This window comes from Panicum virgatum, chromosome 6N (assembly GCF_016808335.1).
Source record: "Panicum virgatum strain AP13 chromosome 6N, P.virgatum_v5, whole genome shotgun sequence".
NCBI classification, from domain to species: Eukaryota; Viridiplantae; Streptophyta; class Magnoliopsida; order Poales; family Poaceae; genus Panicum; species Panicum virgatum.
This window is the reverse complement of record NC_053150.1, coordinates 46625314-46767456: the sequence shown is the minus strand read 5'-3', so window position 1 is coordinate 46767456 and position 142143 is coordinate 46625314. Positions and strand designations below refer to the sequence as shown.

At 47.3% G+C, this 142143-nt stretch overlaps 10 protein-coding genes, 1 long non-coding RNA gene and 3 pseudogenes across 18 annotated transcripts; 5 read left to right on the top strand and 9 right to left on the bottom strand.

Moving 5' to 3' along the window:
• Nucleotides 1-48307: 48307 nt before the first annotated feature.
• On the bottom strand, nt 48308-48745 carry LOC120678237 (translation initiation factor IF-2-like). The gene has a single exon (XM_039959380.1). It carries the CDS (start codon nt 48743-48745, stop codon nt 48308-48310), a length of 438 nt encoding a protein of 145 aa, XP_039815314.1.
• Nucleotides 48746-52491: 3746 nt separating this feature from the next.
• LOC120678927 (60S ribosomal protein L10a-like) lies at nt 52492-55487 on the bottom strand. The gene is made up of 6 exons (XM_039960384.1): nt 55363-55487; nt 55179-55212; nt 53968-54187; nt 53521-53686; nt 52886-53091; nt 52492-52761 (listed from the first exon to the last, which is right to left on the bottom strand). The coding sequence occupies exons 2-6, from the start codon at nt 55181-55183 to the stop codon at nt 52708-52710; spliced, it is 651 nt and encodes a 216-aa protein (XP_039816318.1). The 5' UTR covers nt 55184-55212; nt 55363-55487; the 3' UTR covers nt 52492-52707.
• Nucleotides 55488-59273: 3786 nt separating this feature from the next.
• LOC120677339 lies at nt 59274-60614 on the bottom strand (annotated as a pseudogene).
• A 3001-nt stretch (nt 60615-63615) lies between these two features.
• LOC120679431 lies at nt 63616-65752 on the bottom strand. Its single transcript, XR_005677179.1, has 3 exons — nt 64810-65752; nt 64156-64454; nt 63616-63971 (listed from the first exon to the last, which is right to left on the bottom strand). It is a non-coding gene; the product is annotated as an uncharacterized LOC120679431 (long non-coding RNA).
• Nucleotides 65753-67761: 2009 nt separating this feature from the next.
• Nucleotides 67762-69065, top strand: LOC120679036 (myb-related protein MYBAS1-like). Its single transcript, XM_039960524.1, has 3 exons — nt 67762-68074; nt 68200-68329; nt 68420-69065. Exons 1-3 carry the CDS (start codon nt 67954-67956, stop codon nt 68853-68855), a joined length of 687 nt encoding a protein of 228 aa, XP_039816458.1. The 5' UTR covers nt 67762-67953; the 3' UTR covers nt 68856-69065.
• A 1491-nt stretch (nt 69066-70556) lies between these two features.
• LOC120679037 lies at nt 70557-78005 on the top strand (annotated as a pseudogene).
• Nucleotides 78006-78635: 630 nt separating this feature from the next.
• LOC120678236 (wall-associated receptor kinase 5-like) lies at nt 78636-97013 on the bottom strand. The gene is made up of 2 exons (XM_039959379.1): nt 96071-97013; nt 78636-79726 (listed from the first exon to the last, which is right to left on the bottom strand). Exons 1-2 carry the CDS (start codon nt 97011-97013, stop codon nt 78636-78638), a joined length of 2034 nt encoding a protein of 677 aa, XP_039815313.1.
• A 1109-nt stretch (nt 97014-98122) lies between these two features.
• On the bottom strand, nt 98123-116005 carry LOC120680258. The gene is made up of 2 exons (XM_039961869.1): nt 115930-116005; nt 98123-98766 (listed from the first exon to the last, which is right to left on the bottom strand). The coding sequence occupies exon 2, from the start codon at nt 98764-98766 to the stop codon at nt 98344-98346; it is 423 nt and encodes a 140-aa protein (XP_039817803.1). The 5' UTR covers nt 115930-116005; the 3' UTR covers nt 98123-98343.
• Nucleotides 112302-113602, top strand: LOC120678235 (fasciclin-like arabinogalactan protein 7). The gene is made up of 3 exons (XM_039959377.1): nt 112302-113268; nt 113379-113446; nt 113500-113602. The coding sequence occupies exons 1-3, from the start codon at nt 112660-112662 to the stop codon at nt 113600-113602; spliced, it is 780 nt and encodes a 259-aa protein (XP_039815311.1). The 5' UTR covers nt 112302-112659.
• Nucleotides 115283-116032, bottom strand: LOC120680257. The gene has a single exon (XM_039961867.1). The coding sequence runs from the start codon at nt 115927-115929 to the stop codon at nt 115507-115509; it is 423 nt and encodes a 140-aa protein (XP_039817801.1). The 5' UTR covers nt 115930-116032; the 3' UTR covers nt 115283-115506.
• A 5920-nt stretch (nt 116033-121952) lies between these two features.
• LOC120678840 (patatin-like protein 2) lies at nt 121953-124414 on the top strand. Its single transcript, XM_039960237.1, has 4 exons — nt 121953-122322; nt 122437-123034; nt 123135-123299; nt 123433-124414. The coding sequence occupies exons 1-4, from the start codon at nt 122021-122023 to the stop codon at nt 124036-124038; spliced, it is 1671 nt and encodes a 556-aa protein (XP_039816171.1). The 5' UTR covers nt 121953-122020; the 3' UTR covers nt 124039-124414.
• Nucleotides 124415-127624: 3210 nt separating this feature from the next.
• LOC120678842 lies at nt 127625-128359 on the bottom strand. Its single transcript, XM_039960248.1, has one exon. The coding sequence runs from the start codon at nt 128269-128271 to the stop codon at nt 127849-127851; it is 423 nt and encodes a 140-aa protein (XP_039816182.1). The 5' UTR covers nt 128272-128359; the 3' UTR covers nt 127625-127848.
• Nucleotides 128360-132746: 4387 nt separating this feature from the next.
• LOC120678841 lies at nt 132747-135985 on the top strand. Of its 8 annotated transcripts, none has more exons than XM_039960247.1 (5): nt 132747-133719; nt 134010-134132; nt 134754-134956; nt 135057-135149; nt 135730-135985. In XM_039960247.1, the coding sequence occupies exon 1, from the start codon at nt 132778-132780 to the stop codon at nt 133702-133704; it is 927 nt and encodes a 308-aa protein (XP_039816181.1). In that variant the 5' UTR covers nt 132747-132777; the 3' UTR covers nt 133705-133719; nt 134010-134132; nt 134754-134956; nt 135057-135149; nt 135730-135985. The 8 variants fall into 8 exon arrangements, with proteins under 8 accessions (XP_039816181.1, XP_039816177.1, XP_039816180.1 ...); XM_039960243.1 differs by lacking the exon at nt 135730-135985 and adding an exon at nt 135311-135600; XM_039960246.1 differs by having other exon boundaries at nt 134754-135149.
• A 581-nt stretch (nt 135986-136566) lies between these two features.
• On the bottom strand, nt 136567-138354 carry LOC120678234 (annotated as a pseudogene).
• Between the last annotated feature and the right edge of the window lie 3789 nt (nt 138355-142143).

Sequence of the window (142143 nt, the reverse complement as noted above, 5' to 3'; positions counted from 1 at the left end):
ATTCTTTATAGAATACTAAAGGTAATCCCCTTATTATGAGCATAAGATTGAATGAACTTTAAGTCCATCATATATCCCCATCTTCGAGTGATGGCCCATAAATGCATGCTACGGTGGTGATGTATTTTTTTTTTGGAAATTTATGCACTTTGATACGAGGGAGGTTTCAATTATATGCAGTGAGCTTAGACTTTAACAATGCAGTCTCATGAATACTGCATGTCTTCCTCCTTCTTCCAGAGGGTGCCCTCAACATCCGGTTGGATCCATAACTGTTGGTGGGTTACTAATTACATGTCTGTAATTTACTGTGCTACCAAATTTACACATATATAGTGTCGGTACCCCAGGGCTGGGGTACCCCCTCTTGCTGTGTCTAGGCAAGAGCCTTGTAGTTATCCTTAACTACATCCAGCAGCCGGACCCCTGCGGTCCGGAGCCCTGCTCACCCGACAGCGGTCTCGGACCCGTCCCCTGGTTGGGAAAGGTCCGGGAGCACCACGTGTTCCGGGAAAAGCTGGCGCTCAGCCCGAACGGCCGGAAGCTCTGGACCTCCCGAAGAGGTCCGGATCCCCAAGGAATCCCGGACCCCCCATGGGGTCCGGGACCCTCTGTATAGTAACCGGACCCCTCTCCAAGGTAAGGAATCGACACCCCGCCTCGGGGTGGTCCGGGGCTGCCACATGTCAGCAGGCCCAGACACGTATATAAGGCCGCTTGGTCTCCATATTAAGGCTCACCTACCACTGCATTCATTGCGACAGGAGGACGTCCGCATTGATGTAGCAGAAGCCAAGGCGATTCTTTGACCAGGGGGCACTATTGATCGCGTATTACCAAGATAGTGGAGCTGCTGGCGCCACCCACGCCGCGCCTGCCAGTCTGCCATAACAGATGGATACGACGGCTCGGCTTCACCCATTATGACGCCTACATAATAGCCTCCACAGGCCACGCCGCAAGCTACGTTCCCCCAACGGGCACCTTGCTGACACAACAAGAGAAGACCTCCCTTCGTCAGAGGGTGTGCAGGGCATGGAAGCATATCGGAGGAAAGATTCGCAACCACTGTAGCTGTTTAATTACTCTGCGCAGTACGCTGCACAGCCGCATTGGGCCCACCTGTCGGGGCATCAACGCCCTATGTATCCGCACCCCTTGGTCTATAAAAGGGGGGGTGTCCGCTAGAAGATGGCCAGGCTGGGTGAAAGCCAAGGCCCGGCAGAGGATAGGTTCATACACAATCAAGAACAATACTTCTCCCAGTGGATGTAGGGTATTACGCTCCGGCGGCCCGAACCACTCTAAATCATGAGTTCTCGTGTGCTTGTCTCAGGGTCCGATCAGCCTAATCGCCAAGTACTTCCCCGAGTACTCCCTCACTGGGAATAGGCGGGTGCGCTCCGCCACCCGGCTGTGGGTACCCTAAAAATCCCGCGACATTTGGCGCCGTCCGTGGGGAGGTCAGGTGCGGGCTGGATCTTCAGGCTTCTGGGGGCTGTGTTCATCCTCTGCAAATGGCGAACGAGAAGATGAAGGAAGGCAGGGCGTCACCCACGCCACATGCCATGGCACTGGGGCGCCAACGCCCGCAGTACGGCGGTGCACGGCAGCGGCGTTTGTTGTGCGTCGCCACTGCGACACCTCAGAGCCGGCGCGGCAACGCACAGCGGAGGCGCCGCTGGGCGCTGCCGCCCCTACGTCGGCTCAAGGTTTTCTCTCAAGCAACGGCCACGCTTCCTCTGCGGCGGCATGGCGTCGGCTCAAGGATTCCTCTCAACATGGAGCCTGGAGCCGACGGCCATCCCGGAGGAAGTTGGCCGAATCGTCGTGTCGTCTCCGGGGCCACCCGGGGTGCTTGGTGCTGCTACAGACAGGACCCCGCCGCTAGGCGCGGGGGCCTTTGGCGCGAGCACCAAGGACAAGCCGGCGAACGACCGCCCTTCTCCACGCTCCGTGCTCGTCCATACGAGCACACATTCTCCCGCTGCGCCAGGGCAGAAAGCCAGCTCCTGCCGCAGCGAGTGGCAGGCGGCTGGCTCCCGGTGGCGGTCGGCGGCGGCAGGGGGCCTCTTCCATTCAAAGCCAAAGAATTTGTCTCATGCTACCTAAGCATATGACAGCTCTTAGGCAAGGAGTGGCCCCCGGGCTCCCGAGGTGATGCTAGATGATGCAGTTCAGGCACATCTAGAGCACCTTCGCCTCCGACGACTATGAAGAATTCAGGAGTGGCAGTGCCACTTCCAACCGGAGAGGAACACGCTGCATAGCATGCAGCCGTAGGTTGCTCCTAAGAAAAAGAAAATTCCTCCTTTGTAATAGCGTGGCGCCTACGTGTGAGTCCAGAGCGGTCAAGGTCCGACCTTGTAAACCCGACCTCTGGTCCTATCACACAAACAGGCAAGAAACGGTCAGGAGCGGTAGAGGTCCGACCTCGTAATCCCGACCTCTGATGTATACCATGACAACCACAATAATAAAGGAGATTTTCTTTCTCAGTTTTATCTAGGCTCCACCTTGATTACATTTATTCGCCTTGGATTAGCTATTCTTTCCTTTTAAACGGAATCCTCCTTTTTGTTACTAACAATCCGAGTTAAGTTGCTGGCTTGTGGCCAGGTGGAGACACCCCTTCTAGCTGGAAGACAGTTCGGACCCCTAAGGACCTGCTCTGGAGAAGTGGTACTCGTATCCTGGGGTAGAGAAGCTCCGCGTAGCTTAGCCTGGTAATGTACCCTAAGTTTACGTACTTCACTACCCCGTTACAAGTACTCTAGTATCCGAGGCTGCTGTCTTTAGAGGTCCCGAGCTCCCTTCTAGTATAAGGCTTGGTTTCTTGCACCTTACTATGAGGTCCGGTGACATATTTCATCGGATCGTCAGCAGCGCCTCAAGTCCACTCCGGTGGCCCGCTCCGGCGGAGACCGCTCGCCACGGTCGCCTCAAGTCCACTCCGGTGGCCCGCTCCGGCGGAGACCGCTCGCCATGGTCGCCTCAAGTCCACTCCGGTGGCCCGCTCAGGCGGAGACCGCTCGCCACGGTCGATTCAAGTCCACTCCGGTGGCCCACTCCGGCGGAGACCGCTCGCCACGGTCGCCAAGAGCTAGGTCCGGGAAGTGGTGTTTGCTCCCTGAGCGATCCGAGGTCTGTGTAACCGCTTAGCTTGGTTCCGCACCCTAAGCCTACACCTTCGTCGCCCTGTGGAGAGCGCTCTAGAGCCTGAACCTGGCAACCGGTGTACCGGCCTCAGGGGTCCAGAGCACCCGCTCTTTGCATGAGCACACCGACGCAATCAAGTTTGCGTGGAAACACATCTCGTTAGTGGCCCCACCCGCGGGTTCGTGCCTCTCCCGAGGTGGGCCCGGGGGCCACTGTCGGTACCCCAGAGCTGGAGTACCCCCTCTTGCTATGTCTAGGCAAGAGCCTTGTAGTTATCCTTAACTACGTCCAGCAGCCGGACCCCTGCGGTCCGGAGCCCTGCTCACCCGACAGCAGTCCCGGACCCGTCCCCTGGTTGGGAAAGGTCCGGGAGCACCACGTGTTCCGGGAAAAGCTGGCGCTCAGCCCGAACGGCCGGAAGCTCCGGACCTCCCGAAGAGGTCCGGATCCCCAGGGAATCCCGGACCCCCCATGGGGTCCGGGACCCTCTGTATAGTAACCGGACCCCTCTCCAAGGGAAGGAATCGACACCCCGCCTTGGGGTGGTCCGGGGCCGCCACGTGTCAGCAGGCCCAGACACGTATATAAGGCCGCTTGGTCTCCATATTAAGGCTCACCTACCACTGCATTCATTGCGACAGGAGGACGTCCGCATTGATGTAGCAGAAGCCGAGGCGATTCTTTGACCAGGGGGCACTATTGATCGCGTATTACCAAGATAGTGGAGCTGCTGGCGCCGCCCACGCCGCGCCTGCTAGTCTGCCATAACAGATGGATACGACGGCTCGGCTTCACCCATTATGACGCCTACATAATAGCCTCCACAGGCCACGCCGCAAGCTACGTTCCCCCAACGGGCACCTTGCTGACACAACAAGAGAAGACCTCCCTTCGTCAGAGGGTGTGCAGGGCATGGAAGCATATCGAAGGAAAGATTCGCAACCACTGTAGCTGTTTAATTACTCTGCGCAGTACGCTGCACAGTCGCGTTGGGCCCACCTGTCAGGGCATCAACGCCCTATGTATCCGCACCCCTTGGTCTATAAAAGGGGGGGGGGCGTCCGCTAGAAGAAGGCCAGGCTGGGTGAAAGCCAAGGCCCGGTAGAGGATAGGTTCATACACAATCAAGAACAATACTTCTCCCAGTGGACGTAGGGTATTACGCTCCGGCGGCCCGAACCACTCTAAATCGTGAGTTCTCGTGTGCTTGTCTCAGGGTCCGATCAGCCTAATCGCCAAGTACTTCCCCGAGTACTCCCTCACTGGGAATAGGCGGGTGCGCTCTGCCACCCGGCTGTGGGTACGCTAAAAATCCCGCGACATATAGGAAACAACATATATGTGTCAACAAACACATACTTTTAGCCAAACATTCTTCAGGGGCTAATGCTCACAAATTGGCGTTGAAGCCTGTAGTCGATTTCAGATCGACATGCACATAGACCTTCAAGTCATATGCATACAGAGGCAATCAATAGTGGCATTACGCATTCTGGCGCGTTGAGCAGAGTGTGCACAAATAGGGTAGCAAGATGCACAACATCAAGCCATCTGCCAAGCAGAAATTTTGAAGGCAAAGTTAGTTTATAGTCTAGCTCATTTCTATTATTGCCCAGTATGGACCCAATTACTCATACCATATGAAAACTGGGTCATGAATCATTAAACCACACATACTTATCCATTAGGCATAGCCAAAGAGAGATACATAGTAACTCAACAGGTAATCTTCAGGAGTACACCATAATGTATGGACATAGACGGGAGTACATATGTGCATGGCAAAAGAGCATCTAGACTTCAAGCCAACAGTCGACATGGCAATATCGGGCAAGCATCTCCAAATGCAAGCCTCGATGTGTCAGTAGCATGGCGCTAACATGTCTAAACTCCCTAATAACATTAGTGCAGTGCACCTATCAACGGGGTAGGGTTCCCCTTAGATCATACACTAATGGTTCTACACAAAGCTATATCTTAATCAATTTATTGTTTAGCATGAAGAGAAGCTTATGAGTAGAACAGGAAAGACCAAATGTTATCGCTTTCTGGGAAAAGTCAATCTAGTGCAAAGTTTTCAACCAAGCAAAGGATGTCAACTGCTGGCAAGAGCATAAATGACCAATATCCTTCTGGGGTGAACTCTAAAGAGGTAGTGCAGCTCTCATATAGTTTGACATCAAAGATGGGGAGTAATTGAGGATATTTCAACAGTCCTCCAGAGGATCATTAGGACCCTTTCTTAATTACGAACCCAATCATTAATTGGTTTCATCACTAGCAACATTTTGGTCAAGATCCATAAATGGCCATTCTGAGCCTAGATCAACTACTATGACCAAGAACGGGGTGAACCACCGAAATAGCTTTTAGATCTGCTGTGATGTGGGATTTATGTTCATCTTCCTGCTTTCAACTTCTGGTAGTAGGTAGGTAGTTCTCAATTAGGAGATAAGGGTGTGAAAAATGCAGGAATACTTGCCAGGATATCCACACCTTAACCCCCTACACACATGTCCTTCATGGACTTAACCTTTACCACGTGGCTTATTCTTATATTCGACAACACATTCAGTAAATTTCCCCTGTTACGCCTTGTCTTTTCAGCGACCATAGGAGCAGCAACCATAGGGGCACAATTTGTTCTGAGTCATGATGTGCACTTCAGGAGCAACAATGGTCAAATAGGACAAGCAGCGTGTGATACTTCATCAGGAAGGTGCGCTGCCGTTTGCACCAATAGGGTAACAAATATCTTAGAAAAATGTTTGTTAAGTTTGTTGCATGCAACTTGATGTTGCCGAGAGGGATGCATTGTCTTTTATATTATATTAGAAAGACATGAAGCCTCGGTAACTATTATGCCCCATGCTTGTTCGGCTGCAAAAAGGGTAATATGCTGACTTCAGGTCGTGCAAATAAGCCTATAGTTGTTTAGCAGTAGTGCCCTAGGTAAGGTGGTAGAGTATTTGCCATTCAGGGCGGTTGCAAAAGAATCCCAATATATGATGTCTCATGGGTCAAGAAAATTTCATGCATTAGTCTACTTCTGGCAAACCTAAAGCATGAAGGAGAGCGCATAAACTAAATAATAGTCATAGAGATATTGATTTAATTTCTCAAAGTTTTCCAAGCATTAAAGTCTCATCGCCAATGACACCATCGCTAAAGCTCGATGTACTAATGGTTATTTAGCTGAAATTGCATGCTATAAAAACCGTGTATTGCATGGTTCTACAGGACCAATGTGCAAAAACCACATGAACATGGACCTAAGTGAGCAGCCAGTCCAGATGTGCAGGTGATGAGGCCCAGATGTGCACCTTGTGTGGCCGGCAGCGGATGACGCATGCTGCAGGCTGCAGGAGCCACCGGCAGTGCTGGTGCACGAATGGTGCAGAGCGGGCATAGGCATGGCCACCGTAGCTCGGCGCGGCCTTCTCTATGGCCTCGTGCATGGCAACACTACCCAACGAAGAGTGGGACCATGAGTAGGGCGCTATGTCAGAGTGTGCAAGGTGCCGTCGCATTGGGCACGCACAGGACATGTGGCACCCGACTGCGGCACTGAACATGTAGCGGGTGCGACCGCCGGCCGGCTTCAGGCGACGCAGGGTTGCCAGGTGACGATGCTAATCCAGCAGCGCTATTGCGCGTCGAGCCGTCGACAATGGGACCTGAGCAGCAGCACACTAACGGAAGCGACGAGGCACGAACACAATCGGTGGGCACGCGGCAATCGACGGAGCCGCGGTGGCGTACGCGAGCGCAGGCAAGGGGCGGGCATGAGCGCGAGTGGCTAGCGCGCGATGGCCAGCCAGATCGTGGCAGGCACAGGCGTGGCGGCCAGCGGGGCCGCGCGGGCACAAGCTAGGCGTGAGACGGCCAGCGGGAGGCACGACGGCGCGCGCGACTTGGGGCCAGCAAGGCCAGGCCGGCGCGCGGAAGCACGCGTGAGTGCGAGGGGCGGCGCTTGCGGCCGGTGGAGCCGCAGCAGCGCGAGGCGCGCGGGCACGGTGGGCGCCGATAGGGCCACGGGGTTACTTGTGCTCAATCGTGTGTATATGCCGGTCTGTCGTCCGCGACGGGGGCGGCGGTGGACGCCGGCGCTGCGAGCGACGGTGACAGAAGTGCGCAACGAGATCGTGCAACAAGCCAACAAGGAAGTAGATTGCTAACTACGACCGAAAAAACAAATAGAAAGATCACGCGATTCAATCTACTTGTTTTATTCTACCTGCGGATTGATTTTTCTACCAGCAAAAGCCGATCTGATAAAAGACTTATCTGCAGGGTCCTCTGTCGGCGTGCTGAAGATGAGTCGACGTTGATGACCTCTCGCGTCGATTCCGCGGCAGAACACTCGTTCGTGATGCATGTTCAGAATGCATGCATGGCGGCCTTCTTCTTTAGTTGCCTCGTTTCCACATGCATACGCCCTTGCGGGGGCCGCCGGTAAGATCGCAACGAAGAATGAACATACATCAAAAGTCAATCTGACATCAATATTCGAGACGGATCAAAACAGACCAATCTAATCATCATCGGGAACGACTCACCCAGTAGAAAGAGCTGCTGATAACGTGTTGAAACATAGCCTATTCATGGATCGCCTGATCCGTTTTTTCTATTCCCGATCCCAGAAAGAGGCGTCGAGAGATTGTAGATTGGATCTCGTCTCCCATCCCAAACCACAATAGCAAGCACACAAGAGACAGGTACGTAGGTGTAGGTGGATTGTATTCTCATTAGTCCTCAATAGAGTACAATAGGGTATTATTTATAGACTTGGGCCCTCCAGGGGCACCTTTGGTATTAAGCCCATTAACCCTAATCAGGGTTTCTTAACAAAATCGTCGAAGAGGCAACGCTCTATGCTTTGCGGTAACAAAATAAATAAATAAATAAAGTGTACAGAGATACGAGCAGAACACAATCGTATACACTCCATGCCCACGAACCTGGTGCTGCTACGCGGCAAGAAATCTAGGGGCTCCCCGGAGACGTTGGACCGGCGAGCGACCTGCAGTTTTTTTTTTGAAAAGTTTGCAGGAGCACTGCTATGTCATTTAAGAGAGGATAGGTAAGTCTAAGTTCTTACAAACGAGATATTACATAAACAAGAAGACACTCAAGCACAAGAAAACAATAGGAAACACTAATCATTAGGAATAAACGATAACTCCGGGCCACCACAAGCCATGTTCGGTTCGCTATTTGCTACTGTCTAATCTAGTGCGCTTGCTTACTTTCTTGGAATTCTACTCTAGTGCGCTGAGCTGCTTCTCCTTCCAATTCCGCTCGCCCCGGTCCTTGATCGAAGGTCTGGTATCCACACCGACGCGACTACTAATTCAAAGGCATGCTCTACCTCGCACCTGACCAGCAAAATGACGTATAGTAACGTCTGTAGCGAAAATGGCCTCTCATGCCATATTTCAATATAATGTTTTGGCGATTGATGACACACGCAACACTTGAACTAATGTGTTTGCTTAGATGATATACTCAGGCTTTTAGGTTCAAGTGATGACAAAGAGAAGAGAGGCGAAGCTAGGCCCGAAGGGCCGCCCCTACGGGGGTTCCGCTACCCGGTTAGCGGACGGGGGTCGAGGGGGAGCCGCCCCTCGCGGGTCTCAGGGCAGCGCCCTGAAACCTAAAAGAAATCAAGTCACCGGTTGAACCGACGCCAAGCAAATTACACACGTCGGTGCATTGACTTGAGCACGTCTGGGAGTTTTAGTATCACCGGATGAACCGACGTAAGGCAAAATGTACTCATCGGTGCAATGACAGAGATGGCCTGCGGGCTAGGGTTTGGCACCGGATGAACCGACGATAGGAAGTTTGAATACGTCGGTGCAATGGCAGAAGCAGACCAAGGAAAATGCATACATCGGATGAACCGATGATGCACCGGTTAATGGCGTCGGTGCAGTTGTCCAGAGAGTTTGTTTTTCAAGGATCAGAGGACAGTTGCACTCACCGGTTAAACCGACGCTAACATTACATACACCGGTCGATTGCGTCGGTTGATTGCCCGTACACGTAACGGCTAGTTTTCAGTGGGCAGTTTAGTATCACCGGTTAAACCGACGATGGCGATTTGGGGAGCATCGGATTAACCGGTGTTAAGCACATTTCTGGCAGCTTTTCTCCAACGGCTATATTTGCTTGTGCTGCCTATATATACCCCCAAGGCCGCACCATTTGAGTGTGCTGGAGTTCAAAGAAGTATACTAGAGCTAAAGATCATCTCCAACCACCATAGAGCTTCATTGTACATCATATAGGCTTAAGCACACTTGTTAGAGTGCTTAGTGCTTGATTAGGGATTAGTTCTTGCGAGAGCTCCCTTGAGAGAAGTCTTGCTGCGGCAAGCAAACACTTGTACTCGTCGTGTGACCCTCCGACTTGGTGTGGAGTGGCAACGACACTTTGTGCGGGGAAGAAGGCCCCTACTTGGTGTTAAAGCTCCAAGATAGTGAAGACGGTGCCGTGGTGACGCTTCAAGATAGACGGTGGCGGTGACCTTGTCTTTGTGACTTGGTGTCACTTAGCCTTTGCTTGTCGGGAGCCTTGGAGGCGTGGCAAGACGGTGATCAAGCGAAGAGACTCGGTATCACACTTGTTCTTTGTGAGCAAGTGGCCGTGGACGTAGGGAGGGACTTTGGTGTCCTAACCGAACCACGTTAAATCGTGTGTCTTGGTGTCTTCACGGGAGTTTGCATATCCTCTCCCTTACCGCTTTACTTACCGCATTACGTTTCCGCATTTACTCTTTCTTGCTTACCTTTACTTTCCTAGTTAGTTTGATTAGGATTGGCTATAGGTTGCAAATCTTTTGGGGTAAGTAGAGGGTAGCATAGATAAACCTTAGTCATAACTAGCATGTGTAGGACGTGTTAGGTTTATCTTATGCAATTAGATTGAGCCATAGGATAGAAAAGCGATTAGCGACCCTATTCACCCCCTCCCCCTCTAGGGTCGGACACCCCGGTGATCCTTACAACGTCATAGCTGTGACCCGAACCACAGTGCTCATCAAAGATGGTAGTGCCTTCTGCATTGCGCTAAATGATAAAGCCTATTTATTCCTATGTCTTTCTTGTTAAAAAACCACCTGCGATTTCAGATAAGTCTTTCTGCTTAGAGCAAGAAGCGGAACTAAGGTGACACCTAGAAAAATGAAGGAAGTCATTTCTTATTTTTTTCATAAGAATACCGACCTAGCTTCAATTGCTTCAGTTGGAGCTGCTGTCGGTATTGGGATCCATTTCGTTTTCGCACTCCACAGATGGAGTGTTCCTTCACTCGCCCAGGAACCCATTCCCCGTCGCGTCTGGGAATATGGCGAAGAGCTCGGCTGTCATTGATCTCCCACTTGATTTCCTGAATGACTTCCACTGGTGATCCAACCTTCTGATCGAACACCCGTCGATTCCTCTCTTTCCATAAATTCCAAGCTGTATAGATCATGAATGCTGCCTTAAGTTTCCTTATCTTCTTTGGTAGCTTCGCTAGCTCCTTCTCCCACCAATCCAAGATCTGAATACCTGGCTGTGGCAATTGGATTAAGTTCTGTGTCAAGGTATCCATTCTGCTCCACACTTGCTGGGCAAAGTGACAGTGGAGAATGAGGTGAGAAGCCGTTTCTTGCTCGTGGTTGCATAGTGGGCAAATTGGATTGCAGGGCCATTGACGGGCCATTAACTTATCAGCTGTTAGAATCTTGCTTTGTACTAGCAACCATGCAAAGAATTTATGTTTTCCTTCAGTTTGTGCTTGCCAAATTGTCTCCCCTCTGAAAGGGCTAAATGATCCTATGAATTGCGCATCATATGCAGACTTTGCCGAGTACAACCCATTTGTTGTCCATCTCCACATGATGCTGTCAGGTTGATCAGTTAGTTGCACTGCCTGCACAAAGTCCCAAAGCTTCACAAAACTCGCCATTTCTTCAATTGTTTGCATCCTCCAAAGGCCCCGTGTCCAGTTTTGCTGATGGATTTCCTCTCTTACCGATCTGTTTTTCCTCCAGGCTAGGCTGTACAAATCAGGGAAAACATCCATTGGCGCTTGCCCATTCATCCAAGATGATTTCCAAAAGCTAGCTCTTGCGCCATCTCCAATGGTGACGATCGTACTCACTCTGAACAACTGTTGATCAACAGCATTAACTGGCGGTTCGGTGCCTACCCATGGTCTATCCGGTGAGGTCCATTGAAGCCAAAGCCATCTCAACTGCAAAGCACGACTGAACAAGTCCAAGTCCAAAATTCCTAACCCACCAAACTGTTTTGGTCTCAACGCTTTGCTCCATTGCACTAGACAATGTCCTCCATTTGCCTCAGCCATTCCTTTCCATAGGAAGTTTCTTCTCCGCTTGTCAATCTTTTTAGTTGCCCATCTCTGTAATCTGAAAACTGTGAGGAAGTGAGTTGGAACAGATGTGAGAACCGAGTTGATGAGCCTCAGTCTGTCTGCTTTATTCATTAATTTTCCTTTCCAAGTTGTTAACTTTGCTCTCAGTTTGTCAATTAATGGCTGGATGTCTACCCTTCGAAGCTGTCTGAAATGGAGTGGGAGTCCCAAATAAGTGCATGGGAATTGTTTAATCTGGCACTGAAAAGCCTCCATGACATGTTGTAAATCCAGGCCGTCACAACAAATTGGATAAACTGCACTCTTCTCTGTATTTGTGTTCAACCCTGATGCATTACCAAAGGCTCTCAAGATATTTTCTACAACCTGCACCTCCTCACTGATTGGATTGAGAAAAATTGCAGCGTCATCTGCAAATAAGCTAATCCTCAGCCTTGCATTCCTGTTGCCAATTGGTGAAAGTAACCCCTCTGCAGTAGCTTTGTCTAACATCAACTGAAGTGGTTCCATGGCTAGTATGAACAACATTGGAGACAATGGACCCCCCTGCCTCAAACTAGTTTTGTGCTTAATCCACTTCCCTCTGACCCCATTCAGCAGTACCGAAAGAATTGGCTGTGCCCTAAGTTGCAAGGATACGGATACGTGTATCGGTATCAGAAGGATACGGATACGCGGATACGGCAATTTTCTAAAAAAACCCGATACGTGGATACGTTTACTATTTAAAAAATAAAATAAAATAAAATAATAATAATAATACGGCGCCACAAAGTATTGGCAAAGGAAAAGAGAAGGCGTTGGCCCAGCCCAATAGCAGCCCACCAGAACCTCCCTCTCATGCTTATCCATTCAGTCTCATACGGATGCAGTCTCTCCGGTTTCTCTCTCCAGGTGCCACCGCTCCTCATCCTCTGCTCCTCTCTCAGCGCCGCCGGCCCTCTTGGTCCTGCTCCTCTCTCATATGGATGCAGATCTGGTCCTGCTCGATGGAGGACCAGAGGAGGCGGGGAAACAGCAGCCCGCCGGCGGCTGCTCCTCGTGCGGATGGGAAGAGGGGGAGGCGGAGGCTCGGCGGCAGCAGCTTCTCCCGGCGACGCGGTCGAACGCATCCGCTTTGGCGCAGGCGAGCAGGGTCCGTCTTACCCGCGAGCTCTCATCTGCTCTCTGATTTCTCCACGCTCCTCTCTGCCGGGCCGATACGGCAACAGATACGTATCGAAAACTTGAGTTTCAAGGCCCATTGCGACCCAGTACGCCGATATGAGATGGATACGTATCCCCGGTGTATCCCTGGCGTATCCGTATCCGATACGTATCGGATACAGGATACGGGGTCTCCTGGACGTATCGGGGTAATGTAGGCTGTGCCTAGCAAAGTTGTGACCCAGGACCTCCACCTTGGGCCGAAGCCCAATTGTTGCAAAACTTCTTGCAAATAGTCCCAGCGAACTGTGTCAAAAGCTTTAGCTATGTCTAGTTTTAGGAACAGTGATGGCCTTTTTGCTTTGTGTAGCTCTCTTATCAGGTTTTGTGTGTAGAGAAAGTTGTCATGGATACTTCTTTTTTTTATAAACGCGCTCTGTGCTCTTGAGACCAATTTGTCAAGGTCAGTTGACAATCTAATTGCCAGCAGCTTGGAGATGAGTTTTGTGATACTGTGTGACAAGCTTATCGGCCTAAAGTCACCCACTTGCAAAGCATCTTCCTTTTTGGCAGCAACACTATATGCGCACTGTTGAGCAAGTTGAAGTGTTGATTGTGGCTACTGTAAAAGAAGTTGACTGTTGCTAGCAAATCCTCTTTGATGTCTTCCCAGCTGGCCTTATAGAATGCCCCAATGAAACCATCTGGACCTGGCGCTTTGTCTGCTGCGATTTCCTGAATAACCTCCTTCAGCTCTTGTTCTGTGGGATCTGAGCATAACTTGTTATATACGAAGAAGGTTGCTAAATCAATTCTGATCACACCAGTATTGAAGAAAAGGAATACTGCAGCTGAGATGTCTAGTCTGAAGAACTCCAAGAGGAGAAGCACCAGGCTTGCAAATAGGCCTAAATCTTATCTCACCATGGAGCAACAAGCAACAGCCCTACTGATGAAAAAATGTGGAAAACTGAATGAAGATGGAGTACCAGATCAAACTACAATGGCACAATTTACAACCCAATTTGTGGCACCACTTGTGGATGATACAGTTTCAAACTACAGGGAAGTGTTTGGGTTGCCGGAGGAAGGAGGGGTCAACACTTTTGCGGCCCTCGCCATCAATGCTGAAGCCTAAGCGGGATTGCCCCGCTACCTCTCTCTGTGTGTGCATCTGTTTGTCAATGTTGGGATGTTATAACAGTTTTGGGATGTTATAACAGTTTGTTAGTGTGTGTCAGTTTGTTTAGTACTTTTTTCTCTGAGCTATTTGGAGTTGTTTCTTGTGTGTTTATTTCTGTGGTTAGCTGGTGTGGCTGTTTTGTCTACTTGATAGAACAGCAAGAGTGTATCTGGTTTCTTTATGAGTGAGCAGCGGTGCTTAGTTCTGAATTGGAATGTCCGTGGTCTCAATGGGAAGGCGAGAAGGAAGGTGGTCAAGGACTTAACACAGGAAACCAAGTGCACGATAGCAGCATTGCAAGAAACCAAGTTAGAGGTGATCACAGCAAGTGATATCATTGAAATATTGGGTGCAAAGTTCAGCACAAATTTTGCCTATCTGCCGACTCAGGGTACTTGGGGGGGGGGGGGGGGGGGTGGCGCACTTGTTGCCGTTGATGAGGACTACTATAGTATTGCAGAGTCTGTTTTCAGGGAGCACACAGTAACCGTGAGGGTTGTTTCAAAACAGTGTGTTTCGGGTTAGTGGATAACTGTAGTTTATGGGCCGCAAGGTGATAGGGAGAAGTTGGAGTTCCTGCAAGAATTGAGAGATATCAAGCCAGTGGTGGGAGATAAATGGTTGTTAATTGGTGATTTCAATCTCATCCTGCAAGCATCTGATAAGAGCAATGATAACCTCAACAGAAGATTGATGGGAGAATTCAGAGGGACAATAAATTTTCTTGAACTCAAAGAGTTGAACCTACGGGGCAGGAAGTTTACTTGGTCAAACGAGGTCACGCAAACAAGGATAGACAGGGAGTTCTGCTCCACTGAATGGGACCTTATGCTGCCCCATTGCTTACTTAATGCTTTGTCTTCCAGGGTGTCGGACCACAGTCCTTTACTGCTGGTCGGGGAATCTGAAAGGAAAGAGTTCAAAGGGTTCAGGTTTGAATACTTCTGGCCAAAAATCACAGGGTACCATGAAGTTGTGCAGAGTGCTTGGGGACAGACAGTTAATGTGTTCAACCCTTTCTTAAGATTGCACATTAAGCTTGCTAGGACAGCAAAGGCCATGAAGGGATGGTCGAGGAAAATTATTGGGAACAATAAACTGCTCCTTTGTGCAGCAAGACAGTTGATCGGGATCCTAGATTTGGTGCAAGAGCATAGACAACTCAGTGTAGCTGAAATTGGCTTGAGAAGGGACTTGAAAGCACGATGCCTTGGGCTAACTGCTATTGAGAAGATGAGAGCCAAACAAAAATCAAGGCTGACACAAATCAGGGCAAATGAGGCAAATAGTAAACTTTTCTACCTGCAAGCTAATGGGAGGAGGAGGAAAAACTTTGTCCAGCAGCTAGTCAAGGCGGAAGGGATTATGCAAACACATGAAGATAAAGCTAATGCAGTGTACCAGCATTACAATACCATAATTGGGCAGCATCTGAATAGAGATGTAACAATTGATTGGAGTGACCTGCAGTTCTTGCAATTGGCCGGTGGGGGTAGTAGTTGGCCCCGGTCCTCAAGCTTTTTGGGCTTAAGACCTGCTTGAGACTGGCTCCGTAACGTGCGAGGTCGATCTCAAGCTTTCGGGACAGTACCGGCATAAAGCCGGGACCGTACCGGCATAAAGCGGGGCTCTGTGCAGAAGATATGACTTTAAGTGATTTTTATATCACGTCGCATGTCTTTCTAGGTGCTGCCGCCTAGCTGTCATGCGGCGTCGTGATCGTTGTCTGTCGCCTTGTTGTTGTCGCTTACCGCTGCTGCTTTGTCGGCTTCGAGCGCGAGTTGTGATTGTGTGAAGATGAATCGGCAACAGCCAAGACTCGAGGGCAATAGGGCAAGCTAGCAGGTCTTTTGGCTAGGGACGCGCGTTCAACGTCTATCACTTACATTTGGATCGGCTAAGAACAACTCTATCAGCAACCCTTAAATCAGACTCCCTAAGTGCTAAACTGGGCTGCCTCTATTTTTTAGAGACCTCTAAATTTACTTTAACTCCAACAATAGCTCTTAATTCTAACTTACGATAGATGGTTCCCTAGAGACCCACTAGGAAGGAGGAAGAAAAGAGAAGTTTGGAGGCCTCTCTGAAATAGAGAGTCTAGTAGAGAGTCTGCTAGTATATCTTTTTAGCTTCATCCTCTAAATTTGAGATAGGAGTATGTTTAAAAGATCTACTGGAGTTGCTTCTAGAAACAAGTCAGGACCTAGTTAATAATTATGGAAATATATTAGGTGCAAACCATGCAAACTTTAATCTGGACCACCAGATCAACATCCAAGAAGTATGGGGATTGGGTAATTTTACAATTAACCGCCTGCTCTTGGATTGAGTAATCACAATTTTGCAAATCCCCCCTCCCGCTCCCTCTTCGCCCTCCCCCTCCTTAGATGTTTTTTTTAAACGGAACCTGCAGGAGAACTACCTGTTATATTAATAATTAGAAGAAAAGCTAGAAAGGCTATAAAACTGTACAGAAGTTAGTACACAGCTATAGCATAAGAAACATGCTCGCAAGTAGACTCACACTCTACCAATGAGGTGTGTCAAATGCTTCGCACTAGCCATAGTCCACATGGATGCCTCATCTTTGATTTTTGCAGTCGCCATGAAAGAGGGCACTTCTGTACGATTGAAAATGCGAGCGTTGCACTCCATCCATACTTCCCAGCACACAAGGATGACTAAGGATTTCAAACCTCTGTGTGGAATTGCTTGTGTTTTGGCCAGAGTCGACCGCCACTCATGTACTGAGGCTGTTTGTTTCCAATTTACGGAGGTGCCCAAGCCGACCAGATGATTTCGTTGAGGTTTGTGTTGATCGCCCCTATGAACTGTGCATGGTAAGCTGAGGTTGTGGAGAACTGGCCGGACTCATTAAATTTCCATGAGATTTCATCCTGGATGTGCATCCTCAAGTTCACTTATTGAACAATCATCCAAAGCTGCACAAATTCCGCAAGAAGCTGTGCAGAGAAAGACGGGTGCAGGATGTCCAAATCCTTGGTCCATGTGTTGCTAAATAGTGCCTCCTGGAGTGTTCTACTTTTTTTCTTTAATATTTTGTAGACAGATGGTGCTAGGTCGTTTGGACGGAGACCCTGAATCCATGCACTATTTCAAAAAGATATTTTCTCTCCATTTCCAATTGTGATGGTTGTTGCTGCCACGAAAAGATGCTGATCTGTTTCATTGCAAGGAAGCTTGTTGCCGACCCAAGGTTTGCGTTCCGGACTCCAAGCTCGCCATAGCCACCTGAGTCGAAGGGCTCTTGTGAATTTCTCATAGGTGCAACTTCTCCTTAGATATTGATCCAGTGGTCCAAATTGAAGTTTGCATGGTTTGCACAGAGATGTTAGTTTGCACCTGATATGTTTCCAATAATTATTGAGCTAATGAGGTTAATTATGATGGGCTGTGGACAAATTTTGGGACCCCCAGAAAATGAGGGTGCGGCCGCACGGGCCTTTCGCCCTTTCGCCGGCCCTGCAAGCTTTCTTGAGACCCCCTTTTTGCATAAACTAGACGAGGGCGCTGGAGCTCCGCCACGACCACACCACCTACCGCTCACTGCGAAGAATCTCAACCAAGCAACCTGCTCGACGTGACATGGATTTCGCGACGGGCGCACAGGGCACCCTGCTTCCCAAGCTCGGCCAGCTGCTCCTGGATGAGTACAACTTGCAGAAGGGCACTAAGAAGAACATCGAGTCCTCTCAATGGAGCACGAGAGCATGCGGGCTGCCCTCTGTACTGTTGGCGAGGTGCCACCGAAGCGCACGATGTTAGGGATCTGTCCTACGACATGGAAGATATCATTGACACCTTCCTCATGCGCGTCCATGGCGTTGAGCCCCCCCAGCAAAAAGAGCGCCAAGAGGTTCATTAAGAAGATGATGGGTCTTGTCACCAAGGCCACCACTCGGCATGAGATTGCCCAAGAGATTAAGGACATCAAGGAGCGTGTCAAGGAGGTTGCCGAGCGACGTGACAGGTCAGAATCGTATCGACCTCAAACATAAATGCATTTGATTTTTTACCTCAAAATTTCCTCTTACTGTATTGGTTTTGGAATTGCATTGTTTCCTTGGGACAGGTACAAGGTCGATGCTATTACTCATGCCAAAACTATGGTTGACCCTCGCATAACATCTCTATACACCGAGGCGGCTAACCTTGTTGGCATCGATGAGTCAAGGGAAGAACTAGTCACGAGGTTGACAAAGGGAGCTGCCCCGTCTACACAGAAAAAGACGGTATCTGTTGTTGGATCTGGAGGACTAGGCAAGACGACACAGTGTATGATAAGCTTACGGGGCAATTCGATTGCACCGCTTTTCTTCCGGTTGGCCGCAATCCTGACTTGAAGAAGGTTCTCAAGGACATATTAATCGACCTTAACAAGCAAGGATACGTGCATTGCAATTTAGATATGCTGGATGAGAGGCAACTCCTTGACAAACTCCGAGAATTCCTAGGAAAGAAGAGGCGAGTGTCGTAACTCCAGCAATGGATGATTTTTATTTTTTATTAAGAAAGAGTCGTGCGCCTACTTCACTTATGTGCATGGTTGGAAATAGCCCGCTATAGCCTCGCTATAGCCCGCTAATAGCTTTTTAGGAGATCTACCGCTACGCTATACAACATGTGTCCGCTATATCCGCTAAAGGAGGTTTTATGAGATTTAGTCATGCTAAATGTCCGCTAAATAGGTTTTTGTGAAACTTAGCAGCGCTAAATGCCAATTGGGTACTATTGGTTAGTTAAGAGACGTGTTAGACTCAAATTTTAGGTGTTAGACCAATGGTACTTATAATTTGTATGAGATTATTTATTATTTTATCATTCCGCTAAATGATTTAGCTTCCGCTATAGCCCGCTAAGCTATAGCTATTCTATAGCTTTTAGAGAAGGTTACCACTAAACTTCATAGCCCGCTATTTCCAACCTTGCTTATGTGATATAGACTTTGTTCTATTGTTTCATAAAAAAAATAAAGAAATTAGTACATACATTGGCTATCATGTTGGTGTTCTGTTTATGACATGAGATCTATTAATTACTTCCCACTTGCTTACAGGATTGAGTTTTGAAAGGAATTACTGCCTTGCTTGAAATTCTTTAAGTTTGTGCTTTCTATTGAAACCAGTCCATCAACCCGCCCTACTGCATGGGCTGCCAATTTTGTATCCTTAAATATCTTTAAATAAATTTAGTCATATATCTAAATTGAATTTTTTATGTTCCAAACTAATATATGTAAATATTATTTATTTTGTTTGATATAGTATTTATCTTACTAATCTTGATGCTTCTATTGCCAATGCAAATTTCCATGTACAACAATAGGCTAACATTAACTAACAACAAAATAACTCACAAGATTATTACTTCCATCAAATTATGAAAAGGAAATTATATCCTTTTCATCATATTTATAGGCTAGATATATTTTGTTTTTATTTTAGAATTTAAGATTTATTTATCTTCGCATTAGAAGGATTGACAACATCCTTTGTGAGCATGTCGGTCTTACTTATTATTATTTTCTAATTGCACTCCCTGGTAACTTAGATGAAGATTAAATGATTATTCAAAATTATTTTCATAATGATAAATTTGGGTAATTTATATGTAAACTTAGGGGTTTATTTTGACAGTTTTCATAATGGAAGAGATGGGTAATTTATATGCAAACTTAGGGGTTGCTTTGACTATTTTCATAATAGCAGACGTGGGTAATTTTCTAGACAAAATAATATATTCAATGTCTATTATTACCCATCATGATTATAGGCTATTAAATTAATGGCTGGATATTTCTAACTTTTGTGAGGATTAGGGTTTCTCTTTTTCTCTAAAGTATCCACCGAGGATCCTAGGTGAGTTCACGTAGGGGCTTTAAAAGTTTTATGAACTTTTGAAAATTTCATAAATTACAGAATTATCAAATTCAGAGAGCTTATATATGCATATTGTTTACTGTTGTTTAAAAAAACAAAAAGTCATCATATTTTCCACATGTACAAGCTCATCAAGTTGCTGCTTACATCACATGATAACCCACTAAGGATGTAACGTTTGATAAGAAAGAAGTAGAAAGCAATTAGTTTTCGGACTTTAATTTGTCTCTGCACACTTTTTGATTTTATAGATGCTCTAGATAGTTTTGGCAGCTCATGTCTTCAGTTTTATGATGGAGCAGGTACTTCATTGTTATTGACTATGTATGGGAGGTAGAGACTTGGGTCAAATTGGCTTTTGTTGAGAACAATATAGGAAGTAGAATAATCATAACTACTCGTAAACATGAAGTTGCCAGAGAACCTGCTGAGGTTTACGAGCTACAACCACTGTCAGATGTTTAGAAAGTTATTCTGTGCAAGGATATTTGGTGCTGAAAGCAAGTCTTCTGATCATCACACTACTACAAAAACTGATTAATAGTAACTTTTTTGGGAGCTCTGAGGCGGGCACAAAAATTAGCCGCCTCTGTTAATGCCCAGCATTAACCGAGGCAGTTAATGAAACCGCCTCTCAAAATCGATTAAAAGAGGCGGTTATCGTAAATGTGACCGCCTCTGTTAATAAACCAAGCCCATCTAGGAGCCCACAAAGCCCATCTCAGCCCGATATAGCGCCTGGAGTATATAAGCATCAGAGTTAGGGTTTCCTCACTCCCTCTCGCGGCGCACATCCTCTCACAAGTCATCTCCCTCCCTCCCCCTCTCCCTCCCCTCACTCCTTCTCGCGGGCTCGGGCTGGTGGTGACCGCCACGCTCGGGGCCTGCGGGGCTCGCGGCGGCCGCGGGCGGCGGCCCCGTGTGGCGCGGCGGCGGGCTTGGGGGGCTCGCGGCGCGACAGTGGGCTTCGGGCGTCGGGCGTCGGGCGGCGGCCGGGATAGTGGTGGCCGGCGACCGGGGGCGACGATGGGCTTGTAGGGCCCTCGATGAGCTTGGCAGGCTGCCCCTATTTTTTTTGTTTTTTCTATTCCATTAACTGAGGCAGGTAGGAAACCGCCTCAGTTAATGTTACATTAACTATGAAGGAAGTGTGGCATACCATTAGCTATCATCACAATGGCTAACCTATTGGTGGGTAAAGCTAGGGAAGAATGGTCGGAGGTGCATCACTCTATGGTTATAGTAGTAAAGGAAACCGACAAGTAGAGAACACTATGAAGATACTATCTTTTAGCTACTACGATCTGCCTCCTCGTCTAAGAACATGCGGCTGCATCTAAGTGTGTTCCTAGAAGACTATTTCATTGAGAAAGGCCCTCTGATATGGATGTGGATAGCCGAAGGTTTTGTTCGGGAGAAACAAGAGATATCCTCATTTGAGATTGGGGAGGGATACTTCAACGAGCTGGTAAATAGAATCATGATCCAACTGGTAGAGGAGTGGAATTTGCATGATATGATGTTTTGTGGTTGTCAAGTTCATGATATGGTACTGGATATCATCCGTTCCATTTCGTTAGAGGAGAACTTTGTCACTATATTGCTAGACCGGAACAATGGAGGGGCTAGCGCCGCATCGTCATCAACAGTAAAACAAGGCAGATCATTTCACAGGTTGTACGTGTGGTTGTGACATGCACAATGGGGTCCTACTTTCTAGCTTTGAACTTGTACGTGTGCTAGCCATAGATACCTCCCAATGGATAGAAAACTGGTATCTGGAGCCTCTCCAGAAATTTGTTCATTTGAGGTACCTCCAGCTCCGGCTAAGTGGTGATCACCGAGAAGAAATAGCAGGTCTGAAGCTTTTGCAGACATTGGTATGACGAACCTTTGACAAGCGTGAGCTCTCTAACACAGTTGTTGTGCCATCGAATCAGAGGCATAACCTGGAGAGTTCCAGATGGGATTGCGAAGCTGACATCCCTACAAGAGTTCGAGATAGTGCACAGAGGTGAGAAAGAGCCATGAAGGCAATTTCTGAAGGAGCTGGGTGGCCTCAGGGAACTCAGGGTGCTCCGCCTTTACATGCCTCTCCTCTGTCGGCAGATGGGAGAGGAGTACTGATGGATCTGGTTGAGTCCCTGCGGAATCTCCAAAGGTTGGAGCACCTGTCGCTGCTGGATGACGGCTATTCAGCCCGTTCGGATGGCTGGGAGTAGCCGGCTGGGCTGATCAGCCGCGCTCCAGCCCAGCCGGTTATTGTTCATGAGTTCCTTCATATACAGGGACCTGGGAAGCACAGCAGGCTTCCTCCCCCACCGCCCCGCGCTGCCTCCGCCAATAGTTTCTATGATGGACAAGATTATCTTGATTCCCATCCTTGTGCATCAACCCCTCGCATCTTCCCAACCTCTCCACCAGAACGTGGATTGTTTGGACGAGCAGGACATGAGAACCCTCGACGGGTTGCCCAAGCTCCGTGGCCTCTGGCTGTGTGCACGCTCCACCCAAGAAGTGGTATTGAATACTACTGCTAGTACTGACGATGCTGCCCCCGGTCATGACTGCTTCTTCCCGAAGCTGACATGGTGCAGAGTGCAGTATACAAAGCTCCGGTTCCAGCCAAAGGGTGTCTCCGGCGCGGTCACGTTGAGGTGTGTGCTTGCTTCCATGCTCTTGGGCTCCGACGTCTGGAGCGGCAAATCAGGCGTTGCACCGTGCCTAGCATCCAGCAGCTTGAGTTTGTAGTCGCCGCGCAGGAATTGATTGGGGACGGCCCGACGGGGACTGCAGAAGCCTCGTCTTGTAGTACTTTGCCTCACTTCAGAATGTCGCGTATGTATTGGATACGAGGATGCCAGTACTGCTGCCACGCACGAGGAAGAGGAAGCGGCGGCGGAGGCGCTGCCGCGTGCAGCTGCCGTCCATCGCAACCGTCCCACACTTGAGATAGAGAGGTAATGTATTTCTATATCGAGACCTATGCAGTCTCCTCATCTCTCTCTCTCATGGATCCTAACTGGTAGTTTTCAAGTTTAAAACTATGGTTTCTAGGCCACATGACTGGGACTAGAAGGGACTCAGAGTGTCGTATCTCTGTTGGCGGCAATCTAGAGCCAACACACAAATGCGCTTGATCTCGCGGTGAGCGATGGCACAATTGCAGCGCCGATGCTCAGACCGGTCAGACCGGTCGGGGTAACCGGTCAGACCGGTTCATCGGTGCAGAACGGCGAAATCCGACGAACGCTCGCACGGGAGGGACCCCGTCGGGGCAAGCGCACGAAGGGTTGCCTTTGGCTCGGCAAGCCAGCTAGGGCGTCCTCAAATGCCATGGAGACGAGAGAAGAATAGCATGTCGAGGTTGGAAAAATAGGGTAAAGGTAAAGAGATAAAAGACGATAAAAAGTAGATGTATTTGATAGATTCGATTGGGTTGTCTCTTCAATCAGCCGTGACTCTTTATATTTATTGGGTGGGGAAGACTTACCCCGCAAGAAATTCTGTTTACAGATCTAAATCTATTAAGAACTCTAATTGTACTCGGACTCCTCCTAAACCGGTTGGTTATGCCAGACCGTCTACAGACGCCTAGACCGGTCAGACTGCCTGGACATACCGGTCAGACCGGTCTGTTCAGGTTGCTGCCAATTTTGGTCGTCAACATATGCCCCCCTGTTCTTTGGCAAAGTTTGCGTGCCAAAGAACACTTCTCTAGACCAAAATTGTCTAAGGGCGATGATTAACAATGCGTCGGCCATACATTATATTTAAACATGCTAAAATAGCCGAACTAAGAGAACTAGCATGTAACAATTTCTAGCTTACGATCAGCAAACTATTTCGGCTTTACATTCCTTAGCATGTTCAATAACAAAAATCTTGAGATAGCCAATGCGGCCGATTATACAAATCATAGCTCCTTGGTAAAGTATAAAACTGATAATCATAATATGGCAGCCAAGGATTATGACCAAAACATGGATTAAACACACCTGAATATGCAGACCATGGTACGTGCATCGACGGGACGAATGACGAAGACTAATAAGATGACCGTTGATGCTTTCTTAATCTTGGTAGTGAAGAACTCCTTCTACGTTTGCCTTCCAATTGATTGCTTTGTTTTTGCGCAGATATCTTCTTGTATTTATCCAAAAGCTCCTCAAAGGTCGGCTTGATCCTATTTTTTGCACCACCAGACTTCCTAGGTTCAGACCGGTCTGACGAACCGATCAGACCGGTCCTGTCAGAACCGATATGGTTGCTCTTATCTTGCCCCCGGCCGAACTTGAACATTGTTTGACTACATTATCAGGATCATCATTGGGGACAATTTTACTAATTGAGCTATCCGATTGCTCTTCAACAATCGGCTTCTCTTTATCTAGTGTCAAATCTGAATTTTTGTTTAATCGTCCATCTTTTTTGACACGATAAACTTGCTTGCACTACTACAAAAACGTTGATTTGTCCCGGTTGGGAAACCGCTGTTGTCCCGGTTTCCCAACCGGGAACGCCTGTCCGGGACAAAAGGGGGTGCCCTTTTTTGTCCCGAGTGTGGCAACCGGGACAAAAGAGGACCTTTTGTCCCGGTTGGTAACACCAACCGGGACAAAAGGTGCAGCCAGCGCCCACGTGGCTGGTGCAACCTTTTGTCCCGGTTGGTGTTACCAACCGGGACAAAAGGTCTCTTTTTTTTTCATGTTTTTCTTTTCTCAATTTTTTTTCTATTTCAATTATACTTTTGCATTTCAATTAAACTTATGTATTGGAATTCAGTGTGTATGATCTCCACTAATATATACATATATATATAGTTACTTATATAATATTTGTCCTAGATAGTTTTCATATATAAATTAATTCACTTATATATATATATATATATATATATATATATATATATATATATATGTATACACATATCTATACATGTGAATTTCTTTACATATGAAAATGTCTAGGACCAATATTATATAAATATATATATACACATATATATTATTGGAGTGCTTATATATATAATACATACATACTCCATCATATTTGCATAGGTATATTCGTTCTTAATTACATAGTAGAATTCGCCTTTTGGAAATTTAATACATACATACTCATAAATAGAAATTTAATACATAGACACACATATATATTTACATAGTTATATTCGTTCTTAATTACATATATACGCGTATATTGTCATATTTACTGTGATTGTCAATATTAGATATTCCATTATAGTAGAATTCGCCTTTTGGATCGAGGACTTGCTCAACAATAAATCCGGAGAATTGTTCTTGAATCGCCATAATCTTTTCCTCCGGTATGAGTTTATCGCGCATCTCCCCGACCTATGGAAAAAGGGGATAATTAATTTCGACTAATTAAAATACGAGTTCAAATATTAACAAGTTTTTTACTTACTTCCTCCTCCCAATTTGTCCAGCCCTTTGGAGGACCTACCAGACCATGGATGTTCTCGCATATATAGTATGCGCACAATACAGTGCCTGGTTTCTGTCTCATACACTTTAAGAGAGAAGAAATTATCAGGTATTTACATGAATATATAATAAAACTAATGAATCGTGCAACGAATCATCCAAGCGCGTACCGGAAAATCTGTCTTGATCTTCAATTCCTTGTCAAATTTGTCTGGATGATTTTTAGCGAATTCTTTCCAAACCATGTGCATGATTAGAACAGTTATAGTCAAGTAACAAAGTGATTCAAATTATCGGTCATGGACGGAGTAGTGGTAGAATTACTTTTTCATCATGTTAAGAAGATTTTTGTATTGTTCTGGAGGTCTCCTCAATGAGTCCATAACCACGAGTAGGCTCTTCTCGGGAATTATGACAATTAGGACAAAGTGTTCACTGCAAGATTATACGGAGGCAGTTCTTGGTAGTTAAGGTTTAAACAATTCGATTATAGAATAGAAAGAGTTAGACGGAAGGAATCACTCACGCAAAGTTGTAAGGAAACAATATCATTTGCTTGTTGTGATGAACGCTTATGTACTTGAACAAGTTTTGGAATATGTCATCGGGATTGTCCCGTAGAAGCCTCCAATTACAAGTAATTGGGTCGATGAAGCCGAGGTGAGAGTATCCCTTTCTTCTGCAAGTATGTATCTCCATTCTACATGATACCGAATAAATCAAGAGATCAGTATGTTGAGATCATGCAAAACAATACGTAAGGAGAGTAAAATACTTACAGAACCCACAAGCCGACCATAGAGATGTCGAGGGCCTCCTGATGGAATAGTTGGTAAATTTCTTCCCAGTTTATCCATATAATGGCCTCCCCTCGTAAGAAATCGTCATCTTTAATCTTTGCGCCCTGCATGAAGATGCAATCGGCCATCGCACGCATGTAGTGCTGGTGCAGCTTATACATTTGCGTTGGAAGCACAGACACTACTTCGGGGGGTACAAGAGTTTTGCCGATCTCAAACGTCCATTTGACGACCACATCGGCCTTTGGAATATCTTCTCCCCCTGCAATCTGAGCGGCCGTCAGGTTTGATTCTTTCAGAAATGTAACAAAGTCATGTTCTTGCGTCGTCTGTCCCACTACGAGAGGCTCTATTGATTGTTTCTTTTGGGCTCCGAGCTGTGGAACGTCGGACGACGACGACTTTGATTGTCTTTTCTTTTTCTCAGTAGTTTTGATAATTGTGCGTTCGTAGTCTGAAGGGGGGTCTCTCGGAATGAATTTTCTCTTATATTCCCTTAAAAAATTTCAAATCTATCGGATTTATGACTTTCTCGGGCTCCGGCTTCGGCTTGAAGTGCTCTTTAACTCTTTCTTGAGTTATCCGATCGCATTCTTCAAGGCTCATGTCCCAGGGTTTAATAGGAGCCTCCTTGGTTTTCTTCTTCTTTTCCTTCTTCTTTGGAGGCTCCCTAGCCGGTGCAGCTACCTTCTTTGCCGGCGGCCGTTTCTGCTTCTTTGCCGGCGGCGGAGGGGGTGACCATGGAGGCGACGGTGACGCTTGAGTGTTCATCGGCGCATGAGATGATGGTGATGGAGAATGTGCCGGTGAACCTTGCCGAGACAGTGCTGCCCTTGGGGAGTTTTGCGGAGATGCCGGTCTTGGAGAGGCATGCTGAGATGCCGGTCTTGGTGTTTGATCATCCGACTTTAGGACAATGTAGCGCTTATCCCATAGGATGTAGCCATGAATGGCTTCTGCTAGTGTCCTCTCCCCATCGCCTCCAGGAATATCAAGCTCGAGCGTCTCCCAACCCTGGCACACCTGCTCCACGCCAACTCTTGTGTATCTAGGCGGAATTTGCTGCCCGTGGTACACGTCGCCTGGTTCGGTTGGCATGGCGGTACCGTACGCAACAGTGAACATTAAGTTCTTAACGGCAGTCTGCAGGTCACAAGGTGTCCGGTGGGTGATCTCATCCACTGGAAATCGCTGCGGGGCCGACGTTTCAACTGCGGCCTGGATCCCCGTGGGCTCGGCAGCGGCGACGTCTGTGGAAGCGCAGCTGCTTTTCCGCTGAGACAGGTGATCGGCTGCGACACTAGGCTCTGGAGGCAACGTTTGCGCTTGCTGTTGCTGGCTCATTGCTACGGGCACTTGGCGTTGAACCTCTTCCTCCAGTCTTTGATCGTGTGACATGAGCCGTTCCTCTAGCCTTCGCAGGTGCTCCCGCTCATCATTCTTTCTTCTTTGCTGGCTTCTATATGAATCAATGTAATCCCTGAACCCATACTTCCACGGAACCACGCCTTTGCCTCTTGTGCGGCCCGGATGCTCTGGATTCCCAAGGGCGTAAGTCAGCTCGTCCCTCTCTCTATCCGGCTGGAATGTTCCCTCGGCCGCTGCTTGTATGGCCTCCTGTAGTCTCTGGGCTGCTCGCTGGATGTTTGGCCCATAGATGCAGTCACCAGTCAATGGGTCCAAGCTTCCCCCGTGACCATAAAACCAGGTCCTTGACCTTTCAGGCCAGTTCATGGTCGTAGGTCGGATGCCTCTGTCAAGCAGATCCTGCTCCATCTTCTCCCATTTGGGTACTGCAAGCTTGTAGCCTCCTTGGCCTAGAGTGTGATGGTACACTTTCTTCGAGGCGTTGTCTTTGGCCTTCTGCACCTTCTGAAGCCCAAGCTCTGAAGACTTGTATTCCACAAATGCATCCCAGTGACCCCTGAGCTTTTCGAGCTCGCCGGTAAATACGGGTGTGGTCCCGGTCTTGATATATTTCTTCGTCAAAATTTTCTTGAATGATCGCAGTTGTTCGGCCATCTTACTCAGGGTCCAGCGCTTGCATATCTCTTCGGATTCAGCTGGAACCGTGAAGTTTTTCTTAAGCTCCCGCCAGCACCATTCTTTTTCTCTTTCGGGTACCGCATCCCGTTCCTCGCTTGGATTGGAAGCTTTCCAGAGCCTAAAGCTGATCGGGATGTGGTCCCTGACAATACATCCGGATTGTCTTATGAATTTTTTGGCGGCAGCTTCTGGAGCGATCGGTTCGCCATATGGACCAACTTCCGTTATAATGAACCGCCCTTCCAGTTTTTTTGTTGGACCTCGCTTCGTCTTTTTCTGCTGCGACGATGATCCAGACAGCTATAAAAAAAACATTCATAGTATTCATATAGATTCAGATGAAAATATGATTGTCACTACAAATAAGTATAGTTTTGATATGTACATTAACACTTTGTTCAGCAGCAGCGTCATCCTGAATAGATGGTGCCTCAATTCCATCACCGGACATATTCAAATATATGTCGGTATTGCTGCCATCATCAGCTTGTTCAGCGACATCTCCTTGACCTTCGCCAATCATATTCAACAGGAACTGTTCGTCTTCCGCGTCTGTGTGTCGCGGGTCCATCGTAACTAAAATATGAATACAAATAAAACCCTTAAAAATTATCTAAATAATCCACTCCAGAAATTTGCGGCTGGGGATAGGCGGAGGGCCGAGGGCCGAAGGCGAAGGGCTCAAAGCCGAGGGCCAGAGGCGCACTGGGGCGAACGCGGAGCCGGGGGGGACGTGGGCTCAGGGCGAGCTATGAGCAGAGACGGAGAGAATGATTCTTTTGCATTTGGGGCTTCCTTGCTAGGCTTTATTGAATTGGGTCCATAAGTTGTATATGATACTCTCTCCATGTCAAAATAACCAAGAAGGTTGCAAATAACTCAGGAACTTTGTCTAGTTAACCAAGAAGATTGCAAATAACTATCAAAAAAAGAAGGTTGCAAATACAGATTCATGTACAATATTTGACGTGATCCATCAAAAGATGAGCATACTATTCATGCACATAGAAAAGCAGAGTAGTGTTTTACTTTTTCTGCTTTCAAAACTGTGCCTTTCATAAAAAAAATTCATGAGCGGGATATGTACAAATATGGACTAATAAGAATTAATAACTCATGATGGTTTACTTACAATTCACAGGTATATGATGCTACCTATTTCCGGTAGTTCTGTTTCTAACAATACCTAATGCCTTGCTAACATTTACTACATTCGACAATTGCCAGAATTCTGGTAAAAATTATCTACATAGTTATTGTTTCACAATGCTAGATCAATGATCCATCTATTAGTAGTACCTTAATTTCTTCTGGTAGCATGTTACTTCTCAACCTTTAAATAAATTACTTCAAAGCTCAAGACGCTGAAAACAATAATTAGCTCCTGATCATAGTCATTCATCAATCGATTCTAACACTATCAGATCCTCCATGTCCAATGCGGTGCGCAATACCAATAATACGATGAAAGACGAATTTTTTACAACAGCTTGCTAGTATACCAATGCGCGCGCGGAGTGGAGGCCGGGGGCGGCGAAGACGAGGGCGGCGGACGTCAACGGCGGCAGCGCTCGCAGGGACGACGGCGCTCGGTGACGTGGGCTCGCGCGGCGGGGCTCTGGGCGGCGACGTCGACGGCGGCGGTGCTCGGGGAGCTCGAGCGGTGGATTTGCGACATATACTTGTTTCGAAATAAAGATTTTTTTAGCTTCTAGATGGTTTCAATGTGAGCCTGATTAAATACATCACTAGAGTGTCAAAATAATCCATTCATAATACAAAAAATTCTATAATATACTCATTTCATTAATTCATTCACGAATAAAAAAATCAACTATCCACAATATGGTCATATATACAAGTACATCACATGAAGTATCTACACTCATTCTAAAAATTTCTACTATCCATATACTCATCTAAATCTAAAAGAAAATTACACCTACATATGCAATCTAGCTAGCTAAATGTCCAAGAAATGAGCTAGCTACACATTTTCTCTATTTCTAAAGTATGAAATGAGCTATACTAGCCAAGGAAGAAGAGAAAAACAAGCCCCAAACCTTTAGAGCAGATGGATGGACGGGGAATCAAAGATCTTCACAAATGTGGTGAAGAAATGAGCAAGAACTCCTCTATCCCGAGCCAAGAACAGCAAGAAAACAAGTGAGCTGAATGGCTCGGGCGGGGGGAGAGGGAAGGGGATAAGGGGCGCAAGGCCTTTTGTCCCGGTTGGTGGCACGAACCGGGACAAAAGGGGGGACTTTTGTCCCGGTTGGTGGTTCCAACCGGGACAAAAGGCTACGCGGGCCTTTTGTCCCGGTTGGAACCACCAACCGGGACAAAAGGCTCCCATTTTGTCCCGGTTGGTGTCTCCAACCGGGACAAAAGGCCCCCGTCCCCCCGCTGGCCCGGCTAGCTGTTGGACCCGGGACAAAAGCCACATATTGTCCCGGGCCCAAAGGCTGCCGGGACAAATGGCCAGGAACAAAGGCCTGTTTTGTAGTAGTGTTGATTACCTTGTGTTTCTTTTTCTGCACAGGCCGATTTTTAGGATCATAACGGCTATTAATTGTAGGTGATGGCTTACTAATTGCCGGCTCCTTATAGGTAATATAATTTGGGCACAAATATGTAGGAAGAGACGGCATACATGAATTATAATACCATGACGGATAAAAACAGGGCATGCTATAATAAGATCCGCATGGCATATGTATAGACGACCTATATGATGAAAACGGCATTGAATTAGAAAAATTATTCGGCTGCCGATTCCGATCATGGAATTGCTGTCTTGGAGTATATCTCGAGTGTTTTGGATGTTTTGACCGACTAGCATTATTATTTTGTTTTTTGGATTTAGCCGGAAGATCTCCAAGAAAGGGCTTCGGCTTTTCCTTTTGATGCTTGTGACGGATTTGGATTCAATGGTTTTCCAAACACCAATCTCGGGTTTTTTGGGCTTAACCATCTTAAGTTTTGATTTATTTTGCAAAATCCTAGATGAACCGGTTAGACCGGTCGTGGAACCGGTCAGACCGGTTGCGATGCAACCAGCATCTTTGCCTTTGTTTTGTTGCCCCTCGAGCGTTGAAGTACTAGATTTAGTCTTTGTGCTCTTGTTAGGGGATTTTGGTTCAACAATTTCGACTTGGGACGGCCGAATTGTATCTTGACAAGCAACATCAGGCAAATTTTTGCAAGAACAATTAGCCGGGTTTTCAATAACCGACTTTTGAATAACAGTAATTGGATTTACTTTATCCACTATATCAATTAGTTCAGGTTTACCAAGCAAATACTTGATATAGATACGATCACTATTGGATAAAATATTTGTAGACAGTACCTTTCTCAGAACATCGTGGTATGATGGCGATCCTTTGTTCTCCATCCAGCATGAAAAACTTAGGTCGATCTGTACTCGAAGAATCTCCTGACATAGTTCAGAAGTCATCGCTATAGGTATATCTTCAAATTGCACCATATTGCTAGGGCTTGATTTCGGTTATGCAAAACCGAAACACCTTTGTCCCCAGCGGAGTCGCCAAAATATGTTGGCGCCAATCTAGGGCCAACACACGAATGCACTTGATCGCGCGGTGAGCGACGGCACAATTGCAGCGTCAATGCTCAGACCGGTCAGACCGGTCGGGGTAACTGGTCAGACCGGTTCGCCGGTGCAGAACGGCGAAATCCGACGAACGCTCGCCCGGTAGGGACCCCGTCGGAGCAAGCGCACGTAGGGTTGCCCTAGACTCGGCAGGACAGCTAGGGCGTCCTCAAACACCATGGAGACGAGAGAAGAACAGCATGTTGAGGTTGGAAAAGTAGGGTAAAGGTAAAGAGATAAAAGACGATAAAAAGTAGATATATTTGATAGATTCGATTGGGTTGTCCTTTCAATCGGCCGTGACCCTTTATATTTATAGGGTGGGGAAGACTTACCCTGCAATAAATCATGTTTACAGATCTAAATCTATTAAGAGCTCTAATTGTACTCGGACTCCTTCTAGACCGGTCAGACCGGTCTAGACCGTCTACAGGCGCCTAGACCGGTCAGACCACCTGGACATACCGGTTTGTTCAGGTTGCTGCCAATTTTAGTCGTCAACAATCTCTCAGCTCCAGCACCAGCGATCACATTCTATTTCATTGTTCCTAGTTATTCTACACTCAGGACCTATGGTGGGCTATTCTGAGCTCCTCCTTGGTAGCCATGTTGATCAAATAGTCAGATTCCAAAACACAAGCACAAAGGTTTTGACACCCTTTTTGCTCATTGCCTAGCATCGTGGAATGAAGCAGATCGGAGAGACTGGGCCGTCGTCAATTCTTAGATCAAGATCTCTCAGGCGGCGAGAGACTATCGGCTTCCATCCGCCCCCTGACACCCAAGAACCCTAGTGCCGTCACCCCCCTTCCTCTCAACCTTCCCTGTCTCGCCACCGTAGGAACTACTGTACTCGCTGAAAGTCCGTGCGACAGTGCGGAGGACGGCGGTGGGGCCAAATTGACCGTCTCAGCGCCGAATCAACCAGAACTCAGCAGCTTTCTTCATCCAGTCCTAGATCGAGAATTCGAGATCCCTCAGGCAGCGGCCGCTCGGGGCCTGGCTGCTTATGGCCTTGAGCTCCAGTAACGTCTCTCAAGGGCCCGGGTAAGTCTTCCCCCCCCGTCATGAGCCTGTGCGCTGGCTGCTGGCTGCTGGCTGCTGGCTGCCATCGGCTCTGGCAGCGATGCGCGGGTTCGAATGGTGCTGACAGTGTGCTGGCAGTGGGTCAAGACTCAAGACCATTTTTGCAGACTTATTCCACCATGTGTCGGGACACGACTGCAGATGGCGGCGACCCTCGCGTCGGGATGCAAGGCCACGTGGTGATCACACGACAGGTCGGCGCCGCCCCGCTTCATCGCCGCTGCTCCCTCAGCGTCGGTCGCGGCGTGCCCACTGGCGCCTCCACAGTGGCGGCGTTGGTTTCGAAGCCGGTGAGGTCGGTCTGGCCTTGACCGGGGGGGGGGGGGGGGGGGGCAGCGTGGAGGCTCGGCCTCAGAGACAGATCACCGGCTGACACATTTGGTGGACCACTGGTGAACTCAGGAAGAAATTCTAGTCCAGCCTCACGCCGGCCAGTAGGCTTGGGTGTTCGGGCTACCTAAAAATTTTAGGTCGGGTTTTTCGAGTTTTGAAAACTCCAACCCAAAATTTGTTTAAAATAAACAAAATTCGAGATTTCAGGTACCCGATATTTCGGATTCGGGGTCGGGTTAACCCGAACAACCCGAGAGGCAGCTAAGAAGGCAGCGAGCAAGAAGCAACACAGATGCAAAATAGAAAGCAACAGATCCAACAGCATGTAGACAACGCAACAAGCAAGCACAAGATAGGATGCAAACAGCCAGCTTAGCAAGCAGCCTGCAGCTGCCCGAGGCCTCTTCAGCCCCGTGTGTGGTTCCACCCGCCGCTGCGCTGCTGTGGCTGCGCGTCCTATTGCCGCTCGCCACTGGGCTCTGGTTATCGCGGCCGCTTGTCGTGGTGCCACCCACCGGCTGCCGTGGCGGGGGCGTAGAGGCTTGGGAGGGCCGGAGGGGACACTGACTGAGAGCAAGTATTATAACTGGTTGTAAACCGGTTAAATGATGAGGTGGAAGAGAGAAGAGATGAGAAAAGTAGAAGCGGGCTGTAAGTTTACAACTGATTTGAGCACAAGAACCAAAAAAATCTGAAAAAGAGACAAGTGGGTCATGCATTAAATATGAAGAGCTAACTATTGTACCGGTGGGCTGAGAGAAAGCTGCAATAATTCTTACAGCCGGCTTGCTAGGAGGCGCCACCTGGGGTACGACACGAAGGCCTAGGAGCTAGGAGGCGCCGCCGCCTGGGCTCTAGGGTGCGAGGGATGGCAATTGGGATTTGGATTGGGAGAGGGAGACAGTAAAGAGGATAGGTTAGGGTGGAGGTGGGTAGCTAGGTAGGAGTTGGGCTGTGGTGGGCCAAATTTACTTTTGGAGTCTTCATAGCTTATTATTTTGGCTGGGCATTTCGGGTATTCGAGTATTTCGGGTATCGGGGTTTAATATCCGAATTACCCGTAACAATTTCGAGTACTGGAGCTTGCTACCCGAAGTAGTGATCGGGTTTTCGGGTTTGGATTTTTTGGGTACGGATTTCGGGTTTCGGATAATATGCCTAGCTTTACCGGCCAGCACGTTGTTTGCGGCACCGATTTCCTTCTTATTAGTGGTCTTGCCGATGTGGTCCCTCGTGCTGTCATCAGGTGCTATGAGAAATCATTTGAGAGAATTCTTATCTGGCATCATGGCGTTGACATTGGTGTCACCTCATGTGGTGCCACTCCCTTCCTGGAGATGTTGATATTTCCTCACACTCATGCATTATGTGGAGATTGACGTGAAAAGATTTGGCAAGTAATAGACAATCTGAACATCAAGTTTCTAAGCAGACAAGAGATGTGATGGATTGGAGTTGTGTGAAGATATTATACGGTTGAAGTATGAATGAACAAGAAGAAGATTGAGGGTTAGTCTGTCTAGCTTTTTTCTTTGTTCTATAGTTTTCTCCCTTGTTTTTTTGAAATCCCTCTTTTGAGGTCAGATCTTTTGAGGTTAGAGGCTAAGAATTCTTGTAACTTTTAACCGTATGTATCCACAAGATGCATATAGAACCTGGGTTAATCCTTCATCTAAAAAATTTAAAGGGGGCCAGCAAAAATCTACAAAGAAATTGCTTAATTTATCAATATGCATACATGCTCGATCACGTCGCTAGTAGATAGATACTCCCTCTGTTCCAAATCATTCAAATTTTTTTGAGAGTCAAACTATTTTATATTTGGTCAAAATTATAGAAAAGATTATAAAGATTTATTGCACCAAATAGATATATTATGGAATTATATTTAACAAAGAATCTAATGATATTTATTTGGTATCATAAATATTAGTACTTTATTATAAAAATTTGATCAAAGTTGAAATGTTTTAACTCTCCAAGAAAATTGCAATGACTTAGAGCATCTCCAGCAGATTTGCTATAATGGATACACATCCCTAAAAACTGCCAGGATACCTAAATCCACCAAAAAACAGCTCCAACAGATTTGGTATATGGATACCTATCCCTAATTTTTTACCAAATTACCTAAATTTCTCTCTCCTTGACCCAAATATACCAAACCAAACTCTGGATTGCTAAAACTAGAAGCGTGTGGCGGGAGAGGCCAACCGCTCCCGTCTGGAGCTTTCACGCCGCCTCTGCGGGGCTGCCGGCCGCCACTCCCATGAGCCCGCCGCGCGGCCGCTCCCGCGAGCCCACCGGCCGCCGCTCCCAGATCGAGGCGCCTCGTGGCGGAGGAGCGGCGCGGCGGAGGAGCGCGCGTGGCGTGGCGTGGTGTGGCGGAGGAGCGGCGGCGAGTGGAGGTGTCGGAGAGGAGGCGGCGCGCCCGGCGTTGTCCTCCGCCCGCCGCCTCCCTCGAGGCTGCGCCGCTGCCGTTAGATGCCGGCTCGGCGCCGCGGCCTTGCGCCACTGTGGACCTCCACCACTGCATCATCCTTGCCGGGAGGGGAGGAGGAGGCGGCGCGGGACACCGGAGAGGATGAGGAGGTGGTGGAGGAGGGGTCGGGGAGGGGGAGAAGGAGGCGGCCGGCATGTGAAGGGAGGAAGAATAGGGGGTTTTTATGTGTAAGGGACATTTTGCAAAAAGACCCTCAGTAAAATATGTAATTTTTTATTGTTTTTCTGTGTCTTGGACATTTTACGAAAATCTCCTACAGCACAAGAGTATTTTGAGAAAGCTTTATAGGTATCCAGTTATACCAAATTTGCTAGAGGGGAGCACAAAACCATAACCTAAATCTTCTCTCTCCTATAACTAAAGGCAAATTTAGGTATCCAATTTTACCAAATCCGCTGGAGATGCTCTTATAATTTGAAACTGAGGGAGTAATAAGTAGCAGCGAACATAAACTAAAGTAACGATATGTTAGTTCTAACAAATTAAGCCCAACACAACGATAGACTGGATGGCCGGCCGGTAGGCGCGGCTTACATTACATTATTATTTGAAACTAGAAATTAAGGGAAACAAAAGAAATGGGAATCAAGCTAGCTGGAAGCAACACACGACATATGCAGGCCACAAGTAGGGCAGCAGCTGCAATCGAGCTGCATGCCTGCCTACATCCTCTTTATAATTTTATTCCGTGAACAGATAGATCAACTCTAAAAGTGGACGATGACGACGACGACGAGGACGATGGTAGCGTACGCCTAGGAGGTGATGGAGGGATCTGGGTTGAGGTAGCAGCCATTGGCACACTGCGGGTAGCACTCGTTGCTGGCCGTTGTCTTGCAGGCTGTGCAGACCTGTGGGTTAGCCGGAGGGTTGCCGAAGCAGCTGCCGGGGCACGCCGCGTCCCCGACGGCGTTGCACGCATTGGTGCAGTTATTGTTGCAAGAGTTAATCTACCCGGCGTTGGCCGTTGTGACCTGGCCCACCGCTACCTGCACCGGGGACCATGACGACAGAACGACCAGCGCCGCGACGAGCACCACGACGGACGCCATACTTGCGGGCGCGGCCATTATTGCTTGGTTAGGTTTGATCTGGCTGGGGGAGATGGAGATCGATGTGGGCAGGAAGAGGAGGAGCGGCTTTAAAGCTAGTGTGTGACTTTTGGAGTTGTGGTGCTCTATATTTATAGGAGCGAAAACGAGATGACTCAAGAACTGAAGGTGAGCTGATTGGATAACCAGCCAGCCATGCATGCACAAAGCACAATGGGGGAGCGCCAACACATACACATGTAGTACTATGCAGTCTAGGGAAAAAAACTGTAACATTTGGCGTGCCGACTTCCAAAGTCAAAAGGCAGTGAATTGTCCTCAGTTCCTCCTGGTGTTTATTTTAGTTTTGTCCTAATCTAATACTAGATCAAACTTCGCTAGTTTTGATTAAATTTATGTGAAATACACCAACAACTCTAACGTCAAATCAGACTTATTAAACCCAGCGTGAAATATGCCCTATGGAATCAGGGAAACCGTTGGATTCCATGAGTGAGCAGATGGAGATTCATGGGCTGGTAATGGTAGTGGAGTTGCTGCCTTGGTAGTGATAGGAGTCTGTGTCAATAGTATGATCTTGTTTAAATTTGTAAGCTAATCGTTGGTAAAAAAAACATGATGGTGGAAATTGTGCGTCCCTCCGAAATGGAGGGAGCATCGTAACAAAACTTGAGGATCAAATCAGCAGGAGTTGCAACATTGTACGCTCAGATCTAGATCTGTTTGAGAGTCAGAGATCGTAATTTAGTTGGCATTAAACTTTTGATGAAAAATGACTAATGCAGCATCAAATATGTCTTCACATATTTATTGGTGTTGTCAATGTCAATATTCATTATATATACTTTAGCAAAATCAGAGAAATTCGACTTACAACAAACAAAACACCTTACATTTATTTCTAGAACCATACATGTAGTAGAATGCAAGTTGCCAACAAAATGCTCCTTCTGTCCCAAAATGTAACTATTTCTAGCTAGGTAGGTTTGTCCTAGTCAAACTACCTTTTAATTTGACCATTTTTTATAAAAATATATCAACACTTATGGCACCACGTTAGTGTGTGTGTGTGTGTGTGTGTGTGTGTGTGTGTGTGTCATCAAATAAATCATAGAATACATTTTCATGGTGTAATTATTTGGTGTCACAGATGCATATGAATATTTTCCTTAAATTTCATCAAAACAAAAAATATATATATTGGCTTCGGATAAAGTAATTAGGAATACTATACGTGGGATATGAGCGTATTCCCAACTTTTAATTTAATTTACTACTCGGGACTAGTTGTGATATATTATTTCCGTTGCGGATTAGAGGGGATAGAGCGGATCAGACTCTGGAGTTGTACGTAGCATTGTAACATTATGAGCACTCCTAGATTCCGTCGGTTCAAAAGTCAGATCTCCTAATTTTGATTGTGACTGCATCTTGACCTTCCGCTCAAGCTGCATACTATATCAGTTCTTACAGAGAGACCAAACTTTGATCATGAACAATGTTGAAATCAAATAACCTCGGTTCTCGATCTGTTCGAAAGTCAGAGCTCGTAATTTTGTTAAGGACTGCATCTGCTCGGAGATATATGGAGGAATATATAGCATCTTGACGGAAACTCGAGGAAGCATCTTCTTAGTAAGTCATTAAAATTTGACGAAGTCTTCCTGCTGTTGGTGTCAGCGCATGCATCCTCATCGTTAGAGACCCAACTCAGATACGCTCTGTGTCAGTTCTAGTTAGAGACCAAACTTTGATCAAGAATAATTAATGGAGAAATATGCAAAAACATTACCCTGTAAATGTCACATCGGATATAACCAGCACACATTTGAAGTATTAAACGTACTAATTACAAAATAAATTATAGATTCCGTCTGTAAACTACAAGACGAATCTAATGAGCCTAATTAATCCATCATTAGTACATGTGTTACTGTAGTAATTTAGTATCTAATTATAGTCTAATTAGGCTCATTAGATCCATCTCGTAATTTACAAGCAAACAATACAATTAATTTTTTATTTCGTTTAGATTTAATACTCCATGCATGTACCGCACACATTCGATGTGATAGTTTTGAAATTTACATCTAAACCAGGCCTAAATCAGGATCGGAGCTAGCTACTACTAAGTACTAACACTCCCATCGTAACATAACATCGGATGCCGTTCTGTTTGAGAGTCCGAGCTTATAATTTTGTGAAGGGCTGCACGCAGCTGCTCAGAGATGCAGCAATAGCATCTTGACGGAAACTCGAAGTAGCATCTTCTTAACTGATCGGAGGAAAGCTCAGCACATATTGCATTGGTTGAGACTGAGAGCCACTTGCATGCATGCCACAAAGTTTCCGGATCGGTGGATTGAGAAACGCAGCTTAAGAGTGACTTTAATACAGCACGGATAAAACAGTTATGTTCCTGGGTTTTTGGACAGGAACGATGTTCCCGGGATGAGCCGGGGACGTTCCTAGTGACATAGGAGCCACCTACGTTACGCTTCATCCTCCTGATTGCATTCTTTTGGAAAAGAAAGGGTTGAATTATTATTATTATCCTATATATAAAAAGTAACTTTACATCCTTCACTGCTGCTCAGTATGCTTCCGTCGTCTCAAAGATCAGCTACCGTAAAAGCCCCCACCCCCCCCCCCCGCGTCGCACTTCCAGGCGACTCGGGGGGCGACCGTCCGTGCGGCGGCGGCGGCCCGTGGCTGAGCCGATGCCGGCTCAGCTCGTCGCCTCCCCCTCCCCCTCCCCCTCTCTCTCCCCCGCCTCCCTCCCCACGGCCTCAAACCTTGCCGTCGTCGCCGGCCACCGGGGCCAGATCCGGGCTCTCCCTCGCCGGATCTGGGCCCCCACGGGCCGGATCTGGCCGTCCTAGGCCGCCTTCGAAGGTTGTCGCCGAGGGGCGCTGCCGCTTTGGGGTTCTCCGGGCGCCGCGGCTGCCTTGCCATCCTCCTCCGCGGCTGCCTTGCCGGGTTGGCGCCTCGCCGCTCCCCCGCTCCTCCTCCGCGGCCTCCTTGCCATGTCTCAGGTGTGCGGCCGCGCCTCCGGGTCACCGCCGCTCGCTCTGGCCCGCGTGGCCACGCCGCGGGGATGGGGCGGGGCCGCCGCCACTCGCCCCGGTCCGCGCGGTCGCGTGGCCTTGCTGCTAGGGCTTGGGCGCTGGGGTGGCCGTCCGCTTCGGCCTCGCCGCATCCCTGGCCGGCCCTGCGTCTGCTGCTCGCCCTGCTCTGGTTGCTGCTTCCGGGCGTGCGCCCCTCTTCATGGGGACCGGAGTCTGCGCTCCCTTGCGGGCGCCGGTGGGGGCGTTCTCTGGTGCTGTTGGGCAGCCGGGGTCTGTCGTCGCCACCTGCTCCCTCCGGCCGGGGTACCGGCCACCCTTTGGTGCTTCGCCTGGGCGTGGGGACGTGTCCTCGCTGCTCTCGGTGGCCATGTGGCTGTGGCTGCCGCTCCGCTCTGTGGCCGCGTCGCCGTTTGCTCTGTCGGCCGTCGGCTCGGGGTTGGAAAGGGGCGGTGGCGAAAGCATTGGATCCGCTTCCGCACCGATGACGACGCCGCCCTCGGGCGCAGTTTACCTTCTTGAAGGCGTCATCTTTCTGCCCCTTTCCTACCTCTCCAGCGAGCTTTCCGGGTGAAAACCTAAATCATGTTGGTCGGACAACGACGGCGCCTGTGACGTCGTTTCCTTTCTGGAGGCGTTGTCTTGGATGCTTTGTTGATGGCGGTCCTTTGCTCTCTTCGGAGAGCTTCTGCTCCTGCACCTGCCTTCGCTTCATCTCATATGCATCGTCCGGGTCGCGCTTGGTTGTCGGCTTCTCTTCGCTGGCGGATGCTTTGCCGTCTTTTCGGTCTAGCGGATGCTTTGCCGCTGTCGTCGCGTTGGTTGAAGTTCAGGCGGATGCTTTGCCGCCGTGGTTGGTTGGTTGTTCGGGTGGATGCTTGGCCACCTTTGTTAGATCGTAGACTTTTGCCCCTGGACGGTGTTTGTTTCTGCTAGCGGGTTCAGTTGTAGAGCTGCGGCTTGGGGTGTGGGTTGTGCCCTTTGTCCTCTGTGTTGCTTTGCTGCTGTCTGTGTTGTCGTTGTGTTTGTGTGTATGTTTTTTCAGTGTTTCTCTAGTTTTAGTCATTTGTGCTCTTGTGTTGGTCAAGCTCTGTTTGGCCACATCAAGATTGTGTCTGTAACTGCATTCTTATTAATGAAAAACGTGCTCAGGCACGGTCGCGAAAAATGCTTCCGTCGTCTCCACCGACGATGGAGATGATAAAAAAGTAGATAGGCATATACCTGTGCGGATTAAGTAACATCAGTTTTATATGCCAACAACTGACCACCGGCTTCGTCATCCCAGTTGTCTCCATGGTTGAGCCGAATTGACGAACATCGAAGAACCCAAACAGGGGATTGAGGAACCAACCTCAGCGGTGGCGGAGGTAGGATTGAGCTCCAGGCGGGGCTCTCCTCTTCTTCTTCTTCCTCTCGCCTCTCCTTCCCTCATTCTTCTCCTCAAATTTGAAGGGGGGGTGGGGGCTTAGGAGGGGCTCCATGGGATTTCCAGCTGTACGAGTACTTGAACCTCCCCAGACCCACTGTTGGATCCGCCCCTGAACCTCACCACCCAAGCCAACAGAAACACAAACATGAGCATGCAAAATTATTATCATTATATAAAAAGTAAGCTGTGTCCCAAAATTTTATACCTAAAAACGTCACATCGAATGTTTGGATACATGCATAGAGTATTAAATAAAATCTATGTATAATTTTTTTTGCATGGATGGATTATAAATTGTGAGATGAATCTAATGAGCCTACTTAATCCATAATTTTCAACAGTGATGCTACAGTAGCCATCCGCTAATTATGGATTAATCATCCGTGCAAAAAAGTTTTTAACTTTATGGCTTTGAATGTTAATTGTAATACAATTTTAGTTTTTCACTTTATGGCTTTGGATTAAGTAGTTTTTCAGACAGATTAAGAATGACGAGTAAAAATTAAGAGAATAACTATGACTTTCACAGTTTTTCGGACAGATTAAGAATGAAGAGTAAAAATTGATATCACCCTTCTTAGTTATCATGCACTAATTAAGAGAATAACTATGACTTTCATATTTACCGTTGTCAAAGTTTTTCAAATTCTCTATGCATCCTCAAATGTTTAATTCTGCGGGATCGGTTTTTCGCAGAGGTGCTGTAATTACATTCTTAAAACTATAATGCAAATTGGACCTGAGAAAAATGAGGCCTAGCCCACGCTCCAATAGGCCCAGGTGTGGCGGTAATTTTGCTGGCCTGGAAAAAAAATGGCAGGCTCGACGGGCAACAAACCGAAAATTCTAGTTCGATGCCTCTAGTGGACTGGCGTCGGTGCAATTGTTTGGCTTCAATTATGGTGGAGTTTGAACCAGCTGACTGAATCAAAAAAATAGGTATTTGCGTTCTTGCCCCTACATTATAGTGCAATTGTGATTTTATCCTTATTTTTCTTAACTTTGTAATTTTACTCTTTACTATTCACATATCAACGTGATTTTGTCCCTAGTCAACAGTCGAAACAAGGGCAAAATCGCGTTAAGGGGGACATCACGTTGACTTGTAAATAACAAGGGCAAAATCACAAGATCACAAAGTTAGGAAAAATAAGGATATAATCACTATTGCAATGCAAAGTAGAGGCAAGAACACCAATTTCTCATTAAAAAAACAATCATCCTCTACATTGGAATTCGTAGTAAGCTTAAAGATCAACCTTGAGGTGGTCAGCCGGAAAGAACATAGGTCGTGTACTTAGGCTGTCTGCACTCTTATACTCTAAATTCATCCTCTAAAAAGAATATTCAGTTCTGATCATCAAAATTCTCTACTCTATACTCAGTTTTCCCGCATCCGTCATACTCTATATTTCATTCTCTATTCTAAATACCACAGCGCGGGACCCACATGTCATTCACTGGTTTATATTTTATCCCCCATCGCAACCACCCACCCGTGACCCGTCGGCCCCCCTCCCCCTCTCTCTCTTTCCTTCCTTTCCTCTTGTAACACCCGAGTGTTAAAACTAGGCTTAACTAATTAATTAGTGACCTGAGTTAATCCGTCGCAAATCAAGTCGAAATTCTGCTCAAACTCACATTTATTTCCTGGAGTCGGGGTGAACCCGGATACTCCGGGGTCAAATCTGGAAACTCATGCATTATGTGGAGGTTGACGTGAAAAGATTTGGTAAGTAATAGACAATCTGAACATCAAGTTTCTAAGTAGACAAGAGATGTGATGGATTGGAGTTGTGTGAAGATATTATAAGGTTGAAGTAGGAATGAAGAAGAAGAAGATTGAGGGTTAGTCTGTCTAGCTTTTTTCTTTGTTCTATAGCTTTCTCCCTTGTTTTCTTGAAATCCCTCTTTTGAGGTCAGATCTTTTGAGGTTAGAGGCTAAGAATTCTTGTAACTTTTAACCGTATGTATCCACAAGATGGATATAGAACCTGGGTTAATCCTTCATCTAAAAAATTTAAAGGGGACGAGCAAAAATCTACAAAGAAATTGCTTAATTTATCAATATGCATACATGCTCGATCAAATCGCCAGTAGATACTCCCTCTGTTCTAAATCACTCAAATTTTTTTGAGAGTCAAACTATTTTTATATTTGGTCAAAATTATAGAAAAGATTATAAAGATTTATTGCACCAAATAGATATATTATAGAATTACATTTAACAAAGAATCTAATGATATTTATTTGGTATCATAAATATTAGTGCTTTATTATAAAAATTTGATCAAAGTTGAAATGTTTTAACTCTCCAAGAAAATTGCAATGACTTAGTGCATCTCTAGCAGATTTGCTATAATGGATACACATCCCTAAAAACTGCCAGGATACCTAAATCCACCAAAAACAGCTCCAACAGATTTGGTATATGAATACCTATCCCTAAATTTTTTACCAAATTACCTAAATTTCTCTCTCTTTGACCCAAATATACCAAACCAAACTCTAGATTGCTAAAACTAGAAGCGTGTGGCGGGAGAGGCCAACCGCTCCCGGTTGGAGCATTCACGCCGCCTCTGCGGGGCCGCCGGCCGCCGCTCCCATGAGCCCGCCGCGCGGCCGCTCCCGCGAGCCCGCCGGCCGCCACTCCCAGATTGAGGCGCCTCGTGGCGGAGGAGCGGCGTGGAGGAGGAGCGCGCGTGGCGTGGCGTGGTGTGGCGGAGGAGCGGCGGCGAGTGGAGGTGTCGGAGAGGAGGCGGCGCGCCCGGCGTTGTCCTCCGCCCGCCGCCTCCCTCGAGGCTGCGCCGCTGCCGTTAGATGCCGGCTCGGCGCCGCGGCCTTGCGCCACTGTGGACCTCCACCACTGCATCATCCTTGCCGGGAGGGGAGGAGGAGGCGGCGCGGGACGCCGGAGAGGATGAGGAGGTGGTGGAGGAGGGGTCGGGGAGGGGGAGAAGGAGGCGGCCGGCATTTGAAGGGAGGAAGAAGAGGGGGTTTTTGATGTGTAAGGGACATTTTGCAAAAAGACCCTCAGTAAAATATGTAATTTTTTATTGTTTTACTGTGTCTTGGACATTTTACGAAAATCCCCTACAGCATAAGAGTATTTTGAGAAAGCTTTATAGGGATCCAGTTATACCAAATTTGCTGGAGGGGAGCACAAAACCATAACATAAATCTTCTCTCTCCTATACCTAAAGGCAAATTTAGGTATCCAGTTTTACCAAATCTGCTGGAGATGCTCTTATAATTTGAAACTGAGGGAGTAATAAGTAGCAGCGAACATAAACTAAAGTAACGATATGTTAGTTCTAACAAATTAAGCCCAACACAACGATAGACTGGATGGCCGGCCGGTAGGCGCGGCTTACATTACATTATTATTTGAAACTAGAAATTAAGGGAAACAAAAGAAATGGGAATGAAGCTAGCTGGATGCAACACACGACATATGCAGGCCACAAGTAGGGCAGCAGCTGCAATCGAGCTGCATGCCTGCCTACATCCTCTTTATAATTTTATTCCGTGAACAGATAGATCAACTCTAAAAGTGGACGATGACGACGACGACGACGACGAGGACGATGGTAGCGTACGCCTAGGAGGTGATGGAGGGATCTGGGTTGAGGTAGCAGCCATTGGCACACTGCGGGTAGCACTCGTTGCTGGCCGTTGTCTTGCAGGCTGTGCAGACCTGTGGGTTAGCCGGAGGGTTGCCGAAGCAGCTGCCGGGGCACGCCGCGTCCCCGACGGCGTTGCACGCATTGGTGCAGTTATTGTTGCAAGAGTTGATCTGCCCGGCGTTGGCCGTTGTGACCTGGCCCACCGCTACCTGCACCGGGGACCATGACGACAGGACGACCAGCGCCGCGACGAGCACCACGACGGACGCCATACTTGCGGGCGCGGCCATTATTGCTTGGTTAGGTTTGATCTGGCTGGGGGAGATGGAGATCGATGTGGGCAGGAAGAGGAGGAGGAGCGGCTTTAAAGCTAGTGTGTGACTTTTGGAGTTGTGGTGCTCTATATTTATAGGAGCGAAAACGAGATGACTCAAGAACTGAAGGTGAGCTGATTGGATAACCAGCCAGCCATGCATGCACAAAGCACAATGGGGGAGCGCCAACACATACACATGTAGTACTATGCAGTCTAGGGAAAAAAACTGTAACATTTGGCGTGCCGACTTCCAAAGTCAAAAGGCAGTGAATTGTCCTCAGTTCCTACTGGTGTTTATTTTAGTTTTGTCCTAATCTAATACTAGATCAAACTTCGCTAGTTTTGATTAAATTTATGTGAAATACACCAACAACTCTAACGTCAAATCAGACTTATTAAACCCAGCGTGAAATATGCCTTATGGAATAAGGGAAACCGTTGGATTCCATGAGTGAGCAGATGGAGATTCATGGGCTGGTAATGGTAGTGGAGTTGCTGCCTTGGTAGTGATAGGAGTCTGTGTCAATAGTATGATCTTGTTTAAATTTGTAAGCTAATCGTTGGTAAAAAAACATGATGGTGGAAATTGTGCGTCCCTCCGAAATGGAGGGAGCATCGTAACAAAACTTGAGGATCAGATCAGCAGGAGTTGCAACATTGTTTAAGTATGAGCACTCGTAGATTCCGTCAGTTCAAAAGTCAGAGCTCTAATTTTGTCAGTGACTGTGCATCCTGACTGCTGCTATAGCTGCGTCGTCTAACTTAGAGTGGGACCAAACTTTGATCATGTATGTCGAGATCCAGATAATTAACTCGTGATCGGAGCTATCACTAACTAACGCTCCCATCGTACTCTCGGATCTAGATCTGTTTGAGAGTCAGAGATCGTAATTTAGTTGGAATTAAACTTTTGATGAAATCTGACTAATCCAGCATCAAATATGTCTTCACATATTTATTGGTGTTGTCAATGTTAATATTCATTATATATACTTTAGCAAAATCAGAGAAATTCGACTTACAACAAACAAAACACCTTACATTTATTTCTAGAACCATACATGTAGTAGAATGCAAGTTGCCAACAAAATGCTCCTTCTGTCCCAAAATGTAACTATTTTAGCTAGGTAGGTTTGTCCTAGTCAAACTACCTTTTAATTTGACCATTTTTTATAAAAATGTATCAACACTTATGGCACCACGTTAGTGTGTGTGTGTGTGTGTATCATCAAATAAATCATAGAATACATTTTCATGGTGTACTTATTTGGTGTCACAGATGCATATGAATATTTTCCCTAAATTTCATCAAAACAAAAAATATATATTTTGGCTTCGGATAAAGTAATTAGGAATACTATACGTGGGATATGAGCGTATTCCCAACTTTTAATTTAATTTACTACTCGGGACTAGTTGTGATATATTATTTCCGTTGCGGATTAGAGGGGATAGAGCGGATCAGACTCTGGAGTTGTACGTAGCATTGTAACATTATGAGCACTCCTAGATTCCGTCGGTTCAAAAGTCAGATCTCCTAATTTTGATTGTGACTGCATCTTGACCTTCCGCTCAAGCTGCATACTATATCAGTTCTTACAGAGAGACCAAACTTTGATCATGAACAATGTTGAAATCAAATAACCTCGGTTCTCGATCTGTTCGAAAGTCAGAGCTCGTAATTTTGTTAAGGACTGCATCTGCTCGGAGATATATGGAGGAATATATAGCATCTTGACGGAAACTCGAGGAAGCATCTTCTTAGTAAGTCATTAAAATTTGACGAAGTCTTCCTGCTGTTGGTGTCAGCGCATGCATCCTCATCGTTAGAGACCCAACTCAGATACGCTCTGTGTCAGTTCTAGTTAGAGACCAAACTTTGATCAAGAATAATTAATGGAGAAATATGCAAAAACATTACCCTGTAAATGTCACATCGGATATAACCAGCACACATTTGAAGTATTAAACGTACTAATTACAAAATAAATTATAGATTCCATCTATAAACTACAAGACGAATCTAATGAGCCTAATTAATTCATCATTAGTACATGTGTTACTGTAATAATTTAGTGTATAATTATAGTCTAATTAGGCTCATTAGATCCATCTCGTAATTTACAAGCAAACAATATAATTAATTTTTTATTTCATTTAGATTTAATACTCCATGCATGTACCGCACACAATCGATGTGATAGTTTTGAAATTTACATCTAAACCAGGCCTAAATCAGGATCGGAGCTAGCTACTACTAAGTACCGACACTCCCATCGTAACATAACATCGGATGCCGTTCTGTTTGAGAGTCCGAGCTTATAATTTTGTGAAGGGCTGCACGCAGCTGCTCAGAGATGCAGGAATAGCATCTTGACGGAAACTCGAAGTAGCATCTTCTACTGATCGGAGGAAAGCTCAGCACATATTGCATTGGTTGAGACTGAGAGCCACTTGCATGCATGCCACAAAGTTTCCGGATCGGTGGATTGAGAAACGCAGCTTAAAAGTGACTTTAATACAGCACGGATAAAACAGTTATGTTCCTGGGTTTTTGGACAGGAACGATGTTCCCGGGATGAGCCGGCCGGGGACGTTCCTGGTGACATAGGAGCCACCTACGTTACGCTTCATCCTCCTTATTGCATTCTTTTGGAAAAGAAAGGGTTGAATTATTATTATTATCCTATATATAAAAAGTTACTTTACATCCTTCACTGCTGCTCAGTATGCTTCCGTCGTCTCAAAGATAAAAGTCTCCCCCCCCCCCCCCCCGCGTCGCTCTCCCAGGCGACTCGGGGGGCGACCCTTGCCGCCGCCCAACCTCCTCCTCCTCGCCGCCTCCGGTGGCCGCCGCCGCCGGCGGCAACCGTCCGTGCGGCGGCGGCCCGTGGCTGAGCCGAAGCCAGCTCAGCTTGTCGCCTCCCCCTCCCCCATCTCTCTCCCCCGCCTCCCTCCCCCCGACCTCAAACCTTGCCGTCGCCGCCGGCCACCGGGGCCAGATCCGGGCTCTCCCTCGCCGGATTTGGGCCCCCACGGGACGGATCTGGCCGTCCTAGGCCGCCTTCGCCGGTTGTCGCCGAGGGCGCCGCCGCTTCGGGGCTCCTCCGGGCACCGCGGCTGCCTTGCCGGGTTGGCGCCTCGCCGCTCCCCCGCTCCTCCTCCGCGGCCTCCTTGCCGTGTCTCAGGTGTGCAGCCGCGCCTCCGGGTCACCGCCGCTCGCTCTGGCCCGCGTGGCCGCGCCGCAGGGACGGGGCGGGGCCACCGCTGCTCGCCCCGGTCGGCGCGGTCGCGTGGCCTTGCTGCTGGGGCTTGGGCGCTGGGGTGGCCGTCCGCTTCGGCCTCGCCGCATCCCTGACCGGCCCTGCGTCTACTTCTCGCCCTGCTCCGGTTGCCGCTTCCGGGCGTGCGCCCCTCCTCGTGGGAACCGGAGTCTGCGCTCCCTCGCGGGCACCGGTGGGGGCATTCTCTGTTGCTGTTGGGCAGCCGGGGTCCGTCGTCGCCACCTGCTCCCTCCGGCCGGGGGACTGGCCGCCCTTTGGTGCTTCGCCTGGGCGTGGGGACGTGTCCTCGCTGCTCTCGGTGGCCATGTGGCCGTGGCTGCCGCTCCGCTCTGTGGTTGCGCCGCCGTTTGCTCTGTCGGCCATCGGCTCTAGGTTGGAAAGGGGCGGTGGCGAAAGCCTTGGATCCGCTTGCGGACCGATGATGACGACGCCCTCGGGCGCCGTTTACCTTCTTGAAGGCGTCATCTTTCTACCCCTTTCCTACCTCTCCAGCGAGCTTTCTGGGTGAAAACCTAGATCATGTTGGTCGGACAACGACGCACGCCTTTGGCGTGGTTTTCTTCCTGGAGGCGTTATCTTGGAAGCTTTGTTGGTGGCGGTCATTTGCTCTCCTCGGAGAGCTTCTGCTCCTGCACCTGCCTTTGCTTCATCTCATATGCATCGTCCGGGTCGCGCTTGATCGTCGGCTTCTCTTCACTGGCGGATGCTTTGCCGCCTTTTCGGTCTAGCGGATGCTTTGCCGCTTTCGTCGCGTTGGTTGAAGTTCAAGCGGATGCTTTGCCGCCGTGGTTGGTTGGTTGTTCGGGTGGATGCTTGGCCACCTTTGTTAGGTCGTAGACTTTTGCCCCTGGACGGTGTTTGTTTCTGCTAGCGAGTTCAGTTGTAGAGCTGTGGCTTGGGGTGTGGGTTGTGCCCTTTTGTCCTCTCTGTGTTGCTTTGCTGCTGTCTGTGTTGTCGTTGTGTTTGTGTGTGCGTTTTTTTAGTGTTTCTTTAGTTTTAGTCCTTTGTGATCTTGTGTTGGTCAAATTCTGTTTGGCCACATCAAGATTGTGTCTGTAACTGCTTTCTTCTTAATGAATAACGTGCTCAGGCACGGTCGCGAAAAATGCTTCCGTCGTCTCCACCGACGATGGAGAGGATCAAAAAGTAGATAGGCATATACCTGTGCGGATTAAGTAACATCAGTTTTATATGCCAACAACTGACCACCGGCTTCGTCATCCCAGTCGTCTCCATGGTTGAGCCGAATTGACGAACATCGAAGAACCCAAACAGGGGATTGAGGAACCAACCTCAGCGGTGGCTGAGGCAGGATTGAGCTCCAGGAGGGGCTCTCCTTTTCTTCTTCCTCCTCTCGCCTCTCCTTCCCTCGTTCTTCCTCCTCAAATTTGTAGAGGGGTGGGGGCTTAGGAGGGGTTTCATGGGATTTCCAGCGGTACGAGGACTCGAACCTCTCCAGACCCACCGTTGGATCCGCCCCTGAACCTCACCACCCGAGCCAACAGAAACACAAACATGAGCATGCGAAATTATTATTATATAAAAAGCAAGCTGTGTCCCAAAATTTTACACCTAAAAACGTCACATCGAATATTTGGATACACGCATAGAGTATTAAATAAAATCTATGTACAAAATTTTTTGCATAGATGGATTATAAATCGTGATATGAATCTAATGAGCCTACTTAATCCATAAATTGCAACAGTGATACTACAGTAGCCATCCGCTAATTATAGATTAATCATCCATGCAAAAAGTTTTTAACTTTATGGCTTTGAATGTTAATTATAATACAATTTTAGTTTTTCACTTTATGGCTTTGGATTAAGTAGTTTTTCAGACAGATTAAGAATGACGAGTAAAAATTAAGAGAATAACTATGACTTTCATAGTTTTTCAGACAGATTAAGAATGAAGAGTAAAAAATGATATCACCCTTCTTAGTTATCATGCACTAATTAAGAGAATAACTATGACTTTCATATTTACCGTTGTCAAAGTTTTTCAAATTCTCTATGCATCCTCAAATGTTTAATTCTGCAGGATCGGTTTTTCGCAGAGGTGCTGTAATTACATTCTTAAAACTATAATGCAAATTAGACCTGAGAAAAATGAGGCCTAGCCCACGCTCCAATAGGCCCAGGTGTGGCGGTAATTTTGCTGGCCTGAAAAATATTGGCAGGCTCGACGGGCAACAAACCGAAAATTCTAGCTCGATGCCTCTAGACGACTGGCGTCGGTGCAATTGTTTGGCGATTCTTCTATTGCGGTTCTTCCCAAAGCCAGTGTGCGATGGGGTTTCTGCTAGTTTCGGTGGTGCTGCTGTCTGCCTCTTTCTCTGGCCATGGTTTCAGCGTTGACGGAGGAGGACGACGGTGGTGGTGGTCAGGAGGCGCAGAAGATCCAGGGGATCTCGTTGTAATTTATTTTTTGTTAGGGTTTTTTGTGCAAAAAGTTGGGACAGCTGTCCCCCTCTGTAACCTTCAAGTGGGTTCGTGTACCTGCACGGTGCGGATGTATGTTTTCCTTATCGTATAATACAGGTACTGTTATAAAAAAATGGTGGGGTTTGAACCAGCTGACTGAATAAAAAAATAGGTATTTGCGTTCTTGCCCCAACATTATAGTGCAATTGTGATTTTATCCTTATTTTTCTTAACTTTGTAATTTTACTCTCTACTATTCACATATCAACGCGATTTTGTCCCTAGTTAACAGTCGAAACAGGGGCAAAATCGCGTTAGGGGGGACATCACGTTGACTTGTAAATAACAAGGGCAAAATCACAAGATCACAAAGTTAGGAAAAATAAGGATATAATCACTATTGCACTGCAAAGTATTGGCAAGAACACCAATTTCTCATTAAAAAAAACAATCGTCCTCTACATTGGAATTCGTAGTAAGCTTAAAGATCAACCTTGAGGTGGTCAGCCGGAAAGAACACAGGTCGTGTACTTAGGCGGTCTGCACTCTTATACTCTAAATTCATCCTCTAAAAAGAATATTCAGTTTTGATCATCAAGATTCTCTACTCTATACTCAGTTTTCTCGCATCCGTCATACTCTATATTTCATTCTCTATTCTAAATACCACAACACGGGGCCCACATGTCATTCACTGGTTTATATTTTATCCCCCATCCCACCCACCCATGACCCGTCGGCCCTCCTCCCCCTTTCTCTTTCCTCCCTTTCCTCTCTTCCCAAGCGGCGCTCGACGCGCCTGGACGGCAGCGCCGCCGCCCGCAAGACCCGCCGCCCCTCTTCTCCACACCCTCCCATATGTCGCTGCCCCTCCCCTGCTCCGGCGTGCGCGCGCGGCCTCCCTCTTCGGCGTGCGCCCGGCCGGCAGCTGCAGGGCAGCGAGCGCGCGGCCGAAGCGCCCCCCTTCCCCCTCGCTTGGGGCTGCGGTCGGGCGGAGCAGGCGGCCGAGCTCTGCGGACCATAGAGATCTGGCACAAGGAGGTCCGGTGGCGGCGGACGGCCCGCGCGGTGTCGGTGGCAGCTGTGGCGAGCAAAGCCACGGGGCCGCCCTCCTCCCTCCCATACCCTCGCCGGCCGGCCCGTTGCTGCCGCGACGTGCCCGGCACTCCTCTGGGAGCTCCCCCAAACCAAAATCCGCGAGGCGCCCGGCACTCCTCTGGGAGCTCCCCAAAACCGTACCACACGGACACAGTGCCCAAGACCACGGCCGCGACAACCCGAGCGCTGACGCCGGAGCCGCCGCACGAGGACGAGGTCGAGGCGCCGGCGACGGGCTAGGCGCGGCGGATGGCCCCGTCCCCTCCCTCCATCCCCCTCCCCTGCCCCGACGGCGGCATGCGGGCAGCCTGGCAGCCAGATCCGTGCGTGGCGGAGCCACAGCACGAGCGGCGGCGGGCCACGCAGCGGCCATGGCGAGCCTCACGGCGGCCATGGCGAGCGACGGCAGGCCACGCGGCGGCCATGGCGAGCGTCCGCGGGCCCTGCGCCACATCTACCCATAGCGGGCGTCCTCTACCTACACCAAATTTGGCGTCAGATAAAATAAAACCCTGAATAACCAACGATCTCATTCTAATACCAGTCAGGATGCCAATAATATCAAAACTGCGGAGCTGCAAATAAGAGACAAGGAGCATCGAAAGAACCTTAACATAAGATGCAACTGCATAATCCCAAAAACATTGCTCCTCAGGTTCTATTAAAGGAAACACTAGATCAAGGACCAAATACTTCAACATTCTCATTGACAGGCACAAAACTGATGGGTACATATCTAAGTTTTAAGACAAGCCCAGCTGGAGAGGCCTAGTAACTTCACTAGGATCGCGGCAAGACTTAGAACACCCTGTATGGCTTCCCCATGGTGCTCTTGATGTACAGGCATCTCACCTGGAAAACAAAAACCACATCATGTTATAACCTGGTACTTCCACTTGCCGACTTGCATTCTAATTTTTTATCTGGAACAGGAACGGTAATATTAGAGACTTAATTAGAAGAACTCATTACTCACATTCTGCCAGTTCTTCTTCAGAAGGGACACAAGGAAGTTGACGCTCATCTGGATGTTCTGCTGGATCTGCTTCTCCTCCATGGACAGGTTACCCACAGCAACACCCATGCAAAGAACTTTCTTCAACTGGAACTTGACTGTAGCTTTTGTCTCATTCACTTTGGATTCAAGAGACTCCTGGTGGGTAACCAGTGTAGGGAACTTGCCTGCAGAGACATAATAAGCATGATACAATCAGCAGGTAGTCAAGGTAGACAATACATAGCAAAAAAGAAAAAAGTGCAAAGCTGGGATGCACAGCTCAGTTAACAGGGATACTGTGATTAAAGATACTCCTTAGGTCTCAACTTTGTAAAAATAAATAACAAAGTGAAGAAGTTGATATTGCCACAATGAGATGGCATGGCCTTGCAACAAGTGTGTAACAATTTGATTGATTTCACTCAGTGCAGGCAAGACAACATTTTGACGAATGAAAGTTTTTCATGCATATCTCGAATGAATGCTAAACAACAAAATCATGCAAATCCACATTATTATTGTTTAATATGAAACTAGTATTATATCTAACAGGATGGTAGTAAAATAGCAATTAGATGAAAGAAACAGTCATGTCAGAAAATGAGGTTACTTGCCTGCCTTGTTGAGACCAGGACCAAGGAGACGGGGAATCTGCTTGATGATGGCCTCTGATGCTAAGAAAGCATGGTACTTCTTGGCAAGCTTCTTGACAAGCTTCTTGTTCTTGTTCATTTTCTTGAGCGCCTCAACATCCATGTAGTCAAGTCCAATCTTCTCAGCCTGCACATGTAGTAAAATGGTTAGCACAGCATAGTTGCTTTATACAGAATAGCGAAACTGATAATTTATATAAGGAAATTTTACACAGTTGAAGCAAAGTAAATATAAAGATTTAAATGCTATGGAATTGAAGACAGCAAGAACGTGATTGGCTACATCTCATAATGCATAGCCAAAGTTAAGCAATTCAGAACACATCTGTTTTCAGTTCAATAAAACTACTACCATAAGCATGCCCAATATGAATAAGTAGATTACTATGTAAATTAATCATATGTTACCTCCTCAACGTGCTGGGCATCACCAAGCATGCACACCTTCATCTTTGGGCGGGGGATGTGAGGCAGCTTAACAGAGCCACTGAAACGCTTGTCCTTCTGCGGGTCGTAGTTCTTCAGACCAATCTGAAGCTCAACGGTCTCGGTGAACTTCCTATTCTTCTCCTTGGCATCCCCAACGATCTGGGAGATGGCATCCTTGAGGGCCTCTGATTGCAACTTACTGCAGCAGATTTGCAGTATAGTAAGTAGTAAGTACACATAATTTATACTACAAGAAAGTAAATTTATCCTCGCCCTAGACAGTGAATCTTCTCTAGAATGATCCAACATTCAATTATCCCTTCTAGTAAGGAAATAAAGAGAGCATATAACAAGGGCCAGTTGATCATAACGAAAGCAAAACAAATTAATCAGATATCATATGTAACTTCGCTGTTTGAATGACCAAAAGCATTAGGTTCCCGTCTCACGCATCACAAAGATGGGAAAGGCCACAGCAAAATTAAGCACAAACTAACCAAAACATACTCCGAACAGAAAAAAAACAACTCATCGAAACAAGCAAGCTATCTCATCATAAAGAAAAATTCCATCTAAGCGGATCTCTTAAAGTATGGTAAACAAGAAGTCAATTACAAGAACGAGGCATTTTTCATCAAAAGTGATCAAGCATAAGACAGCATATACAACCGATCATCTATTTGAGAAAGATAATTTACCCTAGCACCCAATTGAACTGTTCTTTCAGCATCCCCTCAACAGGAAGGAGAATTCCAAAAGGCATAAATGACAGAATAGTCAATCATAACACAAGCAAAACCAGATGAATGCTATGTGGCATGTGGATTCATTACGTCGGCGACTACAAGCCACTGAATCCCTGACTCGCACAGATTTAAAAGATAAAGGTTAAATTAAAACTAAGCAATGCAGGTGATTCACGGGGCTCGCAAATTTGGGTCATATCATCCTAAGGTCGATCTCATAATTTTCAATGAAAGCAAGTAAGCAATCAACTATCTAAACAAGCCAGCGATCTCCTAAATCAAAATGACCATTTCAGCAGATAAAAACATCTTCTAAAGCAGCAAACCATAACATGGCAATCGACAAGACAAATAGACGATTACACTAAAGGGGGATTTTATTTTTATTGCGAGTAATCCATGCACTGCATGAGATGCGACGAGAGGAAAAGAAATCAGCAGTACCTCATGGCTGCAACCGGTGACTCAACTCAACTCCCTGCAGGAAGAACACGAAGGAACACATAGAACGCGGGGTCAGATCCGGTGAAATGGAGTACAAACACGGCACGAGAACATGAGACGGCGCGAATCGAGGCCCGAGCACAGGAGAGGCGGCTGCCTCGTCGGCGGGCGGGAGGAAAGATACCTTGGTTAGGGTTCGGCTCGGGGAGGGCGACGGAGCGAGCGAGAAGGAGAAGCTGACGGAGGTGGCGGCGCCGGGAGTTATATGAGCAGCGGTGGGAGCGAGACGAAGGAAAACCCTAGAGCGAGCTCCCGATGGACGCCGCGTGTCCAGGCGCCGAACCGTCGGATGCGAGCGAGGGGACCGCTCGCTATAGGCCGTTTGGGCCGCGGGCGGACGAACATGGGCCAGCCTTCTTTGTGGCTTTACACCGCGGGCAGGAAAGAAGGACGCGAGCGGATGAACATGGGCCAGCATATTTCTTTGTGGCTTTTGCCAGACTGGGAGAAGAAAAGGCGCTTTTTTCATTTTTATATTTTAAAAAAATAAAATTTCAAAAATATATGTCGAATAGGAAAATTTTCAAAAATGGGTGCCTGTCGCCTCTCTAATGGGCGTGGCGACAAGACCTAAATGTAAAAAATATTTACATTTAGGTCCTGGCGCCCAGGGCGCATTAAACAGTGAACTTGTAAAATCGATATAAAATAGTAAAAAAATCAGAAAAATAGAAACTCAACTGTTATAGAGTAGGCGAAGATACATTGATCAAATGAAAAATTTTATGTAATAAAAGTTGTAGATCTTATTTCATAGAATCTAGAACAGTTGAGTTTGTATTTTTCCGATTTTTCTACGATTTTATATCAATTTTACAAGTTTACTATTTAATGCGCCCCGGGCGCCAGGACCTAAATTTTAAAAAAAATTACATTTAAGTCCTGTCGCCAACTGGATGGGCGACAGGCACTCTGTCGCCCAAGGCGACAGGCACCCATTTTTGAAAATTTCTTATTTCGGCATATATTTTTGAAATTTTCTTTTAATATAAAAATAAAAATAAGGCGAAGAAAAGACAAGAAGACGGGCCTGCTTCTGGGCCTACAACTACAGACCGGTATGCAGTAGGCGGCCTGATCCTTTTTTTTATTTTTTTGAAAGGGGCCTGATCCTAGCATCCAAGCAGCATCCTCTTATCAAAAAAAAACATCCAAGCATCAAGATTGATGATGCAAATGCAAGATCCATGTGTTTTTGACAAAGGATGACCTATCAATTGTCAAGGTGCCTTATCCAGAAAAATGGAAGGGTGTCTGGTTGCCAAGTATAACATGTATGTATGACAACTTTTTGAAAGAAAATGATAGGTGCTCTACCTTTCAATTAAGAAGGAAGATGAATAATAATAAAATGGTTAATTAGATCTGTGCCACTATAATTCTTCTATATTTGAAACGTGCCATTACTTCTCGTGTAACTACACATGCACCATTACAATTGCACACTTCCTGAAATTATGCCATTACGTACCCTATCTCATCCCCATGCCCCCCCACCACACACCAATTCTCCGCGCCTGCGCTTGCACTCCATCGGCCGCCCTACTAGCGCCACCGGCTCCTGCGCCCGCCCGCGGCTAGGGAGCCTGCGGCCTCCGTGCCACCGGCCTGGTGAAGCTCCAGTCTAGGTACCTCGATCTTGTCCCCAACCGCATAGACCCTAACAGCGCACCCCGCGCGAACCACCATGGCGCCCCCTGAAGAACCCAGCCCCCCACAACGTAGTAGCAGCACAGGTAGACGAGCGGGTCGGGAACTGGATGACCTCACGGGTGATGGGGAGCACAACGGTGATGAGGTCATCCAGGGAGTCTGCGCGCGGTGTCGACGAGGCTTGACTATCAACCGTCGTTGTTGAACGCCTCGACGATGTCACCGACGCGGAACCGCGGCGGGAAGGAGTTCGGCGGCAGCGGGCGTGGACGGTCGTGGCTGGGTGCGAAGTGCTCCGGGAGCACGCACGCTGCCATCGTCATGGCGACAAGGTGCGCGGTGTAGTGCGCCGGGGTGCAGGGCCCACGCGCGGGTGCGAACATCGACCTCGGCACCCGCGTGGCCTCGAACCAGGAGCTGTGGAAGCCAGGGCCGTTGAGGCGGACCTCGACCTCAGCACAACGGGGAGCGGCTGTGGGGGCGGCGGCGGCGACCTCCTGGCCACGGGCAGGCACACAAGCCGGTGGCAACATGTAGCCGCGGCGCGGGTAGAACTAGCGACAATGTGCCGGCGCAGGCGCGGGTAGGGCGGTGGAGGATAGGGGGGAAATGAGGTAGGGGTGGGAGGTTGAAGACGAGAGTATTTTGGTCCAATTTTTTTTATAAAGATATCGAAAGGGTATGTAATAGTATATCTTCAGGAATTGTGAAATTGTAATGGCACGGATGTAGTTACACGAGAAGTAATGATGCGCCTTAAATACGAAAGAATTATAATGGCACAGATCCAATTAACTCAATAAAAAAGCAGGTCTGAAGAAAAAAAAGATATTTTTTAGCACAATCTCAAGGAAGAGTTGCATTGGGAGCGGAGATAATGTGATGGTGCACGAGACTTGCAAAAAAAAAATTGTCTGCGTGCCGGCTGCCAATCATGGCATCCTACGTATGGGGATGGAGCACGAGCAGCAACGAGTTTTTTGTTGGGGTGGAGCACGAGCAGCAACGAACGGCAAGAGTAGACCGGGGGACTTTGGATTAGGCCGTTGATGACACGGCACGGAACTGCTCCTTGATTATCATCAGTCTGCTTGCCTGCTCTGCTTTGCTCTTTCACTGCTGACACTAAACTAGTTTTATCCATTTCCGTCTCGACACGATTTTTTGGTACACGGGCTGGGCAAATACTGGGAAGATCCGCTCACTCACTGGAGTCACTGCGCCGTCTGCTTTGTTGCTTCCCTTTTCACCCAACCTTCCTGTTTCTCTGCCGGTCCGTGTAATGTCCCGTGGCCGCCGGCGATCGCCGAGATATGAGAACGCAACAAGGATTCGATTCGGTAGAGGAGGAAGGGCAAGGGACCCTATTCTCCGATTTGATTTCTGGAGTTTTTGGAGTTCAGAATTATAAGACGGGAACATATCAGGTGCAAATCAATCTATTCGTGAAAACTATGCAAACTTCAATCTGTATCATCGGATCAACATCCAAGGGGAGAGTGCAGGGGAGTGGTAGGGGGAATATGCAAAAGTGTGATTACCTAATCCAAGGGCGGGCGGTTAATTGTAAACTACCCCCTTCCCATGCCCTTGGATGTTGATCCGATGATCCAGATTAAAGTTTGCATAGTTTCCACGAATATGTTGGTTTGCACCTGATATATTTCTCGTGAAAACTATGCAAACTTCAATCTGGATCATCGGATCAACATCCAAGGAGAGAGCGCAGGGGGAGTGGGAGGGGGATATGCAAAAGTGTGATTATCTAATCCAAGGGCGGGCGGTTAATTATAAATTACCCCTCTTCTCATGCCCCTTGGATGTTGATTCGGCAGTCTAGATTGAAGTTTGCATAGTTTCCACGAATAGGTTGGTTTGCACCTGATATGTTTCCTAATAAAATTTGTCATTTTTATTCCTCCATGCACAAGTAAAGTTTTAGAGTAAAATTTTGTTGGGAATTAGAGGGTATATATAGTAAATTATATTTAAAATATATATTATATTTCACACAATTATATACCCCCAAGTATTGATTTATTATTAGATGGCCTACACTAAAGAAAAAATATTACAATGTATTTTTAACATATTTTATTACATTTCACACAATTATATACCCCAAGTACTAATTTTGTAGGGAAATAATGGGAGCACAGTAAATTATATTTATATATATATATATATATTATAAACTTTCATCGTTATATTTCACACAATTATATGCCCCAAGTATTAATTCATTATTAGATGGACTAGGCTATCAAAATAATAAAGAAAAAATATCATACTGTATTTTAAACACATTTTATGATGTTCTTTATCACTCTGCAAAATTCGAACTTGAAACTCTAATTGTACATGTTAGTGGACAATTTGACATAGACATGGGGCCAAACAAAATTGTTGCTGATCTCATTTTATTCTTGCACATTTATTTATTCAAGATAAGATATATGCAGAGAACATACGCCTAGTTTCTTTATTTCAAAAAAAAAAAGAACATACACCTAGTTTCACAGCGACACCGTACCATGTCGATCTCAAACCCAACTCTTGATGCTGCCGCTGTAGTTGCTTCGCTTGTCGAAGTACCTGTCCCAGAGCATGACGCCGCCGTAGTTGGTCGCCTTCTGCGCCACCGGGAGCACAGCCCTGCGCAGCGTCGCCGGGTCCGTGTACCCGCTCGCGGCCGCCTGCGGCGACGCCGGCACGCCGACATAGATCTTGGTGAACGGGTACGCGGCCGTCCACCTGCCCCACTCGGCGGCGCTGAACCCTCCGGCGCAGGCCGGGTCGTCGTAGAACCTTACGTGGATGCGCTCGAAGATGCCCGTGTCGAGCGCCTCCTTGACGCGGTCGTCGGGGAACCGGCAGTGCGGCGTCGCCGTCAGGTGCAGCAGCTTGCCGTCGCCGGCGCGGATGTTGTGCTTGGCGAGCTCGAGGGCGAGGGTGCTGTAATGCTCGGCGGGGGTGGCGTGCTCCAGGAACATGTCGACGCCGTCGAGCCAGGCGTCGCCGAAGGAGCGGCGGGTGTCGTTGAGGCTGCCGCCGAAGTAGGTATTCCAGAGGTGGTCGAAGAGGGCGAGCGCCGACTGGTTGGTGGGCAGCGAGTAGCCGGCGCCGAAGCCGCCGATGGAGATGGAGACGGGGACGCCCAGGAACTGGCACCGCTTGATGGCGTCGCCCATGCCGGCGAGCGAGTGGCCGGAGAGGTCGAGGTCGTAGCTGCCGCTGCCGTAGACGTCGAGGAAGGAGTGAAGGACATGATGACCATGCTGTAGAGGCCGGAGTCGCAGGCCTCGCGGAGGGAGCCCTCGTCCTTGTGCCGGCCCCAGAACACCGTCACCTGCCCGGTCTTCCCCTGAGCCGAGGCCGGGCCAGCGAGGAGGCTGAGCTCCAGGACGGAGAGAAGCGCCGCGGCTGCTACTACTGACGACGGTCTCCGGCGTGTGAACGCCATTGTTACCGCGACGAACTTTTCCCTTCTTGCTCCTGCCAGGCAAGGTCAAGTGTCTAGTGGTAGGGGAAACTTGAGTTCGAGTAAGGTGTACTACTTATACAGAGACGGAATTGGCAAGAGACAAATTGTAGCCGCCATTGTTGACTGGTATCAGCTGTTTTCAATCAGTGATGAGAATGAGAGATGGATGATGGTTTGAACATGCAAGGAAAAAAGGCATGAGATCGAGAGCTGACTGGCTCGAGCTGCGGCGTGCAGCATACCGCAGTAAACATGGCTCGATTGCTCCAAGGGCTGAATGCTACATAACAAATCCGCGAAACGTACGTGTGCTGAGAGCTGAAAGAGACATGAGAGATGAGGAAGAAAAATGAAGAATGAGATCGACGGGCAGCTGCACATGGCCCCCCCAACGTTGACGACGAAACTTATTACATGGTGACCGAAACATGGGCCCGGTCAATTAACAATTTCTGATTTTTTTAGTCCTGATGTCAACATCAAGTAATGAAGTTTGACCATTGAAATCTTCAGATGTCACGTACGGCTGTATCGGTGTGAAGGCGTCTCCATGAGAAAGCGTACTGAGTAGCGCGGGAGCGTGAGTCGTGGATCCTGCGTGGCAGTGTCTAGCCGGAGTCACCCGGTAGCATAAAGGATATGACTTGTCTTATAAGAACATATCAAGTGCAAACCAATCTATTTATGAAAATTATACAAACTTCAATCTGCATCACCGAATCAACATCCAAGGGGCATAGGAAGGGGGTAATTTACAATTAACCGCCCGTCCTTGGATTAGTTAATCACACTTTTGCATGCCCCCTTCCCACTCCCCCTGCGCTCTCCCATTTTATTAAGGGGTAAGTAAAGTTGGTTTGCATTTCCATTTTATTAAGGGGTAAGTAAAGTTGGACATGTCGATATAAACAAATTGTAGACGTGAATTGAAGTAGAAAATAGTTTAGCGGCCCAGATCGGACGGCCCATCAGTCTAACTCGAAGAATATGGCCCAAGTATGCATAAATAGGACCCACTCTTTGTTTTGTAGTTGTTGGGCCGAGACCACAAGTTACAACTCTCGAAAAATCATACATAGATTGTATTTCCATTTTTAAAAAATATTTCCCCTCATCAAAAATTAATGACGATTCTCAAGTGCATTTTATGGCATTACTACTCTTCCAATGAACAGTGAATTTAATAATAAAACTAGTGTTTTATCCGTATGACCATATCATAACATGTCCTCTATTTTCATTCCTGACATACGCCGCCACCGCCGCCAAGTGCTAGGGTTAGGTTAGACCTTTGGAGTGTGCGGGGAGTCTTGAGCTCTTGACTGAGCGGATGATGGGTATAGTTTTGGGCCTTTGGCCGCTACTGTGTTGGGCCAAAATGGTTTTGGGCTTGCGCGACGCGGCGGGGCTGAAGAGGTGTCGCTGGAACCTGGAGGCTAGAGCAGCACGTGGAGCCGACGCAGATCCTGAGTCGGGACGGAGGGCGCCTTGAGGTCTGCGAGGATACGGTGCGGGTGCAGCTCCCCGACCTGAGCCGGTGGTCGGCGACCTGGTGTTCTAGCAGGCAGCAGACAACAGCGGACCTGGTGCTTTAGCATGTGCAATAGTAGATCTAAGTCTTTGGCAGAGGAGTGTGAGGCATTGGGTGAGACGAGGCCCCACACAGAGTGACTAGGATCAGTGTTTTCTATCAGCGCTGCGACAGGAATGTTCTGCTGAAGCATCACTGGAGCAAGGGGATCGACGATCGTCTATGGCGGCTTAAGGGTGATAGTCCCATGGTGGAGGAGTTTGAGCTGCCGCTCAGGCCTGCAGCGGGCCGCGACTTTTGGCGTGGCACAGCGTTGATGACGACGGCGCAGTTCGCGGGTGGCTTCTTTTGGCTCCTCTCCCAAGTTGTGGTTGTGTAGTGTTTTGTTGTGTGTTGTTTGCGTGCGTTGTCTGCGTGGTGGTGGTGTTCGCTTCGGCGCGTTATGTACGAATGCTTCTTCTTATATGATGCGGTAGTGCTCCTGCCTTTATTTTAGAAAAAAAGAATGGATGAATGAGAAAAAGAAATCGGGAAAAGAGGGGCAGAAAAGAAGCTGAGTAACAAGAGAAGAACGAAGGGGAAAAAGAATTAGATGCAACAACAACAACCGAGCCCGATGCCTCCAAATCCAAATCCTTGCTTGCCGCTCTTTCCGGTCCTCTACCTCTCTACAGACCGAGCATCTAATCTGATAAGAAGAAACCAAGATGGCAGCGGACTTCTCACATGGAATGGAGGAAAAACAAGACAAAATTTAAAATGTAATGATTCAAATTGAAATCTCTTCTCATGTGAAATCAAAGAAAAACAAGACAAAAACCCAAAATGTAGTAAGACCCTCTTTGGTAGGATCTTAGGAGTGGACTCCAGCTCCAGGTTCTGCTGTGTCTCTTGCTGAAGCCTTTCAAACGGCAATAACGAAAATGGCTCGGAGCACCATGCGAGCTGGACCTAGAGCTCTGCCCCCATGGATTGGAGATATAAGCACGCACGAGACTAAAACAACAATACTCTATTGGCAAAAAAAAAATCCACATTTTCTTGCATAATCAACTACTCCACCCCGTAATAAAGTTGTAGTTCGATCATAAGCCTAGAAGTTTTTAGCAAAACAGTTTGGTTCAAAACTCAAAACTCAAATACTTGATAGATTTGAAGCCTCAAAGTTATGCAAATATGACCAACTTCTTTAGAGTACCGGCTTTATTTTAATTTGACCAAGTTTAAAAGTTCAAATGTGATCCAAAATTAACATGATTATTTGTATTTTTTGAAATAGTTGCTATTTTGTTTTAACTTTATAGCAACGCACGGTCTATTACCTAGTTGAGCTAAATAGGCCTAGAAATCAGGCTACGCCAATCACAATGCACTTGTTTCGATCGCCAGCGTATGCTTGATGCATTTTTACAGTTTTTCACATGATTGAAGAAAGGCCAACCTTTAGCTATAACATACAAAAAAAATGCTTACATCTTACGAAGATCATCTAGCTGAGCTGAAGCTGACCATGCATGAACCGCTAGGGGAGCCCAAACTAGACGCAACCAGCAACATGATAATTATTAATTAATCCTGCTCGACCATCCACTAACATGCATGATTATCCCTCAACAACATTATTTCTTCCCGCATCTCCCACTAAAGAAAGTGAGAGCATTGAAGCCGGACATCAACGCGAGCAGCAAAGACTTGCTCATGACGCCGGATTATCAATGCAGGAGCACGCACATGTAGCTTGCTGATGATGCATGCTTCTAGGTATATTTGAAACGTGCACAATGATATCACAAGGCAATACATAGCAGCATTACATTGCAACCCTGTTGATGCAACAGTGTGCTACTGTCGGATCTAGGGACCAAATCCAAAACAAATCACCTTGTAATTACTTACATGTGTTATGCTCATATAAAGATAATAAAACATTTCCTGTCAGGGTCAGGCCCTAATATATTTTTGGTTGGTGATGGCTGACTATTGAGTCTGGACTGGACTCTTCCACTGTTCACCATAAACAACTTCATCACGATCCAGGCGCAAAAAGATATCGATCCGGCCGTAGCTGCAAAAACAACCGATTCAAGCAGAATTCAGCATGCATGCATCTCAAACAAATCCAGCACACACATAGTTTACTGTTTCGGGGCATCGACATGTCGAGATCACGGCCACAAACTGAACATCACCCATCCTCTCGTCTCCCTATAATGGTCCAAGCACGTCAACGATAGCTAGGGTGAACTGACCTCCACTATACCCGGCGCAGGACAAGTGTTGCCATGAGCTCATTGTGTGCTAACCTCACAGGGCAGCAGGCCAAAAGCAGCCTCTAGTTTTCTGTCCATGGATTGCCCAGTCAGTGGATGCTGCATTGCTGCTTTTGATAGCTCCTCCACCTTTGGGCTTTGGCTCCCTCCCTAGGCCGCTCCTCCTCCACCTAGCGTGAGCGCGTGCGTGGCGGGACCAAATCATGCAAAACGGGTGGTGGTTTCGGCTCCGCCTCTTCATGTGTTGCCATCGGCATCCGCTGTCGTCACCGGATCACCTGCGAAATTCCAGGTTTCTTATCACCTTATTGTGCTTTTGGGATAATCGGCTGGCTCGTCGGCATGCAGGCATCTACATCATGGCCGAGACTAGAGCACTAAGAGAGTCAGGGGTTCACGCTATCGGTATTAAGCCCTGGTTTTAATTTTCTATTCCCTCCGTCCCAAATTATTGGTTGTTTTGACTTTTTTCTGAATTCATAACTTCTGCTATGCATCTACATGTATATTATGTCTAGGTGCACAACAAAATCTATAAATCTTGAAAAGTAAAAACAATTAATAATTTGGGACGGAGGGAGTACCATCTAATGAAACAATTAAAGTCTGATGTAAAAAGTTCTGAAGACTTACATTACTTATCAACTAATTTTTCTGGAAAAGAACTGCCCCGTCATCATCATCTTGTGGTGGCCTCAATCACCATACGACGAGAATTATAATCTTCAGACTGCTGATGGTCAAGATGATGGACGGATTGTGATTTTGCACATCATGCTCAATATGAATCCTGCCAACAAAAATAAATCATTCCAAAAAATTGTTTCTCTGCATGATTGCCAAGTTTCAGACAAGTGAATAAACTGGCATAGTGCCATACACACATGAATATACGAAGACAGGCATCAATATCACAGAGGTTAACTGAATTTTTTACTTCTTCCTAGCATGGAGGGTCCAAAGGGTTCCTGAGATGCATGCACATATCTGAGAAGATGCTTTGACTTAAGTCGTGCACTTGATGAACATGGAAAAAGGGGGAAAAGGAAGTTATCATCACAAGCATGATGACTGATCAGTCCTAAACTTGGTACATCCTGCCACGTCCAGAGAAGCGAGATGAGCTCTTGGTGCCAGTCAGAGACTACAGCAAGTGACAGAGACAGATAAAATAAGCACAAACGGCAAACACCCAAACAGAACAATGGAAGCAGGGTGAGAAAATCAGATAACCCATTGGGATCTCCATTAGTGGAATAGAGCAGTGTCCACTGTTCAAAGTAAGCCTTCCAAAAGCAGGATAGATGCAAATATAACAAGTTGGTGAGAGGCCGTCCCCGCCACAAAGTGGACAGCAACACAGGTTGCAGGTTGCTGGCCTCCAAATCAAAGCTTCTTCCATGACTTTTTTCCCTCACCCAGGAAATGGTATTTATATTTGTGCTGAGGGAACCTTTCAGGATCAGCACAACTAATTCCACGGCAATGGAGAAGTTAGGTCTTGAGGATAAAAAACTGCTCAGGGCCCTACTGTCTAGAAACCTGTCACTTCAAATCTTTCTTCTCGATGCATGCATATAAGATATACAAAAGACAGTAATGAGTGATAGAATGATATGGTGATACTGATATGGTCAGGAGGTTAAAAAGATCTATCATTCACCTGTCACGGGTAGTCAGCTGGGCTTATTGGGCCATTTGGGCCAAGGTACTGTAGCGCGCCGCGGTACTGTAGCGCCGCCAGCCCTCTAGGGTTTGTTGGTTAGGATAAGTTAAGTAAGTCTCTCTATATAAAGAGAGGAGATATATCATTCAAGACAAGCAAGCGATGAACAATGAAGAAACAATTCTAGTCCCCCTCAATCTCTCAAGCTCTTGGCAAAGCATAAGGCCTAGTTACCCCAAAATATCCGTCACCATTACATCTGGTATACTCACTTATCAATCAACCAAGATGTCAGAAATATAACAAAGATGGCTTATGATGTATTATCAATCATGCTCATTTCTGATGATGCAACACTGGACCTAGAAAAGGAAGCACATTTCGAAAAACAAATAATGAAACTCCAAATAGACATGTCTTTTTTGAAATAGACCGCATAGCAGAGATGAGGTAGAGATCACTACTAGGGTGGCCACTGTATTGCCCAGCTTACCTAAAGCATACAGTACTGTGCCGTGGAGCTTAGTTGCACCTTAGTATGATTCATCTGTTACATGTTTACCGGTATTCCATTTGGAATCCACAGTCCACGAACTATTAAACAACAGTCAACGAGCTATAAAATGCACAAAATATGCAACCATAAAAAAGCTGGTTATTTTGCTCAACTGGTTTAACAAATAGTTGATATATGTATTTTAAATATTGCTGAGCATGTTCTGCTAGCTATATCGCTGCAGTCTGCTACCTTATACTAATTAAAAAACATTTAACACTCCCGCTTTTGATACATGCTGACTAGTATCATCAGTAAATCAGATATGCGCTGCATAATAGCACAAGCCATCCTAGTACTCACACAAACACACAAAGATTACTTTTACGTGGCTCACCTAACACCAAAGTGCAATTTTTTTACAAAGCACCCTCAGTGGAAGAATACGCATTTTTTTTATTTACTCATGGTTTCTATCGTGTGTGCCTGGTATATTCCTCTATGCTTAGGTGATGGCTGACAAGAAAAGACGGATGGAGTCCTCAGTGCCAATGATAATGGCTGGCAGAAAAGCAAACGCTGTTCACTTCCAGGAGAAAGGAAATGGGAAACAGTCTGAAGAAAGTTGCCGCCCTCTACACATGGTACTTGACTCTATGAATACCATGGGGTAAAATCAAGAATATATAAATGGTCAACTACCATAACTCACTGGGTAAAAAGTTCAGATGAAAAGTAGAACATTTGTTTCGATTTGTCGAAAAACCTGCAGAAACTCATTTATAATTTCCATGGAGCATCTAGAAAAGGAAAAGAAAAATGATTGATTGATTGAACATGGTTGACATATTTGAAGTGCAGGCTTATATCATGTACTCAGTATAGGTTACCTAAAGCAAGAACCAAGATCCACTTCAGACGTCTATTCGACTTATAATAATAATATGCTTAAGGAATTAATGCTCAGGGCTTATTATTAGATATCAAAATAACAGTAGCCACCAACGTCTCACCTTTCTTTTTTGCAAAGCATCCAAATAATTTATTATACAGAAAAAAAAGGAACAGAGTGTTCTCTATTGGTATATGTTAAAATGACTGTGCTATTACACAAAAGCAGTGGGGCCAACTCACAGTCACAGAGCTAACAGATAAGAGATAAGAGTTACATGTACTATTCTGAATCCATTATAAACAAACTCATCTTGACCATTGCTTTATAGAACGCGTAACGTGAACCAAGAATCAAGGAAAAAATAATTATGTTAGCTGAGTCTGAGCACAACCCTAATGATGGTAGGATACTCTAAATCACAACCACAGAGCCATGTGACCTCATAAGTGCTTCCTGTTCTATTTTATTTCATTTATTTTGGGGGAGCGAAGTGCTTCCCTGTTGCCTATAAATGTCTGGCAAAAGCCAGCAATCCAGTACACAGCACTAGACAGACACATAGTGACTTCCTCCCCCTAATAGCACCTTCTTCCTATCAAGCTGGAGTTCATCAAAGATCAAAACCTGAAACTTCCCACAATCACACAGCGGAAGAAGAGCACCAAGACTGGTTCCCAGCCTATCCAAGGTAGAAGTGAGCAACGTTAGTGTGTCAGTAACATGGTGACTGTGAGAGAGGAGATGCGTAAGGGGCCATGGACAGAGCAGGAGGACATGCAACTGGTATGCACTGTCCGCCTGTTCGGTGACCGTCGTTGGGACTTCATTGCCCAAGTCTCAGGTTTGAGGGGTTGGGAACTGCAACTTAGGTAGCTATTTTGCAATCCTTAGTGCAAAGTCGCAAACATAAATGTAATCCTGTCTAACCAGCCCTCTTCATATTATACGTTCTCTATGTTCATGCAGGCCTCAACAGGACAGGAAAGAGTTGCCGCCTCAGGTGGGTGAACTACCTCCACCCTGGCCTCAAGCATGGCCGTATGTCACCGCAAGAGGAGCGCCTTATTATTGAGCTCCATGCTCAGTGGGGGAACAGGTTTGATCCAAAGAGGTTCTCTGGAGAGTAGCTTTTCTCGGTTAGTAAATTTAAGTTAAGATAAAACTCACTCAAATTCTCCATATGTAGATGGTCTAGGATAGCACGGAGGCTGCCAGGGCGCACAGACAATGAGATCAAGAACTACTGGAGGACACACATGAGAAAGAAAGCACAGGAGAGAAAGATGAGCATATCACCTTCATCCTCATCCTCCTCATTGACATACCAATCCTGCCTTCTTGACAACTCTTCAATTATTGGGATGGGCAGTGGTGACACTCACAATGGCAGTACCTGTGTCAGCAGCACCCTCGAGAGCACCCAGAGTTCCATGGATGCATATCCCATGGATCAAATATGGAGGGAAATCGAGGCACCTGCCTTGCTGGGCACTGCTGAAGGGAAAGAGAAGACATGCAGCAGTATCCCCTGCACTCTGCCATCACCTGCTATGTGGGATTATAAATTCCCTGAGATATTCTGGAAGATGGAAGACGAAGAAATCAGGATGTTGGCTCTATAATTTGGTTATGGTAACACCCTCGCTATTGAAGGATGAAAGAATACATCTATACATAGTTTTGTACTCACTAGCTATGTTTGCATTAATATGGATTTCGGTATTTTAAATCTACGGTGCTCATGGTGTGTGTGTCTGTGTAGTGTGTGGATAGTTTGTATCAGTTTGTGCAATACAAGGATGCTCTATATGCATGATATTTCTAATCATCTCTGTTGATATTCTCCTGATCAATTAACAGCATGATATGGTTCTCAGTTATTATTCAATACAATATGATATGAGGTTAAATGTTAAATTAAAACCCGTATAATTTCTAAGGCTGGGATAGAGGCAGGATCTAATCATGATGAAACAATTTGGGGCCCTTAAAGACATTAAGGTATACTGCATTTCTTATTTCTCCAAACTCAAGCTTGGTTCTAAGTAAAGATGAGAATCATTCTTAGACCTTCATTGCTATGTCTATTACATTCTCATTGACTCTCTAGAATTCTCAAGCCCTAAAACATGATAAAACTGCATCTGGAAACATATAAAGGAGACAGTGAATAAATAAATAACAGTCTGTTTATTCTTAAGTTCAGTCCCAATAGAGATTGTGGTACACACATGTACCTTGTCTATAGGTAAGTTCTGAAACAGGTCAGAAAAATTAGCAACAACCAAAATCCTCTGATTTCTTTCAGAAATGCACTACCATTAGCTTTACTGGCCAGCAATGGTCAGGCCTTTGGGACAACTGTAGAGGTATCAGAAATTCAATTGATGAACTTTATAATCAATGTTTTAACCTTTGCTGAAGTTTTTGCCATGTTCCCAACTAATATGATATCGGGCCCGAATCTACCCTCCGGCCGTCCCTGCCCAATCCGTTGCTGGCGACGGGTTCCGACCTGCATGCTGAATTTACTTTTTTTTTTTGGGAATTAGCTTCTTCATTCATTCATCCAAATGATTTCAATCATCTTGCAAAACTTGCAAAAGGAAGATAGGAGGGTCATTTGCCCAAACATCAAAAGCGCTATGCTCAGCAAAACTAGCACATACATGAGCTGCCTTATTAGCAGAACGCCTAGCATGCACTACATAGAAGGAGGAGAACGAAGAGGACATCTCACATACATGACCTGCATGCTGAATTTACTGAACGGGAAGACCACACACCTCTCCGAAACATGAAACATCAAGGTCTCGCTGTCTCGCACAAGAACAAACGCTGCACTACATCCAACGCGTCGACACGTTTTCGCTCGATTTTTTTGCAGGATCTTTCGCTGGTTGAGGTTGCAGATCAGACAACAGCAACTGTCGGGGTGGATACTTCCAAGCTCCAACCCCCCAGCTCGCCGCTCTCAATCCATCTCTCTCCCCGTCCAGCTAGGGTGGGTGAGCTGGACGGGTGCGCCATTCTCCTTCCCAATTCAGCTCCGATCTTTTGTTTCTTTCAGGCCAGCTCGGAATCCGCTTTGTCGGCTACGCATTTGAAGGAGGCGAGGACGGCACGCCCGGGAGGAGAGGAATGGTGCTGGGTTTCCACGGACACTGCAGAGGCCAGCGGAGGGGATAGCGCGGGCGACGTGGCCGCATCCGCGCCCGTCGCCTGCAGATTGGCACGCATTGGAGCCGAGCTAGCCTGGGCATTCTGTCAGACAGAATTGGGGGGCATTTGTCTGCGCCATCTACAATTCTAGCTACATGCTGGCACGGCACTTGCATTCGCCGCAGAATTCAGAGCACTCCTTTTCTTCTGAAAGAGAAAATTCAGCGCACTGGTTGGAGTAAGCCGGCAGAGTTCACTTCTCCCTCCTTTCTTCAGGGGGACATCAACATCGGAGTTCAGAGATTCAGAGAATCTGTAGATCAAACAGGCGGTGGTTCCGGTGATGACAGTCCTGCAGTTGTAGCTTGATCCGGCCGGGGCCGAGCTATGAGGCCTGAGGGCCTCTCCCGCCAGGGCGCCTTATCCGCCACGCCGGACGGGAGCCAGGCCCGCGAAAGGACCGTCCTTTGGACGCCATGGCTCCTATATAGCAGTCGTCATCCTACCCCGCACCCCCTCCAGCCTCCAGTATCTTGCATACGTGCGCGGCTCGTTTTCCTTCCTCCCTCCGGCCTGCGCACGGGAGCAGCAGGCAGCAACACAGGTACTTCCACGCATCCTCTGCTTTCATCTTCGTCTCCGATCAAGTATAGTCCTTGTTTCGACACCCTGGAGAGTATGCTCAACTGCCGCATCAAGGGCTAACGGGCCTCTACTTAGGCCCGTTAGAAAGCCCACAATTGCTAGTCTGACGACTAGCTTCTGTGTGCGTGCAGCAACAGAGATGGCGGACTACGTGTCCGGCCCTGGGCAGACCCACCTGTTCGTCTCGGGCCCGGTGAACATCCCGGACCCCGTCATCCGCGCCATGAACCACCAGAACGAGGACTGGGGACCGAGCCTCTGCTCGGTTGGTGCAGATGGCAACGGGTACCCAAAATCCGAAACCCAATGGATTTTTTTCTATTAGGGTGCGGGTATAGACTAAATTCTATACCCGTGGGTTTTTTAATGGGATAAACTTCGTACCCGTCGGGTTTGCGGGTGCGGATTTATTCTTCAAGTATCCAAACCCGCAAACCCGTGGGTACAATAAACACGACAACATATAATCTAAAATATTAATGTCACAAGGTCTTGTATCAAAATAAGATCCAATCACATGCTAAGAGAGACTTAGGCTCATATACTTCCATTCTCATCGATGATTACCTATTCATAGACTCATTTGGGTACAATGCATTGTGTATTTGTTTATATTTTCTATTAAATTTTGTTGCTTCTTCTATCGGGTACGGGAAACCCGCAGGTACAAAAAAACCCACACGGGTGCGGTTACGGGCATGAAATCATACCCGCAACGGGTATGGGTTTTTTAACGGGTACGGTTTTATCTTGGCGGGTGCGAGTTTGGGTTAGTGATACCCGACGGGTTTGTACCTGTTGCCATTCCTAGTTGGTGCGCTCTCCAGGTGCGGAGGCCACCGGTCTCGGGATCGAGCGCTGCTCGTCCCGGATTTCCTACCGGGAATAATAGGTTTCCTATTAAATTTGTTGCCTCTCACGCGTGGAGCCACAAAGGGATTGCGACGCGCCTGTCGCCTACGGAGCCTTGGATGGATCCGGTGATCTCATGAAGGACGCGATTTGATCTAAGTGTAGTTGTAAGTTTGTTTGTGTACGTGTGGTGTGAGTGTGGTGTGCGTGTGTAAGGTTGGTGTGAGTTGTACATGAACAGATACTACAGCTGTAGTCAGATGAGAGGCTTAAAAAAAAGAACGAGGACTACCGCTCGCCGGCCGGGCCCGCCCTCACCAAGATCCTCCTCGAGGACGTCAAGAAGATCTTCAAGACCACCTCCGGCACCCCCTTCATAAACCAATTGTATCAGCGACCGCTGTGCTTATCGGTCGGCCGAGATGGTTCGCGCTGTATGGGGATGGGGTAAAGTGGTCAGAGCTGCATGCAAAAGGTTCCACCACATAATATTTTCTATTCGTGTAGGTCCCACATAGTCAACAAAGGGTTCTTGATGTATGCCTCAGCCTGGGACAAAAATGTGCCTGGAGACCCCGTGCTCTACTTTTTTGCCTGGACCTGTGAGGCATGAAATGTCCCTCCACCTGACAATATGACCCCATGAGTCGGAAACTTCTCCCAATCCGCCATTCATCTCTCTCTCTCGCTCGCTCCTGGATCCATCGACCGATCGACGAGTATGCGGCGATGTCGCGGAAGGGCGCCGTGGCAGCGGCAAGGATCGGTGAGGTAACCTATGCCCATGCGTTCGGCAGGATTCTCAGTTCCAATGGATCTGGCGAGGTCGACTGATAGGGCGGGCAAGTGGTACCCGCCGGGATCCCTGCCGGGAAGTGGACCTTCTCCGTTCTCCCCTGCGACGATGAAGGCAATCCGGTCCCCTAGGATGCTTTGGGGCAGCGAGGTCCCCGGGATCCCCGGCGTCGACGGCTGCATCTCCATCTGCACTGGCTCAACATAACTGGTTTGCTCGTAGATCGAATATTGGCTCTGTACTTTGTTAGTTTGTGCAATTTTATTTGTGTTTGGTACATTTTATTTGTTAGTTTTCTTTTGGTACGCTTGTTTGAGCTTTTTACTAGGAGATCTAGGTTACTTTTCTAGTGCAGCATTATTTCACTGCCCTGATCCTATTATTCTTTGCAATATGCAGTTGGTAAACTCCCCAGTTGCAGCAGCGATAAGGCCTTCTCCTTAGCATCTGCTTGTTGAGGTTAGTGTTATTTACGAATTCAAATGTTCTTGTATTTCTGCATCCTTAGGTTGTAATATTTGCAAAATTGAGGGCGAAATGTTAGAATAGATGCACCGTACAGTATTAGCCCTTACCGCTCTGTATTAGTTAAAAAATGTCTGTTACTGTTATGTTTTTACTTGGAAAGTTGGTTAATAGGATACACAGGGGTGCAGGCATTTCTTTTTCGGTGTCTCGGCACATTTCATTCATTCTTGGTTGTAACATATATTTCACTCAATGTTTACAAGTCGTCCGACTAATCGCGATTAGTCGACCTTATCGGTCCCTGGCGTCCGATAAGGGCAACCGACGCGATTTGTTCGATCAAAACTCTGGTCGTCCGATTAGTCGATTAGTCGAAGACTAATCGCGATTAATCGTCCGACTTGGACATGGACGACTAGGTTCCAGGGCTGGCTGATTTGTGGGCTGATTTCCTAGGACATGGGCTGGTAGTATGGGCTTTTAGGGTTGGAACATGGAATTCTGGGCAGTGCAGAAAATAACTCTCACAAGTAAGTCAGCAGCTAAACACTAATGTAGTCATATGCTTGATTTATTGTACAGACAATATAGTATATATAGGTGTATAGTATAGGTCTTGATATGCAGGACGATTATATGGACGACTAGGATCGACTAGTCTCGACTAATCGGTCTGGTCGACGACTAATCGCGATTAGTCACCTAGTCGGTCCCATGGCGACTAGGTTCGACTAGACGATTTGTAAACATTGATTTCACTCAACTTTAGTCACCTAGTCTTAGTTTACTTTGAAGGAAACCAAGCAGAAGCCACTAATCAATATCCAAAATCAAAGGAACTGATCAAAACATTGCGCATGAATGATGAATAGTTTTATCACTCTAAAAACAGCAGTCTAGTTGTACTCTTGGGATCCTATAGTTAGAAACTGATTCAATTTTGAATTCAAGTGCATAAAGTTATCTGCTTAACCTGAATGATATGCAGACTGGGGTTTCAGACAGTACATCCTATTAGCTCGATGATAAATGATAGACATTTGATAGTACATAGTTGCAAGATGGTTGTGGTTCGAATTGAATGCTATATATGCTTTTGAAAGTGTTCTCTTGGCCCATATTTAAAACCATATTGAGAGTATCCAAAAAGTAAAAATGGAGTCAAGTCTGTGCACCTGTACTTAGGATAGTTATATGAGTAAATCATGGGGACTAGTGCCAACGCATTCAGATCAAGTTGTTTATAAAAGAAATGTATAACAATCAAATCTGCGTATAGCTAAATGTTTCTGGGCAAGAGTTGGACAGTGCTGGTGGACAAACATGTCTAGAATTCTGATACATGAACTAAAAAATGTATCATACTTTATCAAAAAAGGTACCCTTGTGTAAAATGTTCTGCATGAAAGGTGATTGCTCTAGTATGTGCTGTGGTGCAAATTGAGATCCAGTCACAGGCACCATGCTAGCATACAGAAAGTTTGAAATGAAAGTTTGCTTCACAAATAGGGAATTGTTATAGATAATACCATCCGGACTTTGATTTCTTCAGTTCCTGCCTTTACTTGTATGACATTGTAGTCAGAGGCTTTGTGAACTTCTTCCCTGAATAATTGATAAGTCTTATTGGAATACAATGAAATAGCATGCTTTTGCCTCATCCCAAATGTGTCTACCACCATGACTAATGTGACTGGGCAAGAAATGTGGACCTGCTAAATGAGAAGAGTGATGTCCATTACTTTCCCCGCTGCTTGCCTGAGATAGAGCTCCCAACAAGCATTCGCAAGGCCACGTGACAGAAATAGCACGGAGTAGTGATTGGAAATTACCGCCGAAAGGGGCAACTGCAACATGGGAAATTTTAATGTAAATCAAAGTGACCACTACTATGCAGTAACAAAAACTGCTATAACACAAGTTCTGCAGACATGAAAAATGTAAACATAACGAAGTCTAAGCAAATCCAGTACCTAAAGGGGGTTTGTGGATGCATCAGAAATGAACAATCCATTCAGTTTGTTCCTCCACACCAGTGAACAGAGTAACGCAAGGACAAAAGCCGGGAAATGTAGGCACATCATGACCTGCAAGATGGTTGCATGCGCGACGAAAACTCCAAATGACGCAGGAGCCAGGAGCCTGCCTCCTCCGCCGTGTCCATGGGCCTGTGCAGACGGCACTTCGAAGGAGAATGCGCCGCGGGGACAGCAACCAGATCTACTGCCATGGGAGACAGGCGGCCCGCAACCCTCAACACTGAGAAGATAAATAGAACGAACATTATTGAGAAGATAATTTATTTGAAAAAAACAAAATTGTGAATTATTGAAAGTTATCACTTTGACTACCTGGGGTATTGCTAAGTGCTGCGGGATTCGATGGATGGCACACAAATGACACAATGTTGCAGACATTTTGAGTGAAATTACTACTTCTCTGTTAATGGCTAGCTTGGTCGGGGAAGACAAAACCTCCATAATCAAATGAGGCATGGTTTGGGGCCTTGGGGGACCTGACCTGCACTGGTGGAAGGAAGCTCCATGCTCCAGCAGGCAGCAGGTACGCGCGCCCAAGGACAAAGATGGATGCAGGAAGCCTGTTGGAGCAGGTGGATCCAGCACACGCTCCATCACCCCCTCCACGCCAACTGCCAGGTATATGGATGTGCATCGCAGCGGCGCTTGGACACCTGGGCAAAGGTGGATTCAACTTCAGCAGCGCAGGTGCCATAGGAACACAAAATTTGCTGGCGCCGGTGCCGCAGGAACACGAATGGCGACTGCATTGCCGTCTCCATCGGGACGTCGTCGGTGGACCTCGCGACTATGGGAGCCCAAACGGCCGCGCGCCCTGAGCCGCCATGGATCTGCCATTCCGCCCCCACTGGTTGCTTCAAACAAGAATGGAACGGCGCCGCGAGTTTCCCACCATTGCCGCTTCTTCAAGATGCCTGGAACCCTTTCTAAAATGAAGAGAGGGAAGGACTCTGTGCCAGGCAAAATTGCCTGGAAGGCTGGAGCCGTTCGAAGTAAACACAGAGAGGGGCTCTCCGCGCCAGGCAAAAATCCCGCGTCGAGGCAAGTTTTCGTTGACCCGGGCTGGACCCACCAAAATATAGAAACAATAGAACCGCATGCAGCTGAGTCCTTGCACCAGTTCCCGAGGAAAAAGCAACCAATCACACGCCTCGTATAAGGCCCTGTTTGGCACCGCGAGCTCCAGCCGCGCGTCCCTCATCCGCGAACGCAGCTCGGACGCCGCTTCTCCGCTTTTTCCTCGCGCAGTACAAAGTTTTGCTTTTTTTGCTGCAGGCGTTGGCCAGACGCACGTCTAACGCGAAGCGTTTGGCGGGATTATTTCCGCTTACCGCGTTTAATCCTCGCTACCGCGGTCCCAAACAGACCCTAAGCTCCGCGGTCGCTTGTACAACTGGGGATGCATTTCTGGTCGGTAATCTTCTTCTTCTTCGTCTGTATATATGATTACATGTGTCCATCGATCATGGCCGGCGAACACTGAACGTTGGTGCCCCACGCTTCTCAGGGACGGGCGCGTGGGAGAGCACGCTGACGAACACGCTGTCGCCCGGCGACCGCATCGTGTCCTTCCTCATCGGGCAGTTCAGCCTGCTGTGGATCGACCAGCAGCAGCGCCTGGGCTTCAACGTGGACGTGGTGGAGAGCGAGTGGGGCCGGGGCGCCGACCTCGACGTACTCGAGGCCAAGCTCCGTCAGGACACGGCGCACACCATCAAGGCCATCGCCATCGTCCACAACGAGACCGCCACCGGCGTCACCAACAACCTCGCCACCGTACGCAAGCTCCTCGGTCAGTGCTAGCTAGCTAGCTAGCTCATTGCTGATGATCGCGGACGGACTCGATCACCAATCAATCAGTCACATGCTGACGATGCTGGCATGCTGCAGACGCGTACCGGCACCCGGCGCTGGTGCTGGTGGACGGCGTGTCGTCCATCTGCGCGCTGGACTTCCGCATGGACGAGTGGGGCGTGGACGTGGCGCTGACGGGGTCGCAGAAGGCGCTGTCGACGCCGACGGGGCTGGGCATCGTGTGCGCCAGCCCCAAGGCGCTGGGGTCCAGCAAGACAACGTCATCAACAGGCACAACCACCTCGGCACCGCCACCCGGCTGGCCGTGGAGGCGTGGGGGCTCAAGAACTGCACCCAGAAGGAGGAGTGGTTCAGCAACACGGTCACCGCCGCCGTCGTGCCCTCCTACATCGACAGCGGCGAGATTGGCAAGCACGCCTGGAAGCGGTACAACCTCAGCCTCGGCCTCGGCCTCAACAAGGTCGCCGGGAAGGTCTTCAGGATTGGCCATCTCGGCAACCTCAACGAGGTATCGCTGCTGCAGCCCCCAGATCCATAGTTCCATACACGATGCCCATCATCCACGCCATTGCGATCTGCAGCAACGATTCTTCTGTTGGTTTGCAGCTGCAACTGTTGGGGTGCCTGAGCGGGGTGGAGATGGTGCTCAAGGACGTGGGCTACCCGGTGAAGCTCGGCAGCGGTGTGGCAGCCGCGGCGGCGTACCTGTCGAATTCGACGCCTCTTATCCCCATCCAGGATCTGAACTTCGCGCGCGACAGCCAGAGAAGGCCGGCAGGCCGGAAAGAACAAAAACAAACGTGCAGCTCTGCCTCTGCTGTCTGGGCAAACCGGCCGCACGCAGTAACTCTTGGCTATACACTCTCAGCATGTAAAGTTTAATTTTCACCCACAGTTGTGCTAAGGAGTATAGTTTTGTGACCGCAGCTTTAATAATTAAAACATCAAGGGAATTTGATGTTCTTGCCTTGGTTTGAAGGCGATTGGTGATTTTACCCTTATTTTTTCAACCGTGTGATTTTTATCCCTGCTTTTGCATAACAAGGGAGGAACTAGGATATTTTAGAAACTATTTTTTCTCTTTTTTAAAAAAAATATCAAAGATGGGGAAGAGAGATGGGGAACTATTGGAGTTGCTCTAATAGAATAGGGGTAAACTGTAGCTTTATTTTCAAAAAACAATGCAAAATCGCACAAAGCAAAAGGAAGAGGCAAAATTGCCATTGGCACTCAAACAGAAGCAAGAACGCCAAAGCCCGAAACATCAAATTCTCATAATATAATCTGCTGCCTCTTGCAGCTACTAGATATTAGTAATCGACTCTGCTTCTTGAATCCTGTTCAGAGTTCTGACTATCATCTCAAGTCTGAACTGACAAGAGTAAACTCCTAAAGTAATTTGAGTAAACCGCGAGTCTGCCACAATTTACAATCTGAAGATTTTATAACTTCGTTATGTAGGGGGTGAAAGTAAAAAAAAGTGTTAGACACTTGATTTTATATATGTACAAGACAAGATCACCGAGGCAAGGTCGTTGACATCAAAATTTCTCTCTCCATACTACACCGTCTGCTGCCGCCGTTGTCATGCAGAACATTGTTGCTTCCTTCAAATGTTGTGTTGCTTAGTCCGATTTGCAGCCCTTGTACTCTAGGATTGCTCTAAAATTGTTTGAAGACTGAATCCCTTGAAGTCTCATCTCCACATGCCGCATTGTTGGCCTATCGTTGCCCTTCATTTGCACACACAGTGCTGCTATTGCAGCCACTTGCTTTGCCTCCTCTTCCCCTTCTTCGGTAACTTGCGCGTCTAGTATCTCACTTAGCCTATCCTCAGACAGGAGCTGGACAAAGTGTGCTACAAGACTAACACCATCTAGTGACATGTCAATGGTTGGTTTCTTCCGAGTCAGTAGCTCCACAAGCATAACACCATAGCTATAAACATCATTTTTCTCGGTTAGTCGTCGTGTGTAGAAATACTCTGGATCAATGTATCCATAGGTTCCTTGTACGGCTGTTATCACTCCAGATTCAGCAATAGTGATGCCTCTAGATGCACCAAAATCCGATATCTTCGCGGTTAAGCAGTCATCAAGAAGTATGTTGCTAGTTTTGATGTCCCGGTGAACTATTGATATCGAAGCCGAGGAGTGAAGATATGCCAAAGAGCTGGCGACTTCAAATGCAATTCTCAAGCGGTCTTTCCATGGAAGAGATGCAGGGCCATCAACATGAAGATGAGCATAAAGTGTTCCATTCGGAATAAATTCGTAGACTAGTAGTGGAACTTCTGTTTCAAGGCAACATCCAAATAGTTTCACCACGTTTCTGTGATTAATTTGAGAAAGGATAGCAACCTCGTTGATGAAGCCCTCAATTTCCCTTTGGATCACAAGTTTGGACATTTTAATAGCAACAACATGTTGGTCCGAGAGTATGCCTTTATATACGGTACCATGCCCCCCGCCTCCTAATATGCGAGCTTTATCAAACTTGTTTGTAGCATTCTCAAGCTCTTCTAAGCTAAAAATCATTCGTTCAGCGATGTCTTTATCTACCAGCTGTTGGAGCAACAACCCTCGATTTTGCTTGAAGAAATATTCCCTCATTTTCTTGGCTTTTCTATCCTTGAGGCTTTTTGTGGCAAAGATGGTAGCAAGGACTAACAGCAGCAGGAATATGCCAATGCCAAGCCCCATAGCAAATATTAATCCTGTGGAGATGAATGAATCCTTATTAATCTCTGCGCTAACAATTTAGTTTTTCCTTTAAAAATTTCTAAATCCATGCTAGGTTGTGACCTGAAACAAAGGTACACATTCTATGAGATTCCTACACATACATCAAAACTGAGTTTTTTTTTAATTAAGGAAAAGTTCCAGCAGTATCTAAAATGACATGTCTACATAGTGCAATATTTTTTTCTTACCATTTATCATTCGATTTCAAAATTTCATCAAGATATGTTAAACAACAGATCATACTAACAAAACCGCTGATCGCTCCACTAAAGGTACTACTTTTGACCACTTGTAAAAAAACTGTTGAGAAAGATGCAAAGTTTTAAAGTGGCCATAGCGTTTACACTCTACCTACGGATGCAAGTTAGATATATTTTGGATCATTAGATACATCATACACTAAAAAATTAATAAAATAAACTAGAATGACATTCTGTGTAAAAAAAATTGAGAGGAGAAATGAATTAGAGTGGCATACCATCGTGATTAATTAACTGATTAAAAAGTGGAAAAAAGTTGGATTTACACACTCGAACTATCGCAATAGTCCGATGTAAGGATCGTGGCCCAAGAAGGGGGGTTGAATTGGGACTTTTTCAAATTTCTAACTAGTCCTTAACCTAAACTAGTATTGCCCAATCTATAAATTTGAAACCTAGTCACTAGAGCATACTAGCACAAGGTCCTTAGGTAGGTAACCACACTATCATGATCATATTGCTTAAAGGATATCACACTCGCAAGAACAAAACCTAAGCAAACGATCACACTACCATGCAAGTTGTCCTAGTCAAACTACAAGCAATCAAAGACAAGAGTAACAACAAAAGGATTTAATTGCTTGAAATAAAAGTAAGAGACACGAGACAACCGGATTTTTTCCCGTGGTATCGAGGAGTTGACGCTCCCCCTAATCCACGTTGGAGCACCCACACAAGGGTATAGCTCCCTTGCTTCACCAAGGAGCAAGTGATCACTAAGAATGCTCTTTCTCCATCTCCGGAACGGCGAGCTTCACACCGTGTACAATCTTCTTGTCTTGGGGCTCCCACAAACACCAAGAGCTCACCAAGAACCTTCCGATCACCAAGACCGGCTAGGTGCCGTCAAACACCAAGAGTAACAAGCTCCTAAGCCTTCACTTGACCTACACTCAGTTGGCCATAGCTCAAGCACACTTGCTACACTTGCAAAGGATGGATTCTTCAAGGTTGAAGCACAAACAAAATGCTAGATCTTCTCTTGTTTGCTCAATGCACTTTCTCTTCTTCTCAAGGGTGGCCTCAAGTATTCAGGGTGTCAAAGACAACTGAAATGAGCCATGGGGTGCCCTTATATAGAGTGGAAGGAGTTACATAGCCGTTGGAAGTCCACTGCAGAAAAACCGTGAGCACCGGAAGAACCGATGGGTGTCTGTTTTGAGGCGTTGGTTCAACCGGTCTCTCTGTGTCCCAATTGTAGCCGTTGGAGTTCTGACACAGTGTCCAGGCTTGCTTCAATGCACCGGTGCATGCTCCGTAGGGGCATCGGTTCAACCGGTGCTGAAGAGGTTCACTGATTAATTCAAACAAGCTCTCTGGAACATAGGACGCTCAATGCACCGGTGCTTTGATTCCGAAGCGTCGGTTCAACTGGTGCTGAAGAGAAGTTGAAGTCCAACAAAACATGCTCTCTGGAACAAAGAACTTTCATTGCACCGGTGCTTACTTTTCTGACCATCGGTTCAACCGGTGCTATACTTGATTTCAGCCTTCATCCAGAGAAGATAGACCGACAGGGCATCGGTCCTTCCGCCAAGCATCGGATGCTCCGACGCTAGGGCACCGGTTCAACCGGTGCTGCTGTTTTTCCTGGTTTTCAGCTGAATTGACTTGGATTTCAATGTAACTTCGATTGTTTCTTCTTCCAAGTGTTGTGTTAACTTATATTGACTATCTTGAGCTGTTTTTTGAGCGAGTGTGCAAGATTTCTAAGGCCAACTCAATTTTGATCAAGCTACTAACTCATGAACCCCTCTTAATAGTACGGTCAAGAACTAAAAACTATAAACCCTATCTAAATCAAGTGTCCTTCATCTCCTTGTGACACTTGAGGCTAGAAAGGTCCTTAATCTTTGAAATTGAGTCCTTGGCACGCATGATTGTTCCGAATTGAGGGGTCTCTTTTCACATTTCATATGAGACTAAATTAAACAATAATTTTTCCTTCAAAGCACACGTTAGTCGCATATGGTTGTCATTAATCACCGAAACTTACCAATACATCTATCGGCCTAGATGCACTTCAATCTCCCCCTTTTTGGTGATTGATGATAACACAAAGTAGAGATACATAAGATATGAAATTGAAAGCGATAAACAAGCATGCATAACTTGAAATAAAGCACATGTAGGGACATGTCAACACAGAGCATACACAATATCCAAATAACATGTCCAAACACAAAATCCATGAAGATCCAAACACGCCACAAACCACCAAGCTCCCCCTATCTCTACTCCCCCTATCTATCTCCCCCTTTGGCAACAAAGCACCAAAAAGAAAGGCGATCTAATCCTGAGCTGGAGAAGGCGGGTCTTCCTGCTGGGTCCGGTGGAAAACTGAGCGGCGGAGTCGTCGGCGTCGTCGTCCGTCCAGTCGTCGTCGACCGAAGAAGACTTCTGCTCGACCGGAGTCGTCGGAGTAGCAGAAGTAGCTGGAGTAGCGGTAGAAGCTGGCGCGGCGACGATCGTGGAGTCCGTCGGAGGAGCAGACGTGACGGGAGTCAGGTCTGGCTGAGTGGGGCGCACGACGGACGGATGGAGCACCTCAGGCTGTGAAGGTGACTCGAACGTGAGTGACTGAGCCGAGGGGTGCTGGAGCTGGTGTAGGATCTGCTGCTGTCTATGAAACTCTGCACGCTGCTCGGCAGTCCAAACACTAGGCTGTGGAGCAGGGGCCGGAGCAGTAGTAGGTACAGGACTGACAAACAACCCGGTCTGAAGAAATGGTGACAACGGGAAGGATGACAAGGGTGTCTGCACAAAGCTGCCAACAGGAGGAGCGGGAGCAGTGGGGTCGAACTGGAGCTGCTGGGGTGTAGGGAGCTGAGGCTCAGGCAGTCCAGTGTGACGATACAGCTGACCGAAGCATCCCGAGAAGAATGTGAACATCTGCTGCTGAATCTGGGACTGCTGCTGTAGCTGTAGTCTCATGGCCTCCTGCTGCTGCCGAATGCCCTCAAGAACAAGTGTCTGGGCCTCCTGCTGACGAGCCTGCTCGGCCTGCATGCTCAGCTGAGCTGCAGCAAATCTGTCCTGCTGATCTGATAGCCGAGTAAGAATGGCAGCAAGTGCATCGGGCTGAGTGACCTGAGTAGTGGAAACTGGAGGAGCAGGGGCTCGTGCTGCACCGGAGGATCCTGCCTCATCGTCATTTGCACCTCGAGGAACAGTAACTGTGGGAATAAAATCCTCGTCATCCTCCGAGTCTGTGATCAGGTAGTGTGGGAGCTGGGCCTCTGCTGCTGCTAGTGAAGCGTCCTCGGCTGCTATCGGATCGTCTGCAACTCTGCCCTCAGCCAAGAACCGCTCATCCAGAACCCGCTGTGCTCGGCGCTGTCCTCTCGAGCCACGACGACCGTCTCGAGGAGTAGCAGGTGAGAAAAAACTGAAGTGTGTCCTCGAGTGCTCCAGCTCATCCATATGCTCATTCTGACTGAGCTGAGCAAGAATCCAGCAGATCCAATGAGCAAACAGATGGCGACGGTGAACTGTCATCCCATCCAAAATCACATCCTCTAGCTCGCAGATAAAGAAGTCGACAAGATTAAAGTTACGACCTGTCATGATATATAGTAAGAGCCACTGCTGCAGAGCTGTAATCCCCTCGTTGTATCCAATCTGGAACAACAAACTCTTCCTAAGAGCTAGGTGGATAGAGTGCGCCATGGGCGTCAGCCTGTCCGGAGTCCTCGGTGTGCCAGGCAGGAAGGGCTGCTGAAAGAGAACACTAATCTCCTCGTCAGATGGAACGTGAGACTCATGAGGACGTCGAGGAGGTACCGTGCTGCCATAAGCCTGATAGTGTATGAAGTGTGGCTCCTCGGCAATCTGAACTCCAAGAAAGGTAGCCAGTCGTGCTCGGGTCAAACGATAGTGCCTCTCCTGGAACATGAAGTCTATAAACTGCCGGTCCTCCTCAATAAACAGAGTGGCGTAGAAAACTCGAACCCACTCTCGAATGTATCTGGACCTCTCACTAAGTAGGGCAGGCAATCCAACATATCTCTCAAAGAGAGGAAGCACTGGAGTCCCACCTGCTGCTACACGCATAGCTACCCAGTGGAGCATCTTGTGCTCACTGATCTTGATGTCCAACTGGCAGTAGGTATGGTAAAAGGATTCCTGAAGCAGAGTATAAAAGCGACGATCAACTCCAACATCCCTCTGCTCGGGAAACCACTGCTCCGGGGTCACATAACGCAGTCTCTTGACCCTAGGTCCTGGAATACCCCTGAGATCGAAAAGCTCAACCTCGGTCAGCTCCTCACCACTGTCCTGACCTCCTGTTTGAGTGTGACTGTCGGTGTGCTGCTGCTGAGCATGACCTGCTCCCCTCTGAGTGCCACCACCTCGAGTCTGTGGACGTGAGCGGGACTCAGGTGTGGCCTGAGCTGTGTGAGTACGTCCGGAGCGACGTAACTGCTGCTGTGCCTCCCCCTGAGCCTGAGGATCCCTGATCCGAAGTGATCCCTGCCTATCGGCTGCATCTGCAACTGCCTCAGCTTGCTCTTGCTCGCGGTCCTCACGGGTGCGCTTCTTCTTCTTCTGCACAACCATCTTTCCCTTGCCCTTCTTGTCTCCTGCCATCTGACACAGAAGTAGTTTGGTAGGATATGAGCCTAAAACATGAATTCTAGTGGATATTCGTCGAAAAACCACGCTAAGGGGTTTGCAGGATCAAGAAAAGGTGTGTGCGTATGTGCGTATATGTGCATGTGTGCAAAGGATGATGTATTAATGGAATTTCACTTTGCCAAGGAGTGTAAAGTCCATACCCTTGCAGATCAGGGAAGAAAGCGAAGAAAAACCTAAGAGGCAATTCCTCGAACACCTTGAGGGTGCCTGAGCAGAGGGTGTAGAGGATGGAAGAGATCCCTGGCTGTGGCACGAGGAGGGTAGAGGAGTAGAGGAGCGCGCGTGCGAAGGAGGGGAAGTTGCTGCGGCGGCGCTGGGGATCGTGGTCGGCGGCGGCACGCGGAGCGGGCGGCGCAGCTTGGCGCGGGCGCTGGCGTAGTGGAGCAAGAGCGGTGCGCGTGCGGCAGCGGAGGGGCGACGCAGGAGTGGCGGCGGCGGAGAGGCGTATGGGCGCGGGTACAGGGGCGGCGGCGGTTTCGCAAGGAGGAAGAAAATTGTTGTGTGAAACTGACGCGTGGGGCCCGTGGAAGAGTTAAGAGAAAACAGAAACGAGCGGGCCCGCCAACCCTAAGCACCGGAAGGTCCGATGGTTCAAAGAAATAGCGTCGGTGTATCCATCGGAGCAACGTTGACCGGATCTGAATGAATTTGAAAGCGTGGTCAACTGGGGCACCGGAAGATCCGCCACTAAGCACCGGAACATCCGACGCGCATCGGTGCATCGGCAGGAGTAAGGTCCAGAAACTATGCAAGGGCCTTTTACTCCACGCAGTAGCACCGGTTGAACCGATGTTGAAGGGTCGGTTCATCCACCATTCATCGGAAGCACCGGTGGCCATCGGTGTAAATGCAGGAGGTTGTTCCAGAGGCAATGCAGAGACCGAGCCACGAAGACTTTAAGCACCGGTTGAACCGATGCAGAGAAAAACCAGGCGTCGGTTTAACCGGTGGTTAAGGAAAAATTCTGCTGAACTACAAACTCTACTTCTGATCCAAATTTTCAAAACCAAGGCCTTAAACACTCAATTTGGACCATTTTCGAGAGACAACCTCACCCCTCAAGCACTCATACTAAGTGCTCGCAAGCTTTTACATAGACATAAGCAAATTAAGATCCAAGCGAGGTTTAAACACAAAAACCAAATGTATGAGCCACTTTGCCTATGAACTTAGAGATTGAAACTTTAAGTTCGATAGGACGTGGCTCAATAGGCATGAAAGCACAAAATTGATCTTATCACTCTTGTGGAGATGATATATCATATTTAGCATGAATATCTTTCTCGAAGTGTGATTTGCTCCCTTGTGATGCTACTAACGTGATGCAATGCCAATGCAAAGCGAGAAATTAAACATGGATGCATTCTATATGACAAGCACATGCATTGCAAAATTTAAATCTATCTTGTCAAGTTTGAACCCTCGTCAAGCTTCTTCATGATGAACCATTCTTCATGCCATGAGCGAAACCAAGACCACCGGCTCATGCAAGACCCATGTTCATCACTATCTTGACAAGGTTAGACAAGCCCCTAGCACATGTACATATGAAATGCATCTATATGACAAGGCAATTATATGACGTTAGAAGCATCTAAAACGTTAAGCTCACTTCGCAACCTACAAAAGGTGCTTTCATCTAGAGGTTTAGTGAAGATATCCGCCAATTGATCTTCGGAACGAACACCACAAAGTAGTATATCATTCCTTGCCACATGATCTCTTAGAAAGTGATGGCGAATATCTATGTGCTTGGTGCGAGAGTGTTGAACCGGGTTATTAGCAATTTTAACGGCACTCTCGTTATCACAAAGGAGCAGGATCCTATCTAATACTACACCATAGTCCAAGAGGCTTTGCTTCATGTAGAGGATTTGAGCACAACAAGCCCCGGCGGCAATGTATTCCGCCTCCGCGGTTGACAAGGCCACGGAATTTTGTTTCTTTGACGACCAAGAGACTAAGGAACGCCCTAGCAAGTGGCACCCACCGGATGTACTCTTGCGATTCACACGGCATCCGGCAAAGTCCGAATCCGAGTATCCCAAAAGTGTAAAACTAGCGCCTTTGGGGTACCACAAGCCTATGCTAGACGTATGCTTGAGATATCTAAGGATCCTTTTAATTGCACTAATGTGTGATTCCTTAGGATTAGCTTGAAAGTGGGCACACATGCATACGCTAAACATGATATCGGGCCTAGATGCGGTTAGGTAAAGAAGTGACCCAATCATAGAAGGATAGAGAGTTTGGTCAACCGATTTACCTCCCTCATCCAAGTCAAGATGTCCATTAGTTGGCATTGGAGTCTTGATCGGCTTGCAATCATCCATCTTGAATTTCTTGAGAATATCCTTTGTATACTTTTCTTGATGGATGAAAGTCCCTTCCTTCAATTGCTTGATTTGAAACCCAAGGAAGAAATTGAGCTCACCGATCATGGACATCTCAAATTCCCTAGCCATTATTTCTCTAAATTCTTTGCAAAGAGTGGGGTTAGTTGAACCAAAAATGATATCATCAACATAAATTTGACATACAAATAGCTCTTCATTGATGATTTTTGTGAATAGAGTTGTATCCACCCTCCCGATCTTGAAGCCCTTGTTGATAAGGAAGTCACGAAGGCATTCATACCAAGCCCTTGGCGCTTGCTTGAGCCCGTAGAGCGCCTTGTGAAACCTATAAACATGATTAGGATATCTTGGGTCCTCAAACCCGGGAGGTTGTTCAACAAACACCAACTCATTAATCAAGCCATTTAAGAACGCACTTTTCACATCCATTTGAAAGAGTTTCATATTATGATGTGAAGCGTATGCTAAAAGGATACGAATGGCTTCAAGTCTTGCAACGGGGGCAAATGTTTCACCAAAATCCAACCCTTCAACTTGTGCAAAGCCCTTTGCCACAAGTCTTGCCTTGTTGCGAATCACTACACCATGCTCATCTTGTTTGTTGCGGAAGACCCAATTGGTACCAATGATATTCTTGTCTTGAGGACGTTCTTCAAGAACCCAAACTTCATTGCGGGTGAAGTTGTTGAGCTCTTCTTGCATGGCTATCACCAAATCCGGGTCCTCAAGAGCTTCATCTATATTTGTGGGTTCCAAGCAAGAAACAAACGAGTAATGTTCACAAAAAGAGGCATATTGACGTCTTCGAGTTCTTACTCCACTAGAGGGGTTACCCATGACCAAGTCAATGGGATGATTCCTTGAAGTTCTTGTATGCCTCTCTTGTGCTTGAGACGTTGATTCTTCTAGTGATTCGTCATCTTGATCTTGAGCTTGGGCTTGTTCACTTGTGATGTGCGTGTCATCAAATGGAAGTTGTTCTTCAACCACTTGTTCATCTTGGGCATCATGGAAAGGAGGTGAGGCATCATCTTCTTCATCGGATGACTCATCACGGTGATGTGGTGGTGTAGACTTGTCTTCATCCTTTGAGTCATCCTTGGAAGTGGCTTCAACTTGAGTTGATGAGACTTGTAGATCTTCTACCTCCTCCTTTGGCTTCACTTGCCCAATAGCGATGTTCTTCATGACTTTTCGAAGTGGTTCATCACCTACATCATCACAAGAGAAAACTTCCCCTTGGGAACCATTACTCTCATCAAACTCCACATCACAAGTTTCTTCAATTTTGCTTGTAGCACTATTGAATACTCGATATGCTTTGGAGTTTGATGAATAACCAATAAGAAAGCCAACATCACATCTACTTTCAAACTTGCCTAGGTGCTTCCTTTTCTTGAAGATGTAGCATTTGCAACCAAACACCCGGAAGTAGGAGATGTTGGGCTTCCTCCCAATGAGAAGCTCATAGGGTGTCTTTCCCAAGAAGCGGTGAAGATAAACTCGGTTGGATGCATGACATGCGGTGTTGATGGCTTCCGCCCAAAATCTTTGTGAGATGCCATAGTCATCCAACATTGCTCTTGCAAGAGTGATCAATGTCTTGTTCTTCCTCTCCACCACTCTATTTTGTTGGGGTGTGTATGTTGATGAAAACTCATGCTTGATCCCCAAGTCGTTGCAAAGCTCTTCTACTTGAGTGTTTCTAAACTCCGTGCCATTATCACTCCGGACCTTTACAACACTTGACTCAAATTCATTTTGAGCTTGCTTGATAAAAATCTTGAAGATCCCCATAGTCTTGCTCTTGTCCTCTAAAAAGAAAGTCCAAGTATATCTAGAATAATCATCAACAATTACAAGACAATAGAGATTACCGCCAAGACTTTTGTAGGTGGTTGGCCCAAAGAGATCCATGTGTAGTAGCTCCATGCTTCTTGATGTTGACAAATAAGCCTTCATGGGATGTGATGATGCAAATTGCTTCCCGGCTTGACAAGCACTACACAATTTGTTTTTGTCAAATGTAACATCTTTGACACCAACCACCATACCTCGTTTGAAGGCCTTCTTGAGTTGACTCATGCCAATATGAGCAATGCGGTGATGCCAAAGCCAACCTATGGAGTTCTTGGAGAAGAGACATGTCGCCAAGCTTGCATCATTAGATGAGAAGTCAACAAGGTAGATGTTACCATGTCGAAAACCTTTGAATATTAAGCTCTTGTCCTCCTTGCTTGTCACTACAACCTCACTATCACTAAAGGTGCATATTAGTCCTAAATCACAAAGTTGAGCAATAGATAACAAATTGAAACTAACCGACTCAACAAGCAACACATTAGAGATAGAGAGATCCTTGGTTATGGCTACCTTACCCAAACCTACCACTTTTCCTTTTGAGTTGTCACCAAAGGTGACATGTTCATAATCGCCCACATCTTCATCTAGTGAGGTGAACATCTTTACATAGCCGGTCATGTGTTGTGTACATCCGCTATCAAGCACCCAATGCTTGCCACCGGCTTTGTAGTTCACCTACACACAAGTGAATCACTTTTGAGGTTTGGGAACCCATGCAAGTTTGGGTCCTTTGACATGAGTTACTAAAGCTTTTGGAACCCATAGTTGGCGTGGTAGCTTTCCCTTAATATGAGTGCCAATAAACTTTGCCTTAACCTTGCCACTTTTAAGCTTGCTTAACAAGAAATGATTTTCATTGAATTGAGACTTGTAATTAGGAGGCAAGGTAGGAGGTGGACGAGTAGGAATTGGACACTCCCTTGTGTGATGCCCGGTGACTTGACAATGTTGACAATATGAGCCAACTTCCTTGTTGAAGCATGCCATGAGCTCCGGCGACTTGGGACAATTTTCCGGAGGGTTGGGAAAGGATCCAAGTCCATTTGTCCCATAGTGCCTTGCATTGTGGAAAAGAATCTCCTTATGCAAGTATTCTCCTCTTGTCACATTGAACATGCATTTGCTCATGCTTTCAAGTTCCTCCTCAAGTTGTTTCTCCCTATTATGGTTAGTCTTTGAACAAGAAGGAGAAGCATGATGACAAGTAATAGGGTGAGGCAACTCCACAAGATCATCACAAGAAGTAGCTATATTAACTTTGATGACTTTCTTTTGAGTTTCTTTTAGTTCTTCATCCAAAGCATCAAAGGCAAGGTCAAGTTCTTGATATTTCATATTTAAGTTAGCATAGTCAAGCTTGAGCTTCTTGTTGCATGAAGTAAGTGACTTGTTAAGCACAACTACTTCCTCATATTTAACATTTAATTCATCATGCTTAATAAGTAGCTTGTCATGCTCCTCTTTAAGTTGGTTGCTAGGAACAATGCTTGAATCATGAGTTCCTACTATCTCATTATGCCTAACAATCAACTCATTATTTGAGGCCTTAAGCTTGGCATATTCAATTTCAAGAACTTTACATTTTGATTTGTACTTCTTGATCACTTATTGGTACTCATCTAGAATGTTTTGCACTTCAATAGGAGATAAGCAATGTTCACTTTCATCACTAGAGGAGTCATCATTATCGCTCACCTTGGAGTTACCTCTTGCCATGAAGCACATGGGTGGTGGAGGTAGAGGTGCCTCATCACCATCATCTTCATCATCATGCATGGCAATTCCCACAATCTTTTTCTTGGATTCTTCATCACTTGAGTCATCATTTGAGGATTCACCATCCGTGATCCATTCTCCAAGGAAAGCCTTGACCTTCTCTTTTCTTGTGAAAGATCCTTTCTTCTTGTGGTCCTTCTTCTCATAATTTTTCTTTGAAGTCTTGTATTGATTGTCACCATCTTCTTGTTTCTTGTTGAGCTTTGAAGGCTCCGGACAATCATATGAGAGGTGACCATATTTGCCACAATTGTAACAAACTTTCTTGACATTGTCCTTGCTCTTCCGGGTACGAAACTTGTTTTTCTTGGGGTCATAGTTGTACCCTTTCTTGTTTAACCTTGACATCATCTTGGAGGTCTTCCTCATGAGAAGTGCTAGCTCAACATCACCATCTTTATCACTTGAATCTTCATTAGCTTCATCTTCGCTTGAGCTTGGTGATGGAACTTTACACTTGTTTTTTTTCTTGGACTTATGATCACTCTTAGCTTTGAGTGCAAGATCTCTCTTGTCTTGCGGTGGATCAACTTCTCCCAAGAGGAACATCTCATGAGACCGAATTTTCCCAACAACATCACTCACTTCAAGCGTTTCAAGATCCTTCTCATAGAGCAATGAGGTGACGATGTTGTACTTGGGCTTGTGTAGACAATGTAGGATCTTCCGGATGATGTCACTATTAGACAAAGGAGAAATTTCAAGAGCGTTAATGTCCTCAATAAGCACATTCAAACGAGCAAACATTTGTTCAACCAACTCGTTTGGAAGCATTTTGAATTCATTAAGTTTTTCTTTAAGCACTTGATATTTTTCTTCACGAAGCTTTTTAGAACCAACATAAATAGCTTCAAGTGCTTCCCAAATTTCATGAGAGGTCTTTTTGCTATGAACACGAGCAAAGATCTCCTCACTAAGAGCATCAAATAAAGCATTCTTTGCTCTAGCACCATATTTAACTTGGTCTTCATTCCAAGGACCGACTATAGGTTTCTCCGTGACCGCCCAAGCGATGGGATTAATAGCCTCAAGGTAACCCGCCATGCGAGCTTTCCAATAAGCATAGTTTCTCCCATCGAGCTTGGGTGGACCACCACTTCCCCCGGCCATACTCTAGGATTTTAAGCCTAAAAACAGAGCCCTTGCTCTGATACCAATTGTAAGGATCGTGGCCCAAGAAGGGGGGTTGAATTGGGACTTTTTCAAATTTCTAACTAGTCCTTAACCTAAACTAGTATTGCCCAATCTATAAATTTGAAACCTAGTCACTAGAGCATACTAGCACAAGGTCCTTAGGTAGGTAACCACACTATTATGATCATATTGCTTAAAGGATATCACACTCGCAAGAACAAAACCTAAGCAAACGATCACACTACCATGCAAGTTGTCCTAGTCAAACTACAAGCAATCAAAGACAAGAGTAACAACAAAAGGATTTAATTGCTTGAAATAAAAGTAAGAGACACGAGACAACCGGATTTTTTCCCGTGGTATCGAGGAGTTGACGCTCCCCCCTAATCCACGTTGGAGCACCCACACAAGGGTATAGCTCCCTTGCTTCACCAAGGAGCAAGTGATTACTAAGAATGCTCTTTCTCCATCTCCGGAACGGCGAGCTTCACACCGTGTACAATCTTCTTGTCTTGGGGCTCCCACAAACACCAAGAGCTCACCAAGAACCTTCCGATCACCAAGACCGGCTAGGTGCCGTCAAACACCAAGAGTAACAAGCTCCTAAGCCTTCACTTGACCTACACTCAGTTGGCCATAGCTCAAGCACACTTGCTACACTTGCAAAGGATGGATTCTTCAAGGTTGAAGCACAAACAAAATGCTAGATCTTCTCTTGTTTGCTCAATGCACTTTCTCTTCTTCTCAAGGGTGGCCTCAAGTATTCAGGGTGTCAAAGGCAACTGAAATGAGCCATGGGGTGCCCTTATATAGAGTGGAAGGAGTTACATAGCCGTTGGAAGTCCACTGCAGAAAAACCGTGAGCACCGGAAGAACCGATGGGTGTCTGTTTTGAGGCGTTGGTTCAACCGGTCTCTCTGTGTCCCAATTGTAGCCGTTGGAGTTCTGACACAGTGTCCAGGCTTGCTTCAATGCACCGGTGCATGCTCCGTAGGGGCATTGGTTCAACCGGTGCTGAAGAGGTTCACTGATTAATTCAAACAAGCTCTCTGGAACATAGGACGCTCAATGCACCGGTGCTTTGATTCCGAAGTGTCGGTTCAACCGGTGCTGAAGAGAAGTTGAAGTCCACCAAAACATGCTCTCTGGAACAAAGAACTTTCATTGCACCGGTGCTTACTTTTCTGACCATCGGTTCAACCGGTGCTATACTTGATTTCAGCCTTCATCCAGAGAAGATAGACCGACAGGGCATCGGTCCTTCCGCCAAGCATCGGATGCTCCGACGCTAGGGCACCGGTTCAACCGGTGCTGCTGTTTTTCCTGGCTTTCAGCTGAATTGACTTGGATTTCAATGTAACTTCGATTGTTTCTTCTTCCAAGTGTTGTGTTAACTTATATTGACTATCTTGAGCTGTTTTTTGAGTGAGTGTGCAAGATTTCTAAGGCCAACTCAATTTTGATCAAGCTACTAACTCATGAACCCCTCTTAATAGTACGGTCAAGAACTAAAAACTATAAACCCTATCTAAATCAAGTGTCCTTCATCTCCTTGTGACACTTGAGGCTAGAAAGGTCCTTAATCTTTGAAATTGAGTCCTTGGCACGCATGATTGTTCCGAATTGAGGGGTCTCTTTTCACATTTCATATGAGACTAAATTAAACAATAATTTTTCCTTCAAAGCACACGTTAGTCGCATATGGTTGTCATTAATCACCGAAACTTACCAATACATCTATCGGCCTAGATGCACTTCATCGGATTTTCAACCCTCAACTACAAAACTGGAAAACATATGTCATCCAACTGTCAAAACTGGGCAAATTTGGCCCTTGGGGCAGTTTTTTTAAGGTGGTTTGGTATGTTTTATAAAAAATAAAAAAATTCTAATTAATCATAAAAATGAAAACTAATTCATTTTAAATCAGACAAATATGAAAACTAGCACCAAAATTTTTCTAAAAATGTAACCTACCTATTATTGCTCTATTTGTATCTTAGTTATTAAAAAAAAAGGCATAACTACAAGCAACCAAATATTATGAACATAAAAAAATTGGATATGAATAACTGACAAATATCATGCTATTGACACCGAATTTTATCAGTAAATCCGATGTAATCTGAAGTATGGAGATCATCGGCTACTAGTGTGCATCGACAGGGATCACGTGCGACGAGTGGGCATTCATGCCGATGATTCATAAGTCTGTATGGAGTATATGGAAGGAAAAGCTAATGATTTGATATCAAGGAAGGACGCGATCAGTCAAGGAAGCTTTATTAGCTAGGACTCTACAAAAGAAAAATCACAGTCCGTGTGTCTTAATGTTTCCTTTTGTTTAGATATTTCTTGTTAGGCAAATTTTGTGTAGATATATTTTGTTCTGCAAATTTTGTGTCAATCCTAGGGTATAAATATAAGTCCCCTCTATTGTGAAAGATTTTATCACCTCTCAATCAACAAACATATTTACCTTTACGCATTTACCTTTCAGCTTCGCGCCATTGCCCTAGGAGTAGGATTAATGTAGTCCTCTGGTGACTTCTTCGATGAGTGGGGCTGCAATGGATCGACCTCCGACTCATCTGCAAACGTTGATGTTACCAGGCGAGCTAGGCCTTAACTACCGGGCGCATCGCTGTGGTTTCGTCTAGATTCATGTACAAGTTATCGGTTCTCATCATATCTTGTAATAACTTGATCCCTTGCTAGGCGTGGTAGAATTACAATGATCCTACTCTTGATTAAGCTTGCATCGGCTGATATTCTTTAATCTTCCATCTTACTATATAATCTGCTTTAATTAGCTTTTATCATGTTGAAATAAACAATAGATTATTTAATGGTTAGTTGCATCTTAATCTTGGCTACCTCTTAAGTACTGCTGGGATTGAATTCTATTGTGGATAGATCTATCGGTTGGTGATGTCTAGATTAATCTCTTGCTGCTAGCGTTTCTAGATTGCAACTACCGAGCGCATCGCTGTAGTTTCATCTAGAAATACTAGTTGTAACGTTAGTTGAAGTTTCAACGGCTTATGTCCCTAGTCATAGTGGAGCGAGAACTCAATGGTGCTCCATTTTCCATCGGCTTTTTTGCTGATAGTTTCCATGCTTTATTATCATCGATTGTGTGGGTTTCGCTTGGATAGACAATAAGCTGTTTATGCTCCTCAGGATGCTAGAATCGACCTCGTGGCCGATAACTCATTTATCATGTTTTATTTTGTTACACCATTATCGCTACCGATGCTAGGATCACATCGGTCCGATTGGCTGATTGCATTTGATTTCAAAAGGATTATCTCCATCTTATCAATTGAATGGTCAAACTGTCTGGTACGTCCGCCTACACTAGCGTACCGATTTAGATTCTTTACAACGGAGTAAAGCAGATCTCCCAGGTCTTCATGTTGGTCAACGCCTCTGTTTGCCTAAACGGCCATTTAGTCCATTTAAACCATGTTTAAGGTAACCAAAGGTCACCCATGTCAGCCCTAAATGGTGAATTAAATAGTTGGTCCTCTTAAACCGTTAAAAACCATCTAAACTATCTAAACAGATTCGAGTTAAATATGATTAAATGAATTCATAATTTACTCAATAGGAGGATTATAGCTACCAAAATCAAAACCGAACTAATTGACATGGTAGGTATATGAAGTGTTGTAGGATTTAGATTTCTTTGAAAAAGATTATTTGCTAGAATATTTACTTTTTACATGGCAAATATGTAGACTTTTTAGCATATTTGATATTTACGTACATAAATTTGTATAATTTAGTGTTACTATGCCAAACCATTTATGTCATTTAACTCCTTTTAAGACCGTTTAAACAGCCTAAACGTTAAACAAAGGGTGACTGGCTGTTTATCATTTAGCGTTTAGGATCACATTGGTCAATGCAGGGTATGTATGTCGTTAGGATTTTTGCTTCAACATATGCAAATAGATAGGTTACGTTTTTAGAGAACTTTTGATAACCATTTCTTTTTAACTTAAAATCAGTTAGTTATGTATTTTTTAGTTTAAATTATGGTATTTTTAATTCTTACAAAATGGAAAACCACCTTCTAAACCATCTAGAGGGCTAAATTTGCCTGGTTTCAACAGTTGGATGACCTATACTATCCAGTTTCGTAGTTGAAGGTTGAAAATCAAACTTTTGTGATAATTTAAGAATCTAAACTGAACTTCTCCTTTAAAAAATACCATTGGAAAGCCAGTGTCATCCTTAACTCTGCGGCACAAGAAAACAAGCATTAGATGGCCGGACTCACCCGCTGAAAGATGGAGGTGTCTACTGGGTCTCTGGCACCCATCTCTCACGTATGGGTTGCCTTGGTAACCCTCGCCGCACTTGCAGCCGTAGCCAAGGGCACCGCCTGCGGAGTCGACGCATTCGCTGTGCTTGCTGACGCACCCAGAAACGGATCTCTTCGCCGCTTCCGCGCACGTCGAGGAGTTGTCGAACGCCCAGTCCAGGATGGCCGGAGCCACCAATACGCTCGCTCTCCCAAAGGCAAGCAGCGACATCATGAGGCCGAGCACATTCGTCCTGCAATTCAACCACCTCTTCTCCACTACGACCACGGCCGCGCCCGACGAGGTGCACGGCGACGTCGCGGGAGTTCCTGTCTCCTCACCCGCCCACTGGAACTGGGTGCGGAAAGACGTGAGGCCCGTCGGGATGGACGCGTTGCAGCAGCCGACGCCATCGCACCGGCCGGAGCGGATCCTCCGGGTGTCGTCTTCCCACCAGCAGGAGGTGGAGCACGCGTTGAACGCGCGCGCCCCTAGCGGGGTCCACGAGGAGGCGCGGAAGCCGCACCCGATGTACACCAGGCGGTTCCGCCCCGGGCGCAGCACGAACGGCCCGCCGGCGGGGACGACGGCGAGCCGTGGCATGCTCGTGTTGCCGACGGCGAAGAACCAGGTGTTGGAGCGGATGCGCACCGTGCTGTTGGGCACGGATATCTCCAGCACTACTGGTCCGCCGGCGTCCCCCAGCATCAGCCTTTGTGCCACGCCGGCTCCGGGCTTGGGGTTGCAGGTCACCTTGAAGCCCGGCCGGGAGCAGCCGGCGGTGGTCCCGAAGGGGTAGGGGATGTCCAGCTCGCCGCATTTGCTCTGGCAGCCGGGCAACGCGATGTTCGCGGCAGCGGCCGCTATAGCGGTCGCCGCGAGCTGCAGCAGCGTCACGGGAATAGCCAGAGTACGCATCGAGTAGTATTCCACACCGGGCTCCGGGCTGTGCTGTGCCTCTCAGCCTGTGTATGTTGGTAGTGTTCAGCTCAGAGGCGAAGTGTGATACTTGTAGTGCCGTGACCTGTGGCCTTGGCCCTTGGGCGATCAGGAAGCGTTGAACCTAGGTTAGAATACGCTTGTTGTGACGAAAACCATGAGATCAGTATAGTGAACCATCTTGTCCCTATCCAGGAAATGGAATGCACTTTCTACTATGAAAACGTCAGCGACTCTTCACAGCTTCCAAATGGAGATGGTTCTTCGTGTTGTGAATCATGTGTTAGACTGTTGACTACGGACCCGCGACCCAGGAAGTAAACGCAGTGCACCTATAAGGCTCTCTGAAGCAAGGTTACCAAGCTGTGGGTTGTTATCCAACCATCGATTCACATCCAGGGCAGACACTGTGCAATGTGAAATGTGCTTGTGAACTTCATTTTCCTGATCAAGTGTACCCTTAACGCATAGAAGCAGGAACAGGAAGGCAATACAATAATACTTTTTATACGCTTTTTTTAATAAAAAGGGGGAAACCTTTTCTCTAAAAAATTAATTTTTATCAGTGAGTTTTAAAAAAATAATTAAAAAGTTCATTTTATTAGCAATTTAGTTGGTCATTTTGACCCTAAAATGTTGAGCTTACCAAGCTACCGCAGGAAATCCTAAAAGCTTATACAATTATAGCCACCGTGAACAAAATTCTCATCCATATTTTTTTTCAATTGAAAAAGATCATTTTTGCACTTGCAGAAAATTGGATGTTATGGTTCATGGCATATGGATCTATTTGGCTGGCTGTGGCTGGTGCTATTTTATTGTGAGAGAAAAGTACTGTTGTCTGGTGATTAATGGCTGGTGTTGATTTGTTGTGAGAGAAAAATACTGTTAACTGGTGGCTAATGGCCGGTGCTAATTTGGTGTGAGAGAAAAACACTACTGGCTGGTTGACTAACATGCTAGCCGAACAGTAGCTTCAGAGTTTATAATGATAAAAAAACAACAAATCAAGATTGGACAATTCTTGGACCTCCCGGTCCATTGAAACGCCGGCATCTTTTATTAGAACAAAGCTTAGGATTGAGTTTCTTTTTAAAAAAATATTCTTATTAAAAAAAATGTAGCACCCAAATGCATATCTCACTATCAACTGTTACATCTTCAGAATAGAAAAAAAAAACTATTAGACGCAAAATTAGCAATGATGTAGCTCAATACAATATCTGAAGTGACGCATAGGAAAAAAAATAAATGCGAAAAATCCGCTGCCCAGATAACCCATGGTGGTCGGCAATTAGTAGAGAGCTTTTTATGCAGCTCTGGCGAGCTGGCCGAGCTCCCTGTCGACAGCCACCTTGAGGAAGCTGCCTTCCTCGACGACCATCTGCACGGGGAGGAAGCCGAGCCCGTTGGCCACGGCGAGCAGCACCTCCCTCATCTCCGCCCGGAACTCGTCCCGGTCCACCTCGCCGCTGCCGTCCCTGTCGAACCGCGCGAACAGGCCGCGGTAGAGCGCGGCGAGCTCGTCGGCCCGCACCTCCGCGTCGTCCACGCCGAAGTGCTTCTCGAGGACCCGGAGGCTCATGAGCTCGCCGGCCAACTCCGCGTACGTGAGCAGGCCGTCGTGGTCGGCGTCCAGCGCGGCGAAGCGGCCGTCCACGGAGGAGTTGAAGGCGCCCTCGTCCTCCACGAAGCTCCGGACCGTGCTCCCGTCAAGGATCTCCACGCTCATCTTCGGTTCCTCTGCCTACGCTCTCGCTCTTGGGACGTGTTGCGTGTTGGGGTCAGTGATGTTTGCTCTGGCAGGTTTGGCAGTTTGGCTCGGTCGATGAGGTGCAGGGGCGATTGGTGGTTCCGTTTTTATAGGCGAGCGGGTCGCGGCGACGGCGAGGGTGTGGTGGTGGTGGTGGGGAGCTGACGGTTTCTGCCCGTTGGAGCGCGTTTGGGCCGGCGGTTTTCTGATGACGGTGTTGGGCTGGACCTGCGGGATTTGACGTCGGTTGGATGCTGTGGGCGAGGTGGGTTGGTTGGAAATGACGCCAAGTCTTTATTTCCTTGGGCCCATGCTGCGGTGTTTCCTAGTGGCATGTTGGGCCTGTGGAGAAAACGTGTGGCACGGGTCGGTGCCGCCAGCTGCCACCGGTTGGGCTGCCCACACCAACGGCTTTCGAGACGGTTGCCGCGGACGGGGGCAGCGGCACAGTGTGCTCCCCATTGGTTGGTTTTCAAAACGTATACAATGGACAGATTATAAAATTTGGAATTATCGAATATGTGCGGCACATGCAATAGAGTATTAAATCTAAACGAAATAAAAAATCAATTGTATAGTTTACTTGTAAATTACGAGATGAATTTAATGAGCCTAATTAGATCATGACTAGACAATAAATTGCTATATAACACATGTTCTAATGATGGATTAATTAGGCTCATTAGATTTATCTTTTAGTTTACAGACTGTCAGACCCGGGGCAGCGGGACTGCTTATAGTCATAGAATATTCTAGAGTAAGGAATAGCTCATGGATGTACCTTATATCTTTTGTAACTACCTGAATAGGCGTAGAACTAGTTGTAGTACAAAGGAAACTACTCAATCATGTTGTAATAGGACTCCAACTGTACTTGGGTAGAACTTTCCATGTAACCCTGTCCCCCCGGATATATAAGGGCGGGCAGGGACCCTCTTAAAACACATCAACACCTAAGTCAATACAAACCACCACACAGGACGTAGGGTATTACGCAACTCGCGGCCCGAACCTGTCTAAATCTTTGTGTCCTTGCACCATCGAGTTCCAGGGCAGTCGATCCCTACCTACAAACCTTACTGCTAAGGGTATCCCTGAGCAGGCTTGACGGTAAACACCGACAGCTGGCGCACCAGGTAGGGGATTCGGCGAGTTCATCAGCGAAATCGATGGCCGGATCAAGCGACGCCAACAACGTGCCAGAGGGCACAACCCTCGTTTTCGGTTCCTGGGCATGTACGGCTGACGGATAGAGCGACTTCTCCAGCCACCTTGTCATGCCTAACTCGCCTAAACCGAAAACCACTGTCCAACTCGTCGACATCCGCAAGCCTGCGGATCTCGACGAAAAAAGAGTTCTACCCGAACTCAACTCGGACAACCCAGAAAACGTGTCAACTCCAACTCGAACTCTTGGTTCGGTCGAGTTCGACACAAACTCTGATTCCGAAAAACCCCACTTTTCCAAAACTCTTGGAAAATACTTGACTCATCTCAAGACGATCCAACGCCCCAAGATCAAAAACTCAGAACTACTCGATGGAGTAAATCGAGTTTCACGATCAATAGAGGGCTGCATCAAACTCGCAGAAACTGCTCTTGGCTCATCTACATCTCAGTAGAACCCAGAAGTGTTGAACCCGCCACAGAAAAGGTCGGGTGACATACTCTCAGGGATCGATCGAGTGAATTCCAAGCTCGCCGACTGCATTAAGACAGCCGAAGGCACCCTGCAAAACAACGAGCAGAAAACGGGAGGAGGAATCTGGTGAGACAAACCCCCGGCTTGTTCGGATGGGACCGTCTATCTCCAGAATACCTCAGAGCCCTTCACCGAAACCTGCTCACTTTCGGACTCCGAAACCAGCCGAGTCCTCGTTCGATCAGGACTTCGATCAATTCATGAACGGTGTCGACAACTTCGAACCATTTGATGACCTCGAAGACTGGTCTGACAACGTCGACTTGTTCATGAACGCTATGGCCAATCCACCCAAACATGCTGATGCTCTTTGGGAACTGGCCAAACTTAAAAAGGGAAAAGCCAAAGTTCCAGAACAATCCAGTAAATCAATTTTCAACAAAACCTGGATCAAGGAGCCTGAAGGGCTGACTCCCACTCAATCATGGCTACACTGGATGAACAAGAACGCCCTCCGTGTAGAGATGGGCATTCCGCTCCTCGCTCACCCAAAGCACACATACTCTAAAATCGGTGGCCTAACCGATTCCGATTTCGAGTACTCTTCCAACTCGGAGAATGAGCTGGATGACCTAATCCAGTACAGCAAGCAAGTCGAGTTCAACTCGGCTAAGAACTCCAAGTTCGATCAGGACTCCCTTCCTAACTTGGTTATATATGCAACGCCACAAGGACGGACAGTGCACCTAAGGAAAACACAAGATCCCAACACTTCTGGCTCACAGCCAACGGATCTGCCCTTCCAGCAGAGTACTCCTCTAGACCCGTCCTCCAACAAACAAGACCAACAGATTCAAGACCTTTGCCGTGAAATTCTCATGGTTCGCATCTCTGAAGTCCAAGAACCTTAGGGAGATCCCTTGGAGCGTATCAACCTCGACGACTACAACTCTGATGATTTCGACGAGTACCTTTCCGACAACATGAAAACTACTCCTCCCACAATCACATAAGCCCAAGCTACCATCAAGCAAGATCCGCCTGCACCTCCCCCAGTAGTGACAGTCACTATGCAACTGGAAGAGCAGCATCCAGCAGAAGATCTCTACGAGTGTCATCGCCTGCTTAACCAGAAGATGGCACTTAGGCGCCAGAGCCTCGTCAATAGTTAGCAGGAACAGCAGGGCGACAACTACGACTACTCCAACTGCGACCTCCGCAATGTGATCAATGTTGGTCGTGACGCGCGCAATGTCACCATCTCAAGGAGGAAGGAACGCGAGGAAGTCGAGTCTTACAGCCCTTCTTCCAACTACCGCATCCCTCCAAAGGCTCCCGCATCCTTCAAGAAGTACAAGCCGGTAAACACCCGTCCTCAGGGTAAACCGCGCACCCCACATCACAGAGAAACATCTCTCGGCGGAGCCAGGGTCAACAAGACTCTACAACGCAAGTGCTTCATCCACCCGAAGAGCTCTCACACGATCTTCGAGTGCGACTCACTCCGCAAAGCCCTTGGGGCACCTCTCTTGAAGGAGACATTACCAAAAATCTAGTCGAAGCACTCTCTCGATTAGTTTTATCTTCAAAGAAGTTTTATTCAGTCATGTAAACCATTGCTCACGTCTAAACGGGCAAGGAGTAGGTCTTAAGAGTCAGAGTCTGTCATTTTACAATCGCTGTAATCTTGACAAATCCAAAATAAAAGTTGATTTCCTCCGCAAATCGACTACTTGGCTCTCGCTCACAAGGAAAAGTTCCCCATCGCAAACACTACCCTGAAAGCTGCATCAGAGCAGCAATCGAGTAGTTTTTATGGTTTACTCTGAGTATTCTTTCGACATTTACGTCTTGGACAACTCGACGAGGTTCGTACCTAACAGTTCTATCTTAAGGATTACTCCAGTCCCGATTGAGGACACCTTACTCGCCCCGCTCGAGTAAGTTTTGGATATCCCTTCGACATTTACATCTTGGGCAACCCGACGGGGTTCGTACCTAACAGTTCTGTCTTAAGGATTACTCCAGTCCTTGGTTAAAAGGACATCCTACTCGCTAGCTCGAGTAGTTTTTGGATATCTTTTTGACATTTACGTCTTGGGCAACCCGACGGGGTTCGTACCTAACAGTTCTGTCTTAAGGATTACTCCAGTCCGTGTTTAGGACACCTTACTCGCCTCGCTCGAGTAAGTTTTGGATATTTTTTCGACATTTACGTCTTGGGCAACCCGACGGAGTTCGTACCTAACAGTTCTGTCTTAAGGATTACTCCAGTCCTTGGTTAAAGGGCACCCTACTCGCCTGCTCGAGTAGGTTTTGGATACTCTTTTGGTATTTTCGTCTTGGGCAACTCGACGGAGTTCGTACCTAACAGACTTGCCCTAAGAGCCACTCCAGTCCTCGGGTAGGACACCTTACTCGCCCTACTCGAGTAAGTTTGGGATATTTCTAAAATATTTATGTCTTGGTTAACTCGACGAAGTTCAATCCTAACAGTCCTATTTTAGAAATCAATCCAGTCCATATATAGGACACACTACTCGATAAGATCGAGTAGTCCGGGATATTTTGATAACAAGTTGTATACTATCTGGGTGACCAAGCAAGGTCTATCCTAACTGGTCAACTATGAAAATCACTCAAGGAGTACGAACAAATTCTTGGTACTCTAAAATAGGTTGACACGAGTTTCCTGCTTGCTCAGACTACCATGGGAGCATCGACTACGGAATCTTTTTGCCTCGAGTACTTGTCGGGTTCTACTCGCTTGCTCGAGATACAAAAAGAGTTCTGTTCTCCCTTAGTATTCTGAGTAGTTGTCGAGAGCCTCCTATTCTCCTATCTATCAAGAAACATTATAAACTCCTAACTCTCCAAAAGAGTTTTTCCCAGGTTGGACAACAAAGTCCACATGGGCTCTCCTCTAACTAAGCATTCCCTTTGAAAGGGCAATCTGCTTTAAGCTACGACTTTTGACACACTTCTAGTGCTTTTCCCACTTGGTTAATCTTGCGGGATTCAATCCTAACCGGTCAGCACTAGAGTTCTGATTCAGAACCATACAAACTCATTCCTATTCGAGAATACTTTGCCTCCTGAGGCACCTACGGATACAATTCTCTGTATCTACTATTATAATTGAGTGGGCGCGATGCCGCCTACACTCAGGAGCCTCGAGTACATCTACTCGACACATCAAAGGATTCCACAATCCTAACACAGAACAAGTACTTAAACATTACACAAATATACAATATTTGTTCAACTGAACTTCCGGCACGCTTGCCACCTCAATTACATTCAAACATCAAGGGGACTCAGGCTTGCTCAGGGATTCCACGATCTAGTTGGCCACCTGAAGCGTCCCCTCATGAGGGGTGACTTAAATGTGATACAAATATCAGTCCCAGGAGGCTAATACACATTTATTACATCAGATGGTACATCACCGTACAACTCTACGCGGTGGTGGGCAATGAAGCGCCACTATCACGAGGACAACAACTACAACCCAAACAAGAACGTGAAGCACAAAGAGGTCATCAGAGTCTTGCGCCATATGGAGCTTCCTGCGGGTGACCCTATCTACAGACAAGGTTGGGTGCAGAACGGAACCCCTACTCAACGTCCTCGGGAATAAAGTTGGGATCTTCCTCTGAAAAAAAATTAAGGGGTGAGTACAAACGTACTCAGCAAGTCTAACCACACCCACGGAGAGGGTATAAACAGAATACATGCACAGGGTGGATCAAGGATAAAGTTAGGGTTTAATTTGCGGAAAGCTAATTTTATGCATGGGTTTATTTGAAAAAGATTTTTCTTAAAGCAATTCTTTTGTAACCGGGTGGGGTTGATCCACACAGGATCCGAGTTTTAAATTTCTACCGTACTCCCCGTCCGCTGTAGCACACGGCACAGCTGCCGGACACTTTCCAAAATAACTCACGCCAACCCATCCATTCCCAGAAGAAATACTAGTTGTGTGACCAAACCATAACTCGCCCAGTACCGTGGGCACGACTATTCGAATAAATTTTATACTCTGCAGAGGTGTGCAACTTTACCCACAAGCGGGGTACCACAGCATGATTACCTTAGTGTCGGTGCAGATCCCAACAAAGCCATTATCCACCTTTACTAGACCTGACTAGCCACCACGGGATCCACCAAGGGGCCATTGACCTATCTCCGAGGTTTAACCGGGGCATAAGTCACACAGAGCTTAACCCTTCTCTTTAGTCACCCATTGCTCTCAGCTCCCCTGATACAACGGTTGAGTGGTTTGCACAATGGTGGAGTTAGGCAAGATGACACATCAACTCGGTCCTTAATTGTGACAAGATGGATATCTCCCAACCCTACTCAACCACATAGGTATGAGCACACCTTTTGGCAATTCACACAGAAGTGCCATCCATCCCATCTAACTCATCTTTCAAAAAATTGCACATTTACCCCTTCCCACACGCTCACACATTTTCCTTTTATAAAACAAGTTGTATCATATTCGAGGTCCTACGCATTCTAGCAGCGATTAACATCCAAATAGAATATATCATATTCAGACATTAATCTAGGTGGTCAAGGAATAGGTATAATAAATCAAGGGGTGGCTATCCAACCATGTTTTCAGCAGGCAAAACATATGCAGTTTTGTAAAACAGGCCAATGGGTTGCATTTATAAAACTGGGACAAAACATGCATCAAAGGATGAGATTGAACTTGCCGTTCTCAAAGCCTTCCGGGAAGTCCTGATCGAGGTACTGTCCTTCGGGTTCGGGGTCGCAGAATTGGTCCTCGCACACTTGTTCGCGGTACTGCTCGTCGACAGGTTCTCTCTCGTTCACACCGTGATCTACGACGCACACAAGCAAGCACACAATAAAGAAAAAGAATTAAAGGTTTTATCATTGAGCACGAATCGGGAACAATTAAGGTATAGAGATAGGAGCAATATTGTTGGGTGGTTTTCTAATGGCATGACCGAAACTATATTAGAAATGGCGTGGTAAAGTTTCAGGTCAATCGGGGAATGTTTGGCGCATGAAATGATAGATTAAAGGAGTGGTTAGGGCTAAACCGGGGTTCAGGGGCCTATTTGCAAATATTTTTGAGAGAGCAAGGGCTTGATTGGAATTTTAAAAAATCTTCGGGCTATTCTGGAAAAGGGCAGGGATCTATTAAAATTAAGTTTATAAGGTGGAGGTGCTAATTCCCTAAATAAATAAAAGTGGAGGGGCTTTTCTTCAAAAGTGACATAAGGGGGGACTCTTTAAGAAATAGAAGGAAGGGCAGGGGGTTAAGGGTGAAAATGCCCCTTCTTCTACCTCCCCTCGCTGGGAAATAGGGGAGAGCCGAGGGGGTCGCAGGCGGCGGCCTGGCCGGCTCGCCAAGGCGCGGTGGCGGCCGTGGGGAGGGGGAAAAGGAAGAGGGGGCCGCGGTGGTTCGCTTCCCCCATCTAATTTGGGCGGAGGCGGCCTGTGGCGGCGTGGCCACGGTGGCGGGATGCGGCGGGCGGCGGCGGCCGTGGTGGCGGCGCTGCAAGGTTCAGCGGCTGCCAGGGCTAGGGGAAAAGGGAGAGGGAGGCGAGGAGGTTCTTTTTCCCTCTTTACCTCGGGCAGGGGCGGCGCGAGGAGGCGGCTCCGCGGTGGCCGGCGGAGGCGGGCGGCAATGGCGGTGGCGGCGGCGCTAGGGAGCTGGAGGGAAGGGCTGGAGGTGGCAGGTGGGTTGTGGAGCTCGAGGGCGCGTCGAAGGGCCTCTTTATAGGCAAGGAAAGGCGGTGGAGCGGGCGGTGCGCGGTGGAGGCCGGCGAGCATCCCGGGTGGCCTTTAATGGCGCTCGGCGTCGCTGAGCGGCGCGCTGGGCACTGCAGGCGCGTGGAGTGCGTGGATGCATTGCGCGCGTGCGGCCAGGGCGCTGTGCGGCCAGCGGCGAGGGCGGAGCGCTGTGTGCAGCTCTGCTTACGCGAGCTCAGGCGCCGAGGCGGCATAGGCGACGGGACGACAGCGGCGAGTGGCGCGGTGGCGTGGTGCGCTTGGGCGCACAGCGCGCGCACGTGCAGCACGTGGGGGGCGGCGCTGAGATGAGCGGTGCACGGGAGGGCGCGGCAGTGAGGAGGGGGAGGAAGGAGAGAGAGAAGGAGGGAGAAGGAAAAAGAAAAAGAAAGGGAGAGAGAAAAAGAGAGAGGGAAAAGAGGGAGCGGCGGTCGGCGGGATTCGCGGCGACGGTCATCCACGCACGGCGGTTGGGCACAGCGCAGCGCGTTGCGCGGAACGAGGAAGAACAGGGAGACGAAACGGCAGAAATTGCCGTGAAGGATTTTCGGGAGGTTGGGAGCTCAGACGGGAAAGATTTTGAAACAGTTTGTGCTCAACAACGAAGAAGATTTTAAAATAATTTTGAAATTCATTTTTAGCATGTGATTTCTTTGGGTGAATTTTTGGGATGTTACACCACCACAGCAGTTTCTTCCAAATACCGACTGAATTGTTCTTCAGTACACTCAGCCTTGGCGCCCTTCCCAAGTGCGTCCAGACAAGTGGTTGGCCAATAAGACTTTACCAACCCGAGTACATGACCCACGTACTGACGGGTGGTTGTGGAGACATACCTTTCAAAGGCCTCGGGTACTTTATGAAGTTTCCCCGCCAGCGAGAGCGGTTCGCCTTCGTTCCCTTCCGGGATCTCCATAGCCTCGGCTACTTCTTGGGCAACATCCCTGATCTCCCGCAACGCGATAAGTTCTCGCTGCATCGAGTCTCGAGACTCGGATAGCTCTTTCAGTTGCTTCATGGCTCCCACCTTCTCCTAGTCTGAATCCGCCTTGATCTTCTTGAGCTTTTCAATTTCATCTGTGTTGTGGTACATAAGAACCATTAGATCCAGTACCAAGCTTTCCCGAATCTTTAAAGATTTTGCACAAGCTGTGTACTCGATTGAAATAAAATCTTATAAACACCAGACAGATTAAATAGTCGACTGCATCATGCATGCTAAGACTAACCTTTCTTGGATTGGGAAAGCTTCTTAAGCTTCCCCTGGAGAGCAACCTTCTCGGATGAGAGCGTCTTCACCCTCTCTTTCAGAGCATTCAACTCTGTCTCATCATGGGCTTGGCCACTCTCCCGCCTCAGCGCTTCCTGCAAAAACAAAAAGATCAGTATACTACTCGATCTATACTAAAGTATTCGAAAGTATTCGACTACTTACCTCCAGTAGCTTGAATGCAAGCTCCACCTTTTCTCGCAGCAAGTCATTTCCCGATGAGACCTGGGAAGTACTCGCTCGCACATCTTCAATCCTCCCTACAGTATTCCCTACAATTTGGGGATCTAGCGGAACAATATGCTACTTAATCAAATTAAGAGTAGACAAAAAAAGACTTCTTCAACAAAAGGAGGTGCAAGTTTACCTGCAGGGGTCTCTTCAAGCAGCTTATCATTGTCCCCCTCGGGAAGCTTCTCCCCATCATCTTCCTCCTCCGGAAGCTTGCCGCTTCCATCATCCTCTGGGAGCTTCTCATCGCTCCTCTCGGTGTCGGGCAACGGAGAATCCCGAAGCATGGCATTGGCCATGTCCTCCGCATCACGAGCACTTATATCAGGAGTACCCAGAGGCTTCTCCATCACCGACTTGGGGGCTGAGTCGTCCTCAGCATCTTTCCCCAAAACTGTGTCGCTGAAAAGACAAAGTAGTTATTAACTACTCGATACAAAGGCAAAATCCTACAACTACAAGTTTCAAGAAAATTTACGTAGGAGCCCTCTTAAAGGCAAGCTTCTTTGCGCCCAACTTTCAGGTAGGCCTCGCAATAATGACCTGCTTACCCGCATCTTTGGCATTATCTACATTGGAACTACTCACCGGTAGAGTAGTCCCAGTCCCCTTTAATGGGTCCACTATGGTGGAAGGGACAGTTTGTCCCACCACAGCATCATCCCCAGATGATGAGGTCCGTGGTATCTTAGCCGCCGGACTTGAAAAAGCAAAAACACAAATCAAAACTTGCAAATCGACAACTAGAAAGTACTCGATTGCAATACAACTACCTATTTACCTATCGCTAGCAGGTTGGGAGAAGCTGCTACGCTTCCTCGCCACCGACCGAGTACCCTTTGGATGCCCAATTTGGGTATCGATACTCGGAGTAGGGCTGAGCTCCCTATCACTCCTGTCTCCAGCCGCCTCCTCGTCTGCAGAACCCAGGATAGACATTAATATCATTTATATGAATTCTCATATGAGCATATTAAGACTTGGTTAATAAACCAAAAAGTCTAGAAGAGTAAAAGGGTGAATAAATGCCTAGCGGTGAAGGACTACTCTTAAAGCGCTCCACGTCCTCCTATAGAAAGCAAATCCTATCAGATTCACACTAAGGTAAAGTACTCGATCACTACGTATCGACTACTCTTATCAAGTACCTGCTTCGGAGGACTGGCAGCAGAAAAAGTATCAGGAACAACTGGGATTTTCTTTACATCCTTTAGCAGTCGTTGTACTCGACTAAACGCCTCATCATCCGAGATCTCTTCCTTCGAGTACCGTGATGAGTCAGCTATTCCTTGATACTAGAAACCAAGCGTTTCCCGAGCCTGTAACAGCTGGATTTTCGCTTCATCCAGTCAAATATGACTGCCTCTCCATTCAACATATTTTGCCTCAGATTGGCAATCCGTTCGAGCAGCTCAGGAATTTGACTCTCGTCGACTGGTTTCTTATTTCACTCAGGCCATTGGATAGGAGGGCCTGGAGTAATCGCTGGAAAGCTGTCCCACTTGTTTTCGATATAGAACCACTTGGGCTTTCAGTCGATTACTTTACTGCTAAGACTATACGAAATATACACTCTATCCTTCCTTTATCTAAGTTGGAAACCCGCACCTCCTACTACATCTAAAACGAAGGAGTCTGGCTGCGGTTTCAAGTGGAAAAGGAACTAGAAGACTTCAAAATGGGGCTCGATGCCCAGAAAAGCTTCGCACAAATGCACGAAGATTGAGATATGAACAAAGGAATTGGGGGTTAAATGGTGGAGCTGGATCTTGTAGTAGCGCAGGAGACCAGAGAAGAAAGACAAACAAGGAAACCCCAATCCCCGTTCCAGATAAGGTGTGAAAACAACAATTTCTCCCATATTTTCATACGGATCATCCTTACCCAAGGCAGGACGCCATTGGATAACAGATCTGGGAACCAAAAAACCACCCGAAACTAAGGTTTCAAGGTCAGATTGGGAGCACTTACTCATGTTCCAGCCTTCTTCCCGGGTTAGCTCCGCAGCCGCACCCTTCCCCTTACTCGCTTTCTTGGGGGCCATCCGAAAATCTACGGAGCGCTTCACGCGCATACACTAGCTAAACCCTTAGAGTTGGGAAGCAAGGAGAAGCAAAAACTTTAGATCTGGGGGCTTGAGAGCGAGAACAGATCTAAAGCAGCGAAAGTGAATGGCAGCCGGTGGGGTAAAACCTAGTTACCGTTTCATTTTATAATGGCGGCGGCAGCATGGTAAAAACACCCAATAGTCAAGTAGTCTGTTGCAAATCGCGAAAAAAACGGGATTTTATGAGACATTCCTTTTTCTAAAATTACATTATGGAAAAATAAAACACTCACATCCCTAGTCAACTACTCGACTCTTCTTTCCTCTACTGGGATTACATTCCAGACCAAGGAAAAGTACTCGACACAGTACAACTACTCGATATTACAACTCGAGTACTTTTTTCTTAACTAGCTTTATAGCGACTCAGACTGCACACACATCGCCTGGATCTCTTGGAGCTTCTAGTCGATGCCTGCTGCAGCTAGATCGGCCCGAGGCCGTGACAAAGCACAAACTTGTTATTCTCATTAAGGGAATAAAAATACTCGTATTCCGGGAGAAAAGTTTCAAGAGTTTGGAGGCAGATTACAGTAATCACCTCGCAAGTCCTCTTGTAGCATTTTGTGGAGAAATTTCTCCTTTTCCCTGAATACGTTGTGACAAGATTAAGTCTCCTCACTAGAGATGTAAATTCTTGGGTAGTCTCAACCTGGGAACCCAAGAGTATGATATAATAAGACTCAACCAGTCCACAGAGAACCTGCCTCATTGGAAGATGCAAGGACATGATGTCCAAAATGGATCCAATGAGAGTATGGGAGTGGCAGGATGAGGTAGCAGGGACTTCTCTTATCACTCGCAAGTTCTCTTCTAGCATTTTTTGTTGGAAAAGACTACACAAACTTCAGGAGGGCGAGAGCAAGAACACCAAGAATAAGCCATGGCTGCTACACATTGGTGCTTCTAGCAAGGGCCTCTCTCCCGCCTTTTATAGCCACAAGGGGCACTACTGGGGACAACCCGTGATGCTACAGTTGCAGCATTCATGGACGCATTCAAGGACGTAATAATGCAGATTCCCCATACAGTAACGTCCCACGTGAGCACACAGTAATCAGCCGTGCATCCCGGGTTTTATGTCTGAAGTTATTTCGGGTGCAATCAGTGTGGCGTATTCAATTGTATCATTTTTCTGGGATTTTACCCGAAAAAGAGGTCTTTTCGACCGGATTTGATGAATCCTGCAAATATTCTAAAGAATAAAATCTGATGCCACGTCTTAAATCCTTAATTCCAAATATTAGCTCGGGGGCTACCCGCAGCATAAGGAATTTTAATTTAAGGCTCGGGGGCTGCGGGATATGTGTATCAGAGATTTATTTTTCAATTTTTTTGGAAAATAATGAAGGGAAAAGACTGAAGTAACCCTCGGCCTGATTCTGCAATTCAACCTAAGGCTCGGGGGCTACTCCATATGAAGCGCGAGTACTTCGCGCACCACATATGATCAAGATTTCGGGGTTTGAGTACCTCACAGCCTCGGAGCAACCGGAAGTACTTGAAGGACTACTCGACATATTTGAAGGAAGGTCTTCTGACTACTTGAAGTACTCGAAGACGCCCACCAAGTACTCGACGCCTACAGGACTCGGTTACGAAGAGCTCGAGGGCTTATCAGACCCGGGGCAGCGGGACTGGTTATAGGCATAGAATGTTTTAGAGTAAGGAATAGCTCATGGATGTACCTTACCTTTTTTGTAACTACCCGAATAAGCGTAGAACTAGTTGCAGTACAAATGAAACTACCCGATCATGTTGTAATAGGACTTCATCTGTACTCGGTTAGGACTTTCTATGTAACCCTATCCCCCGGATATATAAGGGCGAACAGGGACCCAACGAAATTCCGAACAATAAAAACAAAATTGTTAACCCTGAGTCAGAATGGGCCACGAGAGGTGGCAGTCAAAGAACCAGCCAGCGGGGAGAGGGAAGTGGCCACATGGTATGTGACCAAGGTGGGCGTGAGTTCGAGGCATAGAGGATAACTCTGTGCTCCGCGCGCGCACCATGTCGTCACCAATTTTATAGCACACTCCTGCTGACTTCCAACTTCCATGACCCCATTCCCCATCCTCCATTTCCTGTTGCGATGCCATCTGCCCGCCTTCAGACTTGAGAGCCTTCCTTTTTTTTTTTGGAGGACAGACTTGAGAGCCTTCCGACGACCCCTCCTCTGCTCAGGTCAGTCTCCCTCCCCACCCTGCTGTCTCTCACTCTGCATTCAGATGTCTTGAAGTGATGCTGAAAGAGCATCAGGCTTTTGCAGAACTTGGGTCTAGTTCCAAAGTTCTCGACTCGAGGAGTCCCAAACCCTCGTCCTGCTTGCTTTTCAGAGTATAGGCTGAAGCAACTGTTCCTCAAGTAGAAGCTCTTATAGAATGTTTAATTTCGTGGCTGGTTTCTGGATCCTTCAGATTCAGGTGCCTTTAGATTTGTGTAGCTGTATCACTGGTTTATTCATAAGAATCTGAACACCCAATGTAGCACACCAGATCAAGCTAGGAGCACCTTTTTTTTGCTTGATTTCTGACTGATTTCTAGTCCAGCCCTCCTCAATGTTGAATCTGCACATGGCTAATATAGTAATACGTATTGAAATTTCCAATATTAATTTGTGTAAATTTGAAGAACAAGATGTGCACATGCAACCAGGAATGGCAACACAGATCGAACTCTTGAAGCTGACCGGCAACTCTAGTGCTTTCTGCATCAAGTTAGACATATTTGCTTGTGTTGTGGCCACTAGCAAACTCAAACCGATACAGTTACAGTTCAGTTGTTCAGATTTACACAGAAAAAGAGCACCAGATTCGATGTTTAATATTACTTCACTGTTCTTGCATGAACCCGCAGGAATATACTTTGGACCGGACAAGAAGTGAAGACTTCATAATGGTGTTCAAAAAGATCATTTTTGCCACGGCCGTGCTAGCCGTCGCGCTCTCGTCACTAGCAGTTGCTCACGAGACCAAGAATCCTGCTGCTCCATCATCCCCAATCGATCTGCCACCCCCGGTGCACCATGTCGACCTCGCTGATCTCCTCGACGTAGCCGGCCCATTCCAGACCTTCCTGAACTACATGCAAAAGACCAGCGTCATCGAAACCATCCAGAGCCAGGCGGACCACACCAAAGCGGGCATCACCATCTTCGTCCCCAGGGACCCAGCGTTTGCCGCGCTGAAAAAGAAGAAGAAGAAGAAGAAGACCACGCCTGCCATTGCCAGCCTCACCAAGGCCCAGCTCAAGTCGCTCCAACTGTACCACGCGCTCCCCAGGTTCTACTCCCTGGCTGAGGTCGGCAGCCTGAGGTGGCTCAGCCCGGTGGCCACCTTCGCCGGCTCGCAGTACACGCTCAACCTCACCGAGGACATCGGCACCATTCGGGTGAGGTCGGCGTGGTCGAACGCGAAGATCGGCAGCACCGTGTACCAGGGGCGTGTCCAAGGGGTATGCCACATGGGCCATGGCATACCCACGATCTGACCAAGCCCATGTAGTAGGCAGTTATAGTAACTTTTCTTTACTTAGTTCGCACTTGCATCGGTTGTTTCCGTTAGACAGCTAATACTCTTGGTAGACGAGTTTATAGTTGCTTATCAAATCATTTTATGAATTATAGCGGATTGTATATGGTAGTATTTGTGTCATTGTGTGGCATACCCTACGTTAAAATCCTAGATCCACCACTGCCGTGTACGGGACAGCTCCGGTGGCGGTGTACGAGGTCGACAAGGTTCTCCTGCCGTCGCAAATCTTCGAGAGCGAGCCCGTGCTCGTGTGAGCCCCTGCACCTGCCCCGGACGCAATGGTCCGCCGAGTGAAGAAATCATCGTGACAAGTTGGTGTTTGAGCTGAAAGATGTAAATTCCTGAAATAATCATGTTTAGGCACGGACAACACTGGTCTGTTCTCATGCCAATATTCTGTTACAAAATGATGTCTATAGGTAATGAAATAAAGAACAAAATAGACTACATATATTTCCGTATTAACACTGCATGGACAACACCTAAGTTGGCATCATCATTTTTTGTGCCCGAGGACTCGTGTTTGCCACCCTAAAAAAGAAGGGTGTGTTTGGTTGGGCTGTGGCTGTGGAGAAAAACTATTGTGAGCTATGAAAAAGCAGTTGTGGGCTCTGAGCTGTGGAAAAGCTGAAAGCCGTTTGGTGAAACAGCCGTGGCTTTTTCGGAAACACTTACAAGCGGACTCTACTCATCTCTCTCCCTCTCACTGACAAGCGGACCCCACTTGTTAGCCTCATCTTCCTCCTCCCAGCGGCCAATCTCTTCTCTCTTCCCTCTCACACGGCCCTGCACGGCGGCGACGACGGGGACCTCGCGCGTGCCGCTGCGCGGCGGCGACGGGGGACCTCGCGCGTGCCCCTGCACGGTGGCGACGGCGGAGACCTTGCGCGGCGGTTGCTGCGGAGGACCTCACTGCGGCGGACCTCGGGTAGCGGAGGAGCTTGCGCAGCGGCGGATCTCGCGCGGTGGCGGCGGTGGAGGGCTCGACGTGGCGGATCTCGCGCGGTGGCGGCTGAGCTCGCGTGACGGCGGTGTAGGAGCTCAAGGCGGCAATGGCGAGGACCTCGCGCGGCGGTGGAGGAGGAGCGCCTGACGCTCCAGAAGAGCTCAGGCAGCGGCGGCGAAGGAGCGCCCGGCGCTGCGGAGGAGCTCGCCCTGGGGGAGGAGCCCGCCCTGGGGGAGGAGCCCGCGCCGGCGGAGGAGCACCCAGCGCTGGCGGAGGAGCTCGCCCTGGGGGCGGCGCGCCGGCGGAGGAGCGCCCCGCACTGCAGAGGAGCTTACCCTGGGGCCGGAGCCTGCGGCGGCGGAGGCTCGCGCTTGGAGAGAGAAGAGACGATGAGAAAGAAAAATAGATCGAAGTGGTATGCTGCTCTTCATAACCAGTGGCAGTGGGTAATTTTGAGCAAAAGTTGGAAGCCACGGCCGATAGAAGCAGGGTCTCAGGTGCTGTGGAAAATACACTACGTGAAAGCAGGTGCTTTTGTAAACGCAGGTTGGGCTTGCTGGTCGTTTGGTTGGCGTTCGACTTTTTTCACAGCAAAAGCAGGTAGCAAAAGTAGAACCAAACGGACCCGAAGGCGGCAACGCTTGAAAGCCTCACCGAATACCAGCTCAAGACCCTGCTCCTGTCTGAGCACGGTAAACTGAGGCCTGAGCAGGCACAACCGCACAACCTGGTGGCCACCTTTGCCGGCTCACAGTACACGCTCTGACGAGTGACGGCATTGGCACCATCCAAGTGAAGTCAACGTGGTCCAACCGCCAGCCCCTGTTTGGAACTGAAGAGTTCATCCAGACAAGGTGTTGGAATTCGAACTGAAAGGAGTAAATTCCAGAAATAATCAATTTGTTCAATCACGGTGAACAACATATTGGTTTGTTCTCATAAATCAGGTGACAAACAAATCCACAGAACATGTATGACTAATAATCCATCGAAATAATCAGAGCAAATCTCTTTCAATAAATTACTCTTCCAATTACATGTGTGATGTCTTTATTTAGCTTTCAGGTAATGAAAGAACAAGAAACATACTACTAAATAAGTTCGTCGTGACACTCTGTAACTCGATGTTAAAATTGCAACCATGACACTTGAAATTCAGTAATAATCTATACTACTCCGATCGCGCAAGTAGTGATCCATGCATGTGAGCCTTTACGCAGCCTTGGCGATCTGGCCGAGCTCCCTGTCGACGGCGATCTTGAGGAAGCTCCCCTCCTCGACGACCATCTGCACGGGGAGGAAGCCGAGCCCGTTGGCCACGGCGAGCAGCACCTCCCTCATCTCCGCGCGGAACTCCTGGCGGTCCACCATGCCGCTGCCGTCCCTGTCGAACCGCGCGAACAGGCCGCGGTAGAGCGCGGCGAGCTCGTCGGCCGGCACCGCTGCCTCGTCCACGCCGAAGTGCTTCTCGAGCACGCGGAGGCTCATGAGCTCGCCGGCCATCTCCGCGTACGTGAGCAGGCCGTCGCGGTCGGCGTCCAGCGCGGCGAAGCGGCCGTCGACGGAGGAGTTGAAGGCGCCCTCGTCCTCCACGAAGCTCCGGACAGTGCTCCCGTCAAGGATCTCCACGCTCATCTTCGATCCGCCTCTCTCTCTGCTCTCTTCCTGGGACGTGCTCTTCGTGTGAGTGGGAGCTACTGAGCTTGGCTTGGTCTGGCTTGGTGAGCTGCGATGGCGTGTGGTCGCGCAAGTTTTTATAGGCTCCCGAGTGTATAGATGGTCCAGTCCGATGGAGGCGCGTCAGGACGACGGTTTTCTGTTGGCGGTTGAGGTTGGCCGACGGGTTCTGACGTCGGCAAGATGCCGTGGGCGCCGGCCGTGCGCGTGCCTCGGCTGCGAAGGGAGAATGTGCGCGGCACGAGAATGTGGGCGGTAGATGCCGAGGCGGTGCCGACAATAGTTTCCACTTCGCAAGTGGGAAGGATGTGTCCGTGCGGGTCGGTGCGAAAGGTGGCGCGGCAAAAACAATGGCTTTGCGGTGCCTCTATGCGACCTTGGCTAAAAGCAAACCACGGCCTTTTCTTGCTTTCTTTGACCTCTGCGCTCTGCAAAGCATCGGCTGCAAGCCTGCAACATGAGAGCGCCCACCTTTATTCAATAACTCAATTCCTATTATTTTTTATAAAAAATGTATTTGTAGTATTTCTCAAGTACTCTCTCCGTCCCAAAAGAATGTAAATCTAACCGAATTTGTATAAAATAGTATATATATATATATATTACAACATAAATATTATTAGATTAATCATGTTATATATTTCTATGCCACATCAATTCGGAGACACAAATGTTAGTATTTTTTGTATAAATTTAGTCAAAATTAAAAGTATTTGCCTTCTTGAGAAGCGAGATTTATATTTTTTTGGGACGGGAGAGTACATTTAAAAAATCGCAATAGTATAAACGGGCTTCAAAAAATAAAACAGCCCACAACTTTCCCCTCTCTACCAAACAACCCATTCTACCCCTGGGGCCCAGGACCCCCTCCCCTGTCGGCCTGCTCTCCCCCGAGCCCACACCCGCAGCCCACCCCAATCATCCCTGCCTGCTGCCCAAACCTGCTCGCACCCCTACCATGACCATTCCTCATCCGAGCAGGCAACCCCAGGACCTAGGTGGCGACGGCGGCCGTTCACGGGCAGGTCGCCACAGTGGCCGGCAGGGCCGAGCCATGAAGGCGCAAGGCCGGACTGCCGCCCAGAGGGGCCGCACTGATGTTGTTAGCTTTTTTTATTGTACAAAATCTTAGAAAATTGTATAAAATTATAGAAAATTGTACGATATTGAAGAAAATTGTAAAAAAGTTATAGCAAATTGTTGAAATTATAGCAAATTTTTAAAAATATATGCAATATTTTTCATCTCCAGCTTTCATATATACTTTTTGTATAAAAAATTATATGTGTATATGACTTGATTAATTTTAATTATATTATAAATTTTTTATTCAGTAGTAAATATTTCTATTGCACATTGTATAAACTAATTTTTTTGATGAAGAAACTTTGCATTGCATCTAGAAATTGATTGATTAAATCTAGAAAAAATGTATGAATATACGTGATGCACAACTTGCACTATACAATCGAAAGCACATCGATCACGATGTGATGTACAACTTTATGTATTTATTGTAGAGAATTGTTGTTATATGAGTTGATTATTTTTATTGTTACCTAATGTTTTATATGAAATTCTGTGATGTACAACTTCATGTATTTATTGTAGAAAATTGTAAATTGCATATGGGAAATATGAGTTCATTAATTTCGTTATTGTTATTATATTCCTAGTGTGAAAAATATCACTTAACGGTACACAATCGAAAGCACGATCGAGATCCATCAAATATCTAAATTTTCATGACATGTAATCGCAAATATGACATATTGTATCATACAGAATCACATATATCGCATGTATATGATACAAATTTGGAAAATACTGATTTCATTTTCATCCCTAAGTGTGAAATATGCTTTGTTTGCAAAAGAATCGAAATGGGACCCAGCCATGATGATGACAATGAGTTCCTTCACAGTATAATTCGTGAAGGTACCCAGCACGAAGGCTCTGTCCAACAAGATGCACCAGAGGATGATGGCAGCCAATATCTCAATGATACTGGTGATGACAATGTTGATCACTCAGAAGAAATTGCTATATGTTGGAGCCCAGGTATATTGTATTTGTGCATGTATACAAATATGATATGAATTCTCTATATATGTATAGCGTGTATTAATAGATATTTTTCTAGGAATCTAGATCGAGGAAGGCAAAACATAAACGAGGATCGAACAAAAAGATGGAGGGGCGTACCGACATCACCTCATTGCACTTAGATGGTGAACCAAAGTCTTCCAAGGATGTTAAGATGACATTGGTCAATCAATGTGGATATTATGTCAGGGAAAACATCCCCATTAGATACAAGCTATGGAAGAGAAACAAATGCATTGATAATGATGCTGATATCGGCTCTGACACTGAGAAGGAAATGTTATAGGCATATGTGAAAAGACACTTCAATTTTCTAGAAGATAAAGATGAAATCTCGAAGACTTGGGTCATGAAGAAGATGGTTATTTCTTTCTAGAAGTTCAAAAAAATGAACAAAAACTACATCAGAAAGAGCCTCACACCAGAATTTGAGCAAATCTTCAAGAAGCAACATCCTTTTTGGGATGCATTCGTGCAGTACAAGTTGTCCGAGGATAGTGAGGAGCAAAAAAAAAAGGAACAAAAAGAATGCAAGAAAATAGAAGCACTTCCATCATCTTGGGCAAGGAGGTTATTCGGCGGTAGTTCCGAAATGGCAAAAGAACTCACTACACTACTACAAAAAACTTAATAGAGGCAGGCGAAACAGATTAACAGAGGCAGTTTTTGCAACCACCTCAGACCAAACAGCTCAGAAAGTAATCTATTTTCCGAGGCGGTTATGTGCCCGTCTCAGTTAATCAATTAAAAAAATAAAAACCCGTGACAAGCCCACTAAGCCCATCATGGGCCCGCCAAGCCCATGTAAGCGGGCTGCGCCTCTCGCTGCCGCCCGTCCACCGGCACTCGGGGGCGCCGGCCGTCGCCCGCAACCCCAAGCCTGCCGTCCTGGAGCCGCCCGCGGCCGCTGCTCCGACCAACCACCGCCTCGAGCCCACTGTCGTGCTGTGGGAGAGATAGAGGGAGGGGAGGTGAGGGAGGAGAGGGGGAGGGTGAGGGTGAGGGTCAGGCCGCGCCATGCGAGAGACAGAGAGAGATAGTCAGAAGAAAACCCTAACCCAAGTATATATACTTGGAGTCAACTACCGGGCTGGGTTGGACTTTTCTAAGTCTAGTTGGGCTTGAATTGAGGCAGGCTTTTGAAACTTGACTGCCTCTGAAAATAGGAGTATTAACCGAACGGTCATCTTAACACTGACCATCTTTGTTAATCAATTTTGCGAGGTGGTTTTCTTAACCATCTCGGTTAATAAGAAATGACCATCTCGGTTAATGCTGAGCATTAACAGAGGCAGTTATTTTTTATGCTAGCCTCAAAGCTGCTGAAAAAGACCTCTGTTAATGTATGTTTGTAGTAGTGTTACAAGAAGAATCGCACCCATGACTTTAAACAGCCCGTTGTGAGCAAAGCAGTTCTTCTATGCTCATGGAGTAAACAGCCCGTTGTGAGCAAAGCAGTTCTTCTATGCTCATGGAGGCACATTGAATATGGAAGATGGCTCGTTTGCGACAAGCGTCGCCATAAGAGAAGTGGCCGACAGGCTCGATGTGGCACTAAAGGTCATGTCTGAAGGCAGTTTGAAGCCTGACAGAGAGAATGATGAGCTAACGTACGCTTTTGGGACACTGGAACACACAATACATGTCCGAGGCACGGGCGTAGTTCCATGAAAGTATGACTTTAGTGCTGATATCAAGACTTATCGAAGCTGATGCAGAAGGAAGGCTAAACAGGAAGAATAGATCCATGCCCTTGAAGAACAGATAACTTGCTAAACAGGAAGAATAGATCCATGCCCTTGAAGAACAGATAACTTCGATTGAAGGTGCAATGGCAGCTAGCCAATAACAGCAATAAGAAGCTAGATCAACTGCTCATTTGGAGAGCAGCCCCGGTCTCGACGACGTAGCAGCGTCACTTTTACGGAGCACTCAGTCGGAGAATGAACTGAATTATTAAACTGAAATGGTTGCGAACAACCCACAATGTTACCCCATGGACGACATCACCGTGTGGACCCCTGTGAGCTTCTTTATCAGCAGAGGAAAAAGATCAAATTAGTCACTCACGGTATTGCTGAAGTACCAATCCAAGGCGGGACAGTTCATGGCATGCCGATTCCTGAAGGATATGCTAGAGTAATGGTTGACCAAGTCGAGAAAGGATGGGAAGACCTTGACCTCGAGATCCCTGGAGGTGATGGAGAATAGAAACTAGGACAGACCCTCCACACTTGGATCTGTTGGAATAAGTGCTACTTATGATTTCTGCAAGGAAATACAGTTTCCATAGCATCAGCTCAGAGGTCACCAGCTGCACAAACGGACCCTAGCATTGAACGCAGTCACCAGCCGCACAAAGGGACAATATATTTGTACATTCATTATGCTGCCGTACAACTTCAAGTGAGTCCTTCAACTCTTTTTTTTCATGTGTGTGTGCGTGCACGTGCGTGTGTCAATAGGTTTCACTGGATCTTGCTCAGTATCACGATTGAATGAGACCGAGTTGTGGTGTCTTACTCTTTGAGGAAACCAAAAATAGATTTTCAAAACCTCACAGACATCCTACAAAAGGTATGTCATCGTTTCCTCAAAAGATACGTAGAAGTCACAGACAAGCCGTATGATCTTGATTTAAAACTTGACTTTCCAATACGAATACATATCACACATCTAGTGTCATTTTGCTAAACACCATGAATGTCTCATAATCCATCTATGTATATAGTGTTTGAGATAGGCGCACCATGCGGCTACTACATATGTGAGTTTATCCACTCGTTTTGCGATGGCAACAGGAGGATGACGCACCAAGATTCATTGTATGTATAAAGTTAATAACAAGTTCTTGAATTTAATTTCGTACACTTATTGATTTGAAATACTGATGTTTGCACGTGACATATTTGGAAACTGAAAGAAGACCTCATCGAACCGGAAGAGTCAGGGCAATTTAAGAATCACACTGTGGATTCCTACTTGATGAGGTTATTAATCCCAGAAGAGAATTTTATTATGCAGATCTCAATGTAAGCGTGGGTCAACTTGATCTAGACAGGGACGACGATGAAGACTTGTAATATTTGAAGTACAATATTTGTGTATGGCTCCTTGTAATTTTTTTATCCAAGTGCACTATTATTTGAAGTAAATGTAATAATTGAAATGTATATAAATTATATATGTATATAGTCTTTGCTTAGCTCAATATATATAAATACAAATACTAGATACGGATACGAATACGCAAACCGGCTACCAATATGAATACAAATAATTAAAACTATAAAGGGAAAGAAAAGAATCATAGACAAAAAAAATCGAATTTAGTACCAGTTGATAGAACCGACCATTACTAAACTCACCATTAGTACCGGGCAGCCTCACCGGTATTAAATGCATGCCCATTTAGTACCGATCAGTGGTATCGGGTGGGGTACCGATGTAAAAGAAAGTTCCCGTCCGGTTCAAATGTTAGTTTTTCTAGCAGCTTAGGCTATATGCAGATGCCACACACTGCGTGCATGCAGTCGCGGCCGTTCACACCTCACACTGCATGGCATTGCATGCTGGAAGGAGTTTGTTGGCTAGTTCACACCTGCCAACAATATTGGATTGGGGATTCATTATGTTATCATTAAATTAGCTTGGACTTTGAAGGCGATATATGCAGATGCCACACACTGCGTGCATGCAGCCGCGGCCGTTCACACTGCATAGCATTGCTTGCTGGATGGAGTTAGGCTAGTTCACACCTTGGTTTTGGTTCCCATCAGCGTCTACACGCGTACGGACAACAACGAGCTTTAATTTGCATGCTTGATGCTTCGAGGCTATATAAAGGCTCGAGACCGCAGCTAGCCAATGCAAGCACATCCAGACTTCCTTCCAGAGCAGCAGCACAACGAGCACAGCAGCTTGAGCGATCCAACTGTCGATAATGGCGCCTGCAGCAACCAACAAGCAGCAAGGTGGGGAGCTGAGGATCCTCTGCATCGACGGGGGTGGCATCCGCGGCCTTATCCCGGCCAAGATCCTCGACTTCCTCGAAGCCGAACTCCAGAGGATTGATGGGTCGACAGCGAGGCTAGCCGACTACTTCGACTGCATCGTGGGGACCAGCACCGGCGCCCTCATCACCACCATGCTGGCCGCCCCGAACAAGCCACTCTGCACGGCCAAGGAGATCATCGACCTCTACTTGGAAGAGGCTGCCACAATCTTCAGGAACGACCACAAGGCGTACGATGAAGATCTCGATTTTTCGATGATGTGCATGCAGGATCGGAGTATCGGATCGACTTAGGCAGGGCTCAACAAATTAAGCTTCGTTCCTTTATCAAAAAAAAAATGCAGGACGTGGGTTCAGGTGGTGCTGGAGGCCGTGCTCCTCTTCATCAAGTACTACGATGGCAGCAACGAGATCCTGCGGTCCTTGCACGACATGTTGGCCCTCGGGTCGGCCCTCGAGCCCTTGCTCCGCCCGATCATCGACGCGCTGATCCACGCCAAGGGCCCTAGCAGTACACCTGCCGCCGCTGCTGCCAACGACAACGGTGGCGGCTTGCTGCAGATAGCAGTATTAGAAGCACCGCCACCTCCCGTGAGCCACGGCGTCGAGCCCAATGAGGAGGCGCCGGCGGCGGTGGAGGACTATATCCAGGAACACGCTGGAGCCATCCTGCAGGCGCTGTGCCATTCGCAGGGTCTGGCGCTGGATTCGCCGCCGCTTCAGGAGGGCATCAAGGAGTTCGCGGAGGGCCTGCGCAAGATGCTGCTCAACCCGGATTTCGTCAGGTACTTGCTCCTCCGCCCCAAGTACGACGGCGAGGGGCTCCGCAAGGTGGTCATAGGGAAGCTCGGGAACCACCGGCTCCAAGAAACCGTCACCAACGTCGTCGTGCCCACGTTCGATATCAAGCGCAACCAGCCTGTGGTCTTCTCCACCTCTACGGTAGGAGTACTGTACTATACTAAACTAGCTAGCTAAACCGGATCAATGTACTGATGGTGAATAATAATTCTGCTCATGTTTGTTTGAGTACGTACGACAGGCGCGACAGGACCGGGTAATGGACCCCTGCCTCTCAGACGTTTGCATCGCCGCAACTGCTGCGCCAACATACTTCCCTGCCCACAAATTCAACACTATAAGCTTTGGGCCACTAAATTTCCAAGAGTTTAACCTCATCGATGGCGGCGTCTTCGCGAACAATCCGGTATGTAGTTCACCTGAACTGATGAATGTTATTCCATGTAATTAATTCGATCACTTGAACTGACGACGATGAATATAATGTACTGTACGACATGAGGTATATCCAAATGACCAAATGTAATGTGTGCGCGTAGACCACAGTGGCGATGAACGAGGTCTGGAGGATGATCGACAGGGGCGAGGAACTGCTGGTGGAGGTATCGGCCATGGACTGCAGCAAGCTGCGCATCCTTTCCATCGGCACCGGCGTGGTGAACCACTCCTACACCGCCGACGAGTGCAACTGGTGGGGTCTCCTCCCGTGGGTCTGCAACTTCCGCAACAAGACCCTGCCGCTGATCGACATGCTCACGTACTCCACTGGCTCGCTCGTCGACTACAACGTCGCCCTGCTCTTCAAGTCCCAGCGCTGCGAGGACAACTACTTGCGCATCCAGGAGGGTCACCTGGACCCTTCTCTTGGAGCCATGGACGACACGAGCAGCATGGAGGAGCTGCTCGAGATCGGGGAGAACCTCCTGGAGAGGCAGGTCTACAGGACGGACTGCGAGACCAGGAAGTACCAGCCGGTGAAGGGCGCAGGGACCAACAAGGAGGCGCTCACCAAGCTCGCCCGCCAGCTGGTTGCCGAGAGACGCCGAAGGGGGGCTACTCCTACTGCGCTGAGCGCCACCGACAATACCACCGTCGTCGAGCCAAGGCCCAAAAGGCCCAAGCCTACTACCAACGTCGTGCAGTAAGCGCATGCGGGGTCTCTCTCTCTCTCTCTCTCTCTCTCTCTCTCTCTCTCTCTCTCTCTCTCTCTCTCTCTCTCTCTCTCTCTCTCTCTCTCTCTCTCTCTCGCATATATTATTCGTTCCATAGTATATTGTAACTGAATAAAAACTCAGGTCCATCATAATCAGAGGTCTAAAACGTAGTACGTTGCTATATATGTGAAGGTGCATGCTGAGCTCAGCTGCATTCAGTATCGATATATATAGATGGGTGTAAGGAGCAGTATACTTTGTGTGTTGGGTCATGAATAAATGTATCATGCAGTGCTCACTGCCGTTTGTATGAATGTTTGTGTACAAATTCTTTTAATGATTTTTGCATTGATCTACACTTGCATTAGATTTATGCTTGCGGGCGATGATGAGCTAGCACTAGTACTATATTAAAAAAACCCTTCATGCATCAGAATATCCGACGGTGTTAAATGACCTCCATTTGTACTGCCTTTTCAATTTACATCAATATAGACCAAAAGTACTGGACTAGTCAAAAAAACGTTATCTTACATATCATAATATATCTTTAGACCGTGTTTAGATCTTTTTTGGCAAAAAAATTTTGAAAAGAAATCTTGCTATTTAGCAGTGTTAAATAATTGCTTCTGATTGTCTTTTGGCATAGGCCTGGCCTCGTTGCTAAGTAAAACTTGACAAGCTTTCAACCTCTGGCATTAAGAATTGCTTGATATAATTTGATTGAAAAATGAATGTTTGCAACATGCTTTGACTGTTTTGGCTCACCTGTATGAGTATTAGTCGCACTGCTTTCCATTCTCTACTTGTTAGTGCTAGATCATGGGTGATGCTTTTATTTCTCCTAAACTTAACTTGTCTAGCTCTAGCCTGATTTGATATACCGTGTTGAGCTAGATGCAGGTCTTGTTTATGGATGCACACGTGCTTGTGACTAGATATTGCTCATATCATTGTATCCCTAAATACTTTCACTTACACCTCCTGCATTGCATTCATTGCATAGCATCTGTTCAGGGGGAGTTTCAGCTTCAGGGGAGCTTTAGGTCTTTTTAGGCTTGATGTGTGCATGTACCAACAAGGGGGAGAATTTTGGGATAAGTGATCGAACAAGGGGGAAACTTGGGTAACTTGTTTGATTTTGAAAAACTTATTGTGCACAGGGCTTTGAGAGTGCATCATTTTGGGAGAGTTGCACTTGTGAGAGGGAAAAACTTTGGTTTGGGAGTGTCGGCTTTATTTCTGGCTCCTGGTTTTCTTCGTTTTCCTTCCACTTCCAGCATGACTGCATCGAGCGTTACCTCTGTCTTTGAGGAGTCATGTTTTGGCTTTTGATCGATTGTGTCGAGCCATTGCCCTTGTCTTAGGGGATCGATCTCTGCTTGAGTAAGTGACTGTTTCTGCTTTACTGAGCTTTGTGTCACTTGCTTGAGTTCTTCACTTTCTTGCTTCTCTTTTTATCACTTATCTGTTTTCATGTGGTGTGTTGACAATGCACTCATCAAGGGGGAGATTGAGGAATGTTGAGTACTCTATGCTGCTTGTGATGAGTGAATTGTCAACCGTGCGGTGTGATCGTGCGCTTGGTCTTTGGATTGCAGGTACACGGGCGTCGAGTGTCGACGAAGAGTTGCCATGGAGGAGCTCAGGCCGAGCGGCAGCTGTGGCGTCCACTCCTGGATCGAGGGCGCAAGCGGCGACGGAAGGCGGGTTTTTTGGTTTGCGCCACAAAACCAAGGAGGCGAACGGCGGTTGAAGACGCCAAGTCGTGGAGGGGACGGGCGTCGGTCTCGGGACTGACGGAGGCGACGGGCGTCGACGGCGTCTAGGGCCTCGCTGCGGGCGAGGAGGTGACGGGCGTCGGGCGGCGTCTAGGGCCATCAGAAGGCTGAGGCGGGAACGGCGTCTAGGGCCACGGCGTGGAGGCGGGAATCTTCCCGCGCGAGGAGTTTTGGCAGTTTTCTCAAAACCGGCCATCTACCTGGGTTTCGCGGACCCTCCAAAACCGCGGACCGGTACTTCGTCGACGTGGCGGCATCACAGCAAAGACTTCGAGTCGAAGAAAGAAGCTCCGCCGTCGATCGAGGGTGTACAGCGGGCTGCTGCAGACCCGACCGGTTTGACCGGTCTAGCCGCAGCAGCTGGGTATAAAAACCCCCCACCAGCCCGTGGCTGGGTGAATCTCTTGAGTCTTTTGTTTTCTCTTGGTTTTTTCCTTCTCCCTGCCCCTGCTCTAGGTTAGGGCCAAGGACTCCAACGAAAAGAGAGTTTAGATTATAGCTATTCTCTTCAATCTAGTGGGTGGATGATGGGCGGATGGCTCTAGCTGTTGTATAGGTGAATTCTTCTAAGAATTAATGGATGAAATTTGTTTGTGATTCACTTGTGTGTGCTGAGCATCTCGTCCTCCCCTTCTCTCTTGCGTTTTGGGTTCAATTCTCCTCTTTTGGTGTGTTTCTTGGTTGGAGGAGACCAACCCTTGATTTCGTGGTTTGATGAACTCTTTGGAATGATTCCTATGCATATAGCCTAGTGCTAAACCCCCTGGAATCATGGGTTCTCACGAATTGGCGATTTTGTGTTCTTGAGAAAACCCCAATCCTCTTCGATCTTTCCTCGATTTCTCTCGATCCGTGAATCTTTTGGGTGAGATCTTTTGGGGATATGTTCACGGGGTAGTTACGAAGCTTTCCTCCAAGTTTCGCTGAATTTGGACTTCGTTTGCTCAAGATTTGCCTTTTGATGCTTTGGTCTCGGGCTGTCTGGAAGGGATCGGTCTGACCGGTCTCTGAAACCGGTCTAACCGGTCTGGATTTTTGAATTCCAGCCCAACCGGTCTGTGCTAGCGGTCAGACCGGTCTGGCTCAGCAGTGCTGCTGTTTGTGGAGTTTTTCCAGTTTTGCTTCCGCGAAGTTTTCTAGGGTGTGCTGCTATGAGATAGCTTGTAAATAGTTATTCTCACATACCCTAGGTGAAGGGTTTGAGGTGATTTTGGGATATATGCCGATGGATCGATTTCGAGAGAAATTTTGATCGGCTCACATTCACCCCCTCTGGTCGCCAGCTTCGGTCCCTCAACGTAGCTGTTGAACAACGAACAACTAACTCCCGTGCCGACGACTGACTGATTCGGTGATGCTCGGACATGACCGAATTATCCAGAATGACCGACTGATTTGGTCGATTTAATGTGTTAGTTGACCAATTTAATCTGTCAGTTAAATTGAGTTTCGTTAGTTGTTTTCTTAGGTGTCTTTTCTTTTTAATCATTTGAATGACTTCCATTGTATTCTTAGAACCTATAAACATTTACAAAAGTATATTTTGATAAAATATAAGTCTAATTGATTATGTTGTTATTCGATCACCAAAATTACAAATGATAGCTTAAGAGCCATTTTACTTACAGAACCAACCACTAGCCCTTGGTTGGAACTGAAGAGTTCATCCACACAAGGTGTTGGAATTGGAACTGAAAGGAATAATCAAATTGTTCAATCATGGTAAACAACATATCCCTTTTGTCCCCTCATAATCAGACGACAACAAATCCACAGAACATTGAGTGAGTAATCCATAGAAATAATCAGAGCAGTTCCCTTTCAATAAATTACTCTTGTAATTACACGTGTGATGTCTTTATTTAGCCTTCAGGTAATGAAAGAACAAGAAGCATACTACATAAGTTCGTCGTGACACTGTAAATCGATGTTAAAATTGCAATTATGACACTTGAAAATTCAGTAATCTATACTACTCTGATCGCGCAAGTAGTGGCCCATGCATATGAGCTACTGAGCTTTACGCAGCATTGGCGATCTGGCCGAGCTCCCTGTCGACGGCGATCTTGAGGAAGCTCCCCTCCTCGACGACCATCTGCACGGGGAGGAAGCCGAGCCCGTTGGCTACGGCGAGCAGCACCTCCCTCATCTCGGCGCGGAACTCCTGGCGGTCCACCTTGCCGCTGCCGTCCCTGTCGAACCGCGCGAACAGGCCGCGGTAGAGCGCGGCGAGCTCGTCGGCCGGCACCGCCGCCTCGTCCACGCCGAAGTGCTTCTCGAGCACGCGGAGGCTCATGAGCTCGCCGGCCATCTCCGCGTACGTGAGCAGGCCGTCGCGGTCGGCGTCCAGCGCGGCGAAGCGGCCGTCCACGGAGGAGTTGAAGGCGCCCTCGTCCTCCACGAAGCTCCGAACCGTGCTCCCGTCAAGGATCTCCACGCTCATCTTCGATCCGTCTCTCTCTCTGCTCTCTTCCTGGGACGTGCTCTTCTTGTGAGTGGGAGCTTGGCTTGGTCTGGCTTGGTGAGCTGCGATGGCGTGTGGTCGGGCAAGTTTTTATAGGCTCCCGAGTGGGACGGATGATCCAGTCCGATGGAGGCGCGTCAGGGACGACGGTTTTCTGTTGGCGGTTGAGTTGGGCCAATGGGTTCTGACGTCGGCAAGATGCCGTGGGCGCCTGCCGTGCGCGGTGCGCGTTCGCCGCCGCGGGGGGCTCGGGAACGTCGCGAAGTTTCCGTCTTCTGGGCCCGTGCCCGTGCCTCTGCTGCGCAGGGGAGAATGTGCACGGTAGATACCGAGGCGGTGCTGGCAATAGTTCACACTTCGCAAGTGGGAAGGATGTGGCGGCGGGAAAGTTGGCGCGGCAAAAACAATGGCTTTGCCGGTGCCTCCTCCATTCGACCACCGACCATGGCTAAAAGCAAACCACGGCCTTTTCTGGCTTTCTTTGACCTCTGGGCTCTGAAAACCAGTGCTGCAAGCCTTACAACCAGTGAGGCAGGTGAATGTTCTTGTGGGGGAACTTGGGAAGTCCGTTTTGCATCGGGTGTTCCCTCTTCATACCGTACGAGTTATTTTCCAAACACGAGCTTCGGATGCAGGTTATGTGTCAACGGTAGAAATCTCCACATCAACAAATGTATATGATCTTATCTTACTATTACTAATTAGAGACACTAATTGGAGGCTCTTTTGGAGTCTCAACATGAAGCCACCTAGAATTCTATATGGATACTCTAAAAAAATAGAGAAATCCTATAAATTCTCACAAAAATAAAAAAATATCCAACCATCAATCCAACAACTTAATTATAATAATCATCAGATCTGTTATTTTTCCTAATAAATTACTCATCTCTGACATTATGAAAATAGACTAAAGTAACCCCCTAAACATGTATCTAAATTATCCGCCTCTACCATTATAAAGAAATCTACAGTAACTCCTTAATATTTGTGTAAATTACCCGGCTATTAATACAAATACCCCCTACTAATTGGAGGCTCTTTTGGTGCCTCCACATGAAGCCATCTAGGATCTTAGGTGGACACTTAAAAAAAATAGAGAAATCCTATAAATTCTCTTAAAAAATCAGAAACATTCGGCCATCAATCCAACAACCACAATAAATTACCCATCTTTGGTATTATGAAAATAGACTAAAATAACCCCTAAGATGTATCTAAATTACCTGCCTATGTTATTATAAAAAATAAATAAAATAATCCCCTGAACTTTGTGTAAATTACCCACCTATATCATTATAAAAATAATACAAATATCCACCTAAATTTGCACATAAATCATCCAATTATGTCATTATTATTACAAGTTAAATTACCCTTAAACCTGAATCTAAATTATATAATTATAATAAAATATTAAAGTGCATCCATATAAAATTCTAAATTACTATTTCTGTCATTATTAATATATTATTTATATTATCATTTATACAAAAATACTACCCAATATATGTGACCATATATTCATGTACGAGATGCAAGAGATAAGAATACCAATTCACAAATAAATAATTCAATTAAATATATATCAAATACATATAGAAGTGTGATGCAAAAATAAAATCTATTGTAATTATATAATAATAAATATATATTTTAGAGTATGTGTTAGAATATGTAATAGATGAAAAAGTGATTGAGATACACTACTAGAAAACATGTCAAAGATCCAGGCCAAAGGAACCACTTGTTGCTTGAATCGGTACTAAGGAGAGACATCAGCACCGGCTGCATCAATAGCCGATACTCTTGGCCTGCGCCGAGTGCTGGCAAGGCACGACACGGTGCAAACCGGTGTCAATGCACTGACAAAGGCACCGGTTAAATCCATCAGCCGGTACCAAATTAGCCATGCATCAATGTCACCGGGTGGTGGCACGACCCGGTGCTTATGGAGCAGACATTAGCACCGGGTCATGCCATGACCCGGTGCCTCTGCTGGCCCTGGACATAGGCACCGATTGGTGCTTTCAACCGGTGCTGATCAAGTACTTTTGGCACTGGTTGATTAGCACCAACTGGTGCCTTTGTGCTCCTACTATAAATACCCCGTCCCTCCCCCCTCCAAGCTGCCGTGAACTCACTGTTCATGGCAGTTGAGTGAGGGAAGGGGGTGATTTTTTTCATTTATTTTAATGATGATGCATTGCCAGATTCACCTACCCATGGACTATTACCAATCTGTTACAATTTTGGTAAAAATGACAACAAAGTTAAATTATTAGTTGAGATCTGATTTTTTTTCAATAATATTTGATCCACAACAGAAGTATGTTATGTTTGTCTCAGAATATCTCAATGTTATGTTTGTCTCAGAACATCTCAGTCTTTCTTTTGTCTACATTTTTTTTTACATCTGTTACATCTGAGTTTAATAATCTTTGATTCTGTTCTGATTTCTTCATCAGATATGATTGTTGTTGAGTTGCAAATTAATGGCATGGAATAGTAGCGAAGAGTGCAGTGACACCCATGGATGGGCGCGTGCAGGGTAGGATGGGAGCCAAGGAGCTGATGGCCATATGGGGTTTGTCAGGTATGGAGCAGAAGCCATTGATCGTTTGCACATCTTTATGCAGTGCAAATTCAGAGTGCCCAACATATCCATCGTGGAAATTACATTACACTTCTGCCTGAATTCTTTAAACCTTTGTCCAGAAACATAATGCACCATGCTAACTATTCGCTTGACCGAACAAAGCTGACTTATATACCAAGAGTGATACAACTCCGGTTAATTTAGTAGTCTCAAGAAGGATATTTAATTAGTAGTCTCAAAACACTAAGCATGTGAAATTACTCAAGAATAATACCCTATGCACGCTCTTATTGTGTTGAATTTTTTTGAGCTCCCGTAACAACGCACGGGCAATAATCTAGTATTCTATAGAAAGGTCTTATGGTGGCTTGGTCAAAACTGACACATCCAGTGATATCTGAATTACATGGAAGAACACAGCGCAATAGCCCATAGCCGAAAGTAAAACAGAGCAGACACTATGCGATGAGGTGATTTCTTTCTATTTCTATATATGAAAGGGCTGGCAAACCGCGCCCTCCCAGACGGTCCACGTCGCCCACAAACTCCTGCACGTCCGATACAAGATCCTGTGGTTCGAAATCCATGTCGTTCGCGTCCTCCGTCCATTGTCTGAACGCGGGCGTCAAAGTCATCCATTTGGTCCTCAGTTCACCTTTACATGCAGCTGTCGTGACCCGCCCCTGCCACTATGCATCGGCCTCCACCAGTGTGTCAGCCCTTTCACATTGCGTCCTGATATGATTCAGCTCGTTCACGTGTTGTACCTAGCCCGGCTCATCTCACTGCCATCAAAAGTCCACCATACACATATTGTGCTCCCTGCACCCCGCGTGTGCAAAGGAGAGCAAAGTCAGCAAAGTTAGTGCCTATCTGAGGAGCGCGTCACATTTCCACCGCCGCACTGCCGCCGTCCTCGTCGACCCACCATCCGTCCTCGCACCCCGGCGCCGCTGCTCCTCACAGCCGGTATGCCCGGCGGCGCGTGAGGTCGGCCGGCTTCGCTGCTCTCTGACCAGCGCCGCGCACGCACGTTGCGGTGTTGCTCGCGCCTTCCACGCACACCGCGGCGGCGGAACTCGGCGGCTTCAACGGCCATGGCGCAAGCCACCGCCGAGATGGAGCTCGCCGAGAGGTCGTGATCGCCCGCCAGCCATGGACCCCTGCGCGTTGGTGCGCCTCACCGTGGACCAGCTCCTCCTCAAGCTCCCGGCCGTGTCGCGCCCCGTCTCCGGCGCCGGGGTGCACCCCTCCACATCGCCCAGCTTCTGCACGCTCAACCCGCAGGACCACCCGGCCTCGCCACCCCACACCGCGCTTTTGCCCCTCGCCGGCGCCGCGACGCAGCACACCGACCCCGTCGTGCTCAGCCTCGACGCTGAGGCCGTGCGGAGGCTCTCCGCGCGCCCTGCCGAGCTCGTCGTCTCCGTGCACGCGGGCCCGACGGGGACCAGCTGCGGCATCAGCGCGGCCCGCGCGCTGGGCTGGGTGCGGGTGCCCGTCGACTGGGTGCGGGTGCCCGTCGACGTGGCGCGCGCCGCGGCCGGGGAGACCGTCGTCGCCCGCGACGGCTGGGTGGACGTGGGGAAGCCGGGGTCCGCGTCGTCGCCGTGCCCCGCCGCCCCCGCGCGCAGGTCCACATGGTCGTGCGGGCCCAGCCCGACCTGCTCTACGCCTTCCAGTTTGGCGGCGAGCCGGAGTGCGAGCCCATCGTGTGCCAGGTGCCCGGGGGAGCTGCCGGCGGCAGCCGGTATCCACCTGCCGGTTCAACGCCGGACGAAGGGTCGATCTTGGGACGGAGGCGCCGAGGAGGGAGGCCGCCGCCGTGATCCACCGACCTCCACGCTGTAGAGCTCGCCCACCGCCGCTGAGACCTACCGAGCTCGATGCCGGAGAGCTCGACCGCCGCCACCGAGATCCGCCGAGCTCTAGGCCGGAGAGTTCGAGCGCCGCCCCCCCGCGGCCGACGACGCCAGCCAGCACCGACCCCAGGAGCCGCCGTCCAGCGGCCGGCCACCAGCAGCGCCCGTTGGATAGGGGCAGTGCCAGGCGAGCGCTGGCCCACAGGCGCGTGCGGCTCGGGCTCCTGCGGCCGGCCAGCGGATTCCGGAGCTTGTGCGGCCCCCACGGGGCTCATCAAGGTGTGCCCGTCTCCCATCGCATGCTCTCTCCTCTCCATCCTGACGCTCTCGGTCTCTCCCCTCTCGCTCTCCCGATGCAGGCAGGGGGCGGCGGCGTCGGTGGGAGCGGCTGGGGCGAGCTGGCGCGGCGGCGGCGCCCCTCCTCCTCCGCCTCCTCCTCTCCCTCTGACCCCTTCCCTCGCGAGATGGCGGCGCCGGCTGCGGATGGCGCGCTGGCGCGGGTGGGTCCCAGTGACCTCCTGCCTCTCTTCCATCCTCTGTGCGAGCTCCTCACGGATGGGGCCACGCGCGGTTGACGCCGGCGACGAGCTCGGGGCGTCCGTCGGCGGGGCCGTTCTGCACGCCATCAGGCACCAGTCCGTCCCGTTCCGGAAAGGCCAGATCCGGCGCCGCAAGCAGCAGCAGCCGTCGCGGCAGGCACCCCTGCACCCTGCGGCCTTTGTGGGTGAGGCGGCGGCTGGGCCTGCAGAGCGCTCGCGGAGCGGCGCGCGGGCAAGGGCCTGCGGTGGGCGCGCGCCGAGGACGGCGGTGGGCGCGCGCCGCGCTCGAGCTCGGCAGCGAGCAGCGGGGTTGGCCGGCGCGGAGCGGAAGCCATGGCGCGGAGCAGAAGCCATGGCGCACGGGTACCAACGACGGCGACAACGCCGTTGCCACTGCGCGGAGAACCGGTAGGCTGGGAGCGGGCGACCCGGGCAGTGTTTAGATCCACCAAAAACCCCCCACAAAAACATCACTTACCATCACATCTCCATCACATCGAAACATTAAATATAGCAAATGACTTATGCATGGAGTACTAAATGTAGGTAAATAAAAAAACTAATTGCATAGTTTTGATGTACGTTGCGAGACGAATCTTTTGAGCCTAATTAGGTCATGTTAGGACAATATCTACCACAAACAAACAAAATGTGCTACAATGTGCTACATTTATTTTTCCCTGTCGCTAGAGTGCTTTCCAGGGAACTAAACACAGCCCCGGCCGCACCGGCCAGCGGCAGATGGACGCCGAGCACGTCTGGTGCCTGCACCGCCACGCGCCCGCCGACCATCAGCGCAGGTCCACCCTCGTTAAGCACATCAAGGTGCCCCTCCACCTCGTAAGCTCCATTTCATCCTCCTCGGTCCTCGCTGTGGTGGTTGGATAGCAGCTGCAACACTGCAATTCCATCCCTGGCTGCTTACAGGTGCTTCGTTCATGGAGCATTTTCACCATGTTTTCCATGGTTTGCTTATGCAACCTGTGATTCAGCAATGGAGGATGCAGCCTATGTGTTTGACGGTTTGCCTATGCAGTAGTGACCAAACAACCGTGCTAGATCTAGCTAACAGGGATTCCTATTTGATGAAAAAAAGACACACAGGCTACTTGCCTTGTCTTTCCTAATGTTTCTAGGTCGGATATGAATCTTATTTTTGATACAGTAATTTAAGCAAGTTAAACATACATTTGATATAATATTAATTATGTGATTTATATGGACAGATTTGGTTGACGCGGGTATGCAGCTGATATTTACTTTGTACTTGAAAATAAAATAAACTACCATATGTCATAAGACACGGATATTCTTTTTCCATATATTTGCATGATTAGTGTTCAGTTGAGAATGGCCAGTCAAATAACTATTCGTGGTATTCATCAGGTTAGGAATGAAATTCCACTGCAGGAACAAATTGTCTTTTGCAATTCATCTGATTATTAATGTTGTTTCTATCAGGAAGTTGTCAAAGGAGAGCTGTGTCGGTTGCAAGATCAGGAAGGAAAACCGCCAGGTGTGATGGGATGGTGGCCTTCAAGATCAGCTACATTTATTACAAATCATGACACAGGATCAAAAGGCTATGTTGTTGTTTTCTAAATATTCACCATTATTTGCTCACCTTTTGCTTTCGAATGACAGCACACTGCTCTACAAGCCATGTGAGTAAGCAGAGCATCTGCACTTTGTTGCTAGCGTTTTCTTTTGACTTTTGCCCCATTTCACACTGCTAGCCTTCTGCCAACTCTGCCTTCTTTGCAGCTGCACCTGTTTAGATCTTGTGTGAACACTAGGAAAACAATCAAAAGCCAAGAGGCTGTAAGATTACACCAGTAGGAGGACATGCTGCAACAGGTTCGTACAATTTGTTTCTTCCCTCTATCTATAATGCCTTAGGCATCGTCCTCATGATGCATGGAAAACCTAGCTATTCAACCCAAGCCTCCACGTTTTTTTTTCTTCTTCCATGTGTGAATTTGCCTGTACTGATTTGATGTTCTCCTTCTGTTTACAAGGATGATGTAGTAGAAATTACTGCTCTCCATTAATCTGCCTACGTCAGTTGCAACAATGTGTTTAACTGGCAACTTAGTATTATTCTCCTTCCATCTCATGGTTCTGTGCCTGCTTGTAATGATAATGACAATACATTCGCAATGCCTAGCATATATTTTAATGAGCTGCTTTGATCAATGCCATGATCAATGCATGTCTTATGAACTGCTTATTTGTAACACTATGGAATGCATTTGGAATGCCTAACATGAAAATGCAGCAGAAGCCAAATCTGTTGCAATCCCTCAAATCTTTTATCGTCGCCATTCAAATGAGCTTATACATGTCACATATTAATGCACGCCCTTAATACTCTATTTACATTTATTGCCAAAATTCGCCATTATCAAACCTACGATGTAATACCAGTGCTTTGCAGTTCTACCGTTATTTCTACTGGTTCGCCCACGCAGCTGCTTCAGCAACTCACTTTGGCAGCATGGACTTGGGTACCCAGTGACTATGTACAGTCAACGGCTCATTTTTGCTCCCAAACAGAGTCCTTTGTTCGGCTCTCAACTACGCACCCTCTTCTATGCCGGCAACCTCTTAATGATTGTACTGCAAATTATGGTTCCCGTCTAGATTGTATTGCAGACTTTCCAGGACATTGGGTGTGTTTAGTTCCCACAAAATTTCCAAACTTTCCATCACATTCATCACATCTCCTATCACATCGAAACATTAAATATAGCAAATAACTCATGCATAGAATACTAAATATAGTTAAATAAAAAAACTAATTGCATAGTTTTGATGTACGTTGCGAGACAAATCTTTTGGGCCTAGTTAGGTCATGATAGGATAATATTTATCTCAAACAAACGAAAAGTGCTACAGTGTGCTACAATGACTGATGTGACTTTTTCTCCCCCTTTTCCTTTCATCTAAATACAGCCATTGTGTACAACCTAATGCCCAAATAGTATATGAGTACTACTCAGCTGCTTTATTTGCCTGTTGCGCTTTACCCGAAAGCATACCATCCTATTCCACTTTTACGCAAAAAACTAAACAATTGAAACCATGTTCGCACGCGATAGCGGGCGACTGGATTCTACAATGCCGAACTAAACTACGGATTCTACAATTATACTATATTTACATGGTGTTACTATCGCAATCGTATACCACCTTATGCCACTATTACGCAAAAAGCTAAACAATAGAAGCCATGTGCGCGCGCGAGAGCGCGCGCCAAGCACTAGTGGAGACACTAGACCTGATCGATCATAGGCATGAGCCCAATAGCACGAGCTCACAGGTAACACCCAGGGACAACTTGTTCCTTCCAGAAAAAGAGCACACAATGTTAGAGTAAAGCTTGTTGTAAAAAAAATGTTAGAGTAAAGCTGATAATGGAATGCTATCGAAACGCTACATACATTAAATACCTGCATCAGTATGAGGACATCCATGGGGTCGCTATCCTCACAGAGTGTGCGTGGAATGAAACCATAGTTATGTGGGTAAACAACAGAGGAATAAAGGACACGGTCCACCTGTAACAAGTATCTTGATTACGTCAATGTGAAAAACAAGATGTAGCTAGCAAGACACCTTAATCCTAGGTGTTACTAACAGTAGCGGAAATATTGTTAATAACACATTATTCCTTTGAAATAAGTATTGCACTCAGTATGGAGCAGTGCCAATTGCCTCTTGGCTTAGGCACACACATCAACTAGATTTCAGCAATGCTGTTCCCCATCTAATAGGAATATACGGTGCATATAATTACTATAAGGGGCATTTGTGTTCTTACCCTTACTTTGAAGTGTAATTGTGATTTTGCCCTTATTTTTCTAACTTCGTGATTTTGCCCTTTACTATTCACAAATCAGTGCGATTTTACCCCTAGTCAATGGTCAAAACAGGGGCAAATACACAAAGATTAAGGGCAAAATCACAACAACTTGTGAAAAATGAAGGGCAAAATCAAAATGTTAAAAAAATGAGGGCAAAATCACAATTGCACTTCAAAGCAGGGGTAAGAACACCAAAAAACCTTACTATAATTACTAAGTGATTTGAAATTAAGAAATATTGAAGCAAAATTGATGCGCTGAACATGAAATAGGACCTCACCTTGATCAGACCTGATGACTTGTCCAACTCATACTTAACCTTGCTGCCTCTAGGAATCTCAACCACCTGACAATTGAAAAAAATGTACATGTAAACTTAGTTTATAGGAATCAAGCAAGTACATGATAAGATAGGTTTGAGATATCCTTTATTGCACAACTAAAGACAGGTAAATAAAGGAGTTCAGGCTGCAAGAAATAATATCTAGTATCCAATAGACGACTAGTATGTGTATAACTGGTTTATACGAAGCCATTGATGATTGGTGACTACTATACTGCAATAACACAACTTGAAACATCATGTATCCGTAATACAAGACAGTTTGAGACATGTTTGTATCACTAGATCATATGTTAATATCACAGCCAAAATGATGTGCAAATTAAAAAAATCATGAGAATGTTGTCCCACAAGTTTCAATAGACCTAATACATGTAGGGAGGTTATGAAATGTGGAGTCGACAACTGCTAACCAGGCCAAGTTTAATGTAAGTATGAAGATAAAAGCTTTAAATTGCTAGCAATCAGTAATATCAGAATTCAGAACACCAACCACATTTGTAAATAAATTTACTAGTAAACGGTAAACTTACACAATTGAACACTTCAGGAGCCCCTGGTCCTGCATTTAAATGTGTACACGGTAAGGCAAACACAAAACAGCAAAACACTTATAGAGCAGAGCGCTAGTGCATTTTGATATTCTTACACGAGGGAGTCAGGGAATGGAAAGGTGACAATATCATAGTCTATGAAATAAGCATAGAAAAACGATAGGAGTATATCCTTAATGAGGGAAGAAGTGTTTAGTACCTATCTCCAAATCATGCCATGGGCGAGCAGCAACATGTTTCTGGGACATGGAAGAAAGGCTACCCTCATTGAGAACACCAGGTCCAGCCATGGCTATGATTTAAAACAATTTCATTAATCCAACAATTCTACAATTCAAGGACCATAAGAGGCAAGTTAAATAGTTTACGCCACTTTGTAGAGTATGTGCTCAAACAATAGGTAATCAAATCAAATAATAATAGCCTCGACCGGTTCAGATTGCTGCTGCAGCTGCATCTGTAAAGCACCAGCAAGCCAGCAGCAATAGCAAAATGAACTCGAAGCGGCAAAGCTGTAACTGCAGCCGGAAGTAGCAGTTCCGACCACGCTGAACATCGGTATCCTTTGTATACGCAACTTTACCATCTCAACTATTCGGTCTAGCCCACTGTCCCAGATCTCAGCATAATTGTAACCAAGATGACACAATTCCCGAATTTCCAAAACAAGGATCGCTTCAATCTGTATTGTCTGCTTAAGATCAACATGCAATGCCTAAGTAGACTTTTGCAACCAACTTACACAATTCTACACTTTTCAAAAAATACTAGCACCATATCCATGACCTCACGGCAGTGACTAATACCTGAGCAAGGATGTTCATGGTTTCTAGCTCTGTTGTTGTGTCTAGGCAGAAAAATAGTTCCAATCAGAAACTGATAACTTTTGCTGCCATGGACAGTCAACAAATTGGGAACGCAGAAAAGTTCTTTCTTCTGAGTAACTTCAAAGCCACACGGAAGCGGAAAAAAGGCAAACGGAAAGTGGCATTCTAAGCTACTGCAAACAGCATAAAGAAAGAGGCCAATAAACAATGCCAAGTGAAATTAATGTATGTACGGGATTGCTAAAGGGTGCGATTAGATTAATACATAGTACAGCTTTTCTATGCAAGCTACCAGCAGCCGTCAGAAGGACAGAAATAAATTAATCGAAACTAGCATGAGCCCATAGCCAAATGTAAAACAGAGCAGACACTATGCGATGAGGTGATAGAGAGCCTAGACCTGATCGATCATAGGCATGAGCCCAATAGCACGAGCTCGCAGGTAACACCCAGGGACAACCTGTTCCTTTCAGAAAAAGAGCACACAATGTTAGAGTAAAGCTGATAATGGAATGCTATCGAAACGCTACATACATTAAATCACCGTGTTCGGCAGGCTGGAACTGGAGTGTTGTGAGAGAAAAATACTATTACCTGGCTGGAGGCTGGAGCCGGAGAATGAGTGCGCTTCCCTGAACCTGCAGGTTCCCAGGGGTTCGAACCCCTCTCTTCCATGAGGGGTCTCGAGCTAAGTCACTAACTAGCCAACTCAATTCGGACCACAATCACCGCACAAGAGTAAGAAGCCACGTGGGGGTTAGCGCAAACAGAATGCGTAGATTGAAATTGGAATATAATATACTTAGAGGCGAACTGAGAATAAATTATTCCTTTATAACTAGATGTACATGAGATGTGCGATGTAAGCCAGAACACGGGTTTATGAGGCCGGAGCTGTCCGGACCTCCGGGCCCCCAGTCTTAGGTACTACGGTACTCGCCCTAGGGAGGTAGAGCATGCAGGCTTAGGGTACGGAACCAGGCTAAGCGGCTACACGGCTCCGGACCTCCCCGGAGGGTGAGTACGCTTCCCTGAACCTGGTTTGCAGAGGTCCGGACCCCTCCACGGGGGAGGCTCACCGGACTGGACCACACGGAAGTACTACCTAGTTACAAAGGAAAATGTTTTATTCCCTGCTGGGCCTCTAAGGGTAGGACTTACAGAGATGTAGAGTCGGGGGTGCGACCGGAGTCGGCTTAACGTCGGAGAGAGCCACCAGAGTCGGCTTAGTGCGACCGGAGTGGGCTTTCCGCCGGAGCGGGCTTGGTGCGACCGGAGTCGGCTTTCCGCCGGAACGGGCTTGGTGCGACCGGAGTCGGAGCGGCTTTCTCACATGAGTGAGGTATGTTGCGAGCTGGGATGTCGCTCCGCCGCTCGCAGCTTGTGAGGGGGCCCTTGATGGGCGCCCTGACTCTTGCCGGCGAGCAGCGCGCGCCGTCGCCGACGGTGGTTGCTCCATAGGCACGGTTGCCCTTGGAGCAGGAAGGTGAGAGGCGTGTGGCGCGGATGATGCCACACCCTCTGTCATCTCCACGTCGTCCACACGAACCATGGAGACGAGGAAGAGATGAACTGCGACCAGCTAAATACCCCTACCTGGCGCGCCAAATGTCGTGGCTCCGCAAACCACGGCTGGGTGGCGGAAGGCACCCGCCCTAGCCCAGAGGGTGTGTACTCGGGGGTTAGCTAGTCTCAGATGGATCTCACTCAAGAACACGATGAACACAGCAAGATTTAGAGTGGTTCGGGCCGCAGGAGCGTAATACCCTACGTCCACTGTGTGTTGTATTGCCTTCCCACGAGAGTGGGCGAGCTCACCAAGGCTGGTGTGTGTGGAGAGCTTCTTCCCTCTGCTAGAAGGAGGGCGTGCTCTCCCTTTTATATGTCCGAGGGGAGCACGTACACTGAGCGGGGCCCCGACATGTGGACCCGGCGATGTATTATAAACTACACTTTGGCCTTCAATGCCTCAGATCCGGAGATCTTGTCGTCGGCTTTCGTGCGTAGCTTCTGACCAGGGATGGTCTTGAGCTGTCCTGTCGGAGTAGAGTCTAGCCTCTGCAGCTGCGCGTCGAGGTCATGATGAAGCGCTGAACTACTGACTCAGTCCACTGTAGCAACGTGCACTGTTGCTCCAGTCAGTAGCTGGTCATCATGACTCGTCGCCCATGCGCGCGGCGCTGAGTCTTTAATGCTTGCCTTGGTAACTGTCGAGCCGCATCGGCAACTGGCGATCCACAGTGTGGACTGACAAAAACTGCCCCGTGCCCAGCGGCAGCAGAGCACGTCTCAACCACTCGCACTTAATGCGGGTGGGTGAGGGAGCTTCCAGCGGAAGGCTTGTGTCCGCGCCCGCGTCTGCGTGACACGTGGCGGCTCCGGACCCCTCCCGAGCAGCTAGCTGAGCCGAGAGCTCACGGGGGTTCGGATAGACACGTGGAGGTCCCGGACCCATCTGCAAGAGTCCGGATGGCACGTGGAGGTCCCGGACCCACGTGCGGGGGTCCGGGTCCGCGGCCATAGGTACTGAGCATTTCCACCTCTGGGACACGTGGTGACACCAGACCCGTCCCCGAGCGGGAAGCGGGTCCGGGACCGTTGGTCCGGTGAGATGGAGTCGAACCCCAGGGGTCCGGCTGCTCAGCTCCTTAGGACGTAGTTACGGATAACTACGCGAGTCTTGACACAGTAGGAGTGGGTACCCCAGTTGCAAGGTACCTACAGGATTGCTAAAGGGCGCGATTAGATTAATACATAGTACAGCTTTTCTATGCAAGCTACCAGCAGCCGTCAGAAGGACAGAAATAAATTAATCGAAACTAGCATGAGCCCATAGCCAAAAGTAAAACAGACCAGACAATATGCGATGAGGTGATGGAGAGCCTAGACCTGATCGATCATAGGCATGAGCCCAATAGCACGAGCTCGCAGGTAACACCCAGGGACAACCTGTTCCTTTCAGAAAAAGAGCACACAATGCTAGAGTAAAGCTGATAATGGAATGCTATCGAAACGCTACATACATTAAATACCTGCATCAGTATGAGGACGCTTGCATTGGCCACTTCGCCCACGCAGCGGAGCTCCCGCCCCTGTCCACCACCGCGCCTTCCTCCCCGTCCACCACCGTGCCTTCCTCCGTCGTCGTCCCTGTCCTGCCCTGCCCGGGCTGCTCAGCGGCAGCGCCATCCCAAGCACGAATTTTTGGGTCATTGGATCTAGAATCAGTGGACCAGATCTTCCCCTCTCACCTTCTCTCTC

Excerpts from the sequence above, each read along its gene's own strand:
- LOC120679036 (XM_039960524.1), top strand. The coding sequence starts at position 67,954 with ATGGTGACTGTGAGAGAGGAGATGCGTAAGGGGCCATGGACAGAGCAG. Across the intron at positions 68,075-68,199 it reads CTTCATTGCCCAAGTCTCAG|GCCTCAACAGGACAGGAAAG; the intron begins GTTTGAGGGGTT and ends ATGTTCATGCAG. Across the intron at positions 68,330-68,419 it reads CATGCTCAGTGGGGGAACAG|ATGGTCTAGGATAGCACGGA; the intron begins GTTTGATCCAAA and ends CTCCATATGTAG.
- LOC120680258 (XM_039961869.1), bottom strand. The coding sequence starts at position 98,766 with ATGAGCGTGGAGATCCTTGACGGGAGCACGGTCCGGAGCTTCGTGGAG.
- LOC120678237 (XM_039959380.1), bottom strand. The coding sequence starts at position 48,745 with ATGGCCGACAGAGCAAACGGCGGCGCAACCACAGAGCGGAGCGGCAGC.
- LOC120678236 (XM_039959379.1), bottom strand. The coding sequence starts at position 97,013 with ATGCGTACTCTGGCTATTCCCGTGACGCTGCTGCAGCTCGCGGCGACC. Across the intron at positions 79,727-96,070 it reads ACACCTCCATCTTTCAGCGG|GATTAATATTTGCTATGGGG; the intron begins GTGAGTCCGGCC and ends TCATCTCCACAG.
- LOC120678840 (XM_039960237.1), top strand. The coding sequence starts at position 122,021 with ATGGCGCCTGCAGCAACCAACAAGCAGCAAGGTGGGGAGCTGAGGATC. Across the intron at positions 122,323-122,436 it reads TTCAGGAACGACCACAAGGC|GACGTGGGTTCAGGTGGTGC; the intron begins GTACGATGAAGA and ends AAAAAAATGCAG. Across the intron at positions 123,035-123,134 it reads TGGTCTTCTCCACCTCTACG|GCGCGACAGGACCGGGTAAT; the intron begins GTAGGAGTACTG and ends TACGTACGACAG.
- LOC120678842 (XM_039960248.1), bottom strand. The coding sequence starts at position 128,271 with ATGAGCGTGGAGATCCTTGACGGGAGCACGGTTCGGAGCTTCGTGGAG.
- LOC120678235 (XM_039959377.1), top strand. The coding sequence starts at position 112,660 with ATGAACCCGCAGGAATATACTTTGGACCGGACAAGAAGTGAAGACTTC. Across the intron at positions 113,269-113,378 it reads ACCAGGGGCGTGTCCAAGGG|ACAGCTAATACTCTTGGTAG; the intron begins GTATGCCACATG and ends TGTTTCCGTTAG. Across the intron at positions 113,447-113,499 it reads TTTATGAATTATAGCGGATT|ATCCACCACTGCCGTGTACG; the intron begins GTATATGGTAGT and ends TTAAAATCCTAG.
- LOC120678841 (XM_039960247.1), top strand. The coding sequence starts at position 132,778 with ATGCCGGAGAGCTCGACCGCCGCCACCGAGATCCGCCGAGCTCTAGGC.
- LOC120680257 (XM_039961867.1), bottom strand. The coding sequence starts at position 115,929 with ATGAGCGTGGAGATCCTTGACGGGAGCACTGTCCGGAGCTTCGTGGAG.
- LOC120678927 (XM_039960384.1), bottom strand. Across the intron at positions 53,687-53,967 it reads ATGCCCAGCACGTTGAGGAG|GCTGAGAAGATTGGACTTGA; the intron begins GTAACATATGAT and ends CTACATGTGCAG. Across the intron at positions 52,762-52,885 it reads TGAAGAAGAACTGGCAGAAT|GTGAGATGCCTGTACATCAA; the intron begins GTGAGTAATGAG and ends TTTGTTTTCCAG.